This window comes from Seriola dumerili, unplaced genomic scaffold, assembly GCF_002260705.1.
Source record: "Seriola dumerili isolate Sdu_G_001 unplaced genomic scaffold, Sdu_1.0 BDQW01000088.1, whole genome shotgun sequence".
NCBI lineage: Eukaryota > Metazoa > Chordata > Actinopteri > Carangiformes > Carangidae > Seriola > Seriola dumerili.
Genome location: NW_019174343.1, coordinates 13,324,175 through 13,439,175, shown reverse-complemented (window position 1 = coordinate 13,439,175; position 115,001 = coordinate 13,324,175). Strand labels below are relative to the sequence as shown.

The following is a 115,001-nucleotide window of genomic DNA, read 5'->3' as shown; positions in this document are numbered from 1 at the left end:
TCATATCAAAAATGACAACACTCTTGATTAGTTAAGGTGTGCTTGCCATAACCCTCATGAAAACTAACTCACTGCTGTTAGATTTACCAGAGAAAGTTAATTTTTGGCTCAATTTCAATGCATTTATTAATGGCTTGCCTTGTTTTGGTATGTTACTTAAATCAAGAGAAATACAGCTGTTGTTTCTGTAAGAGTGACTGATTTGATCTCATCGTTAATTTCCTGTATCTTTGAAGTGTTAGTTCTATAGAAAAACACATTGGTATACATTAATTGCAAAGTCTTCACTGATTTATGGATTTGGAGTAAAACTCTGCATAGACAGTTCATCATTCTGCACAGTGACGTCAAACATCCAAGTACCAATATGTAAAACACATTTATAAGTGGTGACAGACTTTGAAATATTTCTTATGTGCCAGTTGATTGATGCATGACCAGTCAAAAATTGCTGATTCTCTGATTCTCTGCTGAGCACATCAGTGGTGTTTGCCAGCTCCTTCTACTTTCTCTAATCTTTTCTGATGTTCAATTCATGTCACTTACTTCGGATATGTTAATGTTTAAACCTGTCAAATCACTGATTCCTTTATCAGATTTGACCTGACAAATGCTGAGATAATATGCAACTCTTAATAATAATAATAATAAAAAGTAAAGTTTGTTAACCTTTACCATTATCTTTTTTTTTTAGTATTTCAGTTGTCAGATCAGTAAAATGTAATTCATTGTGAAGTGTATTAAAAAGAAAAAAAAGACAAATAAAAGCACATACTTTTGTCCTATTTCACACTTTCACTGGCCCGCACTCATTGCTTCGACCAATAAAAACAAAGTATATTGTTATACATACATTTAATTTGATTTTTTGGAAGAAAGGTCAGCTTGGTTGGTACTTTGTATTTTCCATCTCCCAACTTATTGGTGATGCCAGTGATAATAGTTCGGAAAGCAGTAATCAATGTGGAAGGTAATAAACTTTTATGATAATTAATGGCTATAGTTGCAGGACAGTTATAACATTGTTCTTCAACAGAACAGAGCCAAACACATGGGAAGGGAATCGCATTCCTTTACTTCTCTCAGTGATTTGAAGTCACACAACAAGCATGAGAGGCCAAAAAACACAGATGCTGAAAACAAGTAAATGTAGTAAAGGGTAAAGATGATAGACATTTTATTTCTGAAATTTTAATTGATGATGAGATTTCCCTCTGGGACATTTGTATACCATGTCACAAAGATAATTATTTAGTGTGTACTAGCAGCATGGCACTGGTTGGTTGGTCTGTTGTTTTGCCACTTTGGTTTGACTGAAATATTTCAGCAAGTTTTAGATAGATTTCCATCAAGTTTTTTATCAACCACAACCAACAGGTCAAGGTTTTCAATCATCCAGTGATCCACTTGAGTTTTCCTCTAGCAGCAACGTGAGCTTGGCATTTGTGGGTTTCAGTGAAATATCTCAGCAACTACTGGACTGGCATGAACTTTGGTTGTTGTTCTAATAACTTTGGTGAGCCCTTCACTTTTAAATGGTAAATGGACTGCACTTATGTAGTGCTTTTCAAGTCTTACCGAAAACACAGAGTGCTTTACAGTGGAAGCCACATTCACCAATACATTCATACAGAGCTAATTAAGATGCTGACCAGGGTAAATATTGTACCTGCTAAACAGCGGCATGTTAGCATTGTCATTGTGAGCATGTTTGCATGCTGACATTAGCATTCACATCAAAGCACTTCTGTGTCTAAATACAGCCTCAGGGAGCTGCCAGCATGACTGTAGACTCCTGGTCGCAGTATGTTTAGGACCTCTAAAAATGTCATTAAAAAGAAAATGTCAGAGCAGAATCTGAACTGAAAACCAGAGGTTATTATGGCCCATCCCATTTTCACATACCACATAGACCACTGTAATAATTTCCTTAATAGTACTTATATAGATATAATAGATTGGAGACGAGGAAAGTGGTCTCAGACTTTTGGACCCCACTGTATGTATCAGCACTTTCTGAGTACACAGAATTTATAAAGAAACTGAATAGAACATTTCATGATTAGATAAGGCTCTTTATTCTTTAACCTTTGTAATAAATAGCATGCACTTTAACGCAGGCAATCACACTCCTGGTTAGCCAAACCAATACCTGCTATCTGTTATTTATTGTTTATTGTCTTCAGGATGCAATAAACTTTATTGGCTCAAGCATGTTGTGGATATTAGTAAGGTACAAACATTATCTTAAGCTTTATCAACTTTAATCTAATAAAAGAGGTAAAGCGGCACAATAATCTACCGATAAACAAAGCTGTAAACAAAATACAACCACTTATGTGATCATTTTTGTTTGCAATGTAAAGTACACTTCATGTGTAAATCAGCAAAAAAAACTAATTGAGAAAATCTAGAGTTCACTCTGCCTTGATCTTCAGAAAGGTTGGCAGGACAATAGCATTAAGTAGGCCTATGTGTTTATTGGCTAATGACATAATGAATTACACTCTTTAGCTAGAATTATCGGGACATTCTGTATTAACAGAGCTTGAAATCAATATTAATATCAGTACTCAACAATCCATAGCACTATATATTGTCAAATATTATCAAGTACTTGGCCAGAGCCTTAGTCTTGTCAGCTTGTTAATTGATCAGATGTTTCTTATGGCAATTCATAATTTGCTGTGTTGCTTTTCCATTCAAGGCCGCCATCAGCTAAGGTCTACAACCTTTAGATAAAAATAACACCTTCACCTTTGGTGTTGTGCAACAAAATGACCCAATGTGGGTGGATGTTATCCGTTACAATGCATCACTCAACATAATAAAGCCAATGAAAATGTCACATTGAAATATGACATGTCATAATGTGTCACAATGAGACATGGCATTGAAAAGATGAATTACTGCGAGTGGAGTGGTTTTGCACCAGACATCAGTTCATGTACTCAAGCATTCTTGCACATCAGTTTCCACAGACAGTGAAGCAGCGAGTGTGGCAGTAATCCTAAGAATTACTGTTTTAAACATCTCATGTTGTTAAAAATCTTGTGTTTTGATTCTTTTCTGCTGCTTCAGTTTTTGTAGGTTTGGTAAAGTCTGTAATCAAATATACACTGGGACACAAAGGAGATGATCCATGTCAAATATACATGACTTAACCACCAACAGCTTTTCATTCCAGCATATTGACTCATACCACAAAGATAATGATGAACAATTAATGACAATGACTCATGCCACTGAATTACCATTAATCATAAATATAAGTTAAGATGGAAAAATGAAATGAAGCTAATGATTTTATTTAATCAGTTAGTGAAAGCATGGTTTGAATGTGTTCACTAGAAAATGTGCCACTACAACAGATACTATACAAAGATACTGTGTATTTTTTAAAAATCATTTATTTTGAATAAAATTTATAAAACAGAATACATTACATTATATATATATTCCCTATTATTTACAGCCATATTTCACAATTTTAGTAGTCAATTTTACATACAAAATTTAAACTTCAACAATGTAAACATCTTTTGTGAAGGATTAATATTTAATACCAATATTAATATTTAAAGACCATCCGGCTGAAATCCCAAAAACCCTCTTCATCAGGCATAATAATCAATTACACATTTACAACATTTGCAAACAAGTGAGAAAAATATCTTCATTTTGAAAAAGCTGTAATGACAATAATTTAAAAATGAAATGCCTCATATTTACAAGAACATTGACTGTGTGCTAAAAACCTCTGTGTGACACCTCAGACTTTGCTGTCCATTGACTTGATTTGTCCTTTTTCATCATCACTTGTGGCGGTCTTGAGGATTTCTACACTGTCAAAGTCTGACGGCATGTCAAAGAAAAGCTCATCATCAAAGCAGTCCCCGTCAGTTGGGGACGCCATGAAGGGCAACTTCATGACCAAGCCAGTGAGCAGCCCACCAACTGTAGATGCTGCAATGGTAGAGAAGACAGCTGCAACCTGGTAGAGAGCTTGTTCCTGTGCAGTGCGGCCCAAGCCCGGCTTCAACCCAGGAATCAGCCTTTGCAGCTCCAGCAGCTTTGGATCTCCCTCGGGTGGAGCGCGATGGGAGAAGATCTGGTACATACTGGGCCCGTAGGTTTCCTCAGTGGCTAAGAGGATAGCGCAGATTCCTGCTGTGGATGATATCAGGCCAGTGAGCCCATGGAGGTTGTGAATACCACACTGGTCTTGGATCCTCATGTGTCGGGCTAAAAAGGGAGTCAGGTACTTGTATCCAAAGAAACAGGCAGTACAACCCATGATGCCCAGGGCATATGCAGCTACAGGAGAAATCATCATGTCCACAGATGCCCCAACAGTCACACCACCTGCCAGAGTCACATTCTGAATGTCAGCCATTGTGAGTTTACCTCTCTTGTTAAACACTGCAGTGAGTGCAAAGGCAGTGATAGTGGATGAGCTTAGACCTATAAAAGTGTGGAGTATAGCTCTGTGTTGATCGTCACCCTTAAAGGTCAGAGCAGAGTTGAATGAAGGCCAGAACACCCACAGGAACAGGGTTCCCATTACTGACAGGATGTCAGAATGATAACTGGTTATCTCTTTAGCATGTCCATCATTCAGGCTCGGGCGATACAGAGCAAATGTCACTCCTAGACCAAAGTAGCAGGCAAACAGGTGAATAAGAATAGTGCCCCCTGCATCATTGATTCTAATGTATTTTAATACTGCCCACTCTGTCACAGCAAAGACAGGGATCTCCAGCAAAGCCATAACCAGGAGCTGAACAGGACTGGTCTTTCCAAGCACAGCCCCAAAAGAGATGAGCACCACAGCGCAAGCAAACTCTGCATTCAGAAGGTTGATCACCCCAAGGTGAATTTTACCATCATAGTAAAACTGGAAGAAACCCTGCATCAGGATCGCCCACTGGATCGCAAAAGTAGCTGTAAGAAAGTTGAAGACCATTCCACTGAAGCCGTAGAATCGGAAGAAGGCCAGCAGACAACCGAAGCCTATGAAGATCATCACCTGGACATCAGCAAAGTAGGGATAGTCACGATACAGGGAGTTGTCCATTGGGTTGGTCTCATTGTTTTGCAGCTTAGCGTTGGCATTGTCATCATAAGTGACAAAGACAGCATAAAGAACCAGAATGACGACCTCCAACACCAGCACAAACACCGGCAGGCGCACCTTCAAACTTGTAGACTTATTCATGATGATGCACAACTCACAGTACAGAGAGTGGCTCCCCCAGCTGCAACAACACCCCTTTTATACCTCTATTTTATCAGATAAGAGCAGCTAATGGCATTGGAGCCTAACCCCTGGACATGGTTATTTAACAATGCAACACCTTCACTGCAGAGTGTACTTGAATCACTCAGATTCCTCAAAATTACCTTCATGTGTTTCATCACAGTTCTCTTGTTAAATCTCTGAAAGTAGATTTTAAGAGGATGAGTTAGGGTAAATAAAGGATTAATATAGATACTGTAAACAAAGGCTTCATTCTGGTAGAAAATGCTGTGCCACTGAGCAGTTGTTGAATTTCAGTTACCTTGACTTTTCTCACGTTATATAAAATCTAATTTGCAATGCCAGTGACAGTTATTACCCATGTGTGTTGTATGGTTTAAATGATAATAATACAGTGTGATAATATGCACCATGAATGCCATTACTGATGGGTTTACGGAGTGACTGTTAATATTAAATCAAAACGACAACAAACATTTATTTGTTGATATTAAGGTTTATAAAAGTTATTGATTTTTTTTTACTGTTTCCATTCTTTCATGATAAAGTTATGATGACCATTTTATAGAATAAAATGTGATTACAATCTTACCAGCAACAGTTTCATATATCAAAGCCAAAAGTAATGTTTTCAGACTTTTTTTTCTGACCGCCAGTCAAAAATATTAATAGTGATAGGGACAATCCAAGATAGCAGTTGTAACCATGAGAAGACAGGTAGTTTAGGCAGTTTCTAGACCACTATGCGACCAGGATCTATGTCAGAGGAAATCATTTTAGACGAGACACTGGCATGTTTCCTAAAATTGGTCCTAGAAATGTGCCTGCAGTGAAAACAAGCTACGTTAAGTATGTTGGCTGGTACAGCGAGTTGATATTTTCCTGCACTTACCTGCCATAAATATTTTGACATGAGGGAGAGAAAAAAATGCTTTATGGTTGACTTGTTGGAATGATGTGATTTATTCTTCTAGAGAAAAAGGTTGTAAAATAGCAAAGTTGTGCTGGTCAGGAGAATTAAACAGTAAAAATAGAAATATGGTGCTCATTTTAAATAAATGACGCCTACAATTTTTAACAGTGGGTTGCAATATTATTTTTTAGCTCAACAAAACAATTTCCAGATTGCCTTTCTTTTTGCCTTTATTAGATAGTGTTTGACAGTAGCAACTAAAAAAGACAGAAAACGTGCAGGGACATACAGTAATTGCAGGTCCTGAGCTAAAGACAAGTGACATTATGGTGAGGCCTCATGGTAGATGCTTGCTTTAAACTGCTGGTCATCAAAATGCAAAATTTTTGCTGTCATCAAGATTGATGGGATTATTAGACAGGCTAGATGCTAAGTCTTTCAATCCACGTTTTTCTAGCCTATGTATTGATAAATTTAGGTTAATATTAAAATAATAAGCATGTATAAGACTATGTAAATAACGCGGAAGGGGCAAGGCATGGCAAGGTGCCTTTATCTGAATACCACTTTTACATAAATAAAGTAGGATATGTAGGTATGCAAGGCATGACAAGGAGGATACCATGACCAAACCTTTTTCACTTAAGACAGAGTAGGACAAGCACATGTGTAATTAATAAAACTAATAATGGCTAAATCTCATTTAGCTGCTTCAGTTTCAGGGTCCTTACATTGTGAATGCAGACTCAATGTAACACTTTCATATATTACAGGGACACTTGAATATAACAGAGCCATTGTTAAAGTTATGGTTGATTTTCCTACAATGAAAAGTCAAAAATGTCTGCTGTGAAAAAGGTCTGTTGGGAGTACAACGTTTAGCCTTGAAATATGCAAATATAGGCTATGCTAATTGTGACCAGAAAAAGTAATCGTTTTCAAGATGTGACACTGAGAGGTAATAGCTAAACCTAATGTTGAGTGGCTGTGCTTTTAAAGAAATGCAGCCTTGCCTGCACGTTCATGTTCACACTCCGAGGCAGCGGAGGCAGCAGAGACAGAAAAACATTGAGGAAAAAAAAAACAGAACGAGGAAGAGGACGACGGGCTCCCATGGTGCTCTGCACTGCCAACGTATGCAAACAGGAACATGGCTACCGGTTTTTAACATCAGCAGTCTATTTGAAAAAACACACATCTGTGATAATACAATATTTGCTGTGCCTCCGTGACAGAAGAAGGAAAAAGCCGTCGTAGAGTTTATCAGCGGAGCCGGCAGACCCTCTGAAAACAGCGTCTTCTTGTTCATAAATCACAGACAGGTAACGGATCAGTTAGCTCGGTCGGCAGCTAACGTTAGCATTGCAAGTCAACTACCATATCGAGTCACTTAAATCTTTAACATGTTGCACTGTCTGTCCTGAAATCAGCATTTAAAGCATTTAAAGCAAGACGCCGCACAGTCATCGTAATGGTTAAGACGTATGTTTTTCTTAAGCAGACACGTACGATAGGTGATGTGTGTATGATTGTCTGTGGTGTGTGTTAGGAGTCGAGGAGCTTTGACACGACTGCATTTCTGTGACATTTGAGTGATTGAATTTATTTAAGAAACAGACGTTATCGCGGCCTGATAGTTGTTTAACTAATACTCATACAATTACAGCCATCAACATGGCACTGCCCAGCTGGCGACTTGGAGTAGGGCTCATGTTGCATATTATTTGTTTGTGGTGTCTCCGTGTATTGTTTGTCACCGGTTGGTGCACTGGGCATTACATTTACTGGGTGTGAGCCTCAGTGACTGAAAGCGGTATATTTAGGTGTCCACATTGATAGTGAATTGAACTGACACACACATGTACCAAGTGCCAGTACGAAAATCCATCAGCGACTCCATTTTGCTCCGGAGTCTCAGAGTTTTTGATGTTTGCAGGAATATTATGTTAATTTTTTACAGAGCTACTACAGAGTCCACATTACGTTATGGTACTACATCTGGTTTGGAAACTGAACGGTCTAGTTTAAAGCTCAAACATTTAATCTGGTTGAAACGGCAGGGGAAATTACGGGGACGCCAACACCCCTCACTCCTCAAGACACTAGAGCAGTCCACTGTGCGGCAGGCCAAGAAGCCTTTACCTGACCCTGAGTATGTGCTAATGAAACCTCTGTATAAGCACGGCCTCTGTAAACTTTCATTCATGCCCCTGTCAGTCAAATTATGAATGGGCAACTCCTGCAGGACAGAACAGCAGGAGGACTCTTAAGAGAACTGCAGGTTTTATCAACTGCACGTTTGTTTAAAGTAAAAGGCGTGTAATGTGCGCCCATCGAATGTGTTTTTAATGTCTTTTTACTATAATGTTTGTAGTGTCCCCAAGACAAAATTTCTCCCATGTAAGATAATAAAGTAAACTCCACCTATTTGCATTTAGGCCTTGTTTGAACAGAACCTTGCCTACATAAAATCATAGATTACAAACCTTGCTCTCGGGGACAAATGAAATCTGACTGTTCTTACAGAATATCCAACAAGATCACTTTTCCCTTTGAAACTCCACAAAATTGCCAGTGCTCTGTCGAGATGAGAAACAGTCTTTGATCAAGAGACTTTTCTAGTATGTAGAATACTCTGTTCAAGTGAAAATCCACCTTGTACCAGAAATATTACAGTATATTGGACTGCTCCAGTGATGATTTATCAGTTGGTTCAAGGATTAGTTGAAAATGAATCCCTAGCTTCACATTTGGATGTTATTCTCTTTCCTCTTTGTTATATCATTGTGAATTGGTCAAACAAAACTAGCAATTTAAAAATGTCACCTTGTGCACTGGACAATGAATGTATCAGCTCATATCCCCAACCTGTTCAGGCACACAGCCCCAACCCCATTCTTTCTTCGTGATAACAACATAAATCTTTACATTGCAGTTTGTAGCAACTGTTATTTAACCAGGACACAGGTTACACACTTGGTGTTCTAGTGAGTATTAATGATAGCAAGACAGTGCTTGTAAGATTGGCTCAAACGAAACTATTGTGCCCGAGTTCATTGTACTGAAGGAACATGTCACACAGTGTCACTCAGTGATTAAATAGATTTTAGATGGCAATAGAGATCTCATCAGGGTCAATTGATTGTTGGTTTTAAATTTGTTGACAAAAAAAAAAAAATGCACCATCAGTCGTACCTTTATTTAAAGAGAGAATAAACACTGACAAATACCACTGACACTAAGCCAACAACAATTGCAATAATCAATTACTTATTTAAGCCATTTATCAAAAATTGCCTAACGTTCACAGGTTCCAAATTTTTAGCCCTGATCTTCTGATCCAAGACTGTGCACAGGAAAGGCTTTATTGCAGTTTTTTTCACCTATGCTGCTGCAGCCTGCTGCTTTCATCCACTTTCCAGGCAAGACACAATTAATCTCAAGCTGTCCATGGAGCAGGTCCATGTTTGTTTTAGATGACACCATCAAAGTAGTTTCCCTCTCTGCTGCTCAGCTTTTGGAGAGGTTGGTTCAAATGCACAAATTCAAATCTGATCTCTGTTATATAATAAAACTGTTACTTCTATTTTAGGGTGTATTTTGTCTTGCAAAGACAGGCCAGTAGGAGCATGTCATTTCAGTATGTGTAATACAGCTCTGGTATTGCTGGGATTTTATTCAGTGGTAGGCTGTTCCTTCAAGACGTAAGAATGGGCTCAGAAGGATTTATTCCTAGCTGTATGATTTGTTGTGTTGAACATAATTACATGAATAAATTGATAACCTGTAATTGTGAACACCCTCTATAATTTTCTTTCAGTGTGGGTCAAGATGGCAAGTCCAAGGACCAGACGAGTTCTGAAGGAAGTGAGAACCCAGGATGAGAATAATGTAAGTTCTCGGAGCAACTTATTCTCAGTCAAAATAGTGTCACCTCAATGGAGCCTTATAAATCACCTACTGTGGAAGATAGCAGGTGTTTGGGAGGCCTGCATTGTAGCACCTTCCTACAACCCTTCACAAAATTTCCCTGCTGTCATCCTTGTTCAAATAAACGGTGGGAGTAACTTTAGGTGGAATTCCACCTCCAGTGGACACGTTGGCCGTCATCTTTGGCAACATCAGTGGGCAGATACACTGTAATGTCTCTTAACCTATAAATAAATATACTAAGAAAATAGCTTCACATTTAAATGTCAGTTCAAGCATATGTTTGCATTGTAAATAGTACTTTATACTTTTTCAAGTCATTTTTTGTCTTTTAAACGGTTAAGATAGATAGAAACTTGAGATCAGTGGTCCCAACAATCTCATTCATTATTTGTGTTTATGTACAATGTTGAAATGCAAGGTTTTAATGAATATTTTGTACTATTCTTAAAGCAAATATTTAATCTTAATATATTTATTAATAAATGCAGGGTCAGCCTACCATTTTTTTTTTACACAATAATAATAATAATAATAATAATAGTAATAAAAATAATTATCCTTTTCTTTTCAGCTGTGTTTTGAATGCGGCGCTTTCAACCCCCAGTGGGTTAGTGTGACCTATGGCATCTGGATTTGTCTTGAGTGCTCTGGCAAGCACAGAGGCCTGGGAGTACATCTCAGGTAAGAACCTCGAAACTTATGCAGTTGGTGACATTAGAGATGTTACCAGTCAGATTTTGGGTGGTGGCACTGATTTTTACGGTTTCATTCACCAAGCTATGAAATAAAACTTAATAAAAGAGTACACTGAGTTTTTGGATAAACCTATCTACTACCAGTTCTGAGCATGAACATTAAAAGTGTCCTTGGAACAACAAGGGGAGCAACCAGTTGTGGATGCATTGATGAGTCGTGTGTGTATATGTTCCCATTTTTGTAATGACTAGTAACAGCTGCAGCAGCCCAGCGAATTATTACATCCTGATAATGTTTATCTCTTCTTTTCAGTTTTGTGCGCTCTGTCACCATGGACAAGTGGAAAGATATTGAACTCGAGAAGATGAAAGCAGGAGGGAATGGAAAATTCCGATTGTTTCTTGAACTTCAAGATGATTATGATCCCAACTGGACTTTACAGGAGAAATACAACAGCAAAGCTGCTGCACTCTTCAGGGACAAGGTGAGCTGTGCAGATCCAAAGGTCTATGATTAACAGATGTTCAGTTTTCTTGCTGAATGAAGACCACAGCTGTATTCATTTCCTACACATTTCACACTTAGAATGAAATCCTTATTCTAGCCGATTACCAATCATCAATCAATCCAACAGTCAGTTGGATTTTTGTGACGATTCTTGTCCAAGATTTTAAGTTGTGATTGTGAATTAAACCAAAAAGGGAACTTGGAAGAATTGGTCCAGTGTTGGCTGAGGTTTCTGTCAGATTTTTGCTTGTAAACACTGTGCCTCTTTTACATCAGAAGAATACACAATCTGGTGACACTGTGTATGTGACAGGTTGCAACTTTAGCAGAGGGTAAGGAATGGTCCATTGAGACATCCTCTGCCAAAAACTGGACATCTCCTCAACCCAAGACGAGCCTTTCATCCTCTCATCGGTAAGTTTGGAGGAAGTTTTAAACATACTCATGCTGTGTCCAATATCGGATACAGAACAGCCATCAAAGCAGTCAATTCATGTTTCTGTTATTTAGCTCAGGGGGACCTGGACAAAACTCAGCGAAGTCCAGCGACAAAGCTTTTGAGGACTGGTTGAGTGACGATGTTAACTCTTATCAGAGGTAAGAGCCTTACAAGATTTTGTTTTTATTATTCACTCTTTTTTTGCTGTGTATAACAATTTTTGATGCTTCCTCAGTGGAGGGGGTTACAGTGGGAATCAAGAGAATCGGTATGTTGGCTTTGGCAACACAGTGACCCCAGAGAAGAAAGAGGATGACTTCCTGAACAACGCCATGTCTTCTATTTATTCAGTAAGTCATGATATATATGTTATGCCTGAGATGAACTTTCGGTTGTATTTTTTCCCTCTGTGACAATTTTTCTGTTCTTGTGTTTTTGACAGGGTTGGAGCAATTTCACTGTTGGCGCTAGCAAATTTGCTTCTATCGCTAAAGATAATGTAAGTGTATTTATGCAGTAAATGTATGTATCCTATTTGTGCAGCACAGAAATTAAAATCAGAATTTCTGCATATAAGTAACAACCTTTATGCAAAAAATAAAGGTCATTAATTATTATTTTTCGTCTTTGTCCCCTCCAACAGACGACTAAACTGGCAAACCAGGCAACTTTAAAGGTAAGATTAATATAGTCATGGCTAACCCATTACATAACATAGGTTTCCTTAGTCTTATTCTGTGTATTGTATTAAGTCGTCACCTCTTTTTTGAGAGTGTTAGTATTTACAAACTGTATGCTATTTTTCATGGTAAATCTCTTAACATATAATGTAAACAGCTCTAATAACTGTGTGACTACTTTAATATCTCTTTGCCCTCTCTGGATGTAGTTAAGGGGCTATAAAGCACCCCCTGAACCGGTAAAGCAGATAATAGGTGCATGGCGCTTTTCCCACATCATGTTATTTTTTTTTAAATACATATCATCCATGTACTTTATTTTTGTCAGCTTGTCAGTTTTCCATCAGTAAAACAAACATTTTGAATGTCGTTTTCACGTGCTTCAGCTTGGATATACTTACACAAGGCATTGTTTCTGTCTTGGTACCTGTATTTTGAGTTTATGGATAACCTGTGAAAGGCAGCTGCTAACTGTATTATGGGACAGAATATATTATGGGATGGGGATGGCCTTTAATTCCTACCCCTAATATAGAAATGTATTTCACTCGCTTCCAGTGAAAATGGGTTATCCATTCATGCATGACAGTTTTTGTGTTGACTGCAAACAGTGCTGTAGAGGTGTAATGGTAATTACACAATTAAAAAAAAAATGTTTGGGCTCTTCATTTGAACTCTATAGTGTAAGTAGCACTATTTAGTAGGTTTTTGGTTCATAGGTGTTGGCTGCTATTTTGTTCTTTTTCTGTAAATAAGGCAACAGGGAAACAATCTTGGGAAAAATCATAACTTTAATGCAACATGTTACTCTACATAACTTAGGAGGCAGAGTAAAAAGCAAAGACATGGTCTTTTTTATATCTGGAATTAGTGATGTACACTTCCAAGGCTGCTAATATTTAACCAAACTGCACAGAAAAAATATGTATGCAGTGTTGCCTCAGCAGAGAAGTTCACACTGGTGATGCAAATGTTTTAAACCATTACACCCTCTAGAGTTTGTTCAGTGTCATGGTGAATGGGAATGATGGGTCACTTTATGCAACTGCAGAACAAGCAGCTCAGTGTCTTGCGCTACTGTGAATGTTAAACTGTGTTTCATTCAAGTGAATTCTCCCCTCTGACTTCCAACCAGGCTACAGAGTTAGGACAGACATTAAATGAGAATGTTATCAAACCTACCCAAGAAAAGGTAACATTGATGTTTGAAGTTGTTGATTTGGTGGGGTGCAGTGCTTTAGAAACAAAAACAGCTTCAGATGTGAATGTGCTATTTTCTACACTGCTCTTCTTTTCTAATATCTGCTTTATGCCAGCTTACATTATACGACAAAAGCTGTGGTTTCAAAGATACAAAACCCCCCTAAAAAACTTATCAAACCTTTGTCTTCCCGGTCAGGAACTCAACCTTGAGATTTGCCAAAGCAATACAGCTGTGAACTATTTATTTGGGAATGGGTGTGAGTCAGTGAACTCTCAGCACAGTCATTGGAGAAGGCTTAAAAGTGCATTTAAATATGTTTAGTAGCCAAAGTCTTTGTTCAGATATCATGCCTCATTTCAAGGCATTCAGTTTTCACTTCAATTCAGCTTGTTTTTCCATTTATCTGGCAACGTAACAGAGTTAAAAATCTTTTATTTGGCAAGAAATTTAAGCCAAGCTTCACTGATCTGTGGCAAAAGATATAATGCCACAGTCTTGGTAATGGTAAACACAAAAAGACACAACCTGGAGCTATTACTGACAATTAATTAGTCACTGGCTTTGCATATCAATTGAGCTTTTGCATTAAAATAAGCTTTGTTTTTTGGTAAAATGTATGAACTAAATAATATCACCTTCCCTAAAATCATGGTGAGTGTTTTCCACATAAATGCTTCCACATAGCTGCTCTAATGCTTACTGTCAAATGAGCAGCTCCAGGATGTGTCTTTTAATGAGATCAAATGTGGCCGGTGTAGCTGGAAGAAAACATTCTGATGTTCATTTATCAAAATACACAATACAAATGTGATAAAATAGGAGTTTGCTTTTTAATTAGTAGAAAATCTGTTTCACTCTACTGCGTAGTGGTTTACTCTCCGAGGCCAGTGACTGAGAGTGAGTGATATTAATGAAATGCTATTGTCTTCTAATGTACAGCTGGCATTGGTGATTTAAGGTATTTATAGAATGTACTTTTGGTTTTGTCTCCTTATTCTCTTGCAAAATGGTGGTAGCTGCGTTAATTTGGAGTTTTTCTCTCTTGAGGCGAATAACCTTTTGTTTGACTCAAACAAAAGGTTATTCTTTTCTCATGTTGATTATCAGTGCCCTTAATCAAACACATGCAATCGCTTTTCTCACAATCAAAAACAAACTTGTTCACTACATGTTCTGTTTGACAAACATATTTGGATTTTTAGTAGTTTTTTTGATAATAATTTGCATCAAACAATTTGCATTAATGCAGGTGAAAGATGGAAAATTGCTAGATGAAATGACAGTCAGCATCACTGGGCTGGCAAACAAGGTAGGATGGGCAGATCTCTGCCATGTTGCACAGGCACAAAACCAGTCTCCTAAGTGAGGAACAGTTGCTCTGATCCAAAACCTCTTAGTACAGATGTGCAAAAACTACAGATGCAGTCCCCCCTCAACATTGTAACCCTCCAAGGAGACTGGTTTTTGCTGCAATGATGAATGTACAATGAACAATACTAACTTAATGTAATCTCTTATTTTTCTTGCTGCCATTATTATTCTGGTGGTGAGTACTATGTTTGAAAATAAGCATTTGTGAGGATTTTTATTATTACTGCCTCTATTTCTGTTGCTAAAATTGAACTTACAGCACAGTCTGTTCATTTCTTGTGCACTAAATACTGATTATTAATTATTATATTTGATGTCATACAGGTGCTATTTTTTTCCCACCTTCAGCATAGCTCTAGCTTTTGGATGTAAAGTAGAAATATGTAAAGTAAAATACTGTGTATTAGTCATTTATTTCTTACAAAGTCATGATGTTCTAACACAGTAACAACTACATAGAATTTTTGTTTACCTGAGTTTACTCTTTTCTGTAGGTTCAGGGAGCTGGTGCAAAATTGACTAACCTCTTCTCGGGAAAACCAGAAGATGGGTATGATAACATTTCTTACAATTTAAAAACTCCCACATACAAAATCTTTTGTAATATGTGATTTAATTTTATGAGACATGAACTATTGAAGCATTTCTTCATGTTTTGACTTGTTTTCAGGTCTGCTGGAGAAAGTTATCAGAACATGGATGCCACTGAGGGATATCAAGGCAGTTCTACCCAGCCTGTCTCAAAGGACTTCTGGGAAACCTTTGGCAGCAACACCTCCTTAAAGGCCAAGAAATCTCCCAGCAGTGACAGCTGGACCGTTGCAGATAATTCTGCAAAGAAGAGCTCTGACAGTTGGGACAATTGGGGCTCCGAAGCCGCGTCCAACAACAAACACAGTACAGAAGAGAGCTGGGAGGCCTGGGACAACAACTGGGAGAATGCGGATGGTAAGACGAAGAAGAGTCCCACAAAACCTGCTGAGGACACCTGGGATAATGCAGACTGGTAGTGACCTCGCAACCATCAATCTCACCTTTTTCCCTCCCCTCCTTTTTCTGGCCTTTTCCATCTGTCTCCCTCCCTCTCTCTGTTCATCTCACTGGCACTTTCAGGGAAAGAGCTGTGTCTGCTTTGTTTCTGTCAATCCAAATTCAAAAATATATTTATTATAAACCCAAGAAACAATGAATGAAGCCTGGGGTTAGATTGAGCTCATTATTAAATGAATATTCTCTAAAAAAAAAAAAAAAAACAACAACAAAAACTGTATTGACTTGCAGTCATGTATATTATTGTAAATTACCTTCATCACAGGGAATTACAATGAATCAGTGTAGATATGGTCATGAATTTACTGCCTGGACTCCCCCAATATAATACACTTAATGGTGAAGAAGATAGTGTTCATAGTGTATCATGGGTTTAATAATAGTGGTTTTCAATTCACCACATAAATAGATTAAAAAAAAATCTGACATTGTAAATATGAATCCTTGTAAATACAGTATGATTGCCTAAACACTAATCACATTCATTTTTATGTGTTCAATCAAATTGACCTACTTTGCCCCTAGACCTTTTGCACGTTTTGTTCTTGTAAAATTGATTGTCGATAAGCATATGGATAGAATACAGCCATTTTCATAGAAAATATAGTCATAAAGTGTAATTAGATTAAGGGAACAAATACTGTAACAAATTGGCTATCATTAATCAAAAAATGAACAGATTTGTCAATTTTACATGAAATAATCTAATATGTATGTGCTAGGGCTCTTTTTTAACTTTTACATTATTTTCATTAAAATGTGCAAATAGTCAAGGGGCTTGATCATTTTATCATGTTGCCAAGACCAGAAAATTCTACAACAGGATGCTTGGAAGTTGTTTTGGGGCAAATGGATGTATCACACTGGTGTCATGCAGACAAGATAACTTAAAACTATTTGGTTTCAGACAGATAAGCTGTTGAAACTCGTTTTGATTGACATTCATTTTTTCCATCTCCACTCTGTCATTAACAACAGCTCAAGACCTCACTGTAATCTGAGTAATGAAAAGTATTCACTGTAAATGTCTTCAGTGACAGATAAAGTATTCTTTAAAGCACATCCCCAACATCATGTTAGGATTTATTTTGCAACTGCAACATTAATCACATTGTTTCTTTTTACTTCATAGCTGTTTTTTGCAATATTATGCTTTTTATTTGTTTCTTTTTCTTTATCTGATCTTAAAGCTGACTGATATTGTTCACACAGTCACTGTGTTCAGTTGTGGTCCAGCGGATGCTCAGAAACCACAAGTAATGGCTCATATTATGAAAGAAACTTGTTGGACATCAGCAGTTGTTAAATTCATAATTTTCCTTTTTTATTTTAAAGACACACATTTGGGTATTTTAAAGAATTGATATCTAAAAATGATTAGTTTATTTTTGACAATTTCATATAAAAGCCACTCATTGCAGGGTTATATGCTGTATGTACTGTACTGTATATGCGAGTTGTGTTTTAATAACTGGACACAGTTGGGAACTGTAGACTGTAGATTGTTTTCTGCATGGTTCTGCCTGTAACTTGTGACCTCAGCTGAACTGACAGGTCATTGTAAATTTCATCTTGTATGAAGAAACCCTGTGTGATCTGTTCTCCGCATCTGTGTCAAGTGTTATTGCACCTTGGTGGTTATATATTGTGGGGATTTGGTGTCACAGATATCTTCACGCGTGTATTATCATCTGAATTGTGGAGTAATATTAATGAAGCTCATTATACGCTGAATGCTTAGATGGTCATAGCTCTCAAAATGCTTGTTATAATTAAATCAACCTGGTACATCACTCAGTCAGATGGTAGTAGGAATGTAATCGGTGTGAAATTTAATATTAGGCCTATTAACCTGATAATCTTAAAATTTAAATGAGCTGTCGAGGTTTGAAAAGAGTCCAATTTTGCAGCACCTAACTTCTCTATGTGGCCTTTAATTCCTTATAACATAGTGTTGCAACTTTATCCTACTGTTTAGGACTTTAGTTTGATTTGTTTGTGCATGTAATAACCTAGAGATGCTCAGTCTACAAATTCTAAATTCAAGTTAGATTCAATCAAACTAATTTCAACAGAGTTCTGACTCTGATTTGTCTAAACTTGTTTGGCTTGGTGTGTGTGTGTGCTCATTGGCCAGTAGTCGGTCATCAACTGCTCACAGACTAGTGTGCCAGTGCAATACAGCTGCTGGATTTTTATTTGTTATTAGGGTGTTAAGCATTTTGCTGTTCTTCTATAGGTGGCCCTCATTGGGCCTCTTGATTGGTAAAAATAGCATTTACTATTGCAGGTTTTGACTAGTGAAGGATAACTCCTGGGAACTTTATTCCATGCCCATTTCCTACCTCTAAGAAGTCTTCAGTTTACTGACGAGTACTGAACATGTTTTTTTTCCTAACCTTGCATCATGGTTATGATGTAGACCTTATTATAGCAGGCTTAGTTTGCTGTGACTCATTTTTGTCTTTGTTAAAAGACAAAATGTGTGTACGTGTATAACAGCAAACCAGCAAAGATTGGTCTACACTGTTTTTATATACTGTACTGATCATTCCTGGAACATTTATGTCGCTTAACCTCTGCAGTCATGTGTTCATGTATGGTCATGTGTTAAATGCCTTAAAAAGCTGTGCTTGCTTTTTGTTGATACCGATGTCAGTTTGCTTGTGTGTCTCCGATACAGTGAGGTGTACATGTCAGTAAATCACCATCTAAGATAATGTCAAGTCATACATTGTTACCCTCAACTTAACCTTTTATTACGGAAGCTTTATGTCAGTTATTTTGTATTTTTCTTTTTCTTTTATGATGGTATAACATAAAACAAATTTAGGGGAAAATAATGGAAGACTGTCTTGTGAAATAACTGAACAGTCACTTGTCTGAAATGTGTAGTTCTAAAATACAATAGTTTTGGTGGATAAACTTTTGGGGTTACTGGTACACTTGCTTCATGGTAAAATTACAGAATGTGCTATTGAATGAAATGCGTCATATAGGTCTTGATATAAGGTGAGAATCTTTTTTTAAAAAATAAAACCTGATGTATTTTTTGCCACATAATCAGAATCGAATTTTCCAGAGCAACAGTTTAGCTCAGTGTCTGTGCCTGTCGAACATTTGAGATCGGGTATGTCCACGTTTGTTGATGAAACTGTAATGTCAGAAATACTATTTTTTGATGTCATGCATGAGATGTAACGTGGAGCTAAATACATTCAGCTGTTTTTGATTTAAAAGGTGTTTCCTCAGTGAATTGAAGTGCAGTTGTCTGCTTGCCCCCTTCAAGTTTCACCAGCAGCCATCCCTCGAGGTGAGCCAGTGTTACTCAGTTGAAGCTGTGGATATTTTTCCTGTGCACATGGTCTCTGTGTTAAATAAAAATGTATTGTGCTGTGAATGCAATTGGTTTCTTACTTGGTTTTCTATCCGGTGTCATTTGTTGACTGTCTTGGGGAGAGATTGATACAACAAAATTGAACTTGTTAACCAGATATCAAAGCCTGTCAGAAAATTAATCCAAAAGGTAAATGAATGTTAAAATGTGTTTGTTTGGTGGAAAAGGGTTGCTTTTGATCGGAGAGACAAGTTGTTAAATTGTACACAGGCTTCTGCATGATATATTTAGTGGCAGATATTCTCAGATCATACAGAAAACTTCTCATCTTCAGATCAGCTGATGTTATATATAATAAAGTGGATCATTTTCTTACAGTAGATGCAGTGTTTCTGTGGCTGAATGAACACCACAAGTATACAGCATGATTAAGAGGCAAACGGATGCATGTATGGATGCAAAGAACCCAACAAGGCTATTTTACATGGATGTTGAATAGCCTAATTTCTATTAAATGCATCCCATGCATTAGCAGTTCGAGATAAAATGATAAATATTTGATGATTTTTTTTTAATTTATGACTTGCTAACTGTAATTTGTTTAGAATTGTATTGCCAGTGGCATACGTGGATCTTTCAATTTTGAGCAAAATTAACCATACCAGGATCTGACAAACATATGTGCCACATGTTTAAGATCAGACATCTTGTTTAGTGATATTCTAAGCTTTAGCTTTTCTTGGTTTGGGCTTGAATACCACAAACCACCCAAGAAGAAAAGTAAAATGTAATTAAATGAGAAAAAGAAAACTGAAGTTGTTTAATAATATATGGATAGCCATATCTGTGTATAGGATGTCTCATTATACCATGGATTAGGGAACTCGCTAATAAACCCCTGTCAAAGATACTGACTGTCAGTTACTGCACCTACACAAATCAAATACGTGTAGAAAGATTGATGTCGTGTCATTGGTCGTGTCCCAGGTTGCAAAGGAAGAAGATGTCAGTTTGAGTGTGCACAAATGACAGAGATGAAGGGTCTGTCTCATTTGCAGACGGTGACATTTACATTGTGTCCCGCCTACAAGGCGTGGAAATGAGTCTCCCTTCCAAAAGTATTTCACTGGAGAGAGGGGGATACTGAGCATCATCGATGGCCCACTCAAAGGGTGAGTAACACCGAGCATCGACATTAGCAGCTAAGTATCCTTCAGTAAAATCATCCAGCCGTTCAGAGCAGAGTAAGTGAGGATCAGGACTGAGAGATATACAGGACATCATGTGAACAGCCGCCCAGAGACAGGCTGCATCATGACTGCAATGGAGGAGCAGACAGGGACTGGCTGGATGACTGGAAAACATTAGCCGCCTTGTGAAGAATAACGCTGCTACTGGCTGCGATAGTGAGTGAGTTTGATGTTTAGTGTTACTTTCAGTCAGAGGATAGTAAGAGGCAGTGCTGTCTGTGCTAGCCGCTGTTTAATGTACCGATATTATCAGGACTTGTGATTGATTTCGTTAAAGATCACAGGGTCGCAAATGCAGCCGTCGCTGCATCAGTCTGAGAGCTGCTTCTGGTTTCCATAGCTTCATTCGAGCCTGATCGATCACCCATGATCAGGTCTTACGCCTTTTAATAAGTTAGGTTTAAAGCTTCTTATACAAGAAGCGTGTACTGACGGTGTTAATAGTGCGTCTGTGAGATGGTAGCTAACGTTAACGGATCATGCCAGCAAACCGTCCATCTCGTGACATGCAAGAGGATGACTGTTGTCGCGTTTCATGTGAAAATTACTGTAAATTTGTCTAAAGGTAATCATCGTTTTATGTGCTGAGGGTAAAGGAGCATTGCTAAAGTTATTTTTCCCCCACTAATGGAGCAGCCATCTCCTAATATGCATCATATCACCAGAGGGGGCGCCACTCCGCACGTTCAACAAGCTAACACAAGCTACCATAAAAAGTTGGGCGCTTCACAGCCTACATGTGTGAATCTTTTATTTGAACCACCACAGACAAAAACTGCAAACCACATCATAAGAATAGTAAAATGGCGTCAGAAACATCCGGGTCGCGGTGAAAAGTAGCTGGTGGGGGGGCCGCAGAAGTAGTTGGGGGTCTTTGTGAAAAGAAGCTCCAACCACACTGTGGGATTTCTTTTCAGGCTGGAGATCCTTAGCAGCTGTTGCTATGCTACCACCACAGGGCTGTAGCAACAGTAGTAAGGACAGAAACAGTTCCCATCACTTAACTTAGCTGTTGCCATCAGCTTGCATCTCTGTTTCTGTACTGCAGTCACCACAAAAATATACTATCTATTTATAATGCAATGCAACAGAGCAGGACCATTTTAACAGCAGATGTTGTGACAGGTGTTATTAATAACAGTAGTTGCAGGTGTTCGATGCTTGCATGCTGGCCAACTTGATGACATACTGGGACAACTAAACAAAGCTGAGCCATAATGAATTAACAGTTACACCAGGTACTTTACTGTTACCACAAGGCCTGCTGTGGAAACGGTCTATAACCCTGCAATAATACTTAATACTTTAGTTGTGAGTTGAGAAAACACAAATGTAATTGATACTGTATTGCTGCCTTTTGGGTCTACTGGCTGGCTCACTGAACAGTGCAGAGCTACGTTATTAAGGTTATTAACGTTATTAGCAACACCTGTGCTTTCCCTATTAAGGTTCTGCTTTCTGTTCAGCTGGTGTATGTGGCATTAAGTGGATTCAGTGTTAGGCTATACTGAATATTTACCATACCGAGGCAGTACATGTTGCAAAAAAAAATAATTTAAAAAACTGAATATCAATGCAAAATGTTGTATGTCATATTCTCCTGTTTTTATATTTTACTGTAAAGCTTAGTTATGTACTGAAGACTAGCAAGAACTGCCAAACAGAAGATGCATCGTGTCATTGTATATTAACTGGTTTATCCCAAAATAAATATAACATATCAACAGTAAAAGTATTTAGTAAGTAGGTCTTTGTGATTTGTAGCATTCAAACATTGACAAATGGCTATTTTACGGAACACATACAGTGCATTCAGAAAGTGTTTCATTACACTTTTTTCACATTTTGTTATGTTGCAGCCTTATGCTAAAAGAAATCCCTCATCAATCTACACTCAATACCACATAATGACAAAGTGAAATCAGAATTTACAAAATTTTGCTAATTTTATTATAAAGGAAAAACTGAAATATCACATTGACATAAGTATTGAGACCCTTTGCTATGATACTTGGAATTTAGCTCAGTTTCCTCCCATTTCTCTTGATCATCTTTGCAATGTTTCTACACCTTGATTGCAGTCCCATCTGTAGGAAATTCAGCTGATTGGACAGGATGAGGACGATGACTTTGATGCATATCATGACGTGTGTTTAAATAGCACCTGTTTAGCTGTTTAGTTAATTTTCCTTACGTTTGCATTTACAGTTGCATAGATATCAAGATCAACTATAAGACTGCATAACAATCTGTGAGTCTTTAGCCAATTGCCAATTGAAAATGAAAATTAGCACCAGAACTTGCAGAAAAGTTTTCAGCAGGGCAGGCTCAGAGATCTGCTTGAAGTCGTGTAGGGGCTGCAGCCTCTCCATCAGATGGTTGGTTGGCATCCAAATATAACTGGCACTTCTCACTCTGACTCCATCATTTGCAGAATGCACCTTAATTTGTTGTAGTTGAAATCAAACACACACATATTTCCCTATCTCAGTCTATTAATCTCTGTTGTGACAAATTATGTGGAGAATGCAGTTCAGTGATCGGCAGTTCAAAGCTGTAGAGAAATGTAGAGATGAAAGGATTCAGCCACACTCATTATTCATACTACAGCTGAAATTTTTATTTCAATTTTGAAATGTTTTCATCGTGAGGAGCTGGCATCTGCAGCGCAATGATACACTGACAACTGATGCCATTTTCTCAAAAGAACAAATTTATAAAACCAGATAAACTCCTCAGAAAGACTGTGCTGCAGTGCTGCATGGAAATGCACTATAACTGGTAAATCTCTAGGGAAGACAGTGTTTGGTTCAGGCTGGTTCAAGAGGTTTTGTTTCTCCCATAATAGTTCCGCAATTATTAAGATTTTTTCTCAAATGAGCATCCGTGAGCCTTACAAGGTGTTTTGTATCCTTAAAGCACCCTGACTGCAGAGAGCCATAGGGAAAACAGTAGTGTCTTTTTCTTCTTTACCACCCTCTTCCAATCACAAACAGAGCCTGTCAGACAGCTTTTTTTTATGCTTCCTTCATGTCAGAGCAGAGAGATCTCTTGTTCTTGTTTGTGTTTTTCAGAGCAGTTGTTGCAAATAATGAAATAAGTTTAATAAACGTTGGTGCACTAGTGAAATTTAATACTAATAGTGAGGCCTAACAAAATAGGCTGGAAATGTTTCTAGGTGAATAATAGTGTGCCTTTACAAATGTGAAAATTAAACAGTTGCAAAAATTGAAAAACTGTAAATATGTGATCTACATGTGTGAGCAGTTTCAGGTATTTAGTTATTCATTGCAAAACTGCAGAACGTGAAAGGGGCTCTGGGATAACTCTGTGGACCATGTTTTTTCAGATATGGTGATAACAAATGGTAGATGCTTTATCATGGTGTTTTAATAGATTTTTGTTGTAATAATAATGCTAACATTTGACATTTAAACAATCTGATAACAACATATCATATGATGTGCATTACATTTGGTTGTCAAAGAATTGAAAACAACATTTAACTTGTCAGTGCTGCCAGGGGGACAAACTGATGACAAAACTGTTTCTAATTATCTAAAACATATCTCTGTCATTTCTTACTGTTACTGTTGTTTCTAGTTATTTAATGGCCAAAAATCTTCTATAAATATATATATACATATATCTATCCATATAGATAGATATATATCAGACAGGCTTATATATCAATATATAATTTCCACTGTTTTTTCTGACAGGTCCAGACATTTTATTCCTACAACAACAGAAACACAGTTGGACTGCTTAACATTGTACACATGATGCCTCCACAATTTGAAAAGGCTTACTTATGCTTGCAAGTGAAATGTCAGAAAAATTTGTGAGGATGGGTATAATGCAAATGGAGTGTAAAGATATTCGGTTTATGTATTAGCAGTAAAGTGCAAAACAATAATGTCCACAGAATCAAAACACTGAAGACCCACGGCCCAGTAGGCAGAGGGCTTGACCTAGTCAAGATATGGATGTGTTGGTGTATGTGTATGGGGGTGGTTTTGTAAAAACAGTCATGCTTATTGATCCCTTCACTGACAGATTCAGTTGAGAGGAGAGAAAAAGCAGGGATGGAGCGAACTGAGCTTTTGGACTTTGAGAAAAGCAAGGGTTTGCACTGACACGACCACTGTGTGGGTTTCTGTGTTCACAGGGGAGCTGACACAGTGGTTTTTACAGCAGAGCTGTGAGAGAGACTGACCCTTCAACATTTCTCTATTAGGTAATGTATAACTTTTAGTTCATGTAGTTCTGAAATTAATGATCAGACGACTCAAAACTCAATATTACTGTAGGAGTAAGAGATCAAGGAAAGCACTGAGTTATTACAACAACATAATACATGAAATACTTTCTGGGTAGGTGACCTAACAAACATGTTTCGCTTTTTTTCATCATTTATTTATCATTTATTTCCAGAGTCACATTTAAATGTAATTAAGTGTTTAACTGATGTAAAAGGTGTTTTAAAAAGGTTTCAACGGCTGGTCTTATCAACCCAAATACTGTCCAGCAGATGATGAAAATGTATGCCTTTTTTTTTTTTTCTTCTTCTTCTTTAGGGTGCTACGATAACACAGCCATGCCACCCCCAGCTGACATCGTGAAGGTGGCTATTGAATGGCCGGGTGCTAATGCTCAGCTCATCGAGATGGACCAGGTCTGTATTTGTGTAAAACATGATGTTAAATACATCTCCAGTCTGCCTCTAGTGACTCAACCTCTGCTGGCTGTTAGGGGCCTCAGAGAGTGATTTGGTCATTAAAGGGTGACATTATGCATATTGGCTCGTTTTGAGTGTGAAAGACATGAGTAATGCTGAGATGTGTTTTAGTGATACAGAATACCTGCACCTGTCATGACAAGAAACTTAACAAATTTTGCCTTTTTAAAATGATATGCTCTTGTGACAAACTGACGCTGTTCACATATTAATTAAACTTGGCAGTATTAGTAGTGATGATTTATAATTCAGTTCAATTTAATGTTTTTGCTTCTTTGCAATGTTTTTTTTCTCTCTCTGCAGAAAAGACCTTTGTCCTCAATAATACGGGAAGTATGTGATGGGTAAGAATTATTCCCCCATATTCTTATATTTGTCTCATGATTTTTATTATCTTACCAAATGACTGAATATTAACAAAATTGCAATGTATTATATTCTTTGGTCTTTCCTATATTTTACCTAAGGGAATTAAGAACCTTTACTTATATTAAGAGTGAGAATTAGCTAAAGATGCATTATTTGATTAGCACAGTCAGTTTAACTTTTTTTTGCATCTTTGTTCAAAAGTTTTCTCTTTTGCATAACAGCAAATGATGTCCGATGTTGACAGTGATTTATCTGGTCTATCTGGTCTTGACTCGATTGGTTGTCGTAAGAAACAGTAGAAGCTCTGAATGAAAGAAGCGACCCAACTCTTGCTCTGTGCGCTACATCAGTAACCGAATGTGCTTTAAATCAGAAAAGAGGATTTTTAAAAAAAATTAGTTTAACCCTCTCAGGTAACACTCCGAGAGTTATTTTTTAACAACACTAGATAGCAACAACCAGTTTAACTTGTTTATTAACCCTCTGAGGGGGCTGTGGCTGTGCTGCCTGCTGGTTCAGGGTAAACAACAGCATGTCCGGAGAGAAAAAATGTTTTTACTTCTACTTATGTTTTAATGAGTCAAAGCAGAATGAGTGTTCTGCATTTTTGATAGAAGTGTGTTAAGTGTGTTACCTAGCAATAAAATATGTGCATGTATGTTTGATGCAGGTGTTAAACTTGAAATCCCCAGTGTCCATTCACAGTTGGTGCAGTTGTGTAGAGACCAGTTTTATCACAGCACTGGGGTGGTTCACACGCTGAGATAAGATGTGACTGTTGATGAATGATAAAACCATTTTTACCCACTGTTTTTTCCTTATCGGTCATCATTTCCTCTTGTGTTTCTTCCTGTCCGTTTGGGCTTCACTGCTGTCTTTATTTTCTTTTCTTTTGTCTTGTACTTTACTGATGAATATTGCAAATTTTTATCTCACCTATCCACCTCTTGCCTGTGGTGTATCTACCCACTGCCTCCCTTTTTCATTTTTCCATTTGAAACAGAGAATTCTTTGCACTTTTCTGTTAACACCCACTGAGTAACTCTCCTCCACAATCTCTGTTTGCCTCTCGGTGTAAATACAACTGCTGGAGGGAGCAAGCTGACTTTCCACAACCTTTTGTTCATGCATACTAGAGTATGCTGCATTATAACACTCCTGCATTATGTTCCTCTTATTCTGTGGTTCTTATTTAACACTTACAATGAATTTAACTTTTTCTCTCTGCCGTTTTCCTCAGCTGGTCTTTGTCAGGCTCAGAGCAGTTTGCTCTGCGTTATGCTGATGGCCCTCAGCTTTATATCACTGAGCAGGTGAGCTTCACTGTTTTCTTCCTAACTTTGTGTTGATGACTTTAATGATGTTGATCACTGGTGAACTTTAACTAAAATTCCTGCTTTATTATATTTTAGAGCCGTGGTGAAATCAAAAATGGGACCATCCTTCGATTAGCCATTTCACCTGTGAGTGACGCTTGTTTATATTCCTGTTCACTTCTACTCTGTTAAAACGAGGTCAGCTCTTAGTACATTGAGTAACTGGTGTGTATGTTAGCTCTTGTTCAATTCTCTAATACTTATTTTGTAGCAACTACAAAAGGTTTGCACACATGAAAATCACCACACTCAGGTCCATGTCAGATTTTTTGATTTTTGTACCTCTAAAATTCACCTTGCAAGTTTCCTTTCAGGACACACTGATCTGAACTCCTTAAGCAAAGTGTCAGTACATCATGCTGGGAGAGCACTGCAAGTTAATGAGATTTTTCATGGCTACTAACAGCAGCCTTTAACACTCTTAACAATAACCTATGATAATTTTATATTTCTAATCCCCACCCTGCTTCCATGTGTATTGTGGATGCACTTTATACCTCCATCACCAAAACACCGAAAGTGTCACCAAAGCGCTGTGGCCTTGGCTGTGCTTTAAAGGCCAACATTACTGTACTTACTAATAATATTAAACTCAGCAGGTACATCACTGAGAACTGGGAATGTGGTAACTTTGCAAAAGAGGAAGTCAGATGGGGCCAGAAACACGAGCAGTCAGACCAGCAGACAAGTTTTAAACTGTCCTGAGTTAGTCTTACTTATTATGTCAATTCATAAAATTATAAACCCAAACTTCTCACATAGTTCATAGACCGACTTTGACCATTCATAGTTAACTTACTTGTGCATATTATTAGTCTCTGTGCCTTAACTCCCAAAAATAGAGCTTGAAGATCTCTTGTTAGCCTTTTACAGTCATCTAAACACTAAAAAATGTGTGGTACGTTATGCCATTTGTTAATGAACCATGTTGAGTTGAAGATGCAGTGACACTTCACTCACCTGCCATTACATAAATCATGACACGTGTACTGCCTTGGTTAGATTTTAGTCTAATTAAATTTATTAAAATTAATTTTAATTATTTCACTTTTTTTTTTTTTTTAATTTCCTCAAAATGCAGAAAGACTGAAAAAACTTCTTGCACCCTGTTAAGTGACAGGTTGTAATTTTTCAGTTGCTCATGTGACAGACAGTTAGCACTTATAGTTATTTCTCACTGAAGGTACGTATATGGTGACAGTCCCAATCACTGTTCAAATACATAACGCCAACAGAATGTACAAAAACATCAGGAAACTTCTCTTAAGTACTTCTGACCTGAGGCACAGCCTTAACATCACAGCTCAGTGGTAAACTTATCCTGAAGGTGATGTTTTCTTCTGGCTGACAGGCTCGTGCTGCTCGTCAGCTCCTGGAGAGGATCCAGTCCCACGGTATCGACGCTCGCCTCGAGGCTCTGAAAGAGCTCGCCAAGCTGTCTGCAGACCCGACCTTTGCCACAGAGTTCATCAATATGGAAGGCATTGGGACACTGGCACGTCTTGTAGAGAGTGGCACCCAGTGAGCACAATTTTTGTTTTTTGACAGTGGGGTCCAAAAGTCCTATTCACTTGAATGGGAAATTAGTCTCGAAGTCTAGACTTTTGGACCCCACTGTATTTTGCACATTAATGACAGTGTAATGTATTTTCAGTGTAGAAGTCTTACGTTACTGACTTAACCTCCATTTATGTTGGAAACAGTGAAGTCTATGTTATTGAACCCATGATTCTATTTCTTTATACATATGTGTCAGATAATGTGAAAAGGTACTGTACCTGTACTGATTGCTCTTTACTCCCTTTAGCTTTGGTGAAATGCTGGCCTTCACTCTCACTGCCTTCCTGGAACTAATGGATCATGGCATTGTGTCCTGGGACCTGATCTCGCTCTCCTTCATCAAACAGGTACCTCCATGAGCAAAAGAACAGCTCATCTGACACATTAGAGTTTCTTAGAGACCCTGGACACAAATTTCCACAGTTTTAAATATCAAGGTCTGACTTTTTATTCATTTTTATTCACACACTTTTATTTAATTGCTTGACCTTCCTTTTGTCCTACGTGCTGAAAATGAGTGGGTGCTGTTGCCTGGCAACTCCTCACATTATTTGGAGCTCCTTCAGTGTGCATGTGGCTAGTTTCCTTCTGAAGACTTCAGTTTGGCTTTGACAGTTACCCAGGGGAAACTTACTGAACTCTTCATTTAGTTTTCTTTTAGAGAAAATTTAACTTTTTTCTTTCAGAAAGAAGACACCACTTGATTTTCATATTTTAACTTTTTTACTTTTAAGCATTACATAAGCTTATATTGGTTTGACACAAGCACTGACTGAGCTCAGAGTGAGTTGCGTCTCCTCTGTCCCCTCTCAGATTGCCGGCTATGTGAACCAGCCAATGGTGGATGTGTCCATCCTGCAGCGTTCTCTGGCTATCCTGGAGAGCATGGTCCTTAACAGCCACAGCCTCTATCATCGAGTGGCACAGGAAATCACCGTGGGACAGCTCATCGGGCACCTGCAAGTGTGAGCACACACACACGCACAGGGGCTTCCCGCGCTCTGATATGGGGGGCAGGGGAGTCAATGTAGCAGTGTGGGGTAACTTAAGAAATGGAATATAGTGAAATTTGCCATGATGTTAAGCTTGTGGCACTAATTAAAGGGTGTGTTCAGGATGCTTAGATAACCTCAGTCAATTTTGTTTTTCTTGTTTTCACTAGATCCCATGAAAAGACCAAAACCAACAATGTGTTAGTGTGTCTGTCAATACTTTTTGGCTCCTCTCTTCTGTTATTTGATCTCAGCCCCAGTAGAATTGATTATAATCTCAACAAACAGGTCACATGTACATTTCATGTATGTAATTTCCTAACAGCTGGGCACTGTAGTTTTCAGTAGCTGTTGCTCAAACAGGAGTAATTAGTTGTTAGGGACTACTTTCAGCGGTGGATTAATACACATTTTCTGCTCTAGTGAGTATTTACAGCAGCAGGACACTGTATTTGGGATTGACTCAAAATAAAATAAAATGCCCATATTAATCATAATGATGGACCATATCACCCAGTGCAACAGTGTGTCTCACTGATATGTTCTTAATAGTTTTTAGACAACAGCACAGAAAAATAAGCTATATTAGGTTTCAGCTACTCAGAAAGTACTCGTTAATATGATCAATTCATTGTTGGTTTTGGTCTTTTTATGGGAATATAGATATTGCCAATGACCTTGTAATATTTCCAAGATAAAATTAAAAATAACAATTATAGAAAATTGTTGGTGTCTAAAAATCCCGCACTCATCTCAGGTATTGGTAGTCATAGCAATAAAAGTTAGATTTATTGTAAAGTAGCATAGTTGTTAGCCTGTAGTTTGAACTCTGTGTGGAGATTTGTGGAGCATGATGCTTCTAACTGGTTGGTATGATTCTGGATAATTCTTCAGGTCAAACCAGGAGATCCAGACTTACGCCATCGCCCTCATCAATGCTCTTTTCCTGAAGGCACCAGAGGACAGGCGACAGGTCAGTGCACAGCAGTCACAGCACAGCGTGCTGTATTAGAGAAAAGGACTGAATACACATAATAGATAGACCTAAGTGGAATACTAATAATGTTCCATTCTCATATTAGCTGCCTCACCGTGGCTGGTAATTTTTGCAGCAGTAGGTTAGTTGAGGCTAATCTCATAAATAGACGTCTGTCTGCCAGCTGTCATGTTGTGGATTCTGTCTGACAGTCATTGCTGTAATGACACACTCTCTCAAAATAGTACTCACCTTGCTTTGAAGTTTGTACATTTGTCATGCTGCAGTTATTTCAGAACAGCGTAGTGAGGTAGACCTGCCACCCAGCTGTAACTGACAAAGCGTTTGGAAGAGATCCAAGCATGATGCAGTAATTAAGGATTTATTTTTAGGTTAAATTCAATGAAAAGTGCTTATTTTTTATTAAAGTCAAAAATTGTTCTTGATGCCATTCAGTAGTACATCACATACTTTTACTGTGCGGAGTGTAAAATATAACTCACATGGGGATAAATTGATAACAACCTGGCTCTGTTAGCAGTGCAAGCAGAAATGAAGAAATATGGCATAAACAATTATTCAGATGCATCCAAATGTACAAAAATTTAACATTTGGTGACGTGATGTTGAAAGCTGCAGCTGTTTAAAATTCATATTCACATTAAAATCTTACCTCTCAGCGTGATTTAAGAGTTACAAAAAACAAACCAACGTATCTGGAATCTGAAATATCCTTAAAGCACAGACAAATGTACAAAAACTAAAGGCGTGAGTGCTTTTTTGGATGTCTGTCAGTATGTTACTGATCACTTATGTCTCATTTCCTGTGCACTGCTGCACTCACTCTGCAATGATAACTTTTTTCCTAGCTCACATAGTTCACTAGCACACTGCAGTGCTTCACCCTGTTCCATGCACTATTTTGTCCCTGTGTGTGATTCGTTTCTAAATGTGATTTGTCAGTTAGTTTGTCAGCATGTAAAATACAATCTTTACAGTTGAACATGTGTGAACAGTTTTAACACAGTTCTGTTAGAAAGCCATTCTGCTATCATGCATTCAGTGGAGAAAATAATATCTTCAGGATTGAACTGGAGGAAAATATGGAGGATAAAAACATTACATGGTATTACCTGCATCCTGCAACCTGCAGGTAAAACAATAATAATTTTGTAGCAGATGTGTACAAATAACTAAAAAGTTATATTTTCAGATGAACTTACATTATAGATCTCTTTCTCTAACATAATACAACACTTAAAGTAATAAAGTAAATCGCATTTAATGTATAAAGTGGAAATATTAGTTCGGCCTACAAGTGTGTGCCCTTGGGTTAAATCAGGAGCCCTATTTACATATGTTGCCTATGTATGATGTTCCTTTTTTTATAATTAGTTTCTGTAGTAATAACTAAATACTGGCAGATGTTACAAAGCAACAACATAAAGTGGAGGAGACAGTAATAGGTTGAGGTGTCATTCTGAATTACTGTAAAAGCTGTGTTTGCTTCAGTAACTGTAAACCGCCACTTGACATTACATTTAGTACAGTACAGTAGAAAACATTTCCAATCCAAAATTCTATACTGTGTTACAGGGAGAGTTTTCCTTGAACATACATTCTTCTTCAGCTGCTGCAGTTAATGACCACTGGAGGGCGAACTGAGTCAGTTCCAGTCACAGACTGTGTGTGAGGTTCAGTGAGATAAATACAGCAGAGAGGAAAACAGCACATGCTGCATGTGGCTGGCACTGTTGAATTAACAGTATTAAGAGTCCAATACATCGGACTGTTGGCTTCTCACTCCAGTGTTTTTTTTTTTTTTTTTTTTTTTTTTTATTATTGGGCAGTTTTTTTATCTACAGTGATGAAAATCCTCTGCAGATCAGGGGCACATGATAAACATCTCTGCCAAGGGAGCTGCCAGGACACCACAGTGATTTCCATGCATAAATATTGGTTTAAAGATCACCTTTTCTTCCGTGGGTTGATACAATTTTCCAGCCCTTAGGTTTATGAAATCCTTTCAAAACCAGTTGGAATAAACCAATAAATATGTGGTTGTCAGATGTATCAGGCATGTTAGGATTTTTTTTAAAACAGATACCTGCATTTGTCGTGACTACTTGAGGTTCTTATTTGACATTATGCTGTTTCATGTCCTTATTCTGTTGCATGCTGTGCCGGTGATGTATCCCTGTATCTCATGGTCCGTGTGTGCACTCTTTGTTTCCATTACTGTTACACCCACGTCCCTCCTCCCTCCCTTCAACCCGTAGGAGGAGTATACTAACCCGCTGGAGCAGCACCTGACTGTGAGTACGCATCCCTCAGCATCTCATACCATCCTGTCCACCCCACAGCCCTTCCCCTCCTTCACTCTCTAGCTCTTTCTGTGTCATGACAAGCCACTGCATAATCCATGCCAGTTGAGATAGAACCATGGCTTGCTGCAGCAGCAGACAGACTGTGTTGACATATGGAAGTTACACCATGTTGTCATGTTTTACAGAAGGTGCAAAGGGCATACGGTTCAAGCCACTGATGGAAATGTAGCTTCAGGGTGTTGCTGCATTTCAGTAATTGTTTAAAATTCCCATTTTCCGTAGATAGATTTCAATTATGTCTTTGCACTTTTTTTGCTGTTTTTAGTAAAGCATCTTCCCTCACCTGAACTGTGTGTTGGATTTGTTGTATCTCTTACACTCAGGAAATGGCAAGCACTTTGGCCCAGAAACACCTGCGATCCATCATCCTCAATGTGAGTATCAAGTGTGAAATGTAGAAAACAAAGTGTTCCTGGCTAATTCAGCTGCACATCGGAGTTAACGCTCTCCTCTAATTGGCTATTGAGCTTTCAGACAGCTGTGAACACAGACTTTGAGCAGTTCCCAGGGATTGTGTTTGAAAGTAGTCTGTATTAAAACATTGGAAAACTTTATTAAACACTAAATATTTCTGTTCAACCTTCTTTGAGACTGTCCTCTGTTGGGCTTGGTGGCAAGCAGTTCAGAAAGTGAATAAGTGAAGAAGTGAGTAAAATATGTACTCATTCAGAGAGCTGTGACACAGAACCAGCAAATAAGATATGGCACGAAGTCCGTGGAAGTGGAGCAAAATCTGCTCGGAAAATAATTCCTTTTGGCACCATCTGGAAGTGACTGACTGAACTGGCTCCAAATGTCAGTGAGGAAGATGCTGCACTCCTGCCTCCTGTAACAAGGAAACATTCCTGGAAATGCTCCAGCAATGCATGCTCTGGTGGACTGTTCGATGAGACCTGGTTACCTGCTGGATGCTCGCAGTGTCTGTGTTATCGCCTGTTCTAAGGCCGAATCATTTTCATTGTTTTGTATTGAGCGTAGTCAGTCCATAAAATGATTGGCATTTCTCTCTTGAATCTTCAGGTGATTTTTTAGACTTTGCAGATGCCCTTCAGCGTGTTATCAAAGGAGAAGTTATCAGGCTTTCCCTTTTATGTTACAGGGGGCAGATTTGTTTTGTGCTGTGTGATTTTTTTCTGTGCATGCATTACAGCCTATGTGGAGATTCTGCTCTTAAGTCAAAGTTCCTCTTTTCCAGCACGTTATAAGAGGAAATCGACCAATCAAAGCAGAAATGGCACACCAGCTGTATGTGCTGCAGGTGTTGACCTTTAACCTTTTGGAAGAACGAATGATGACCAAAATGGATCCCAATGACCAGGTAAAGATTTCAATAATAATTGTTATTTTCTTGATGCTGCGTAGACTGATTCCTGCACCATTAAGTACAACAAAACAAATGCAGATTTCCCCCTAGGAACCTATAGCTAATATCACCGTTAAACATTGTGTTCTGCCGACCGCTGACTGCTGATTCACCTAACTTTTTTTGGGGTTTTTCTTATTGTTTTTTTGCTGTTATGCTAAAAGTTTAACTATTTTTTGCTGATAAAATATCATCTTGCTGTGGCTCAGGCCCAGAGAGATATCATTTTTGAGCTGCGTAGGATCGCCTTCGATGGAGAAAATGATCCCACTGGTACAGAGAAAAGAAAGGCGATGTACACCAAGGACTATAAGATGCTGGGTTTCACTGTGAGTCTTCAGTCCAGGTTTCAGTTTCTTCTACTTTTTGATTTATCGGAATAAATTGAAACACGTCAAAGTTACATAAACCTTTCTTTCTCATACACAGAACCACGTGAACCCGGCTATGGATTTCACCCAGACTCCTCCAGGGATGCTGGCTCTGGACAACATGCTGTACCTGGCCAAAGTTCACCAGGACACGTACATCAGGGTTAGTTTTGGCCTCAGGCATGACTTTTGCTCAGCTCTCAAAGGCGTAGAAGTCAGCCACACCTAACATGTCTCCTCCCTCATGACAGATTGTCCTGGAGAACAGCAGCCGAGAGGACAAGCATGAATGTCCCTTCGGTCGGTGTGCCATCGAACTCACTCGAATGTTGTGCGAGATACTCCAGGTTGGAGAGTTGCGTAAGTAGATCTGTAATCAACAAGAGGAGTAGCTGTTTTACTTTTATTAATCTGTGTCCTAATGGTTAAGGCACAAACCACATAACTGCAACGTCCACAGTTCGACTCCCAGCCAGGGGATGCTTGCTGCTTGTCATACTCCTCTCACTCTGGCCTTATTTCCTGTCTGTCTCTAGACTGTCAGCTTTTGGCAAAATGCCAAAAAAAAAAAACTTTAAAAAGAGACAAGACATGAGATCAGATAGTGAGAAAGAGAAGAAGAAAATGCTTCTTTCACACCAATAGTTTTATTTTACAATTAAAATCATTCCTTTCATGTAGCTAACGAGGGCTGTAACGACTACCACCCCATGTTCTTTACCCATGACCGGGCATGGGAAGAGTTCTTCTGTGTCTGCATCCAGCTGCTTAACAAAACCTGGAAGGAGATGAGGGCCACAGCTGAGGACTTCAACAAGGTCTGAGATTAAAGCACTCTTTAACATATTCATATTTACATACATGTGTATATTTATAAACCACTCACGTGTACTTGCCTCCTATCCCAGACCTCACAGATATACAGTATATAGTGGCTTCAGAAAGTATTCAGACCTCTCCATTTTTTGTACACTTATTGTGTTGTAGATTTCATTTTGAATGGATAAAACTGTCATTTTAGTCCAACACTACTGTCAGTGACCCATGTGTTTTTAGAAATCTATTCAGACCCGTTGCTGTGGCACTCCAAATTGTGGCCAGGTGCGTCATGTTTGCTTCCTTTTCCTTGAGAGGTGTCTAGAACTTCACTGGAGTCCACCTGTGCAAATGGAAAGGCACACTCGTGTATATGAGGTCCCACAAATCATGCAGCAGGACAAAAACCAAGCCATTAAGTCCAAGGTACTCTCCATAGACCTCCAGGATAAAATTGTGTAGAGGCATAGATCAGGGAAAGGGTATAAAACCAAGCTTTGAGTGTTCCCAGGAGCACAGTGGCCTCAATAAATGTGAACTAAATGTGAAAGTTTGGAACTGCCAGGACTCTTTCTAGATTTGGCTGTCAGGCCAAACTAAGTAACTGGGCAAGAAGGGAGGTGACCTGCTGGAGGGACGATCATCTCTGCAACACTCCTTCAATCAGTCCTTTATGGTAGAGCGGCTAGATAGAAGCCAATGTGAGTTAAAGACATACTGCATTTGAAAGAGTTTGTGAGTATGAGGAAAAAGATTGTGTGGTCTGACGAGACAAAAACTGAACTCCAAACACCATGTCTGGTCAAACACTGGCTCATCAAACACTGGCTCATCAAACACTGCTCATCCCTACGGTGAAGCATGGTGGTAGCAGAGATTGATCCAAGAAGACTCAAGGCTGTCAAAGAGGCTTCTTCAAAGTACCCACCAAGTATCTGAATACTTTGATTTTTAAAAATCTAAAAACATATTTTTCCGTTTGTCATGGAGTGTCATGGAGTGTAGACTGATGGACATACACGGCAGGTGTACAAAAAGTGAAGCAGTCTAACACTCGCCACTGTATACAACAATGGATATGACAACCTTCAGAAAAAGAGAGCTGAACTTGTTATACAATAAAATCTTCTCCTATGTGTTTGCTGACACTGCCCTGAACTCTTATAATTTAAAAAGAGGGCACAGATGAACCACGAACAATACACTGTAATTGTTTAGGCTTCTTCAAAGGAATGTACTGGACTGTAAAAAAAAAGAAAAAAATTGCATTAATACGAATCTTATTCAGTGTTATTGCTGTCAGAGCCAAACAGCCAAATATGCCATCTACTCTGCCTACGCTTACTTGAAATCCTTAATTAAATTGTGAATTCACATAACTAATTCAAAAGAGAGGACTGGAAAACTTAACTGTGAACTTTTGAGTGTCACAACAGCGACAACTCCACTTTTGTCAAATTTTTATTTAAGGCGCATTTAATTAGTTCCAAGAAAAAAGCAGAGTCTACATGTCATCATACACTGCTACTCAAGTGATTTTTGTGTGAAAAGCAAACATGAGAAGCTTTCAGAAGCTTGTTTACAGTCGCTGACCCTAATTACCAAATACCTGCCATCTGTCCATACGAGGTTCGCTCAGTGCGAACGTGAGCAATGTCAGCCTTCATGTTTACGCACACATCTCTTAACTACTGCTGCTGCTGTGTTCCTCTGCTGTGTGCGACTGAGCGGCCCACTGAAGCAGACGGCTGAAAGGTTTTTAGTTTATTAAATAATGCACGATAATTACATTCTTACTGCTTATCTAGACAGTCACTGAAATGAACAAGAATCAATTGTTACAGAGCAGACAGACCATTTCGTATATATATTTTAAATATTGATGCCTTTAGATGGGGAGCGATGTCTACCCAGCAGGGTGAATTTCTAAAATGGGAAAATAATGGTTCTGTGAATTACAACTCTTAACAATATTCACGGGTTCACTGAAAACCAACGCTTTTCCTCACTTCACACCACGTACGCTCGTGTGTGCGTTAACCCTGACCAGGTGATGCAGGTGGTCCGCGAGCAGATCACCAGGGCTCTGGCGATGAAGCCGTCGTCTTTAGACCAGCTGAAGAATAAACTGCGAGGCCTCAACTACTCAGAGATCCTGCGTCTGCGGCAGTCAGAGAGAATGAGCCAGGATGACTTCCAGTCTCCACCTATCATGTAAGTCTGTGTCTACGCTATTTCTACTGTTACTCTATTCCTACAGTCTTAACCTGCATGTTTCTGCCATTTCTAGATCTTCACGCAGTCGTGAGAAGTGTAATTTTGACAAAATGAGCATTACCTCACTTAGCAACTAAAGACTCAGCCTTTTACTCTTCTGTTAGCAACAGACTCTGTTGCTGCTCTCAAATCTGCACCCAGCTCCGTCATTATAACAGTAAATAGTATAGCATTGTACACATTTCTGTGCACGTGTTTCATCCTGTTGCTCACGCTGTGTTCGTGCCGCAGTGAGCTGCGGGAGAGAATTCAGCCCGAGATTTTAGAGCTCATCAAGCAACAGCGACTCAACCGGCTGTGTGAGGGCAGCTGCTTTCGTAAGCTGGGGAACCGCCGAAGGCAAGGTACACCCCCTGTCAATACAGTCACCTTGGTTTTTACTGCTGCTGTTGATTATCAGCTAAGCATTGTTTTCCCTGTCTCTGTCTTTTGTAGAGAAGTTTTGGTTCTGCAGACTCTCGCTGAATCACAAAGTGCTGCACTATGGGGACCTTGATGAGTCTCCTCAGGGTGAAGTGCCTTTTGAACTCCTCAGTGACAAAAGTAAGTGAAACCTTTAATATGTCCAAGTGTCTCCGTGTTCCAATTACTGACACAAATCATGACACTGTCCCTAACAGATCTTAAATAAATAGTTTTTTTTGGATTCCTCCTAGTCCCCGTGTCAGACATCAAGTCTGTGGTAACCGGGAAGGACTGCCCTCATATGAAAGAAAAAAGTGCTCTGAAACAAAACAAGGTAGTATCATTTTTTACCTTTTTCTATTGTCATTCTAGTCACTTAGCTGTTCTCTTGTTTTTTGCTGTCTCTCAGCGTAGGAACAGTTGTTTGACCTGTTTGATTCTCTCAGGAGGTGCTGGAGTTAGCCTTCTCCGTCCTCTACGATCCAGATGAGACGCTCAATTTTGTTGCACCCAACAAGTATGAGGTAAGCTCAGCAACAGTGACGCTTAAGGCTGCTCTACTCAGTGATTTTTATACGAACAGTGGGATAAATATGTGGAATTGAGGAGATGTTGCTCCCAGTGATGAAGCCATAGAGAATTAACTGTAGGGTTACAGCCCTGTAGACTGTTTTTGTATGACTTCTTTCAGCTGTTTTGATTTTCCACCACGCAGCTTTACTGCTTTGGTTCACTCTCACAGGCAGAAAAAGCTCTAACTTTATACTACTTGCTCAGCACCAAATAGAGAAAGTTTGCAACTAGATGAATATAGTGGAGCAGCTAAAAAGACAGATATTTGCCTCAGGACTTGGTGGAGACCAAAAATAGGGAGTGAAGAGAGTGAACATTGGACTTACATTCATTAAGTGGTCACAAACAGCACTTCAAATGATTGATAATGTTGCTCCCTGTCTGTTGTACATGTAAATAGGCAGCTGTTTCCGAACTTAGGATGGTCATAATACGTATGTATTGTGTTGTCAGCTTGTTCTGCTGCGCCCCAGTGTCCAAACTATTCATACTACTTTAACTAAAATAGCTTTGACTCATTGTTATTATTATCCAAAAAAACAAACAAAAACCAATTAGCTGCTCAGTCAGAACCATGCAAATTTAATTTCCATTGAGTTTGATATTTGCATATATTTGCATGGCTTATATACTAAGGGACACTACACCTACAGTCACTCATTTTTAAACCTACTGTGACTAACACTTTGGACACACCATCTCAGCCTTCATGGATGCTCCTGTGTGTGTGTGTGTGTGTGTGTGTGTGTGTGTGTGTGTGTGTGTGTGTGTGTGTGTGTGTGTGTGATGTTTTTGGAGCAGTACTGCATCTGGACTGACGGGCTGTGTGCGCTGCTGGGCAGAGAGATGGGCAGTGATCTGACGCGCAGTGACCTAGATACTCTCATCAGCATGGAGATGAAGCTCCGCCTCCTCGACCTTGAGAACATCACGATCCCAGAAGCCCCGCCCCCTGTGCCGAAGGAGCCTAGCTCATATAACTTCACCTACAACTACAGCTGAGATGCGTGCATGTATGTGCGCGCAAGCACGCGTGTGTGTGTATGTGTGTGTGTGTGTGTGTGTATGCGCACGTTTGCACTGCATGTGTGTGTTTGTCAAGGATGAGTATACTCCATCTTTTGATGAATTTACCCGCAAGTGTGTGCACCAGAAAAGGCTACTTTGAATTTTTTTTTTAGTTATCAGAACCCTGGAGACTTCTCTTCATCTCCATGTTTGTGATGCTGTATGGTTCGTCAAATAGAAGACATTTGTTTATAGCTTCACAGGGAGATCAGAGGTCAGGGTTCATTACAGAGCAGTGCTCCTGGAGTTGGTAGAGATACAGTGAGTCTCATTTATCAATGCAATCTCCAGGCCACATCTTGATTTGTATAAACCTGCCTGTAAAGTCGAAAAAAATAATACTGTGCCTGATGGCGATTATAGATTAAAAAAAAAAAAAAAAGCTGTACAAATCTGCTAATTAGACATCATTTGAGTATGTTTCAGTCAAATTGAGGCTTATTTGATCAATCAAGCCATGTGTGTGGTCTCCATGGTAACACAGGATGAAGTAGCTACCATTCCAGTTTAAATACTGCGGTCACTTCGATTCTGTCTGCACCTTGACATGAAGGACGTGCACTAAATGGGGGTTCAAAGTTTACACACCCATAGAACGTAATTGAGATTCAGCCTGCATGTTGCTCAAGGTCACTTCAGCTGGTTAAATGATGCTCTCCCTAATTGGTCCTATATCCTGTTTCCTATGGCACACTCATTAATATTGAGATATCTGGTGATGTTTATTATTGAACAACTTAGAAAAAAATGTGTAGGAATTAAGCGATGAAGAGGAGAAATGAACGAAATAGTTGAGGTTGCAAAGATAATCTCTTTCTCACAATTTGTTTGTAACCATCATCATGTCTATCAGACTGGGACAGAACAGTGTAGGGCTGCAACTAATGATTATTTTCATGATTGATTAATCTACAGATGAATGTATCTTTTTCTGTATTAGTTGATGAATCTTTTGAGACAATAATCTAAATATGAATAGATTATTAATTATGAATTGAATCTATAAAATGGTGATAAATCGTAAGAATCACCATAAGAACCCAGAGTCCAATTTGACATATTTAACTTGCTTGTTTTGTTCCAAAACCCAAAGATATTCAGTGCGCTGTTTATGAGAAACCAAGACAACCAGCAAAGACTCATATCTGAGAAGAATTTTGGCATTTTTGCTTGAATCATGATACAAACAATGAAGTGTTTGTCAACATTTTTTCCAGTTAATTGTTTATCGATCAGCTGGTCAGTTAATGGACTGATTCATGTACACTATATACACTGCGTATATATGGCTTCTGTTTATCAACATTCATGCTGCTTCGAATTGTTTGACTCAATTCTCTCCTCAGATTAATACACCTTTTCACACCCTGGTAAACAGTGTGAGTAAATATATCCCACTGAACTGAAACTGTTCAAGTGTGTGATATGGGCTAAGTCTTGAACACGCTCATGCCTACCATATATGTGTCTGTGTGTTTGTATCTGTGTGTCTGTGCGTAAAGGTTTAATGTGTGTTGTTTATGTTAAAAGATTTAAGGAATGAACTTAATGTTCCATGATGGAAGTCAGAGTCAAAGCTCTGACCTCGAACACATCCAAAAACATGAAACATGAACCTTTTCTGTGGAACCACCGTCACTGCTTTGCCTTATATTATAAGCAGCGTATGAACATTTTACAGTACAGAACAACTTACAGTACATTATAAGACAGTATGATGTAGTTGTAGCAGATATAACGACAATATTAAACATTTATTAATGTTTTTGTTAGCAACTATGACTTCTCCTATGAAGCCAATGTGTCTCCCCAGTGTTATATAATGGCTTATAACAATCTGTCTTGTCATAAAGCATTTATTAACTGTTGACATGTGCTGTACACATGTGCAGCAGTATTTATACTCCTGTTTAAAACTACTGAAAATATATAATTATATAAAGTTACAGCTTTGTTATACTTTGATGGCAAACATTCATGTACAATTTGCTTTATATCTGCTACATCTATATTATAGCGTAAGCCATTTATTAATTGTTTATATACTGGTTATAAATGCTAAATTGAGTCTGGGTTTAAATGAAGTGTTACCATATTTGGAAAGATTATAGAGATAAGTTCCAGTTATTTTTTTCTTTGGTACAGTGGTTTGTTTGAGACCAACTTTTACATTCCACGAGTGTTTGATGCCCCTGGTGTTTGAATTCATCAGCAGTTTTGAGTCTTGACTTCAGACCTTTTATCGCACTGTGCACAGGCAGAACAGAACTCAAAGGGACAAAAAAGCAGCTCTGTTGGCCTCTTTTAGTGCCAGAAGCCCTCAGATGAATGATTTAGTACTGCTCATGTATTATATGAGCATACAGTATTGTGTGCTTTGTATACAGTGGTAGAAATTACAGTACTATTGCTTGATGTCGTTTCATTTTAAATCCCCACAGTGTTATTGGTTTCAAACTTTTGTGTATTTTATTCATGCCACTCAGTGTCCTGTCACGTTGTCAACTGGTACTAAACAGTGCTATCATTTGTTAATGCAGAATAGAATTATATTTTTGTAAATGATTGTACAATCTGATCAGCTGTGAAGAGAATGGGTATCAAACGAATATAACACTTTCACTTTGCATCACTCTGTACACGTTGCTGTGGAGGGACGTTTCACATTGGAAAAAAATGTATCACATTTTTCAAACACATTTCAATCAAACCACAAGCACCTCATATCATTTAGGAATGACGCTCACTCCAGCACTTAATGATGATGTCAGTGTTTATGTAATGATTAAAAATTGCCACTTACTGTTCATGCTCTTTGTGAAAAGGAATATATTTGAGATTTGTTTTTTCAAATAATGTTTTTCTGTTTGATTCTTAACTGACATTGAAGGTTTTAAAAAGGCTTATAAAGGTTACTTTATATTCCAGTAAGTCACTGATCTCTTAATCTGCTCTCAGTAAATCTATCAATAACCACAAAATACAGCAGTGAGTAAAGGGTCGTTGCATTGGATGTACTAACAGTATGACTTGAAGTTTTCGTATCTTGTACTCTTTTACATGACTTGCTAAACTATTTATTTACACTTGCTAGTGATAGTAAAGAATGACATGTTGTTAGTTGACAAATAACAACATAAAATATGGTATACATATAGATCATTGTATGTATATACAGTATTGTGTTGCCTTATTGAAGGAGTTGTATTATGTTTTGTGTGAATAAATACAATGTCTAACTACTGTTGATAGTTCATTTCTATGCACAAATAATTTGCTGTATGTACCTTTTGTATTAAAGGCTCAGTTTGTAATTTATTCAACCACATACTATAAATTAAAGGTTTTAGAGTGTAAGTTTCAGATAGTAAGTAGATAGTTCATTGCAGGTAAAAGTCAAAATGTTATTCTGGGTATCAACAGCCAAAAATAAAAGCAGTAATTGTGGAGGCAGAATGTCCCCTGCCATTGTGTCATTCGATATCATTGGATTATTAGATTGATCCATTCCCATGTAAGTAGTGTTTTAATGTTGTATCTGGCCCATGTGGAACTAAATCTAATATAAAGTTTTGAAGTTTTATGTAAAGCAAAATCCCATATTAATAAGCTCATCTTATATTTGGTATGAAAAAGCTTAATTTGTAAAGTAACTACTAACCTCAGCAAAAGTCAAAGTATAAAGTAGCATAAGATGGAAAAAACTCAAGTACCTGAAGAATGTATTTAAGTACAGTGCTAGAGAAAATGTAGTTATCACAATTATTTCTGTTGTTATTTTTTCAATTATTTTATTAAAATCATTTTGGTTTTGTGCAAAAATCAATTTGAAAGCAATGGTGAAGTTGTTATGAGGCTTCATCAGTAGTTTAAGAGGCTTTTTTTAAAATCAAAATTATAATCTCTATAGTGATACAACACAAAAATTGATTTGACTTACACTACTCATATTACATAGGGAAGGGATCTCTTCGCTTCCAGTATGGAGAGGAGGAATGATTACAGTGGTCACTAACGAAAAAATGGGCACATGATTACATTAAATTACATTAAAATGGCTTGAAAAAAGTGAACCTGTAATTTACATTGTCTAAAGCCACTGCTCAGTTCCAGGTCTTATCCAGCAGGGGACACACCGCGTCCTTTGTTTACTGAGAAGGTGTCAGATGTCCTGAGCTATTATCGCACTTATTCCCACTGTGGAGCAACACCAATGCATACAGATGAGGAAGGACTAGATGCTGCAGACAGATCAGTAATATGAGACTTTTATATATAGAGTTTGGTGTAAGATCTGTCATCTGTCACATGATTTTTCCACTATATACTGTTTATGGATTTGATCTGCAGTCGAATAATTATCTTATTTTCAGTATAATCTAAATTCAGTTTGTAGAAAGAAAACAGACATAAACAGTAAGATTGTGTAAATTAAAAAGATTTTTATTGTATAATAGCTCAAAATAGAATTTAACACAATCACTTCTGGATCACTTTTATGCTGAAAGAGGATGTTGGACGTTAGGCAGGAAATCTGGATGAGTATACTGTCTATGCACGGCAAGATGGACAACCCATTCCAAGGTACTGAAAGCTAAGCAGAAGGGTTGTTTACATCAAACACTTTGATTCACAAAGCCCAAACAAGCAGGAAATTCATTCACTATCAGTCTCAAGGCAGAGTTTCATCTACATGGAGAAAGAATGGTTCAGTCTGTGGAACATGTAGACAGGAAACATGATCAAAATACCCTGGAGGTCTGAGCTGCTCTCTTCTGTAAATACCTGTGCTTGGATTGAATCAAGTTTTCTTCAGTTTCAGTCCAGTGGTCATCAGCAGCTCAGACTTGTTTCTCCTGTGTTCGCTTTGTACAGCAGGAGTATGATTGTCCAGTTTAATTTCCCTTGTTAGGGTTTAGGCATTCTTTACAATACATCTTAACACAGAAACAATGTCAATATATATTTTATACTGTATATAAAATAAATACAAATCTCTTTCTATACCATGTCTCTGATCTATGACTTTTCTCTACTAGCTGTGATTTTCAAAGTGTGTATTTGACATTTTGTATGTCTGTAAGTGTGTGTTTTTGTCTGTATTCGAGTGTCCACAGATGTAATTATCTCAGCAATCCTCGTTTATTTTACTGCTCCGCTTTGGCTGATGTTCGTTGCTCCCTTCTGTCTTTTGTTTGATGATCAGAGCCTTGGGACTTTCGATTTCCTGGAGGAGGGTGCTGTTGACCTTTTCTGGCCCCTCACTGGGCTGAGTGTCCCAGCCCTGTCCTGCCAGCAGCAGCAGTATGAGCGCCAGGAGCAGAAGTGTAACTGCTGTGGAGGTCAGCTCTGGGCTTAGCTGCAGGCCGGGCTCAGGCTCTGGGACATCCTTTGTCCTGAACGACACACACTGAGGCTTTCTGCTCTCTCTTGATCTCCTGTTGGCATGCTTGGCATCCTCACTGATCCCTAAATGTAGACACACGCGATAAAATGTCTCTGCCTGCAGGTGGGTCAGGTTGAAACTCTGTGTGCCAGCCAGGATGCGTGTGGTGTATGTAGGAGTGTTTGAGTATATGGCTTGCCAAGACAGGCGAGTTGAGGGGAGGTTGCGCCCGCTCCGCCAGGAAAGGATAGCGTAGTATTGTCCGACCTCCCTCACCTCCAACCTGGCATCCACGCTGAATAATGGAAATCTCTTCAGATTAGAGGACATTCCCCTTTTTCTTTTCTTTTCTCTGCTATGCACACCCACAGTAACACTGCGTGTATCTGCTCCCAGCGCATTCTCAGCAACACACGTATACAATCCCGCCTCGCTGGGAGTGACCTTGTTGATCTCCAGAGTTCCCTCAGGCAGTAGCCGGTAGTGTTTGGAAGGAACACAGGGAGTATCATCTTGAGCCTGGCCGTGAGAAACGCCGGAGGCAGATGTGTGGTTGAATCCTTTAGAGGCTGTCAGGCTGTGGCTGCGAGCAGGAGCTGGTAAACCTTTGGTTGCATGGCTGGGTGCAGGACCAAGTCTCAGCCCAGAGGGAGTCACCCAGTACAATTCCGGCGGTGGATCTGCAAGACCTCTACAGTGCAAAACCAATTTGCCTCCCTCTCTTACTCCTACATAGGAAGGGAGGGAGCTGGTGGGGATCATGGGGAGGCAGGAGGCCGACATCTCCCTGGAAGACACCTCTCTCACCCTTCGGGCTCGCAGCTCTGGTGGTTCAGAGCACAAGGTGGCCTGGGGTTGGATGAAACGCACCATCCGAGCTGCTTGTGTATCTGTTTGTGTGTCTTTCTCGGTGTGAGGGCGAGAGGCCTCCTTGGCGGCCCAGTGAAACAGGCAGTCACATCGTAGTGGGTTGGAGTGTAAGCTGATCTCCTGAAGCCTGGGCAGGGAGAGCATGATGTGCTGGTGCAGAGCGCTGAGAGAGTTGGAGTTGAGCATTAGGCTCTCCAGCCTGCTGAGCTGAAGGAACGCCTGCGGATGAATGTAGGACAGACGTGGATTGTTGGTGATCTCCAGCTTGGTGAGCTCTGGAAGATTCTCCAGGGCAGCTTTCTCAATAGAAACAAGCTCCTCCATGTTGTTCAGGCCGAGCTCTTTCAGGTGGATCATGTCCCGGAAATCTCCCGTCTCGATCAGTTTGATGCGGTTCTTGTTGAGGTCGAGGAACTTCAGTCCCGGCACTCTCCTCAGCGCCTGTGTGGGAACCCTGGTCAGCAGGTTATCATAGAAGGAGAGGCTCTCCAGGCCATCCAACCCTTCCAGTGCTTTTTCAGCCAGGCCTCTCAGACCCATACCACCAAGGACGAGACTCCGGAGGGATTTCAGGGCCAGGAAGCCTTGCTCAGGAAGAGCCTCTACAGGGTTTCCCCCAAGCATGAGAACTTCCAAGCGGGGCAAAGCCCTGAACCACCGAGGGTCAACGGTGGTGAGTCTGTTGTTGTTGATATGAAGACGCAGCAGGGAGTCCAGACCGGTGAAGGCCCCAGGTGCTATTGAGTGTAAGTTGTTGTGGCTGAGAAAGAGTTCCTGCAAAGCTGGCAGTGAGGAGAAGGAGGCCTCAGGGAGGTGACTGAGGTGATTTTCCTCCAGGTGTAGAGACAGCAGAGAGGGCAGGGATGAGCTCTGAGTTATTAACCTGACACGGCTGAAGCGATTCTGGGAAAGGTCAAGGTCGGTGAGGTTGGGGAGTCCGTGTAGCGCCACAGTGTTGAGCTCAGAAAGGAGGTTACTCTGCAGACGTAGGGTGTGTGTGTCCGGGGGTATGGGGAAGGGGAGCTTGGTCAACAGCAGGTCGTTGCAGTCCACAGTGGGAGCTTCATGGTAGACCGAATCAGGGGAGAACCACGGCTTGATCTGGCACACGCACCGCACCGGGCAGGAGACATGCCATGGTAGTGCGTGAGGTAGCGAGCCCACCGCAGCGCTGGGCACACACACTCCAAAAAATACACACAGGAGACACTGTGACTGTAGAAGCGCTAAAGTCGGCCTCATAATCCTCACAGGTCACAGGAGCTAATTCAGACAAGGCGAGGAAGAGTTTGTTATGAGGAACTGAGATGGATCATTTGGACCACAGATGTGTGTGAAGTTGTGTTTTTAACAGCTTCAAGGTGTGTTTGCAAACTGTGAAAGGCAGGCCAGATGGTGCGGTGTCAGTATTCATAAAGTGGTAACCATCTACACGAGCTTCAGACAGAGATAAAAAACTGAAAACTATCTCTTCCCCCTGTAGCGAAGCTTGACTCTGCTATATCAAGAATATTTTTTGAGTGTAACTTTGATTACAGTGACAGAACAGGGACTGCACAATAGCTCAGTAATGGCCTTTGCTGTCACACCATCGATCGATCGATCGACATCCTGGCCACAGGTGGAGGACTCACAGCTCGCAGCGTGGCGGCTCACTGTTGTGTCAGAAAAAGAAGAGAGAGAAACAGAGATTCAGAGAGAAACAGAGAAACAAAAGACTAAAGTCTGTTGAATGCAGTCTGTTAAAATGTGAATGTGTCATTTGAACACAGACGCGTTTTAAAGCATTATACCTCACCAATTCCCAAAATTAAGTGTCTGTGAATTTGCAAAAAATTTGGGCTGTGCATTTGATGCTTTAGCAAGGATGTATTATGCAGGCTCATTCACGAAGGAATATTCTATAGCTGAGGATGGATGAGAAAGGGAATAGAGGTGATGAAAAAAACATGTAGAGGGGAGTTGCTATTTTCCAAAGGAGATCTGGCTTTTACTGTAACGGCACATTTAGACATGGAAAGAGGAGTGATAAGCATTGACAGTCACAAGAAACAAGTGAGAGAAAGAAAGAGAGAAAGAATGGAGGATATGTGAAGAAGAAACAGAGAGAAAAACAGTGCTCCGCTGTGATCCCCCCGTGTTACGTTCCACCTACAGGAGCGCAGGTAAATGTGCAGGAATGATGAAATCGTGTAGCATGTAAATATTTCATGTCAGCACTTCACCCTCAGTGCCTGTTACAACACAGCGTCCTGCTAATGTTATTTATTATGCAACATTTAAAAAGACCCCAAGGAGCTTTTATATTATCAGCCCTCTGTACTTCAGGCTATAATAGGAAAGACTGTGTGAATGTAGCTGCTGCTGGAACAGTTACACAAAGACAGACACACACAAACACACCAGGGTTGCATCAGTATTTACATTACAACATTTGGCAGACTCTCATACCCAGAGCTAGTATGTATGGTTCAATTAACAACTATTAATAGACATTTGGCAGTAATAGTTCAAAAATACCATACAGGGGAAAATAATATGTGTAGTATTCTCCAGTGTCCACCTGCTCTTGAAAACACATTTTGATTGTACAAAGAGTTTCAGGTTATTCCCTCTAGAGTAAAGTGGGACTGAAAACACAGGCCAAAATGTGTGTTTAAATCAATTAATGCTGTGGGCTACAAATTGTGTATTACATTTCACAAAATCTGCATTATTGATTTGTGGCTACTTTGAAGCAACACGACGGGTCTTCACTGTAAACAGTTGTCAGATATGGCTAGAAACTATGCTGATGAGAGCGGTCAGAGTGAACCATACCAGTAAAACATGGGGAATAAAACCAAAACAATGAGCTGAGAGATGTGAAGTGGAACTGCAGAGTTGGGTGATATCCCTCTATTGGTTCAAAACTATGATGGACACCTTTAGCAATGCACATACAGGTAGTTATTTCATTCATTGTTGATATAGAAGTATTACTCAATGCGGCTTTAAGGTCCACCAGCTTCACTGAGACATCCATGTGATGAATATGTTTTTGGGTTTGTGCACAGAAGAAGGGGATGCTTGCTAAAGGGTTAAATTACATTATTTCTGTCGTAGGTTACAGACAAAACCTACACTGATTTGTTGTAGGAAGAATTTAATGTGAATGAATTCTACACTGTGGTTAATGCAAATCAAAACCTAAATGCTGATGAGTATTTGATAGATGCTAAGTGAGTATAGTGCACGGTCATCTTAATTTTTATGCACTTACTTCTATGCTAGCATTTTCATCAGATTATGTTGTATGTAGTTATATATCTCATATATAATCTATGTAGCACTTTTATCTAAAGTGCTTTACGATATCCCAAACTCACACTCACACAGATGACAGCAAGTTACCTTGCAAGGCAATTGTCCTTCTCAAAGGACACTTAGTGAAGCAAACATTTTGAGAGAGATGATGTTCCCTCTTTTCTAAATGTTATTTTATATGATTTAGATTTTTTTTTTACCCTGATAAGAAAAATAAAATCCATGGGGCCAATATATGAGTTTTAATTGTTTTGTTTTTTTAACAAATAAAAAAATGTCAACAAGCTTGGATAATAAGCACAAAATGTTCACTATCATTAGTATTTAGTAGTATCAAAAATCTAATGTGTGAGAAACACACAGGCACACTGACACACACACATGCCAAGAAGCCAGGCAAGGCTTACTGCATAGTTGCCATGGAAACAAATGTCCTATCCTCGCGCCGTCTCAGTGTTTTGAGGTTTAGTTTGGAATTTGTTTTGGTCCAATCTGTGCATCACTCGATGAAACAACAGGGGCATGTCTGCATTTCCACCATCATCAATCTCTGTTTATTCTACAGACACAGCTGTGTCCATTTTCTGCGGTGAAGTTCTGTGTGACTATAAAAAAAAGTTTTATATTAAGTGAACTTGTAACCTTTCTGGATACACTTGTAAAGTGTTTCTGTTCTGCAGCCTGTCAGCTGATGAGCAGAAAGTGTGCCGTGTTTTTTTTTCCAATGACAAGGAGGAGAAAGAAGTGACAGGTGATTCAATGCAGCACATTTATTGAAAGAAAAAAAAATCTGTTAGCATTCAAACACCATGTAGTGTAATTGTATAAGCAGCGGAAAGTGAGCAGTTTGTGTGTGAATAACTGCAACAGTAAAAACAGGAGCAGTTCTCACCTCCTGGGGCTCTTCTTACTCTTCTATCAGCCATTCGCTTTCATCTTCACTCTCTCATCTTTTCATATGCAACCTGCTCAATAATGGATTCATCATTTAATTTTGATGCCTCCTCGTTTTTGTCATTTGCTCTCAAAAGCTCACAGTGTTTTTTAGCAGGTTCAAGAAAGCAGAACTGCGTGCTGATGTGTGTACATAAAGGACTTGTGCCGCCTTGCAATTTGAACGATTCAGAAAAGGAGTGTGAAATAAATCTGTATGACTCAGCGGCTACTTTCATAACGCCGTCTCCTCCTAGCTCTCCACAATCTTTTTTTCGCTGTGGATAAATAGAGAGTATTTTTCCTCATAGTGGCCATTATTTCTCCCCTCCTACTCTTCTGACTAAGATTTCTTTGAAAGTTTAGTATACGACTGCACCGTGGCTCACGTTATCCACAGCAGTACCCCAGCCACTGAAGGATGACTAATAGTTACAAAAAGACAAAGCTGCACTGACCTTAATCCACAATCTGAAGTGAGTGGCCCTCCAGTCAACAGCTGAGGAAGAAGGATTTCTCTTTAAACTTCATAAACACTGCAGGTGTATTTATTGATCTCAATCAACATAATGATTGAAATGTAATTATATTTATTTATGTAAAAAAAAAAGAAGCTATATAGATACAGATGCATATAAGTCAGTCAGAGTGTTGAGAGAAAACTATAGATACAAGTGGTACAGTAAATGGACTGTGTTAGAGAGTTGTCTCTTAGCTACTGTAAATTGTAGTGGAAAGGAGAAACCTTGGAAGAGTTGATTAACTGATAAATCTCTCGTCAGCAAATAAACCAGCAAATGTTTTGATAATCAAATGATTGTTTCAATAATTTTTCAAGCAAAAGTGTGAAACATCTGCTGGTTCCAGCTTCTGTAATGCCAGGATTTGATATGTTACTAAACTGAATATTTTTGGGTTATGAACTGTGGCTTTGACAAATCACGACATTTGATGATTTTGCCTTGAGCTCTGGGTTCAGATTTCCTAATGTACCATATAGGCCTAATGCGTAAAATCACTACATGTATTGAACATCATTATTTACTGTATGCCACAATAATTACTACACCTGGTATAGTTGTTTTCTACAACACCTGTTCAGCACATAACACAGTCGTAACAGAAAGCCTGCTCAAACCTTACTGAAGCGCTAATGCAGATATGCATTAATGAGGAGTCTAAAGGCTTCTGCCAAACCTCTTATCTTTAAAAAGATACTGCTTTGCATACCAAATATTGTTCATAGCCTTCCTCAACCCAAGACATGTAGTGTAAGTTTCTAGGTCACTTATCTATCCATGTTTCTGCCAGACAGATTGTTCTTGTTTCTTTTTCTTCATAGCCAGTTTTAAACATTTTTCTCACATACACATAAATGGATCTGTTTCCCTCCCACACACTCACCTGCACACCCAACACCTATGCAAATTTGCTAAACCTCCATTACTACCTACACATACCCTGGACTGTAAGTGAAACAAAAAATAATGAAATACATTAAAGCTTATATTAATTTGGTTACCTTTGCTATTCATTTGTGTGAGCACCTCACTGAGTACAACGATTCAGCATCCAAGATGATGTTTACATTTCAGGTACTTTGATGAGTGGGGAGATGTAACAGACACTTGATAGATTGAAGAGAGGAAGAGAGTCCTATATAATGATGCCGTGTGGTTGAACAAGGTGGCTTAAAGGCACGCATTAAAAGCTTACACAATTACAAAATCACAAACCTTTGCTTTCTAACTTTTGAATTTCTTTTGGTGGAAGTTCTGGACAGATCAATCCGACATTTGAAACGTTAAACTAAAGCTCTTTTTTACTTTCCACAAAGCACTTCTTGCAGTACAACTTGTGTTGTACAATCTAGATCAAACTAAGACAATTAGGTGTAAGATAATTAATTAGATGGTCATCTCTGTCCTCTAATGAGCAACTATCTGAAAGCTTGAAAGTTTTCAGAATCCCTATTAAGGTGAAAAAGAAATCATAATTGTGCTATGTTATTGTCCAACAGTCACATTCATGCTTCTGCAGAAGTTAAAGTCAACGGTGCCTCTCCTTCATCTCCATTTGACTTTGCTTTTTTCCAGTGAAACAGGAAGAGAGAGCCACAGAAAAGCTTTTCAGACCCACATTTTTTAATGGCTAGAGGAATAAAATGGCTACTGAGTAGAAATATATGCTTTCATGAGATGGTCCATTGCATAAGGTTTTTTCCTGTGCTGCTATGACACGGAGAGACACTGCAACAGGGCAGAACAGAGAGAGGGAGGATTTCGAGAGCAGAAGAGAGAGGGATTCATGACAGAGATAGAGGTGCTGGATGCAGATCCCCAGGAAAAAAACAAAAAAAAAAACAAAAAAAAAACAGAGACGCATTGCCCTGCAGCTGAATCTGTTCCAGCATGCACACAAACCAACATATACACAAACTTATGGTTTATATTTATTTTCCCCCTATGCCCATGAAGGAACCCCCCCCCCCATGTTTCTCTATCTCTAACACACACCTGCTACCATCACCTTTGAATGTGCGTGCATGCATGTGTGCACGAGTGACTGCATGTCTGTGTGAGTCCTACTAGGTGTCCTGTTAGCCTGGAAAATTCTGTCAACATATTTCATGTTTTTCTTACCGCAACAGAAGCGCCGACTACATCTCTCTCTGTCATTTCTCGCCTGCTTCATTTGCTGTCAGTCTTTCTTTGCCAGTGCCTTTACGTGCTGGGACGCTTATTTCTTCTTCTCCCTCTCAGTCACACGTTTGTGGATCTCTTAAGATTCCTGAAATATCACTTCCCTGGCTCTCCCTCTCTCTGGAGCTGAAGAGAAAATTGGCACAGACTTAGTCCCTCTCTCTCTCTCTCTCCCTCTCTCTCTCTCCCTCCAGCAAAAGAGGAGATGAGGTGTGTTCTGCAGCAGAGCTTCTGTCCCTCTCATCTCTCCTCCTCTCTTTCTACTGCCTGCCTCCCTCTCTCACTCTTTCTCTTGCAAGCCAAGGGAAAACCACTTGTGTTAGTTACAGTGTGTTATTTTTGCTGGATGAGAAGTTTTTCTTTGGCTCCTGGTGGCATTTTAGTTTTATGCCATCGTCTGCAGATAAAAGTCCTGCTCATAATGTCAGGTCCTAGGTAACGAAGCAGCAGAGACAAATCATGATTTTGGTATTTCAGTATGTGTAGTACAGTATTAACACACTGCTGATTGTTTGAAATTCAACCAGAATGTGAAACTTTTTTTTTTCAGAGCTGGAGCCATTTCTCATCATTTCGTTAAACCGACTTGTTGAATTTCATTTCTCTTGCGTGGAATTGTCTCTACATCATTAACTGCATAACATGATTTAACTTCAAGCTCCAACACGGTTTTAATTGGCCTTATTTCAATTGGCCTTATTTCAATTGGCCTTATTTCAATTGGCCTTATTTTAATGGCGTTAAAAAGAGAAAGCAATATGGAAAAGAAGCATTTTACTCTGGGTACTGAGAATCTGAGTGTAAACTTTATTATGTTTCTCTGATTGCAACAGTCTCAGTCTCCTGATTCTGTTTTATATTCTGTTTTAAAGTCAGAACAGCTCTCCTAACAGCTTCTGTATAATTTCTGTTTAATGCCACATTGACAGGTGCTGGCAACTAATTTAGCCCAGTATGTGTCCAGACAATGAAAGGCTCTCAGACTTACTGCGGCATGTAAACATTTCCAATAACCTCACCATAGCTCTGTAAGGAAGAACTCATGTCATTACTTTGGCTGTGCATTAAAGAAACAGAGAAGGCAATACAGTTTGATTGTGGTGGAATGGAGGTATAACTCTATTCTGTGGATCGCTCCAGGCTGCGGCAATTCAGCAGTAACATGATAAATAGCGTGCACGCAGCATTGTAAGTAATCCCCTGTGGGTTGTAACTTGGAAGTAAAAGACACTCCACACTTCATACGGATGGTGTAAAGCAGGTGCAGACTGAAGTGGAGGTTTGTGCAAATTGCACCTGCAGTTACAGCAGTGAATAACATTTAAGTATTGAGAGTAAATGTGACCTGGAAACCTGAAGCAGACTGTCAGATAAATGCAGTGATAGGATGATGGGTGAGGTAGACAGCTCAAACAGCATAACTTAGGTGTTTTTCACAGTGGTTCCCAAATCACTTTGTACTAAGTCTGAAGTTTTGCCACCTGTCATGAATCTGACAGATCCCAACACAGAATTGTGGTTTTGGCCAATGATTTTTAAAGCTGCTATAATCAATATTTTTATATTAACTATTAATTATAATATTATACACAACAACAATTATAAAAGTATCAGCTGGCTATATGAAATCTCTCTCAGAGAATTAGAGATTGTTTATGTTCAAGTAATAAAGCCCACTAGTGGCTGTGATGATTATCATGTGATCAAAGGAGGAAGTCACAAACAGAGTGACAAAGACCTGAGGTCGTGCGAATCAATAAAACGTTGATGTGTGCATTATTAAACATTCAGACAGTGTGAAATGACGCGACATCCGGTCTTTATGGGTCAAACGATGCTGGCAGCTGACACAAACTTGCAGGAGAACATACATTTTTTATTCGACCACTTAGAGAGATTGTTACATTAAGTGCTTCTAAAGAAAGAAGTGAGGTACGTTATATGGAAAAACTGGTCAGTGATGAAAAATATATCAGTGGTGAGACACAGCAGACTGTGTGAAGATCAGCTGAGACTAGTGTAACTACAGAAAAGTTGCCTTTCACTAATACTCAGATTTCAAGTTGATTTCAAGGACTGCTATAGCTCCCTATTCATCCATGTCCTTTTTCTTTTCATTGGAGTTCACATTTACAGAAAGTAGTGGTAGGGAGGGTGTGTGTGTGTGTGTGTGTGTGTGTATTGAGTGGGTGTGTGGTTACTGAAAATCAGCCAGAGTGGTTGTGAGAGAAAGAAAATGAGGATAGAGAGCCACTGCAGAATACACTGTGAGACGAGAGAGCAGGAAAAGAGAGGATGTGAAGAAAGGAAGAGAAGAGAAGTCAGCTCACGTATTAGTGTAAAGCATGTTTGCAGCTTGAGGGCTTATATTAATGTGTACTGCGTGTGTTTGTGTGTGTGCATACATGTCCATGTGTGCATGTGTGTGAGAAACAGTTGGACTTGGTTTCTAATGGCTTTCCCCTTCATTTGCTTGATTCATTCAGGAGCCAACACACAAAAGCACACACACCCACATGCCCTGCTGACTGAAAGGCAGCAAGGATAAGTGGTAGCTCGCTGAAAGGAAGGGAGCGAGATGAGGTCGCCATAGCAACACTGGGGGGGTTGTTGCTTTTATTGGAGAAAGAAAATCAGCTCTGCTTATCCTCCTATCTCTCACTCCTCAGTCTTTCATGTCCCCTCTCTCTCCGTCTCACCTTTCTCTTTCTCTGTTTTCATTTCATCCTCCATGGGCTGACGTCAGCTGCCTGGGACGTTTACAGAAGATGTGAAAATTCAAGTCATGTCTGGTGTTAAAGTCCTTGTTGGCACTCTTCTTTTGCAATGTGGCTGAAGATACAGTATAATGTATGGTGCTGTAGTTAAGTTAGTTTTTACAAACTGTAAATCTGTGTACACACAGTGTGAGTCATATTTTAAGGATAAGAAGTAGCGGTAAAGTATATCATTCTTGCAGCAGTAGTAATGCACACACTGACGCTGTTCTTACACCATGTGCCAAATATTTGAGTGTGTTTTCAGCTGACATTGAGTCAAAGTCCTGAGTCAAATTCCGTGATATTATGAATAATTTCACTCTTTGTTTCCTGTATATCTAAACAGAATCGAGCTTGTCACTCTGTCAACTTTAGGAATGTGACTCATTTATCAGAAAAAGCTTGCACACACACACACACACACACACACACACACACACACACACACACACACACACACACACACACACACACACACACTCTCTCACACACAAAATCAGCCACAAGATGCATGACAGCACATTATGGCACATGATATCCTAACAGGTTGCGTGTGAAACTGGCACAGCATCCCTTCCCTGTCTCAGCATTTGAATTCTGTTCACAGGTGGACTGTTCCCCGGCTGGACCTGGGAACACTGAAGGACTCAAGGACGAGCCTGCCACATTACAGTTAAACGTGTATGTGTGTGTGTGCACATCGAAGCACATCGAAACATGGCAGAGAGAAAATGATTGAGAATTTGCTGCCATGGTGACAAGCTCAGCAGTATCTAATAGCAACGGGTTGTTGAGAAGCCAGCATTATGTGGGAGGGGTGGAGGGGGAGGGAGTAGAGATAGATGGAGGGAAATGAACACCGAGTGCCCCTTCACATTTTGCACTGTATTCACTTTTTTTTTCAATATGTGCAGTGATATCATACTGTATGTACAATTTTAATTCTACCTGACTCAAACAGAGCAGAAAAACACCAACGCCTAATTACACACTAATGTTGCGCCTTAAATATCCACTCCTACATTTCTGAGGAAGTTCACAGAATCAAGAATAAACCGCACATAACACTGTAGAGAGCGACTGCTAATTGTACAACTTAATCACACCAGTTCCCCTGCTGGGAAAGACCTGAAAATAGAAATGAATGTGTTATAATTACAGAGCTTCAGTATTCAGTGAAGATGGGTTCATTTCAGTGGCTCCATCCTGTGCCTCCAACAGAACGGACAACACAAAGACAACAGGATTGAAAATGATTACTCATAAATTCTTTGTGTCACATTTCAATTAACTCACAGTGCGTGTTTTTGTGTAATGTGTGCATGGTGTGTGTGTGTGTGTGTGTGTGTTTGTGTGTGTGTGTGTGTGTGTGTGTGTGTGGTATGCGGCTGTTTGTATTGCGTGGGCGATGGCAACAGGTCTGTGTTTTTCTGCTGTCGTTGCCATAGTGAAAGAGACAGAAACAGAGAGTTTCATTTGAGGTTCAATAAGTTCAATATAATTTATCTCTAGAGCAATAAAGAACAAAATCTGGTGTTTCGGAGGTTATAACCGGTTTTCATTGCAGCATACGTGAAGGTTTTGATCACTTTGAAAAGCAGATGACATGACTGAAGAGGGAATTAAACGGAGCCAAGAATAAATAGTGTCTCATTCTTCAGCAGCTTGTACAAAATGGAGCTGGTCTCGACACAGCTTATTGACTCTCTCTGGTGGTGAGACCTGGCAGTGCGTCTAACACTCTGCTCATGTTCTTACAAAAACATCATCTACAAGCCTGTATATTATTTTACATATTTGCTAAATGTTGCTAAATGCATTCAAATACGTTCAGCTGACATAAAATGTAAAACCCCAAAGGGAAATTTCTATGTGGCCTTAGATGAAAACCTAGCTGAGATGTCCCACTCACCAGTGACATTTACAGCAAGTTTGGTAAAGTAGATGTTGGGAAAAAAAATTAACAGGAGAAGTTCTTTAAAAAGTGGACTCACAACACATTGCCATATGAGTAATGATGCAACAGTGGAGCAACCAAAAATAAAAAAATGACAACAAACAGTTTAGCCTTCAGTATGTGTTGAATTAGCTTGATGCTGAAACTCTTGTGCAATAGTTTGATTTTTTTCACTCTGTGATTATCACGCAGAGACGATACGTAACTGCAGACTATCAAATTATATTTAGAGTTAATACCAAGTGAATGCAGCGTTGGTCGGTCCACCGCCTTGTGCCAGACTAAAATATCTAACATTGAATGGATTGACATGAAATTTGGTGCAGATATTCAAGATGCTGAAATCAATCAATCCTAATGACTTTAATGATCTCACAACTTTTTATACAAGATAGATTGTCAACACCTTTGCACAGACATTTATGAGAATTAACTTTAACGACTCCCCTGACTTTTCCTCTGGTGCCACCAGCAGGTCAAAGATTTGAACAATACTTTACTATATGACCAAATACCAGCAGAACTATATGTCAACATCAGCGGGACTTTGTGCTTAGTGCTAAGTGGTGAATGTTAGCAAGTTAAACATTGAACTCAGGTGGTGAACACGGGAAACATTACACATGATGTAAGCATTGACATTGTGAGCATGTTAGCATGCTGACTTTAGCTTAGTGCTGCTTAGAACAGCCTCACAGAGCCACTAGCATATCTGCAGTAGTCTTGTGTCATTCAGCTTGTTTGGGTTTTTATTGATTCATCAAAAACCAGGCCAAAGATCAGCCAAAGATCCAGAAATACATACACGCTGAGATATATGCACTACATCACAACAGCCAGAAATAAGTGTGTATGTGTCAGAAAGGGTGGGCTAGTTTGAATCTGTGACAGGTTGAAATGTGATATTAATTACTAACTTTTTTCAAATCCTGACTCACAGAGATGGCGTCCTTGAAAAGTAGTCAACATGTAACTCCAGTGTAACAGAGGTGACCAGCAGAAGACTGTGGTTGTGCTTATCACACAATATGTCCTGTCTTATAATGTGACTCACACCCATAAGATATACATGCGTCATCTGAAATGAGTTTCTCTCTGATTTTCTCTGTAGTTGTTTCCTTTTAAATGTTTTGTAACTTCATAGAAATGATGTCATATAAACTGAATAATTGAGTTAATCATATCTTTAAGCCCTTTTGTAGTTATTAATTCAGAGTGTACTTCATCAGTTCCTGAAAATATGAATGACAGGAATGCCCTTTTATCTAGTCTTAAATCGTTCACCTCTGTTATGGATATTCAAAGACAAGGAGAAGTACAACATGTTTCACTTTATGCACATAGTTTATTGCTATGTGTGTCTGGCCCTGTTTCGTGTATTGCATTTCTGAAGTACAATACAGATTTGGTTTGTTAATAACTTTATTTTTAGCACTTTTCTGTTCTCACCTTACAGTAAAACCTTCTAGAAAGGTGAGTTTTACCCTTCTAAGTGACTAAGTGCTAAAAAATTATAGATAAACCTCTAACTTTTTGTAGATCAAAATATGGAATTTCACAGATGGAGCATAATTGGTGGGTTTGAGTGCCCAACATTAAACATTATCAGTTAGTGTATCTTAATGAAAATTTAGAGTGATGGCACAGTCAGTGTAAGACTAATTTTTCAATCCACATAGCATAATAATCACCAAACTGCTGGTCCACATCCAAGGACAGGAAAGGACAGAGAGCTTCTCCCAGTTTTAGTAACAGACCTAACAATAATAACTGATTTTAACCACATCTAAGGACGATAAGGCATGAAGCAGAGAACTGAGTAAACATGACTATCAAAGAACTTCTGTAAACGGAAAATGGTGAAAATGGTCTTACGTCATAAGGACCATTCATAAAAAATTGTTACGCGCAATTTTTTGAAACATTCCTCAACCATTTAAAGTTACAGTCACTACAGTGAAAACCAATGTGTGAACATTTGATATTTGACTTGGTTTTAAGTCAACACAGCGACACGGGCATACATTGCTCTGCCAACTATAATAACCTTGAAAATATCTAATTTATTTTTGGATGATATCATTATCAAAAGGCACATGAAGGTTATCAGTCTTGACCAAACAAATGAACAAGTTTGACTTTTCACTTCTGCTGAGTAGTCAGACCTCATCAAATATAGTTTACAGATATCGCAGATATGGGGAGAACCTGAGGAGTATAAAAGACTCTGCAGAACCTCAGGTTGTTGTACAGAGGCAACATGGGCAAGCTACTCGTCTGCGTCGGTAAGCTGAGCTCCTTGCTCACAGAATCTTTTCAAACTTTGTTACTGCACATTTAAGATTAATTTAATCTTTTAATAATGGAGATTGATCCTCATTAACTGCTCAACCTGCTGCATCTTCACCCTCTCTAACTCTATCTCTTCTCTCTGCAGGACTGGCACTCCTGCTGCACGTGCAGCTAGGTAATTACATCCCTTATCCACTTAGTGTTGCTATGAATGTGTAAATGTATTTATGTTGGTAACATAATTGAAGAGAAATTGTTCCATGTGCTGCAGGATCATCCTACATCCTCTCCTGTTATTTCACTAACTGGGGACAGTACCGTCCCGGAGCAGGCAAGTACTTCCCCACCAACATTGACCCATGTCTCTGTGACCACCTCATCTATGCCTTTGCTGGAATGGACAGCAATATGATCAAGACCTACGAGTGGGATGATGAGAAACTCTATGGACAGTTCCAGGCCCTGAAGAACCAGTGAGTACACACAAATGCTCACAGTGACTCCAGCACATGTGAACACACATTACAATACTCATAAGCATGCATACACACACATGGATTAAGTGAGAGAGTTTAAAGAAATATTGTTGTTGTTGCTTGCAGGAACAGCAACCTGAAGACTCTGCTGGCCATCGGAGGATGGAACTTCGGTACTCAGAAGTAAGTAGTGATGAAATGAGGCTGAACACTCTCGCCATGAGGACCTTGTACCACAGGTAGGAGCGCTCTGACTGTTTTCCTGTCTCCAGGTTCACAGCCATGGTTTCCACTGCTGCCAATCGTCAGACCTTCATCAGCAGCGTGATCACATTCCTGCGCCAGTATCAGTTTGACGGTCTGGATATCGACTGGGAGTACCCTGGCTCTCGTGGCTCCCCACCTCAGGATAAGGAGCTCTACACTGTCCTGGTCCAGGTCGGTCATACTGATATTCAGTTTCTGGCTGTGATGAATCTGGGTTGTGGGCAGAAGTAGAAACATAACACTGTAACCTATCCAGGAAGTCCTGTAGACTTGGTTATATGATGAAAATACAATAATGAAATGCCAATGAAATATTCTACAAAACTTAAACTTCTTAATTAAATCAGTCCAGTTTTAACAGACAGCTGTCTTTGTTGCACCGTGCTGCTCTCGGCTGCTCCAACAACAAAGTAGAAAAAAAAGAATTTAGGGAAAAACAGAAAGCAAAAACCACAACCTCTGCTCCATTAAATACATTTTACTTTTACATATTTCCATTAATATTAAATCCTTATGTTTTGGTCTCATTCTGAGCAGCTTTTTTCTAAATTGTGTGTCCTGACCAATTACAGATCACTGTTTACATTCATGCAGTCTACCTTAATCTGTCATGACCATGATTTCCCCAACAGCTCTGCCTTCAGTGTCCTTGTAAATGTGTTCAGTTGAGGTCTGTCACCGCAGTAATGGTGACAGCCGGTGAGAGCACTTACTTTTAGGAGTCTTTGAGTTCAGTGTTTCTCAGTTTTAAAAAAAAAACAAACAAAAAAACCCAAACAAACAGTCATACAGCAACTGTAACCGTTTCTGTCCCGTCACCCATCTGTAGGAATTGATGAGCGCCTTTGTGGCTGAGGGCAAGAAGACCAACCGTCCTCGTCTGATGCTGACTGCTGCTGTCTCTGCTGGGAAGGGAACCATCGACTCTGGATACCAGATGGCCCAGATTGGCTCGTGAGTGCATGTGCAAATTCTACATAGCCTCACATTTGCTACACAGTGCACAGCTCTCACTTAATATTAATCCACATGTTTGTTTCCCAGTGTTCTGGACTACTTCCACGTCATGACCTATGACTTCCATGGTTCTTGGGAGCACAACGTTGGAGAGAACAGTCCTCTGTACAAGGGCCCCGCTGACCAGGGATCCATGATCTACTTCAATGTGGTGAGTGAATCGTTATGTTTCTGTATTACAATTTGCTCCTGCTGTAAATTAATAAAAAATTACATTAAGGAACAAGATGCTCATGCTGGTCTGGACTCTCTCGTGTATAGGACTATGCCATGAACTACTGGAAGAGCAATGGTGTCCCAGCTGAGAAGCTGCTGGTTGGTTTCCCCACCTATGGCCACACCTTCCGCCTGGCTTCCTCTAACACAGCTGTGGGAGCCCCCGCCAGTGGACCTGGACCTGCTGGACCTTTCACCCGTCAGACCGGCTTCTGGGCCTACTATGAGGTAGGTGCTTCTTTTTTCTGAATCTATGTGCATTCATAGGTAAGACAGGACAACATATGTATATGTATTGTGCAGATCCTTAACTTTAATTTTCTCCCTGCCATCAGATCTGCACTTTCCTGAAGCAGGGAGCCACCCAGGCTTGGGACTCCGTCCAGGATGTGCCATATGCCTACCACCAGGGTACCTGGGTTGGATATGACAATGTGAAGAGCTTCCAGGTTAAGGTAAGAAGTTGAATATCATTAGTCACATTCATGTCCCCAACTTTTGTTTTGTTTTTTTTTCGCTGTAGTTAACACTTGGTTTCACCTCTCATCCACTCTGCAGATTCAGTGGCTGAAGCAGAGTGGTTTTGGTGGAGCCATGGTGTGGAGTCTGGATCTGGATGACTTCACCGGCACTTTCTGTGGCCAGGGAAAATACCCTCTGATCAACACCCTCAAGAGTGGCCTCGGAACTGGGTCTGGTATGTATGAGCCACAATTCCTCATTCCACATGAGAACGTTTCAATCTCTTAACATCTTTCATTTCTCTCCTCAGCATGCAGTGCTCGTCCTGAGCCCCTGCCTCCAATCATTCCAACCAAGGCTCAGCCCCAGCCTGGCGGTGGCGGCAGCAGTGGTGGCGGCAGCACAGGATCTGGTTTCTGCGCTGGAAAGTCTAACGGACTCTACCCAGACCCAACCAGCAAGAACCACTTCTATGAGTGCAACCAGGGACAAACCTATGTCCAGCACTGCGCCGTCGGCCTGGTGTTCGACACTAGCTGCAAGTGCTGCAACTGGGCTTAAATGATCCACAGCAGAACTTTATACTGATTGTTCTTAATTTAGGAGTTGGGTCAACTATCATGTAACATCAGACCATCCAGCTAAGGCCCATTCAAGAACAGCTCTGAAACACCTCATTGATTTAATCTGAATAAATAAGCAACAAAATCAAATCTCTGATGGTTGTGTGTCTCATGTATGTTTCTCTTCAAAATCATAAAACCACAAATGAGCAAAGAAAAAATACATTATCCATCGATGATCAACTACAAATATCAAACATGAGCAGCAAAAAACACTTCTTCATCTGTTCACTTCTCTTACACTGCTACTTGCATGAGAAACACAGCAAGAAAGTTCTGACACCTAGGACACACATTTGTATGCAAAAGTTTGGGCACTCCCGAGCAAAGTCCATATATTTTGGTGATTTTTGAAGTGAAAAGAAGTAAATACAGCCCTTGCAGCTAACAGACATGGAAAATGAGCCTTCAAGTGTTAATGCATTGTTACTTTTTATTTCCTGAACTTAAAAAGTAGAAATAAATTAAAATTAAAAATGTGGCTGTGCAAAAGTTTGGGCGCCCTACTAAGGCATGACATAGTAACCAACTCTTTGGTAGGCATCACAACTTACGCACACTTTCTGCTCTTGATGGTCGTGATATCACTCACTCTTCTTGCAGTAATTGTCAATGCAGATAAAACCATGACGAAATTCAGCATAAAAGCAACAAAAATATAGTAGCAGGATGACACAGGCAAGACAACACACATAAGTACATATCTTCACTAAAACACATGTACACACACACACACACACACACACACACACACACACACCACTACTTTGGATAACATCTTATGAATGGTATAAATTCTCAACATAAATACTAGTCTAGTCTCAATGTCTCTACTGTATCACCCCGTGCCTGACTCAAATAAAATAAGATAAATTCAAACAGAAGGAGGATGAAATAAAGCAAAGGAATAAAGGCATTATCTTTCAAGAGTTAAAATCCCGATATCACCTTCCCAGTTCGCCTTTTAAAATCTTAATATATTATAATATAAATGTATTCCTGTTACCAAAGAGTTTAACACACACATATGTAAATCTAAACATGGATTTAAAACTATACTGTGGATGTCACATGTTATTTTGAGTAGCATTTGCTGATGTTTTAGGGGCCTGATGTCCACCAGATGGAGCTCTTGAGAGAATGAAAACAAGAGGAGCTTTAAGCACTCAAAGGCAAACTACAGTTACAACTTACAGTCTTAGTTTTGCATTTTGTTTAACATTGTTCCTTCTGAATCCCGGACCTTATCAGACCAACCAACAATACAGTGTTATATGTAATATATCTGTAAATCATCAGAGTACAAATCAGTGTTATGAACTGGAAGTTACATTTACATTTGTTTATCATTTGTTGACACTGCTTTTTGCTGGCGGCAGCGTTCTTTTGAGTAACGTTCTCCTCGATGGATGTCCAGGTAGGGATGCCAATCCTCTGAAGGAGAGCACAAAAACTTCAGACGCTGCGGAAGGTGTGGCACAAATAGAAGATCATGAGTATGGGTGCACACTTAGTGGAGCATCACTGCCTCTACAGAAGTAAAAATCTCAGCCTGCTGTAAATGTATCTTGTTTTATAGGAGACAACAAATGCACCTTCCAGAGGCTTCCCTCTGCTTTTATCAGCTTGTAACCAGCGACAACAGGGATCCAGATGAGGATGGCTGCAACCATGCACCAACCCAGAGCCAAGCCCCAGGCTGGATAGTGGACTTGTCCATAGGTGGGGGGGGCAAAGTTTATCAGAGACCAGAACAAGATCACCTAGACAATGAAGTAAATGTATTACAGGTTGCATTTTCTTCAACAATGTAAAAGAAAAGAACAAAATTTAAGTTGTAATCACCAGAATGATGCAGGGGCTGATGAAGAACCAACATGCTCTCCACCACAGCCAAAAGCAGAAGCTTTTATTTCCAATCATCATCTCAATGTCTTCAATAAAACGGTTCCCCCCTATAATGCATGACACGAACAAGCATGTGCACAACTGAGGGCAAAAGAAAGCTGTCTCACTGATTCTTAAGCTTTATATTTACCGTATATGTAGCAGAGGCCAATGACCTCTATGAAAGCCACAATAAGCATTATCCAGCTGGCAGCAAACTGGTCGATTAGAGTTACCCAGTATATTCCTGCCTACACACACACACACACACACACACACACACACACACACACACACACACACACACACACACACACACACACAGAGGCACTATAGGTCATCATGGTAACAATATCAGGCAGTGGTAATAGATTCAGTGTTGGCAGACCTACTGTACCCTTGTGACACATGGCAGGCCCAAGAGGAAGACGATGACACATGTCCCTATAGTCAGTACGGCCCGTTTGGATTTGAAGATTTCAGGGAAGGCGTCAAACAAGCAGGTGGTTATCACCTCTAATGACAAGAGGAGGGATGAGAATCGATGAACCAACTGAATGGTAAACAGGGATTTTTTTCTACAGATCCTATTGGTTCGGTTAAGTTTCTAGATTTATGCCAGTTAGCGGGGTATAACATCCAAGCCACTGGTAAGTCACAATCTCACCTATTTGTGTAAACTGAGTGTCCAGGCCAACTATGAAAAGCATTAAAAAGAACAGGACAGACCACAGAGGGGAAACAGGAAGCTTAGCCAGAGCCTCTGGATATGCAATGAATGCCAGGCCAAACCCTGAATGAAGACAGAAAACCAAAACATCAGAGAACATACAGCTGTCATTCTTTAAGGTTCAGTGGTATTATGGGTGTCTTACCTTCCTTCACCACTTTTCCAACTGGCTTTCCATAGATGTGAGCCATATGACCCAAAATTGAAAAAATGGCAAAGCCTGCAAACACGCTGCTACCTGGGAGGGGTTGAAAACAGCCACATAGACTAATCAATATAAAGATAATATGCTCTTTTTCACACATATTGGAGCTTTATATATACCTGGTCAGGTAACCAGGATGAAGTTACTCAACCCGAGGAGAGCTTCCTGTGTAAAAGGGTGAGACCCAAACCATTTCCTCAAGGCTTTTGTCTACTACAGAAAATGAAAGCTTCAGCTGTAATGAGCAGTGGACCCGCTGGACTGCAGTGGCTCCACAGTGTCTTTTTTTATACTACCACCTGGTAACGCCTAAGTGAGGAATTTTCAAAATGTACACATAGTGGATTGAATATTTAATACAAATACTTAGATTGACATTTTTTTCTCAATAGTGAAGCTGCAAAAATAAATAAACTTGCTTTCAACTGAAATGGTGTTTTCCTACCATGGTTAATGAGGGTTATAACAACTGAATCCAGAAACATGTTGTTGTGGAAGTTGTTATAGGAAGCAAGGGTCCCAATACCACCCCATGCAATGGACAGGGAAAAAAAAGTCTGAGTTGCTGCATCTTTCCAGACCTAAAACACACCATATTTTCAAGAGTGATTTATGACATATTTTGGAAATGTATGCCTACTTTTGTAATGTCTTACATTGGGATAGCTGGACTCCTACCTGTGCTTCTGTCAGTTTAGTCAAATTGGATTGTGAACCAATGTAGAACTCGATCCCATCTTGCGCTCCCTCCAGTGTCACACCTCTGATCAGCAGGATCAAAATCACCACATACGGTAACGTAGCTGTGAAATACACAACCTGGAGAGAAAAAAGTCTCGAAGTCATTCAATGGACTTGTGAGCTGACCACAGAGAAATGTAAATGATGTAAAATAGAAAAGAGATGTAAAGTTGCCACGAGTACAATGAGCAGGATAAGCAACCTGTCTTTAGCATATGGTGTACCATATCACCACTGCTTAACCAAATGAATGTATGAACCATGGCATGTAGTGTATGTTCCTGCACAGCACCAGAAATTCAAGGATTAATATGTCTGAATTCTCAAAGTGGGAGAGAGAGAATTCTCTCTGTGCAGCTGTGAATGTGGTGTTTAATGAATGAGATTCATGGTACTGTAATTTTCTGTTATTTTTCACAAATGAGACACATGAATATGAATAGGTTGATGACGTACTTTTCCCGATGACTTGATGCCTCTGATGAGCGCTGCAGAAACAAGTATGGAGCTCAGCAGCAGACAGAGGGCCAAGTGCCAAACTATTGGTCCTGTTTCATCTAGACCACTGGATCTCTGCAGAGCCACGAGACTGAGGAGGAGAGACATCTGGCTGTACAGACACTGCAGTATGACAAGTGTGTGTAAATTTGTGCTTGTTTGTGTGATTCTTACTCCCAGTACTGTTCACTTGGACTCTGCACTGAAACTGAGACCATGTCAGATGAAGGACAAGTAGTGTTTTCCTGAGTCCAGTTGGCCACTAAAACACCACTTACACTACAAGACACTAGAAAAGGAGAGAGGTGAATGGCTTGTTTAAAATATCGGTCTATATTATGGGTGTATACAAGCATTAGATCCCAAGACGCAGCGTTTACATTACAGAGTCTATCCTGCTTGATACAAATAAAAGACAATGAACTGCACTTCTTAAATAGTTGTGAGAATACTTTGCACACACACCCCTTCACAAGAATAGGAAATAAAAAACAGCACCTATTGACATCGTGCTGCAGTTACTGAAGCAGCTGGACCACGGCAGAGGAAACTGGAAGGAGGCGAACATGTAGTACAGGCTGTAGGCGACGATAACGTTATAATAAATTGACACAAATGTGTTCATCGTAACCATGGAAAAGCCGACACCTGAGGAAGATAACAGATTATAATGCAATATGACCCCACTGAGCTCTGAAATCACAAACTGTCATTTTCTCTCTCTCTCGTATCTTTTCAGATCCTGAAACAATCAAATAATTGAACCTATTTGTAAGTTTTGCCAACATTAGCCAATTTCGTCATTTACTTACCAGTCTAAAACAAATGTTATCAGTTCAACATCTAACTTTATTCCTTTACTCAGAAAGAGCTGTCTCCAGCAGTGTAAAGCAACCCTCTTGTTTAGCTTCTATTTCTGTCACTTCTTTTCTTCTACTGAAGTTAGCATGCTAACCAGCAAGCCCCAGCCTGGTTGGACTATCTCATCACTTTCCGATACCGAGTCACTGTAGCGTGCAGTCTGCCCTGAATAAGAAGTGCTCAGAGGGTGTATTATAACCTCTTGTCTTGTAAGTGCAACCACAGCTTAAGCTCTTGGCAAGACTGGTAGGCTCTGTTGATACTATGTAGTTGATGCTATGTAGCGATAGCAAAATGAACAAATAGCTCCTTTAAGACTTTTATCTGTTTTTGTAATACATATATATATATATATATATATGTGATGACCATGTGTAGTATAAAGGGGAAATGTCTCTTTGGTGGAACTGCTATCAACTTAGACATCTGAAACATGACAAGGAGCCCTAACTTGATACTGCTATTAAGTGATAGGCAGAAAGTCATTACTCTGCAAAGTCATGAGTAAATCGCAGGTCAGATCAATATAGGGCAGTAAAAAGTACTAAGGTAAAAATATTTCCCTCCAAAATGTAGTAACACAGAGATATAATCAAAATTACCAAATTCTACAGTTCTAACTTCTCAAATGTGAGTATTTCCAACAATAACTTGCCAGAGACATTTTCCACCACTGTGTCATCTTATAAACTAAAGATTTCATCAATTCACCAAATTAAAAATAACTGATACAGTGGTTGCAGCCCTTTTTTAAAAAAAAAATAAAGTATCTATCTATCTATCTATCTATCTATCTATCTATCTATCTATCTATCTTTTTACAATAATTTCATAAATTTATGGAAATCTCTCACATTTGGATTCTACTTCTGATTTTGAGGATTTAAATGTTTACCAACTGTAAATGGCAGTCACATTTAATATCTTGGTCTTCAGTGTGGGATTGTTTAGCAGTACTTCTTTCAGGCTCACCTTGCAGTATCGGCACTGCTCTCCACATGTTGATTGGACCTTGGCTGCAGAACTGACCGATGGCGTTTTCCAGGAAGAAAAAAGGGATTCCACAGAGAAACAACGTCACGAAATAGGGAATGAGAAATGCACCTGCTCACAGAGATAGAAGTAAGTTTTCAGAATATTCATTTTTACAACAGTGTTATCAAAAGTGATTTTCTAAACACTGATGCCAAATAATCACCTCCTCCATTCTTATAGGCTATAAATGGAAATCTCCAGATATTTCCCAGGCCAATAGCATAGCCGATCATAGAGAGGATATATTCTCTCTTGTTGGTCCAGTTTCCACGCCCAGTATTCTCATCACCATCAGCCATGTGGGAGCCCTGCTGAAAAAAACCAGAATTTTACAAGTTGTAAGATATTGTCTCGGGTATAAATCAACATGAAAACTATTAAGCCTAATTACCCATTAACATGTTTACATTCTAACCAAATAGTTGCTGATTTGACTGATGAACACCTTGAGCCAAAGATGGGGGAAACTAACCAACAAGATCCACTGCTGTGGATTCTCCACAGGAGACATTTTAACTTGTAACTACAGGAAAAGTACAATAACAATAATAATAGATGTTATTAATCACACTTCCTGCTGAAAGTATCTATGTGATTGCAGGAAGGTTTACTGGTTTTTCATTTATAACTTCATCCATTGAATGATAGCTTTCTGGGAAGGGTAAACACATTTATAAACATTTATAGTTTTGGAGCAAACGTCATTTTTGATGAATAAACATGCCTAATTATGTATAAATAAAATGATTTTCGTTTAATAGGTATAGCGCCATATTTATGTGTCACGAGGTCAAACCGAATGATTCTGTTGTGACCGTAACAGTAACAATGTGAAAATAAAACCCATATACTGTATCCTACCGGATCAGAAAGAATAGCAGAGTCCTTGGACATCTTAGAGACATATTTCCACATGTCTTTTCATCTGCTTCTGATGGTCTGTAGAAGAAAATTCAAATTCAAATTCCTCTCATAACAGCCCAGTGCTACTCAACATACATAAATGACAAACTTTGCAATAGACATAATAAAAAGTGGAGACAGGTCTCCTACATCCAGCCTTAACTTTTAGAAAATGCTATTAAGAGTGCATTGCATTGGTAACCCTATCTTCTCGATCCCTGCAGCACCTTCATGATACCTTCACACACAAACACACACACACACAAACACACACACACACACACACACACACACACACACACACACACACACACACACATATGAGTCCATAGGCTGTGAACTGTCACATCATTAAATGCTGGATAACAAATGTCTCTATCTTACGCTGATGATGGCTTATAGCTAAAACGCGTTTGTTGATTGCCCCATATTAAATAATAAGACTATTTAACTGTGAATCATCTTGTTGTCTCTATCTCACACCCACAGATCCCAAAATCAACAGTACACATTTTATAGGACCTGAGACAGCTCCTTCTATAGCAGTGAATAATGTCGATGCTGCAGTGGTTGAGAAGTAAACTACACGCAACTACAAGATGACAAGGATGATACAATTAAATCAGGGGTAATTTCCTTTGTGGCCTTACCAAATAAACAATAAATAGATAGCTATGTTACTTACTTTATCATCCGTGAAATATCTTCAGTTTCCCTGGAGTTTTGACTCTCCTGCTTGAAGCACTAAACACACACCAGCCACTGCATTTACATTCTGGTTCAACTGGTCATGTTCCTGTCTCGGGGAAATTTTTCTGTTTATCCAAGAGTCTACTGACAAAACTCAGCTCTATCATATGGTAGGTTATATGGGCTACTGCTGAGGGCTGTGCATTGGGAAGTAAAATTTGTTCCCACTGCTTTGTAAAGGCTATTGATGGAACGATAGCATGAGCTTGCATGCCAAACTTACCTATTGTGGAAAATGAAATTTTTTACCATGTTAAATCCCAATAAAAAAAAAAAAATGTATATGCCATTGCTTTGGGCTCAAACTATGTTTGTGACTTTAGTTGCCTCAATGTTAGCAAAGACATTGACAGACAGCGATGCAACCTGTTCGTAGGAATAACTGCTAACACACAGACATGACTTAACATATGCAATACTTATCTAGATAAAGAGACAAACAGATAAGAAAGGTTGTTGCTAAGATGGGCGATGGATTGTGTAACACAAGACCCTGTCACTGGAGCCCATGTGAGATAAGCTTTACTGACACAAATAGCAATACCTGAACTAAATGAATATGGCATTTAAAACAGTTTGACATTCAGTGCTTTTGTTTGCTTAATCCACGTTGAATTTCTAGTCATTCTAAATAATTTCACCACAAAATAGAGAAGCAGAAAGAAGTTATTTATTGTAGAATATCAGAGGTGAGGAACAGAGCATTTAGTTAATTAACAAGAAACTGCACTTGATATTGAAAGACAAGCATGGTTATTGAAACACAAGTTGTCTACTGATAGAAAATTAAACATTATGGATGAAAGATTGAATTAATAAAAAACCCCATGGATCACTGAAGAAATAAGAAACACTACCTGAATCTAAAGCCCCATTATGTAATATTTTTGGTAAATAAATTGAATCAAATGATTCCCTTTAACATGAAAGCATCCATCTTTCACTGTAAACACACAACCTCACGTTACTTTGTTGCATACTACCTGTCCCGACAGGTAATGTATATTTCTCCCTGAAGAGAGTGGGCCAAACCAAAGGAAGATGATTACAAAAAGATGCACACGTTGGCATGGTTCTGCTGGAACCATAGGCGACTGATCGATCACATCAGCCATTAGATATTTGTATCTGTAATGGGTTCGCATTTGAGTTTCTCTCTGCCTCCCGGAGGTAAAAAATTCATCAAAGCAGCTTTAACTTTCAGTACAAGGTGTTCACCGAGTAACACTGCTCCACCAAAGGAAAGAAATTGACAAGTAAACACGACAAAAAGACACATCAGAGCCATGAGCTAGTGATTACATCTACATTTACTTCTGGTCTGTTTGTGTGTTTCTTCCTGTGGCGGCAGCGTTCTTCTGAGTAGCGTTGTCCTCGATGGACATCCAGGTAGGGATGCCATTCTTCGGATGGAGAACACAATGACTTCAGACGCTGTGGAAAGTAAGAGATTAGGATTGTGAATATGGGTATGTTTTTTTTTCTAGAGACCTCTTCCTGGCATCTATGCAAACAATCTGAAGCTGAGCAACATTTCAATGCTTTTTCCAGGTATCATAACACACACACACACACACACACACACACACACACACACACACACACACACACACACACACACACACACACACACACACCTTCCATGGGTTTCCCTTTGTTCTCATCAGCTTATACAAAGCAACAACAGGGATCCAGAATAGGATGAATACAACCATGCACCAGCCCAGAGCCAAGCCCCAGACTGGGAACTGGACTCCTCCAAAGTGGGGTGGTGTAAATGTCATCAGAGACCAGATCAGGATCACCTAGACAACAGAGAGAATTAACATGATGTAGTGTGATATCCAGCCACGTTTTGCCACTTGTCATTACAAAACTTCTTGATTAAATTCCTGTGATGGCAACATCACCCATCTACATAGATATAAGTAAATGCCCAAACAAGGCATTAATACAGAGTGAATCTTTTGTGTAAGGTTGTACTCACCACTATGATGCAGGGGCTGATGAAGAACCAACATGCTCTCCACCATAACCAGAAAGTGAAACTCTTATGTCCAAGCATCATCTCAATGTCTTTAATGAAACGGTTCCCTCCTGTAAAGCACGAGAACACGGCTGGAGACCAAAGCTATCTTGTCACCTTTACATGCACATATGTCCAATTATCATATTTACCATATATGTAGCAGACACCAATGATCTCCAAGAGGACCAAAATTAGCAGCACCCAGCTTGCAACAAATTGGTCGATTAGAGTTACCCAGTATATTCCTGCCTATCTCAAACACACAAACACACACACATGGCCTGAGCAGGTCAACTCTACGTCGGACACAAAATTATACTTAGGCGCGCTTTACCTGTGTGACACACGGTAGGCCAAGGAGATAGAGGATGGCACATGTCGTTACGTTCAGTAAGGCACGCTTGGATTTGAAGACGTTTGGGAAAGCATCTAACAGGCAGGTGGAGATCACCTCTAAAGACAAGAAGAGATTTGAGGACACAGCAATCTACCAAAACAGCAGTGGTCTGAATGTTTTTCAAATAAAACAGTAAATGGCAGCATAACATCTCACCTATTCCTGCAAACTGGGAGTCCAGACCAACAGTCAGAAGCATGAAGAAGAACAAAATGGACCACAGAGGGGAAATGGGAAGCTTAGACAAAGCATCTGGATATGCAATGAATGCCAGGCCAAACCCTGCACGAAGACAAAGAAGCATAAGATCAGAGGCCAATTGCCAGTCTTCCACATTTTCACTAATTGGTGCCCACATGGTGTGTCTGTCTGACCTTCCTTTACAACTTGTCCAACTGGCATTTTGTAGATGTGAGCCATGTGGCCCAAAATTGAAAATATGGCAAAGCCTGCAAACACACTGGTGCCTGGGAAAAGGTAAAAATAGTAAAATGGATTAGTGATCTTTGGGATAATATATTTAAAGTCATTTAATACAATAGAAGAACACAATACTTTCCCTTATTTGAAATGAGCCACATGCCTGAGACAGGATTGGCAAGCATCCTGTTCTGGACACAATGACAACCGTTTGCCTGCGACTGTGCATGCAGGCATTAAGACTAGCCTACTATAAATCCTATATGACTTTTAAAAACATAAAAATATATGAACTTCATGCAAACAATTTGCTCTCACCTGCATTAGTAAGTGTTACTACAAATGAGTCCTTGAACACATTGTTGTGGAAGTTGTTATAGGAAGCAAGAGTCATGACTCCACCCCAGCCAATAGAGAGAGAGTAGAAAGTCTGAGTTGCTGCATCTTTCCAAACCTAAAAAAAACACAGTCATGTTTTGAATTTAAAAAAACAAAAAACAGAACAAAGCAAGCAAGCAACAAGCAAGGCAGGTTTCTTACCTCTGCTTCAGTCAGTTTAGTCAGATTAGACTGGGAACCAATGTAGAACTCTATCCCATCTCTAGCTCCCTCTAGTGTCACACCTCTGATCAGCAGGATTATTATCACCACATAAGGAAATGTGGCTGTGAAATACACAACCTAAAGAGACAAAAGCCAAGAGTTAGCATTGTGAAAAAATAATGAAATCAGTTGCATTTCCTGTTCTTGGTGCTGAGTTTCAAGCTTAAATCGAGAAATGTGTAAGGCCCTACATATGCAAATGTGTGTGCTATATTGCAATTAGCATTTGCCTCTGTTCCTTTTCCTTTCTTCATGTATTCTTCATGTAAATTTGTATATTCATACAAATTTCCAGTCTAAAGGTAGTTGTCCCTAGAATATGATGACAAGTGTGTACATTGCTTGTAGCTCTTTGCATGGAGTCTGAGGGGAGGATTGCTTCCGTTGGATTATCCCATTCATGTATTATAATGGATTATCCACAGGTCTGACTGGGCTGGTGTCCCGGTGGCCTCCGACCTCTAGGGAACCTCCAAAGCCCCACTAACTGTGGCCTTATCCCACATAAATTAATTGAGCGTTTGTATTTTGAAATACGAAACGAATACATGTGGAGTTAATATATTTGCAAACAGCAACAGCCACTAACGGTAGTTCAGCTGAGCAGGAACGTATTCCTGACTCAGGAAAGCATTGTTTCAATCATGTATTGTAAATCCTGTATGATGAAATATATCTACAGGTGTTTATATTGTTCTTCGGGTTGTGATCATAGGTTGTAGCCTGTCAGTGTAAATCCTGTACAAGCTACAGGTGTTTTTTAAAACCTCGGATTACGAGTGTGAGGAGAGCGGACTGGGAACTGGGGGCCTCCAAGTTTGGGGCCCAGGGACCTGGTGTTGTATTACACCACATTTGCCTTTGCTGTTGATGTTTTGTAGTGGGCTTGATATACTGTATGTTTTGGCTCAGGAGCTGGACAAACTGTGTATAAGAACATGAATATGAATAGGTTGATGACGTACTTTTCCCGATGACTTGATGCCTCTGATGAGCGCTGCAGAAACAAGTATGGAGCTCAGCAGCAGACAGAGGGCCAAGTGCCAAACTATTGGTCCTGTTTCATCTAGACCACTGGATCTCTGCAGAGCCACGAGACTGAGGAGGAGAGACATCTGGCTGTACAGACACTGCAGTATGACAAGTGTGTGTAAATTTGTGCTTGTTTGTGTGATTCTTACTCCCAGTACTGTTCACTTGGACTCTGCACTGAAACTGAGACCATGTCAGTTGAAGGATCAGTGATGTTTTCCTCAGTCCAGTTGGCCACTAAAACACCAAGGAGAGAGGACCAGTGAAAGGGTTGTTTAAAATATCAGTCTATGTAATACAGGTTTGATCTGAAGTGGTTTTAAGCTTCTTTAATTTCTCTAGAATGATATAAGACTCACTGGTGTGACTGATTTAAAAAAAAAAATAGCACAGTTCCTGCTTTTGATAAACTATCATTCACATCAAATTATATCCCTTTTTCATCATTATTTCATGTAACCCCACCCAATGAGATTGACAAATCAGCAGAACAGGGATGAAAACAGCACCTATTGGCGTGTCGCTGCAGTTACGGTCAACACTGCTGAAGCATCTGGACCACGGCAGAGGAAACTGGAAGGAGGCGAACATGTAGTACAAGCTGTAGGCGATGATGATGTTATAGTAAATTGATACTATTAGAGTCACCATAACCATGGCAATGCCAACACCTGTAGAGGTAGAGAGAAGTTGTAAGTAACTGTTGCTGTGAAGAATGTTCTCATGAAAAGCCTCTCTAAAATATTGTTAATTTTATCACTTCATGTGTAGGTGCCTTCGACTGCCTTGAAAACTACAGTTGTCTTTGTAAAGAGGAAGGTTTTAAATAAACTAAGTTAGAGTCTCTACCTTATACTCCAGAGAACATTAACTTCATAACATGGAGGGTGCTAATAAAAAGTTTTAAATGGCAAATGTGAAAAAGTAACTGGTGACCAGCCAGTGTCTTTATCTTCACAGCCTGTAAGCAGCGATCATATTAACTCAGCCGTCTCCTCCCAAAACCTTTACAGCTCAGTGTTCAGAGGGGAACAATTCAACTAGACTCCTTAGTACAATTGTGTGTGTACTTCAAGAACTTTACTGTTTTCCCCTTTACTTCACTCTCACCTTTAGTTTAAGTAGAGCGTGAATTTTGAGTAAATTTTAAACATGTTTTGAACATATCTTTGTAGCCACAGTAATCACGGTAGCTCTGTCTATTTATGGACACAAAACCTTAAACCCAAACAACCAAGAGCTCATCTGAAGTCAAAAATGGACTGGGTTTTAGTTTGCACAGTTGACCATTAATCAACAGCCTCATTAAATTCTTCATATCTGACAACTTCACCTTCAGATGTACCCAACTGATCTTTCACAAAACTTAAACAGGAGTCTTACCCTGCAATAAAGGCACTGCTCTCCATGTGTTAATTGGACCTTGGCTGCAGAATTGACCAAAGGCACTTTCCAGGAAGAAAAGTGGAATTCCAGTCACCACCAACATCACAAAATAGGGGATGAGAAAGGCACCTGTTCAAAAGGGTGGCCGCGAAATAAGAGAAACTTAATGTATGTTTATGTTATTTATAATAACAGCAATTTTATCAATTGTGTTTCCTAAAACGAATGGAATAGACACCAAATACCTTACGTACCCCCTCCATTCTTGTAGGCCAAATATGGAAATCTCCAGATATTTCCCAGTCCAACGGCATAGCCGATTGTAGAGAGGATGTACTCCCTTTTGCTTGTCCAGTTCCCACGTTCAGGGTTCTCATCCCCATTATCCACGTGTGGATCCTGCTCATTGAAAAGTTTCAAAATGTATAAAATTGGTAAAAGTTGTGATATGTGTCATATTTTATCTTCTGTGCCTGGAACCTCTTAAGAAAAATAACTGTTGTGAGAACAGTACATTTTAGAAAACAAATATTTCCTCTTTATAACACCTTCAAAATATACTGATATCATGGGATGTATTGTAATTATTTCCAATGATTTTTGTGTCACATTAAGTTTCGAGTGTAGTGGATTGGATGTGTTTTGTTTTGTGTTCCTTGGCAGATTTATGTTGGATTTTTGATCACAAATACAGGCAAGCATCTAATTCCTCAGTTGTATTGAGTGTAACTATTGTGTGGTAAATTATCGAGTGAAAGTCTGGTCAAACAGGTTTGCAATCCTACCTGGTCGACAACTGCGGGATTTCTGAAAATTAAATCCTTGAAACTGTTCCAGCCGTATTTCCTCATCTCCTTTCATCTGCTTGTTAAAGGTCTGGATAAGAAATTCAAATTGCTCAGGTAGGTCTGTTTTAAAGCGCCCCCCCCCCCTCTAACAGACAAGGGAGTGATGTTATCCAACCAATCACCTGCCCAGACACCTGCCCAGACACCTCCCCCACAACTCCCTGGACCTGATTTTGTGTGTACACTTATTTTTTTCTTTTAACGGGAATGATGATTTAATGCACATGAGTGAAGGAAGTGTCCCTCTTGCTAATATTAGTGACTCACCTAAACCCACTTGATCTGATAGACAGAGCTGGTTAACGTTGCTCTCAGTAATAAAGGCAGGATTTCTGACCCTAGATCCTGTGGATCTCATTTCTGCTGTACAATGTCACTCTCCTAAAATAAGCACACACTGTCTATGATTCCTCCTCACAGGTTTTTGCAGGAGTGATAACAACTTCATATCATCTGTACTGATAAATGGACAAAACAGTGGAGCAGTAGCATCCAGTAACACAACACAGTGATTGCTATGTGGTGTGCATGTGACTCAGGTGAGTGACTCTGTGCCAGTAACCACGTGTTAACAACTACTCCTTTAAGCCACTGCTGTGACTGATTATGGATAGATCTCATTTTGGTCAATGACATCTCCACATAATGACTGTACTGTTAGCTTGCGTACGTCTGTGTTGCCTGTAATCGTAGTCTGATGATGTGACCAAAATATTATTACCAGTGACACAGAGAGATAAATAACTACTCATGAATCAACAGGTTGTTGCAATACACAGATAAACACACACACATCCCATCACATGTTGAGTTAATTCCATCTTTATAAACTATGAGTGTACTGTCCCCTCATATTTCTCAAATAGTGTTGAGGTGATTAATAGAACCAAAGGTAATGAATGGGATTTCTTGTGCTGCTGTAAAATAGTTGTCTTCCTCTGTGTAAATATGTTTTCTCTGTTGTGGTAAGAGATTATTATTATTATTATTATCATTATTAGCCTGCCTCTCTTTTTACATATAGATAAACTTTTTCCCCCCCACATGTTTAATGGATCAAGAAAAGTCCAACAAATTATTAGATTATTTCGGTTTTGGCTCCTGCTACAGTTGATCCAGTCTTTAATATATGCTACAAAAATCATGTTTGGATGCCTTTATTTAGGCTTATGAACCTAAAATTGATTATTGAATGGTGCCCTGGTGGGTTAGCGGTGAAGGTGCTGACTATGAACCACAACATCCCTGATTTGAATTCAGCTAGGGGGCTTTGTCGCATCTCTCCCTCTCTCCTCGTTTTCTGTCATCTGTTCACTTTCGCTATCAAAAAACAACAACAGGAAGTGAGGCATATGTTCTCATCACTGTGCTTCTCCATGATTAAAATCACTCAGCAGTTACACAGTTCCTCCTTTTTTGATTACCAAGCTTGGAAGTTTTAATTTGCGAGCGAGCGGTATCATCAGTCATCAATGACCTCTTTGCATTTACACAGACAGGGCGAGGGCTTTATCTCTGCTCAGTGTCTGTATGCAATGATCTCAGCTTGATGCTCTTTTAGGCTAGGAGCCATTTTGGTCAATGACGTGCAGCCGCAGCCTAACCACTATAAACCTATAATATACATTAGCTGTAATGACGTTATCTGCTGGTGCGGCCACAGATTACAAAGCATAGTCAGAGAGAAAAATACTGTAAATATAGACATGCTGTGTCTTGGCCAGCTGACACATAGAGGGTTCAGCCCTGATCCAACAGCTCACCACTTTTCACATGGTCGGAGGCAGACAAACACACATCCATGAATCCATCTTAGAGCAAGATGGTTCATCTTAGAAGACAGGGTGGTAGGCATAATGAATTTATCAAGAAGGTGTGTTTTGTTTTTCTGTCTACAGTATCTGTTCCCTCTGTGTGAAGACACGGACCATTCAGAGGCATATAAAAAGGTGAATCAGTGTGTGGCAAGGCAGTATGAGGAAGCGTGAGGGATAATGAGAAGAAGAAAATGGCTGTTGAGCAGTTTTACCAGGGGGACCTGACATCAGCTCTCTCTCTCCAGTTGGACAGGACAGCCATATGACTCACTTGCCCATGCACCCAAGTCTTTACTGTTTCTCACAGATAAAATGACATGACTGTGGGGAACAAACAGTCACAAGAATGGATGGGGATGAAGAGTCAGGATATTTCGTAAAGCTGGTATGTGTTAGATTTTTCAGTTGAAAGATTGACATTTAAAGTGTCCAATATCTCAGTAAAAGACTTTCTCTCCTCCAACCCATCAGTTCACACAGTGTCAAAAAACAACATATTTGTTATTATGGCAATGTGCAAAAGTTTTTTCCTTCCTCTTCCCGTTCATTACCTTTATCAACAACTTTGTGGCAACTTTGTCTTAAGAGCTTTCCTAAGTGTTATCTATTTGTTTTATTAAATATATAAACTACCATTAGTTATAGAGTTTGGATTTTTTTTTGTGCTTTTCTCTCTTCAGTTGCCTCATTGTGAACCTTGGGTTCAGAGTGTAAATAAGAACCAAACTGAAAGCACCACTTCATCCTGTGCTTCCTCTAAATCCTTGCACCAGTCCATAAGTGTGTACTCTACTGTCCTCAATAATGTGGAGCAGGAAGTTACTGACCACTGTCAACATCTACAGTGAGCAGGTAAAGATAATGCAGTATTTAAAAAGAATCATACAGTTTTGCTACATGTATGTAAACATATTCTAAAAGTGTGTGTTATAAAGTAAAGAAGTGCATGCATGTATTTAACAACCAGGCAGTGTCCTAAGCCTAGATAGCACATTTATTGCATTAATCAAGATCCACTCAAAACTGTTGTGACCCTTTTCTGAGCTAACTGTGTTACAGTCCATAAAATCACTGCCCCACGCATTGTGTGTGTGTGTGTGTATGTGTGTGTGTGTGTGTGTGTGTGTGTGTGTGTGTGTGTGTGTGTGTGTGTGTGTGTGTGTGTGTGTGTGTGTGTGTGTGTGTGTGTGTGTGTGTGTGTTTGTCAGATATGACAATATAGCGTACTGTACATACTACATGATCAGTTACGGCAAAAAGCAAACTGGTCTTTTTTCTTATAAATCTCAACTTTATTTACTCTGCAATAGGCTTGGAAACATAAATATGATAATCCATGCAATGCAAACAGTAACTCAAGAATCATAACACTCAAAGCCCTCTCTATGTCTGATTCACTACAGTACAGTATAAAGATATTTTTCAAATTGTACAAAGATATTTTTCATATCTCTAAGGAAATTTGAGTTCATTGTGCAAAAGGAGGACCCTCTACAGAAACAGGCTGTCACAGCCTGTTTTAAAACAAACAAAAAAACAGTATTTGGCACAATGCACCCAACTGCAAAAAGGCATTTTCATGCAGCAGACACTAAACTATTGTGCTTTAGTATTCTGTGACAGATAATGATTTGAAATTATACAATTCACCTCATACATGATACACACTGTTTATCATCAGCTTATCAGACAAAACAATGAAAGACATGAAGCAAGACAGAGATAGATAAAGAGAAATAATGACAGCTATAGTTTCAAAATACAAAGATCATTGATCCTCACAGCAACATATAAAGAGGATCAGGGTCAGGTTATTTTCAATGCGCAAAAAAGAAACGTGTGGCTCACAAATTGTATTGGTCTTACAGAATGTATAGTGTAAGTGTAGTGTATTTGTAATTTCATATAAATTTCATATAAAGATAAATCTAATTGAGAATAATAATATAATTTTCAACAGAGAACAGGCCGTTTTCAAGACTCTGGCAAAGCCTCTCCAAATGGTGTAAAAATCACTGAAACATATGACAGTCTTTGCTCTTGTGGATAATAACTGCTGCCATCTGCTGTTGATATTAAATTATATCATCACCCTACTGTGCTTTGGTTTTGGTACACATAAATAATGTGTTTCACATTATGGTGCATGTTGTAAAGTCAGATGTGATGGTGAGCAGAGTGCTACAAACTGTGTCGTACACACAGTTAGACTTCAATGGTGGAAGCCAGCCGCAGGCACAGGGATGAATCTGAGGGGATGTCCTGACGACTGATCTCGTTCCCGTCCAGTCGCAGTGTCCGCAGTTTGGAGAAATTCATCACATCCACAATGCTGCAGAAGCTACCCAGAGTGAACTCTATAGTCGCAGGACAGAGTAAGAGGTGCTTACATAGGAAAGGCAGAATTAATGGATAAATTAAATTTAGAATATTACACAGTTTACCTTTGATCTGGTTGGCTTGCAAATAGAGATGTTGCAGAGTGGTGCTGACTGGAGGGATTCTCTCTAGTTTGTTGAAGCTCAGGTCCAGCTCCACCAGCCCAGTCACATTAAAGGTGTTGGGAGGGATACCCTTGTCTGTTAGCTGGTTATGGGCCATCCTAACATACTGCAGCTGTGTGAAACGGCCCAGGAAGCCATCTGGTAGAGAGTCAATGGAGTTGGACTCTAGGTAGAGCTGGTGCAGATGTTCAGGGAGAGCCTCTGGGACCTGGGATCAGTCAGTGAAAATGTTGTGGGAAGACTGAAGATTGTCCGTCCATTTAATGGGACGTATACAAACACACATATTACCTTTGTCAGCTTGTTGCCACTGATGTCCAGCAGCGTGAGAGACTTCAGAGCCTTCAGTGATGTGCTCATGTCTGTGACAGCATTGTCATGGAGATACAGGATAGTGAGGTTATCCATTCCCTCTAGGTCTGCCGGTGTTACCTAGGCAACAGTGTAATGATTTTAAATTCTAATGTCTCCGATGTATGGTCAAAGTCATCAACAAGAACAGAGAGGGGCTCTGCATGAATATCAAACCATGCAAATTATTACCTTTTCAATCTTGTTATGATTGATTCTCAGGTCCCGCAGGGAGCGAGGGAGGTTGGGAGGAATGCTGTTCAAATTGTTGTGTTGTAGATATAAACGCTCTAATCCCTCCAACTTCAGAAATGCCTAAAAAGGATGTGAAGAATGAGCAACTCTCCAACATGTACACAATGGTAAACTCAAAAGTAATTTAACCCACCATGAGAAAGTTTAAAGTCCATCCAAAATCACATTAAGTCATCTCTTTTGCTGCCAAAAATAATGTCAGTGATCTTTTAAAAGTATTAATAATTGAGAGACAGAGTAAATAAGCTTGTGCTGTAGCTTACAAGTCGTGCCGTGTGTTGTTTGCGGTATTAAAGAATAAGGAACACATAGGCATCTCATCTGAGTGAAGAGATTTAGTCAGTGTAACCATCAGCCTATGACAGAATGACATTACTCTTTAGTGCAAATGTGGTTCAAAATGAAGGGATTTGATTGGCTGTATAGAAATATGTTTTCCACCGATGTAGATAGATAAATAACAATATTCCAACAAGTTCATGCAAAAATAGGGGACTGGCATCATGAAACGATAGATTATACAGTATTCATGCCTCCTTGGTTTTTGTTTTTCACAAAACAAGTGATTTATAGACCAGATGTGTAGGCTTTACAGAGGGGAAAAAAACAACATAAAAATAACAATATAAAAATTCACATTTTGTTCATTCACACGTGCAGCAATAAAAACTTCCTTTGTAATTACACAACATGTAAACCACCTTCCAGCCATCTGACAACCATTTAGACCAGCATCACTGCATCACACTCTGAGATCTGTCTCAGACCAGATGTAGGTTTACCTTTTTACCAATGGCTTCAGATGTCAGCTGGTTGTGGTGCATCATGAGCCACACCAGATTGGTTGCATTGATCATGGCCGAGTCGGGCATAGCTGTGATTGCATTGTTTTGGAGGTACAAGTATTTGACACGCGAGGGAATTGTTGGCATGGCTGTCAGACCCCGCCCATCACAGTACATGGCAGTAGGGAAGGAGGGGGGGCAGTCACACACATCGGGACACTCTCCTCCTGTGGTGTCTGCCTGTAGGGAGCCAAAATAGTATCCTTGGCTCTGCCAGCCGTATAACCAAGCGAAGGGGTCCCGTCCATGGGAGAGAGAGAGTGGAAGCAGGGCAGACAAGAGGAAGACAATCACCAGTCGCATGGTCACAGTCACTCAAATCTTCAATGTAATCTAACAGAGATAAAAATAACAAAAAAAAAAGAGAGAGACATGGTAATAAAATTTAGATGAGAAAGAAGAAATAGTCATTCACAAATTGACAAAATTATTTTGTTGATGGGGCGATATTGACTGATATTTTTAAACACTTTGACAAATGTAAAGTTTAGAGAAAACTGATGGTAAAAATGTGCTCTTGTGCTGATCCTCCGTATCCACCAAGGGCAAGTTATTCTCCTATACATGTATACATAGAGAGAGAGAGATACTGGATTAGTAAAAATAAATGAATAAAATATTCATTAAGCCACCAAAAAGTCAAAAAATAAACTTTGTAAAAGCATACTTTCTCTCACACCTTTGGAGAACAAACTGAGCCAAGCTCGCTGTTATCCTGTTGAGGTTAAATGAACAGTCGAACGTGCAGTGCAGACACTGACCGACCTTGTTTTGGAAATGTAACTGCCTGCAGAGAGGCACATTCTTTGGGGTCTTAATCCACAGGGGATTCAGAGAGGAAGCATTGAAAAAAGGATAAACCTGGCCATGAATAACAGCTTTGTGAATGGTTCTCACTGTTGCACCAGAATTGTGGGAAAATATCCTATAATAACCCTTTTCTGCAGAAGAGGGTCCCCTCCCTCCCCCCAAAAATATGACTCTATCATCATGTGTTTATTTATCTCCTATAAGGTTTCATAGAAAGATACCAAAGAGACAGACAGACACATGTTCACACACATGCATGTACATACAAAGACACACACCTACCTGATCAGAGAGACTGACCCTCCTTGTCCCCTGTCTCACTCAGAGTGTTCTCAGGAGTGGAAGGGACTCCAACAAACACTTTGTAAAAAAAAAAAATGCTTTCCTCCCCTCCCTGCCTTCCTTTCCATTCTGCCATCCCCCTCTCCACCCCTCTCTGTCTGTTACTTTACTGTTGGTTTCTTCCACCCCCTAATCCGCCCTCCTGCACCCCATTTTGTTCATTCAGGCATGGCCCAGCGCACCCCACACCCCCCAGTCTGGAGCCTCTTTTTCCACTATTGTGAGATGCCATGGTTGTGATGGATTGTTCCCAGCATATTCATTCCCTCTGAGCTGAAACCAGCACTATTTCTTCATAATTTGCACTTTTGCCTTTGGCAATTTTGGCTGACTGGATCCAAACTGCTAAATTATTTATCTGTTCTGGCAAAAAAAAAAAAAAGTGAACAGTGCCACATGCTGTCCTAGGGTATGAGTGAGTTTAGTGGCAGTGTCTTTTAGATTGTATGGACATGGTGAAAGTGTCTGAAAATGTACATCTTTCAGATATTATTTAGAGCAATAGACTGCTAATGGATAACAAAACTTACCATAGTATTTGAATGCTGTCTAGCCCACTTAGCAAAAATCCCCTGTGCCATAAACAAAGATTTGTTGAAGGGGTGGATCCAATTTTCTCCATTCCTCTCCAACACCCTTACATCTCGTAAAGGGTTAAATGAAAACATGTGTGACAGTCCTCTCATGTTGTCTGCCTGGTCTAAATGTGGGCCTCTTCCTGCTTCTGCATCTTCTGTCCGACACAAGCTCCATCTGAATCAGGGTTTTTCACTCACTTTTGTTTAATCTCTGCACATTCATATATTCAACACACAGAAAAGTAACAGTGATTGTCTCTTCCTTTGGATGTGCCATTTCATGTTGAGACATAGATATCCACTGACTTGTGTTACTTCCAGAGATCCACATACAGTATGTGTATAGCATTTTCTCCATCATAAGCCAACATCTTGTCTGTTGTGGCCTGTTGACTTTGATTTGGCTTATTTGTTATCTTGCCAAAAGTTGTCTTGAAACATCTATTTTCCTGTCAAAATTCAACAACTTTACCTGCTGACTTTCTGTGTCATAATTTTTAAGTCAACACGACGCTAACGTCAGCTGCCGTTCCATAAGTTTTCAGACTGAGAAGTAGTGGGATATTAGAAAGGATAGATAGAAAGAGAAGATAGATAGCAAATAGCATAGATAGTAAGATAGATAGATAGATAGGTAGATAGATAGATAGATAGATAGATAGATAGATAGATAGATAGATAGATAGATAGATAGATAGATAGATAAATAGATAGGTAGATAGATAGATAGATAGATCCTTTGAACACACTGTGGAGCTGCTCCTGCTGGGTCAAAGGAATTTTGAGGGGTTAATTCACAGCTATCCAGCTGGTTGGGTTTCTTTGACCCAGCTGCTTGTTTCTGCATTTTCCCACTCTGCCATTGTTGAACTGGATCCATCTTGCGTTCAGGGATTCAGAGGACGCAGGGTTGGCAGGATTTTATGGTAGGTTAATATTAAGTGACAGTAACATTAGCTGCTTCTGACCAGTGTTGCCTACTGGAACATTAGCAATAAGGTTAAAAGAAATAAATGACAATATAATGATTTTAACGTGGATGTAATATGATAAATTGTCAGTAAACTTAGCTGCTAAATTGGCAGTTACTTATAATATCTAGATAAAATGTAATATTTTGAATAAAATAAGCTACTAACTTTGGCCTCCACAAATCTAATATTTAAATAGAAGAAGAAAATGTCATTAAGCTGCTAAGTTTGGCCAACAAACATACATTTCCTACTAAAATAAAACATTTTCAAATACTAGGTGTTAAGTTTGGCCAATCAACATACTGCTGCTTACATAAGCCTCTAGGTTTTGTCTTGAAACATCTATTTTCCTGTCAAAATTCAACAACTTTACCTGCTGACTTTCGGTGTCATAATTTTTAAGTCAACACAACGCTAACGTCAGCTGCATTAGCCGTTCCACCATAAAGCTCTCAAAGTTTTCACACTGATAAGAGTGGTGATAGATAGATAGATAGATAGATAGATAGATAGATAGATAGATAGATAGATAGATAGATAGATAGATAGATAGATAGATAGATAGATAGATAGATAGATAGATGGATAGAAAATGCAGAATGCAGGGGAAAGGGGGAAAAGCAGCTTTACGCACTTTGCCACCACTGCTGGCATGAGCCTAATAACCATGCAGTGCATTCAGAAAGTATTCAGACCCCTTCACTTTTTTCACATTACCTCATAATGACGAAGCAAAAACAGAATTTTAGAAATTTGTGCAAAGTTATTAAAAAGGAAAAACTGAAACTGGTATTGAGTGTAGATTGATGAGGGGGGAAAATTATTATTCATTTTCGTATAAGGCTGCAACAAAAACTAATGTGACTGAATACTTTCCGAATGCACTGTATGTCTAACTGGCTGATTTGTCAAAAGCACATGGATGATGGACTCAACACAGCTTTATTTCTCTGTAAGGAGGAGCTGCCCAAGTGCGAGCTGAACAAAGATGAACTCTCACCCTTGACTCGTTACTGACACCGGACAACCTTATGAACCTTGAGGTTAATACCTCATGCAATACAACATCAAAGGGCCGTTTAAGTAAGATGGTGGAGTAGATAAACTCTGCTGTGATGTGTGTCTGTGTGTGTCTCTTTCTTTGTATGTAAATGCGTGTGTGTGATTTGTATCTACATACATAAACAACATAAACTAAAGGTGCAGCAGTTATTATTTAGAGTGAGACAAAGTCATTCTCTACTGACCAGGACTTCAAAGTAAGAGGCCCAGGTGGACTCTGGGTAGCCCCAAACAAACCCTACCCCCACCCGTGTCCTTTCCCCCAGTCTACTGTCTGGGTCACGAGGAGCACTGAGCAGAGATCAGAAGATCAGACGACCAAGCCCTTTCCACTCAAGCCCTCAACTCTTCACAGGAATGTCAGAGGAATTTTCATTCTGGGGTTGCTTCTTTTGTCACTCACCTGAAGAAAGAGACAAAGGCTACCACAAAAATACCACAAAAATACCATAAAATACACAAAACATCAAGCTTTCTTCAGATGCCTTCAAATATGTTTTTATCTCCAGCATCAAATCAGATCAATTAGGGCTAATGCACTTGTTTGAAAGCCGTTGTATTGATTGAAATGAATTAAACTGTTTAATTATGTACAGTATGTATGGCAGTCAGATGTTCTTTCATCTGGCTGCCATAAGGATTCATATGGTCCTAATAAATTTGCAATAACTAAAAGCGCAGTATTTTTCTGTATAAGATGTAATGTTGGAAATATGTTTTGTATCTTGCCATAGGATGAAGCTGAATTGACTTTTTTGCAATGGCTTTCACTGCCACAGTCATTAGCTCATTATTACATCTGTGGCACTTTATCTATAATCTCCTTAACTCAAATAAACTTGTCTTAGGAGGACATTGTCCTGACTTACATTTCATTTTACCCTATAATTTAATGGATAACCTAGTGGGAACCAGATTGTTGTCTTCACAAGGTGATTTATGTAAGTATACGCGCGCGCGCACACACACACACACACACACACACACACACTGTGCAACTACCAATTCAAACGCAATGGTTCCTCTTGAAGTATCCATGCCACAAAAACTTCTCACTCACTGTATGCCAAAGAAAATATACTGACTTCTAAATTACATAAAGAGATTGTTTAATTACAAAATATTACATAGATAACACATTCTTATAGAAAATGCACACAGATCTGGTCTTAGTAGTCCTGGGACAATGTGGCTCCTCAAGGTAACTTGAACCATGGCACCCCAGGGCACAGGGGCAGCATAAACCATGCGATAGAAAGCAGATGTCCATGTACACACACACACACACTTGAATCACGCACAGATGTTCATGATTACACCACGTCGAGCTTCTCGTCTTTTTCTCACACTGAAAAAAGCAACAGGTTTTTATGTATGTATGTTATAAGTATATGTGTATCATATGATGATTTGCTTGTGTTAAATCTTCTGTGCTACATTGAAAAAGGAAATGTTAATAATACACTAAACTGTGTCCTAGTGACCTAGTGGTATAAGATGCACGCAACTGCAACTGCAACTGCATCTCCAGTTCAACACCATGCTGGGGAAGTCTGTTGCATAACACTTCAGTCATAGTGAAACTCATTGTCAGTGTCAGGATGACTTTGACAGCATGAAAATACACTCAACTTAGAGCAGTACTTAAATCACAACGCTGAAGTGAATTTCAATAGTAAAATGAATGGTTCATGAAGAAAGATATATATCTTACAGTATAACAAAGAGAGTTTAACCTTTCATTTCTTCATTCAGTCAGTGCATTTGTCATTTTCCTTTACATTAACACGTCCCACTTCTCAAATGGATATATGCTCTATTTGTGTTAATGTTTTGTTTGTAGGTGTATTGTAAACACTGGCAAAGTAAACCTTTACCTCAGTTTTATTCCAACCTGTGAGAAGCTTTTATCTGCTGTTGATTACTGATGAAATACAGCCATCTAGTGTCAGTGATAGGAAATGTAGGGAGCAGACGGTGAATGACTGACATTATGTCAACAGGAAAAGCAAGAGGTGGAAAAGGAAAGAGACTTAAGACTGAAGTTAATTTGTTTTCATTTCAAAAAGTAACATGTATTTTTGTGTCATTGGAAGACAAATGTCACGCAAATATAACAACTGACAAAACAATCTCACTTCAGGGTCCGCTTAGTGGCTGCACAGGAAAACAAAAGACAGAGAGAGAGAGCGAGAGAGCGAGCTAAAGAGAGAGAGAGAGAGAGAGAGAGAGAGAGAGAACCTAGAACCGAGAATGAATGAAAAAAGGAAAACCAAAAAAGTTTCAAAAAGGGCCAAAAGTAAACATTAGAACATCTACAGGTGAGTGAGATGGGTCAGGTGAGGTGAGACTGAGACTTTTTGTTTCCAAGGCTACGCTTTTAAACTTATCAGGCAACAGATTTTGGACAAAAGGTATATCGCAACCAAACTGTTGCAACACAGACACAATATTTCCACTGTATTACATTTGACGAGAATGTTTGGAAAGCACCGCCAGACCTCTGTAACTATGATAATGTTTCATGTGCAACTTCTCTTAACAAGTGCAACTGAAACATTCTCTGTAGTGACAACAGAGTATTTGAAGAGTTCTCAACCTGAGAAGCTGTTTGACGAGCGACTATACCTGCCAACTCCTAAACAGGAAACCACCTGAGGGCAGAATTTCCTGTTTGGGAGTGAACATGAGGTTGAAAAGTAATTTCATGACTCTAACAAACAATTGGAACAAGAAATTAAATACAGTATAATCATAGGTTACCTCAACAAATTGTCTTTGCAATGTGATGCAAGAGACCAGGAGGCGTATGGCGTCACATCTGGTGGAGGTGACACTGTGTTTTGTTTTTAATGCTGTAATCAAGACTTGTGAAAATTATTATTAGGTGTTTCTTTCCTATGCCATAGATATGGAAATTACTAACCTTTGAAACAGAGATACTTTCTGTAGGTGAAAGTCCCTCAATTTTTGCAGTTATTATGGGGTAGCTAGGTGGTGGGTGAGCAAAGCGATTTTTGTTACATTGCAAGATCAGAAACCAAGCCTACAAATATTCATTCAGCATAAATAATCATTCCATCTAACAATGACCTCATGTGTGAGTGATATAAATATTTATATGTGGAGTGAAATGTTTCAGTGAAAGGTGTTATTCCGGATAAGAGCCAATGGTGGATGGATGGACGCCCTTTCCCAGGTCCGTTTCCTGTTTATGAGCAAACCAAGAAAAGTAGAGCACAGGGTGTGTAGGACGGTGAGGAGCTGCCAAACTGCTGCTGCCAACACACCAGCTCTTGTTCATGTTTCTGAAAACCCTCACTCAACCAGTTAGAGATGAGCTGCGAATACATGACACCGTTCGACAAGAAATCTAATTGATGATGGAAAGCGGGACTGGGAAAAGGTGACACACATTGAGAAAGACACTATTCGCTTTGCTTTCCAGAGTAAAGCTCTCGGGATGACAGTGTTAGTTGGTCAATAGCTGTTACTGTGGATGGATTGCCTTAAAACATTTTTGTACAGAAATCTGTGGTTTCCAGAAGATGAATTCTTCTGAGTTTATCTCATGACTTACTTACTAGTGCCAACATGAGGTTTAGATTTTTGTTTTTTAGTGAAAGAGCTGGTGATTGGGTTTAGATTCATGGTGCCCAAACAATGTGTCTTAATGACTTGACGTTTCATCAAGCATCATAAGTAGGTCAAATCTATGACTCATCCGGTTAAATAACTCGACATCTGCTGGAATGGCTGGTGCAAAAATATTACACAGATATGCATGCATGGTTACCAGACAATGAATCCTAGTGACTGGGGTGATCCCTTGACTTTTCATCAAGCGTCATTAGTAGGTCAAATCTATTACACATGCGGTTAAGTAACTCAACATGGACTGGTGCAAAAAATATTACACAGTTACAATTACACAGTGAATCCTAGTGACTGTGTTGATCTCTTGACTTTGTCCTCTAGCACCAAAATAATTGAGTTACGAGTGAAATATCTCAACTACTGAATGTATTGACATAAAATTAGGTCGATTCTTTTTTCACGGCATGAATTGTATTCACATAACTGCTAAACATGAGCATGTTCGCACTCATGTTGTTATTTCATTTGTAGAATTTGTTTCTTTTATGACACCAGAGCCGTGAACCATCACAAATCTTATTCTGGAAATTTATCATAAACAACTCTGAACTAGCCACACGTATTCCTTAATATTGCCCTCTTTATTCCCTAGACATTCATTTACTGTATGTAGAATTAACACCTAGCTCCTGCAGAGGCCTATATCACACATGCACAGGCGCAAGAGTGGAAGTGGCATTACGGTTCTTTTCATGGTTTATGGTTAAAAGAAAGATATTCTTTCTGTTTTTCCTAGAGGGCGCTCTTTTTGCTCTCTGATCAGAAAATACTGTCCCCTCTTTACCTTTTGCTCTCCACCTTGCCTCTTTTCTCAGAGCTCTCCCCTCAATCTGGGGGGAGAGGAATCTGGAATCGTTTTCCTCTAGTCTGCTCAGATGCTTGCAAGAAGTTCCTTCCACACACACACACATACACACACAGACACACACACACACACACACGCAAAGACACACACATATACACACAGAATGGTCTCTTTGGCTCCCCAGGTACTTTGTGGCTTGAATGTCTCCAGGCAGGACACGTGCTGTAGACCCAATATCACAGACACATGCGCGCGCGCACACACACACACACACACACACACACACACACACACACACACACACACACACACACACACACACACACACTCATACACACACACACATACACACACACAAGAGGATATACTTGAATGCTAATCAAAATTTTCTCATATTAGCTGAAAACCATCTGACTCCAAACTGATTCGTTTCCCTCATGTGATTTCTCTCTTCTCTTTTCCCTTCTTCAGTAGTCCGTGTAAGTAGTTTTGTATATTTTTTTTGTGCATCTCCATGGTACAAGCAAACATTGTTTCCACCAAATGTTGTGGGTTCAACTGTTACTGAGGGCTGAGAGAAGGGAAAAGGAAGAAGTGAGTGAGGGAAGAGGTGTGGGGTCTGGGATGTGGGCAGCGTTTGAAGAAGGGGAATGTATGAGACATTGGGTAAACATTGCTGCTAGCTTGAAAACACACACACATACACACACACACACACACACACACACACACACACACACACACACACACACACACACACACACACACAAACACATGCAGACACATTAACCCACACTACAGCTCCCGATGGTTCGGAGGCTTTCATTGGAAATTTAAGACAACCTGTCTCTGCTCTGCAGCTCGTGATCAACAGGTAAGTGTCTGTCTGCTGTTTGTTTCTTGTCTGCTTCCATTTCCTCTATTTGCAAGGCAGGCAAAACTGGAAATGTTCAGAACTGCAATGTGTGCTGATTACAGTTGGTTTGAGTCATGATTGCGTAAGACAGTTAATCTCTTGGCAACCTTTTGAGCATGTGCTGTACTATAAGGCTGGACATATAAGTGAGGAGGGCTAAATGCAACATTGCAAACATGCTGATAAAATCAAATTTCCTGATGATTCAAACCTTTCCTACTAATTGCTCAGAGTTTTAGTGTAGGTTTGTGTGTGTGTGCTTATGTGCGTACTTGCTTTTTTGGATATTACCGTAACCATCTACAGTTATGCGTGCAGGAAAAAAATGATTCTTCCTTCTCATACTCAGAGGTTTCAGTGCATGGAAATGTGTATGCAAAAGCAACCATTTCAATTGTGCTGCATTTCAAACAGTGGTGCATGATTTCCATTCATTTAATACATTTTATTAAGTCATGTCATAAAGAGAGGGGCTGCCATAAAAAGGATTAACATGTTTGAACTCACGCTGAAACTATTTTTTTTTCATGCGTCAATTTTCACATTCAATAGTTCCTTAAAATTCAAGGGTCGCATCTGTTCTTAAAGGGGTATTCCAGCTATTTACTGTAGTGTTGCAGTTCCGTGAAGATGAGGGACTTAAACTACTATAAACTACTACCATAAATGAAAGTACTGGACACATTGAAACTTTGACCTGCTGGTGGCACTAGAAGTAAAGTCAGAGGATCACCTATGTCATCCTCAGTGAAATATGAATGTCTCTATAAAATCTTTTGGCAATACATCGACTAGTTGTTGAGATATTTCCGTCTGAACCAAAGTGGTGGACTGACCAACCATCAGACAGACCAGTGTTGCCATCCCTAGACCATAGTTAAAAATTAAGGTCAACACTCATGCTGTGGAGGTCATTTGGGTCAAGCTCCAAAAACCCTGGATCCTACACTTCCCATAATACAGCTTGTGCCTTCAGGCTTTCTGTTAAATGTGTTATTCCCATGCCAAAGCCAGGACACCCATGTGAGATCATTTAAGAAATTTTCTCTGACTTGACTTAGCTCCTCCAGTGGCACAGTAGACATTATACAACCTTCACAGGCTTATATTAGCAAATTGAGTTTGACATGTAAAATACACTCCCATTAATCACCGTTATCTTGTTTAATTTGCAGGATTGTGTATCTCGCCAGCTCTTTCCATGGCTCTCCTGCACTGTGCCGTCATGGTGCTGCTGTGTGTCTTTCACTCTGCCTCAGCCACTGTTGTAGCGGCTATGGACTACGGGGGTGTTCCCCTGTGGATTAACCGCCTGCTGGGAGAACCCAGTGTTCTGAGCCTGCAGGGGCGGATGGACCCAGCCTGGTTCAGAGCTAACAACCCACAGGCATGTCCTCAACAATGTGACTGCCCCATCCAGTGGACCACAGCGCTTTACTGTGACCACAGAGGCTTGGCCGACATCCCTGACAACCTGCCGGACAGAACCCAATACCTGTTTCTACAGGTAAGAAAAACACTGACACAGGCACTGAGCGTGTTTTATATTAACAATGGTCTGCTACTAACCCACAGTGGTTTTTCATTTCCTGTTCACAGTGATTGACCTCCACTGCGCTACACTGCACTGTATATGTTTTATTTTAAGAGGAAGTCTGCAAAGACAAAATACATTGGGCAATGTTTTCTGTTATTCCCAGGACAACAACATCTCGTCCCTGTCCTCCTCTATGCTAGCCAACATTACTGGGCTGCGTTGGCTCATCCTGGACCACAACCAACTGCAGAGCGACAAGCTGGACCAGGCCGTCTTGCAGAACCAAACCCAGCTGTGCTACTTATTTGCCAACCACAACCACCTGAGTTCAGTGCCCAGTGAGCTACCAGCAGGACTCAAGCAGCTGCGACTGGCCTACAACCAAATCAGCAGCATCAGCCCTGGAGCTTTCCAGAATCTGCACAACTTGACGGTGCTGCTGCTGCAGGGAAACAGACTGCAAACCATCACAAAGGGAGACCTCAAAGGTAGTGTAATGTGTCATTTCCTTTGTTCATACATGCATCATATACAATTCATCTCTATACGTACTTGGGATGGGAAGTGATAAAGTACAGCATAGCTTTGTCCTGCTGTCTTGTATCTGTTCACATCATGCAAAACACACAGTCAACAAACATTAAAAAAGGGTTCCCATTACTTGGAACAGTGGCACTTTTGCATGTTCGTCCTTTTGTGACTGTCTACAATTGTCTATTTTACATAGCTTTTAGGGTGATTGGAGTTAAGGAGTTGTCTAATTCAACAGTGAGCTGATTTCACGTCTGTCAGCAAACATGTAATGCATTGTAAAATCTTGCATTCTTTCCACAATTTAATTTCATACTTCCAAAATGCTCTGCAAATGAAAATGAAACCAATTCAAATAACATTTAAACATGTGTTTTGTTGCACTGATTAGGCCTACACCCCACACCCTGACTATATACTTGCATTTAACACTAAAAATGTTTACACTCATTCTATCTGTCACACATATTTGTCAGCATTCATTTTTCCACCTTTGTTTGTGTTTTTGTCCTCTCCTATTGTCCTGCAGGTGTGGTCAGTCTGAATCTGTTGGACCTGCGTGAGAATTTGTTCTCATCTGTCCCCAGGCATTTACCTCCTTCTGTCCAGCAGCTCTATCTGTCCAATAACTCCCTCTCTGGCCTGGATAATGACAGCTTTGTGGGGTTCTTCAACCTTAAGTACCTCCGTTTACGTCGCTGTGGTTTGCAGAGCAGCGGCATCCAACCACAGGTCTTCAACTTGTCCAGCTTGGTGGAACTGGACCTTTCTTACAACAAACTTACTACCATTCCCACAGTCCCCACCACCCTGCAGTACCTCTATTTGGAGGCCAATGAAATACAAGGTGAGGTGCATACATACACAAAAAAACATGTGCATGCATTCACACGCAGATGCAGTCACCTTTCACACATTGAATGTAGAGGTGTCACTGACTTCATGTTTGGGAAATTTGAACTTCCCACACATGTACGCACTTTGATACATTTTTCAAGCGCAGTGTTAGCGAGTTACGTGGGTGACCACCTGAGGAGGTGGTGCTGAGAGAAGAAATGTGGAAAATGTGACAAGATCTGTAAAGTACCTCTATAGAAACCTGCAGAGCCCCAACCCACTTGAACGCAGCTGGCCCTCCTCACTGCATACAGACTCAGGAGGGGCTGCGGCTAGCAGGCGAAGCGAGTCAGAGATGGAAGAAGAGTGAGATCGAAGGGAGGGGAGGGACTCAGAGGGAGACATGGAAAGAAAAGAAGTGAAAAGAGGGTGGAGGAGAGAAGAGAGGAGGGAATATTGGGTGGTTGCATGAAGGGAAAGTGGGCTAGTAAAGAAGTAAGGAGAGTGGTATGAAAACATCTGTGATGGATTCAGTGGTAAGAGTGCCAGATGAGCCAGAAGCACATGCTGTTCCCCTCTTCAGTCTCTCCTCTCTTCTCTGTCTGCTCCCCATCACTGTGGCCTTTTTTTTTTGACAGATAGGATTTGTATCACAATGCAGCAGTCTTGTAGCCAGGAGCCACATTTTGACTCACATGACCATCCAGCAGCAATGACCTGGAGAGCAGCTCACAGGCTCTGGCAAAGTGAAAATCAGTTCTTGTTTGTCAGTGTGTGGTGCAGCAGACAGCGGGGCTGTGTACCATCGAGACAGACATACGGCAAAACACTTCCACAATAACACACACCTCATCGTCTAGCAAGCAGCCTTACAGCTACCGCAGTTTCTGTCTGCCAAAGCCTGCAGTCTGAGCTCAGAGACTCTCTACTACTGAAAACAAAGTGAGAAAGCAGAAAAGGGTGTTGTGGTTTCTTCTGCCTCCATTTTCACCACAGCACCTGCAAGACACCTAATGGTAAATGCAGACTAAGAACTTAGACATGGTGAACACATGGTACATGATGTGAAATCAAAGCTCTCTGGACTGCTTTAGTATCTGCAATGTTTTGACAAGACAGCAATGAGCAGATGGCTGTCACTCGGGTGAATAATGGGTCTCTAATAATAAATGTGGTCCGTGTATGTTTTAAAGAGCCTGCCTGTTTTCCGTCCCTTTACCACAGAGTTCAACGTGACCAGTTTTTGCAGAGAAGTGGGACCTCTGTCCTACTCCAGGATGAAGATCCTACGATTGGACGGAAACAAGATGTCCTACGAGCAGCTGCCATCCGACTGGGTCTTCTGCCTTCGAGTGATTGAACACATTTATGTCTCCACCCAAAATTAGGATTACTGTATGTGACTGGCCAAAAACAAAAAGATGACTCAAGATTTGTGAACTCAAACAAGTCGGCTTTAAAACTAGAAACCAAAGAAGACTCTAATTCGTTATGTCTTCAATGTGTAGATACACAGCCAGGGGCTGAAGGGAAAACTGACCCTCAAAAGATGCCAAGGCTTGAACCCATTAACTAAACCAGTGTTAATTTATCGTAATGCCAAAAGTTCCGATCAAAACATTTCTCATACCACCAATGCATTCCCATGGGTTCCTCTCTCTCATTCCAACTTTTCCAAGTTCAGCCTCAGCAGGGTTGTACATCTGTGTGTTATTACTGAATAGGAACAGTGACAAACCCTCTCATTTCTGACTGTACAGACTAATCTGCTCTGGTTAAAGTGAGCTGTTTTAGGGGAAGGGGAAATATGTATGAATGGCAAAATTCAGTAGCTTTTCCTTGCGAGAATCTGACTCAGTTAGCTGGACAATGTTAAACAGCCATTAGTCCTCTAATGTTAATATTAAAATGTTTTGATGCAGTTTTGGGAAATCTTCAAATCTCTCCTTGTCCATGTTTTTTAATTGTGATATTTTATACTGTATAATAAAGCAAGATAATTGATACAGTATGCAAAATATGCATAGTGAATGCCACACAGTGTAGCAGTGATGTGATTATGATGTCTGCTTTGGAAGATTTAAAATGCCTAAATAAAAACAATTCAAACAAAGAGACCAAGTGAAATACAATGCACATTGTTATATTTATTTCTTTACATGCATTTACTGCGTCATGATTAAATGAAAATTTTATAAGGACAATGATTTTCTCTTTGTCTTTAATAACCTAATGAAATTTTATCCATTGTGACATGAAAAGCAATCAACTACCCAATGAAAGCTTTTTAATTTTCCATAGTCTACGTATGGTCAGAGCCGATAAAGGGTATGTATAGTAAAAAGAGATTAGCTATGCTTTGTACAGTTATGACCCATTTAATATGGAAAATACAATCAGTTAAATATTGAAAATGAAAGGGCAAATCCAGTGGGAAAAGAGATCTCTGTAGCAGCAGTGTTAGTGGAGACTTCAGTTCTGTTTTTGATACCTTGACATTTGGCTTTTAATGATGCATTAAAGGATTATATCTTGGTTTATTCACATCTGTGTATAACATTTCCACAGGCTGTTTTTCAAGTCTGTGTTTTGTCATAATGTCACCTCAGTTTATTATGTTGGACTGAGGAGAGCAGGGTGTAGCTCTCATGCTGTATAGACACACAGCTCCCAGTGACAAAAAATATAGATACAGATTGCTGCTGGAGTCTAAATTAGTAGCTTCACTAACAGAAATAAATTCATAATTTTTTTTTGCCAGAGTCCTGCAAACAGAATAATTAATAAGTAAATATGTCACCCACATTGGTGCAGACCTGTGTAGGAGCTTGATTTGAAACTTTGAATATTTACAAACGTGAACTTCAGCAAGACAGTAACTGAATAAATATTATTATGATTCCCATATCTCATAATCATTACTTTCACATCTCCCCATTTACTCGGTATCTAATTACAACTAATCTCATATGAAGAAAGCCTCTCTATAGTGTATTTATATATGCTGGAGCATCCTCAGGTGGATCAGTCTCCTTTAATCTATAAAATCAGTGAATCATGAAATGTTTACACAGCGCTGACGCACTGGTAATGTTACTAATCACATTTCCTCTTAATGCCACAAACCAAGAAAGGTGATTTATTAAATTTGGTTTGGAGTCATTGTGTTCCTATTTGCTTAAATGGTGAAGAGTAATCTTGCCTTTCTCATAATGACAGTTCTTCCTAATAAGAATGATGTAAAGACCCAATAATTCATTCATTACAAGATAAAGATCACGTAACTCAGACGGTTTCCTCATAATTACAAAATGCAGAGTCAGAATTATGAGATATGCACCAACAGAAAAATTAGTAGGAATGTTCAGTTTCACAGTAAATGCAGATCAAGTCCATAAACTATCATGTGCTTTATTGTTTATAGTGTAACATAAAATGTAAAAATACTATATGATCTCACTTTGCAAAGTGACTGTGATGGTTTTGATTAACTTAAGATGGTTACACTCGTGGGTGAAAACAAATTTTTAATGTTGCCATTCTACCAGTGGCTCCCAACATTTTTGGGTTGTGCACCATTAAAACAAACCAACATTTACTCGTTTTCATATTTCATATATTGACAGATGAAGGATTTTCTGCACTCTATTAAACTCTCCAATATTTCACAATAGAAATGTTCATAACATCATTTTCATTTTTGTAAATCACAATCCCGTTAATCATCTTGTGTCCACTCAGATTTATGGATCCCTTTGGGGCCTTAGCCTCCAGGCAATAATGTGTGTGTGTGTGTGTGTGTGTGTGTATGTGTGTGTGTGTGTGTGTGTGTGTGTGTGTGTGTGTACGTATGTGTGGTGGTGTGTGGTGTGTGTGGTGTGTTGTGTGTGTTGTGTGTATGTGTGTGTGTGTCTGTGTGTTGTGTGTGTGTGTGTGTGTGTGTTTTGTGTGTGTGTGTGTGTGTGTGTGTGTGTATGTGTTTGTGTGTGTGGTGTGTTTGTGTGTGTTGTGTGTGGTGTGTGTGTGTGTGTGTGTGTGTGTGTTACGTGTATGTGTGTGTGTGTGTGTGTGTGTGTGTGTGTGTGTACGTGTATGTGTGTGTGTGTGTGTGTTTGTGTGTGTTCCATGTACCATTACTAAAGCCATTGCCATATTTTCCAGGTGACACCATGTCTTATAAATGCTGTGAGTGTGCTTGATGGTCTGATCAGAGTCTTGCTATGTCTGGACCAACTTTTACCAGAAGCAGGAGTCACTCACACAGAGTTCCTTTGAGGGACGAGTATTAACCATAACAGTCTGTGTAAGCTTGTTCCCAGTGACAACCAGCTGCCAGCAGTGGACAGCGTAGGTATGAAATCATGATGGATGGGTTCATGGTTCCATGTTGCTGCTGAGAGGCTGTAGACATGATTCAAGCAGACTAGATGTTACATCAAGCTTTCTTTAAGCAATATTTTTACATTTTGGGAAATAAGCTTATCAACTTTATATATGAAGCTTAGTTAGCTTCAGGAAAGTAGCTAGCTTGGCTCTGTACAAATAGACTCACCACCCCTGATTTGTTTCTGTATGGATTAAACAAAAAAGATATAGCATGTTAATTAATAAGTATACACTTGATTTTCTATCATTTGAACAAAGCTTTTCTAGTTTCTAGTCTTTACGCTTAGCTAAGTTAACTGGCTGCTGGCTTCATATTTAACATATATGAGAGTGATATCGATCTACTCTTCCCACTCTCTGCAAAACATTAAATGAGTATGTTTCCTAAAGTGTCAAACCCTTCTTTTAACTGTGTTTAACTTCTCTGTGACCTCTGTAGAGGTAGGTGCTACAGGTACTTTTGAACATGTTGATGCTGTCATATCATCTGCATGCTCTCCTTTATAAATGTCATATATTAGCTCTGCTTTTCACCACAAACTTGATTTTTCTCTCAATATTTCTTTGTTTTACTGCACTGGGTGTTAGTGTTGTAAATCAGTCGTCCTTGCATACTAAAACCAGACCTCTCGCTGCATTCCTCATTTTCAGAGCCATGAGGCACTATGATCAAATATGAAGCACAGTTTTATTAGCAGCAAAAATACTGGGATTTTAAAGGAAAACACATTTGAAATATGGTAAGTAGTTTGTATTAGTGAATACTCACCAGTGTGTCTCTCAAACAGTTGGGAAGAAGCAGATGTAGATTTTCAGGAATTGCCAGCTGGCTGGTGTTTATGCTGCAGGACGAGGCACTCTAGAGCCAGATGGCACATGTGAGCACCTGAAAGGCTGCGCTGGCACGTCACAGTGGAATGAGCCCCCGACTGAATGTGCTATTGTTGCATTAACTGCAAGACATTGAGGTGGTCATTGTCCTTAATGGTGGATAGCTAATCTCTAATCATTCTTTCCATCACAAATTCCAGACTCACTGATGCTCAGCAAAAGAGGATCTAAATGTAGTGGAAAAAATGTAAAATGGACATGGAAAAAAGAAAGAGTGTTTAAAACCGGTAGACAACAGTTTCATTTCAAGAAAAGCAGCTCCAGGCAGTATTGTTTATTATAGCCCTACTTTTCTGGTCTCAGACCTCATATCATATGAGTTCTTTTTCATAAAATTCGGATCGAAGAAAGACATTTATTCATGTTAGTTTAAAAGTTATTCATAGTTAGGGGATTGTATTTGCAGCCATTAAAAAACAGAATAAAACTCTGGTGGAATCATTAAACCTCTGGCCATTCCTCTCCTCTGAACAAAACTCTGCCTTGGAAACCTCCAGTCAAAACAATCTGCTGTGAAGCTCCCTGCGGTGTCATAACAGCAACATAGAGAGCTGCAGAGCTCAGGTCCCCTCACATATCACATCCCTCTACCCACAGAAACACATCAGGTTCAGGTTCTCCATCAGGTTAGATACATATCAAATCTTTTGAATCTTTTGAATCTCATTCTAACTGTATCCACTGCTGCTGTATTATCACTGTTCATTTTTTCCAAATGGCTCTTAGTTGCTTCTTTATTTGTTTTTGTTCTTTCTAGAAATCAGTTTGTGAATTTGATTTGCAAAGAAAATTAGTTATATGGGCAGAGATTCAAAAGTCTGGGACCTTTGGCTGGGGGAAACTTACTTTGTCAGTTTTTTAAAGCTACACTAATCAATATTCTTTATATCAACCGATGACTAGATTAGGTCAGAACCTGGTATATGACTGGATCGGGTATGATCAATGTGTGAAATTGTGGACACAGATAAAAACTGTTGTGGAACTGCTGTAAGCAACTACTTTCTTTGGAAAAGCCTGCTCAAAAAGTTATTAAATGTTGCTAGATGATGTAATAGTGTAATAGCATATTCAAGTGATTGCATCACATTTGTATTCTGCCTCGTGTCAGCCATTTCAGCATTTTATCTGTTCGCCTCTGTCCTACTCTCTGTGTTATACAGTATTTTAATACAGCTGGATTCCCAATAAAGCTGTTCTCAACAAGTTTGACATAGTGACTGAAACATTAAGACTACGTGTTAACCAAAAGTCACTTCCAAACAATTTCCAAGCTGCTTTTCTGCACTGCTACAATTTTGACTTTATAGCCTAACCACAACTTCGTCTGACAAAATCACCACACACGTAAGTTAAAGGCAAAGACTGCGCTGTGATCTTTGACTACATTAGGCAGACGCAGAGAGTGGTGTGCCTCTCGTTTGCTGGGCATTACTGGCAGCTCTCTTTCATTAAATTAGGTAAGGTTTGTCCAAAGTCACTAAATTTGTTGTAAGTGCCTTTTTGGAAAAAAAAAAAAAGTCACCAAAGAGGACTGAGCATGAAAACGGCTGTGGATCTCCTGACTCAACACCTGATGACGTAATAGAAAATGTTTCATTTTCAAAGAGCAACAGCCTACAGTCAAACACTCGGCCAACCAGTGGTGCAACTTCATCACTCACTCAACTCTGACTCTCACTCAAATCACTCACTGACATTCAGAAATTACTTGTCGTGATTAACCCACATCATCTAACTCTGCAACCCTCCGTAGCCCTATGGAGATTTCAGTGTCTTTAAGCTTGTTGTTTTTGGTTTTAAAACCAGCTACTTCATTATTTCGGTTCACTCTCACTCTCTCATCAACCTCATTTCTCATCCTCATTTCAGCAGGCAGCTTTTTCAAGAGAAAAAGCTCTGATAAAGCCACTGTCCACAAACTGCTCAGCACCAAACAGCAGATAGACACAATGAGCACTAGCTGGTTAAGATAGCAGAACATTTAGCTGCTTAAGTCCAGATATTTCCCTCTGGAGTTGGTAGAGACCAAAATAGAGTTAAACAGAGTAAATAGTGGTCTTTTTGTTTAAAACATGACTCCATGTTAATGTTTGCTGCATACCTGCTTGATGTGTACATAGGTAACAGTTAGCTACACAAATTCACATGCTTGCCATATATCACACTTTATGTGATGAGATGTCAATGTCGTGTTCACAGTTTGCTGCGCTGCCGCCAAGTGGTGAAAAGTAATCAGTTAATGCAGGCTTTAAAGTAAATAGCGTTGTCAGATAATTACTTAACAGAGATGAATTTCATTTTTCTGCTGGGATTTCAACAAATAAAATTTACTCAAGTTGCCAAGATAATATTAACTGATGATATTCAGATAATATTTAATTCTAGCAATGTGTGATAGAGAGGAAAAAAGCTAATGAGTTGTCCCAGCACAGGGTTGTTTTCTTAATTTTTATCCTGCCTAGGATAACAGAAAAATGTTGTTGGAGCTTGTACTCCAACAATTTCTGTTCCTTTGCGACAATAAATCAGCAGCTACTTGGCAGAGGTTAGCAGGCACGACCTCCAGTGTATCCTCAAGGTAGACTATTGGGATTATGGATGAAGTACAAGATTTTAGGTTACTGACTTGGAAACTTTGGCTGGTTTGAGTGCTATTTGTTGCTGTACTGAGATCACGTATGACTTAAGGTCTGGCTGGCAGGTCAAGTGTTCCAGTAGTCGCAGGACACTCAACTAGAGAAAAAGTATTATGTTTTTTGGATTCACTTTGTGGAGTCGAATGCAAGTTGTGTCACTGTCCCACAAAATCAGTTCTTTTAACATGTATGTTTAACAAACAAGCATCAAACAAAACTACTGGGCAGGCTGGTGGACCAACTGACTGGGAAATCATATACACAGAGCTTCAGACCTCCCAGCTGTGTAAAGAGACTGTTTGTTGCTGGGAGGAAAAATCATCTCTTCATCCATTGCAGACTTGTATGGTACTTCTGGTTTTGGCTAGATGACTGAGGAAGCTGTTAGTTTCATTTACAGGCTTGTTTACAAGCAAGACTAAGACCTCCAGCGCTCTCATTAGACACACACACACACACACACACAGACGCTGATTCTGCTGTCTTGTATTTCCTTTTAGGTCTGTGGACAGTTACTTCTGTTTTATGGAGTCATGCACATGCAGTGTGGTAAAAACTCTTCATTGCAAAAGAGAGCTCAAACGTACACCAGCAATTCATTTTTTAACCCATTTTCAGAAATAGTTATCACCACAAGCTTAGAGTAATGAGCCTCAGAAATATGGAAGAGAACACATAATCTTCACAAAATCCTCTGTTCTTGAAACTGGTTTAGCCAAGGAAATGAGAAATAAACACATTTATATTACAAATACTAAATGCAGCATTTATTCTCACATCTATTTTTTTTTTTTGTGTGTGTGAAGTGTGATATCCAACATAAGAGAGATACGGAGGATTTAGTCTGTTTGTAAACTTCCTGTGTCTGAAGAATTTGTCATTACAGTGAAAGGGGCCGTGTTTCTGAGGTTGTTCCACAGTCTCTGCACTGTGCACCACCGATGATTTTCTCAGGACCCCGTTTAGGCAGCTGATAATGCAATTCAACTCAGCAGAGTGAGTAGTTGTGTTTTTGTTTTCTATTCTCTATGTCATTAGCTTTCTAACTAAACATTAACAGAGGTAGGGGCTGGGGGTAGGGGTGCAGTCAGCTGCATGTGTCAGAGTGGTTAAAAGTGAGAGATGGAGAGTTCAGGGTCCAGGCTGAACGTTGTATGTGTGTGAACTATGTGTGTTGCGTGTGAGAGGAGAGTTCGACTACTTACGGACTCTATATTACACATTCCATATTTAACTGAGTACCAGTGCAGAGGCGCATATGTGAAACATATGAGGCTTACCCAACACAATATGGACACATGCGTACACATCCTACTACTGCATACACATACACATACTCATACTGTACCGCACCAGTGCAGTGCCACATATCATACAGTAAAGCATATGGGCATGGTAGGCTTGTGCTTCCTTTTTTATCAGAAAGAATCCAGCTGTGTAAACATCATCACTCATACACTTATGCAACATATTAGGTGCATTCATGCATCTCCTACAATGGAAGGATAATTTGAGTCCAGGTAAAGGCCTTTATGCTTTATTGATTTTTGCCTGAATTGCAACAGCCCTATAATAATGAATGTCCCTGACTGAATGACTGACTGACTGACTGATCATATTTCCATCAGTGGTCAGCTGAATCCTGTGACTGAGTTGGAGTTTCCCCAATGGCCGTTGCTGTTTCAAAATGATTTGCAGTTTGTATTAGGGGGATGTTTAAAGCCTGTAGTGTTGCCAACTTATGTTGCTAGATTTAGAGACTTTTTTCAAACAAGACTAAGTATAAAGGACGCAGAGGGATAACTAAACATAAGATACACCAAACAAGAGAGAGGAGGAGAGTGGGAGGGAGAGCGAGAGGCCTTCGGTAACTGCTCAGCTAAAGAGACTAGCAGATCTGAGTAGAGAAACAATAATAGGCTGAAATGAGTTGACACTTGGCAGAGTGCAAACAGGACTTCAGATTTGAGATGATTAAAGCACTTCCACAACAGTTTTTAACTACATCCTCACATGCACATTGACCGTATATTAGGTTTTAAGCGAGTCTTGTTTTAAATTCAGTCCGTTGAATGTTAGCTAAATCCCTCCCCCGAACAGCGGTTGTTTAATCTCCACTTATTAGCAACAGTAACTAGGAATGGCAGGTCGGGTGAGTTTCGGATTGGACAGTGTTGTGTCTACTTGTGGTAAAGTAATGTTCATTCGGTTGCTTGCTTCAGATGATCGGCTGTGCCAACGAGAGTAGTCATTTTGCCCAACAACTGCTGCCACCTAGAAATGCCAAGCCTGCTTCTGTCTACCTCTGAAATCAAGAACCCCATTGTTTCAAAAATGACTTGGCTCTTAAAGCGGTAAATGTGCCTAACTATAGAGAGCGAACAGTGACTTCCACCCTCCGTGAAGGAAATGCAGATGAGAAAAAGCAAACAAATTATGTGTGTATTTAACATAAAATCTTCCAAAACAAGCCATAACTTTCGAGTACTCGCAGTACATCTACCTGTTCGCGTGACAGACAGGTGCATTATGATTTAGAGGACAGCACTATTGTACATGATATTAACACTTTCTTATTCACTGGGTAATTACTGACAAAAACTGCTGTGATGAATTTCCAAGCACTAATTAAACTGTAACATAGCAATCAAAATAACGTGCAGAAGGAGCAATAAGAAAAGGAAAACTTATAACAAGATGTCTGAACCACATGAAAATCAGTTCTGGCAAGTGTTGGGTGTTTTTAATGAAAGGCATGTAAAACCTATATATTTCATGCACTTTAAACAAACCAACATGTCACAGACAAGCTGGCTTCATCATGGTTTCTGGCTTGACTGTGCAATATGCAGACGGATGTCTTCAATCAACCATTCACAGTCATTGGATCGCAGTCAGCTGTGGATTACACCCAGCTGTCAAATCCAAAGAGAATAACAAAGGTGTCAAGCATTTCAAGTCACCTGTGAAGAAAACCATTGCTGAAAAAAGTTATAATTAAATAACTTGCTCCAAGAAGTCACGGCACCGGTTGTGACTGAAGCTCATCAGATTGTGTGTAGTGCATGAGCTGAAGTCTGCCTGGGCTGGACAACGTTTCATTTAATGCATCGTCCACTGTCCAGGTGGTTTCTTTCTACTGGCATGCGCAACAATATGTTAACTTGAGAAAGTGCTTTTCAGTTAATAGCATGTGTTGTATGATTTCACGCATTACGTAATGCTCCTCAGTCTCAGCAGCTGCCTTTGGTGTTGCGTATTAGCCACAACTCTTGTGACTGTAGATGCTGTGACACAAACAGCAGTTTTACGGTAGTTTGCTGTACAGGAGGCTGTTGTTATGATGGAGGCTGTTCCTGGACATAACATTTTGGATCCACAGTTACTGATGGTGTTCAAGTGTGCGTTATAACATTTTCATTTCAATGATGTGATAAGCTTGAAGAAGTTAGACCGTATAATTCACTGGCATTTATATTGAAAGACAGAAATTAATTTTAACAATTTCAAGATGAGAGAAATATTTTCCATTGGACTTTATAGATAAACAAAGGGCCTTCCAAATACCTGCTGCAGTGGCATGCTGTGTCCTATTTTTAGGCAGCTCTTGGTCGTGGAGCTACAAACAAAAGCATGAAAACTTAACATGTCTGTACACTTTATCTTTGGCAGATAAAACAAGCAGTGAAGGGATGCAGAGTTTGTTTTGACTTCATCTGCTGCATGTTTATGCACTAAATCTATTCCTATAAACACACTGTGTTGAGTGAATAACAAAGTTTACTCATCATGATTAATACAATAATAATATAATTTGTGTAATCACAATTATTTAAGAGGGCAAAGACAATGAGAATACTGTAAAAACTTGGTTTTATAAAAGACTGCTAACATTTACCAACATGGGCGTCCAAACTCGTGGATTTAGAGTTGACTTTGGAAAAGAAAAAGTGGGCGTGTCCCGCAGAACTTGTATACGCAGTGCTTACAGGATGCTGTGAAACGGATTAGATCGTTGTCAGTAAATGTTGTGGAATATTTATTTTCATCTGTCTGTATTTCCTTTGGGAACATTTCTGGCAGAAACTCATGCGCGCGTCTCCTTTAAACCAAACAGCTCAATCATCCAAATCACTCTGCAGATGACAGAACATGCCGTTCTTGGAAAGTTCTCAGCTTATTATACACACCAAGTCATTCTGGGCAGGAGCCTGAGCCTGCCTCACTCTTTGCATCTGCCTGGAGAGCAGCAGCTGCAAAATGCAAAAGCAATGAGGAGGACTGCAGCTTAAAGATTTCCTGCAGTAAAGACCGGTTGTCTGCCACTATAAATATCTCTTTTCTTGAATCAACAGGTTGAATTCAGCCCTGAAAAACAGAGCACCGACATCCCACCATCTCTGCCCAGGCTCTGTGTATCTGAGCGCTGCTGGGCCAAGTAGTTACATTCCTCGGCCCATGTGACTCAGTTCTCACATGCTAATCCAAACCACACAGTTTTATTCTCTAAGGTTAGCTACTTTTAAGCTGTGATAAGTGCACAAAGAAATACATGATACATCAAAATGTATTCTAATACATGAATGGTGTCTAAATAGGTAGCGCCATGAGATGACGGCCATGTGACTGCACAACTGTAAACATCTGAAAGGCAACCTCTTACACGTTGTCAACACAGGACGCTAGACCTAAATGTCTGACAGAAAACCTAAGGTGAGAATATAAACACACTAGCATGTCCATAAAGGCTCATGTAGGTTAAAGATTTAATTCCAAGTACAATGGACAGATTTTTGACAGGTAAGAAAAGGAAAAAACAGAAGATGTTCATCAAGCGAAGAAAAAACGAACAAACTTTTATTGCCATGAGCGAAACAAGAGAGGAAAAGCAATTAGACCCCATCATGATGTCATCATATGTGAAAAGGGGGTGAGGCTGTGCAAAGTATAACAAACCCCCCAGAGTCTAAACACTGTAAATTCAAAGAAGAGAAGCTGGAGATCTGGATGTGATGACAAGCGATGATGAGCTCGGCGTGACTGGATATGAAGACTGGAGGTAGAAGGGGAGGAGGAGGGTCGCAGCAAATGCACGGAAATGACAGCAGCAGAGAGGAGAACATATTTTTAATTGTGACAGAGATGATGTGACTGGTTGGTTGAGATCGTGGCGAGATCTGATTGGTTGCCGAACACCTGAAGGAGTGGGGTGAGAGAGGGAGAATCTACAGAATTGTGAAAGAAAGCGGAGTAGAGATAGTCTTCCTGATTGAACTTTCATTGAACTCAGCTTCATTAGATTTGCTTTCATAGTTTGTCTCCCAAATTCCCACAGTTGATTGATTGATTGATTGATTGATTGATTGATTGATTGATTGATTGATTGATTGATTGATTGATTTCTTGGACAACTATATTTTGTCCTAATCCAACATCCTCATCCTATGTTGTGTTTCCACTTAGACTGGATAGTGGAGTATATTACCCTTACTAAGTCCTAATAACACTATAAATAATATCGCAAATTAATTGTGAGAGTGGAACTGATCATGAGAGATTCTCACTAATGTGACACAGGCACACACTGTATTGTCCGTCAGGCCTCCATTGTTGTTGCCATTTATGTAGAGGCAGCTCTGCAGCCACAGACCGAGCCCGTCACATTTAACATCGGTGCCATGCCAAAGAGAAGCCGACAATTTGTGGCAGACCACCTCATTCAGAGAATTATCTTTCCTTTAATTTCCAGTTTATTCCATTCAAACGTTTTAAATGTGCTGTTCTAAATTCATTTCTGATGATATTACATTATGGACATAAAATCGTGAAACATTGCTGTTAATGAGCAACTCTTTCCAGTGATGTCATCCCTGCACACAACAAAAACTCTTACAGAGAAATTAGGTTGCTGCAGTTGATCAGAGGAGCTGAGTCATTAAATAGCATCCTCGCAAGCCTCCCTTAAATGGCAGCAGAGAGGATGAGCAAGAAACAGCAACCACCTGACAAGTGACGCGTTTGTTACATGTTCACATTTTTACTTTTTCTCGCTCATTGTCCTATTTGTGGAAGTATCCTTAGTCTGATCTGGCTGAGCTCAGTATGCTGGTGACTGAGTGAAAAGGAGACGGGAGTGCAGTGGGGAGAAATCATGAAAAGAGAAAGAATGTGAGGGGAAAGTGCAAGAAGGAGCCACATGTACATGTACATGTGTGTTTCAGACTTTTCCCCACATGTGTTTGCCTCATTATACTTTGGCTGCAGCTCACTCTGCAGGAATGCAGTGCAGCAAACACATGTCTGCTTGCTATCCCCCAGTGACATATAAGCACACACAAACACACACATATATAGATGCTCTACACTTTGTTAATCAGAGTGCCACACAGCCCCATTTCCTGTAAGACCGCCCCACACACACACACACACACACACACATACATACACATCATGCTGCAGCTGGATCTCAGTAATCAGACTGTTTGAGTTTACTGATGCTGGAGGGGAAAAAATCTCTCTGGACACTTAACTGACACAGAAAAGATGCCATGGAGTCAGCAGAGAGATGCTGCTAATGAAAAACACATGACTGGATCTGTGTGCACTCATCTAAACAATAGCAGAGTGGGTGGGAGACAGAGAAGAGATGCAATTACAGCTGGGCTTTCCCTAACAGAGGTCCAGTGTTCACAAAAGTCTTCTGATATAGAAACACATGCTTGTGCATAGATAAATATGCAAGCAAAGCCACGCCCCCCCCCCCCCCCCCCTTTTTTTTTTGCCTTTTTGATACAAACACCCTCCTGCTCTGCGGTGACAGAACAAAATAATAACAAACTGTGACACAGTTTAGTCACATGAAAGAGTCTGCGGTCTTCCAGAAGGAATTAAGATTAAATCTCTCTGGCCCTGAGCCGAGCAGAGGGGGAGAAAGAACCACTGTGACCTTCAGAGGGGAAAAAAGCCAAGTAACAAACCCAACAGGCAGGCTTGTCCACCAAAGGAGAGAGAGAGGGAGAGCGAGAGGGAGGGGAGGGTTAGGGACGGAGAGAAACAGAGGAAGAGAGAGAGAGGAAGAGAGAGGGAGGGGTAGGACAAGAGTGAGAGAGGCAGAGAGACGAAAAGACACAAAACTTGTGACTTGACAAAAGAGGGCAGGTACCAGAGGCAGGTAAGAAACTTTATTTGTTGTTTCCAGGGGGCTTTTTTTGATGAGGCATGATCAATAAGATAAGAAGAGGCAGGAGTGTGTTCGTGCGTGAAACAGAAGCAGCAAGAGCAGTGTGAGTGTCTGTTTGTGGACTGAGAGGGGATCCTGGCACTGGCACAGCTGGGCCATGCTGGTGTGTTTCTATAGAAACGCTGTGCCATACAAAGTGGTACTCTGTCCTCCAGTGAGCTGCCACACACTTTCAATCTGACGTTTTTCTCCGCTCCTGCATGCTCACCTTGATTCCAGCTTTATCCATCGGTGAGAGGGGAGAGCTGCTGCTGCAGAAGAGTTAAAATATGAAGTGCAGCTTTAGTCGTGGTTATAAAAACAGGCCTGTGGCTCACTTTGGCTGGTTCAGAAGGATCTTCATTTTTGCAGCTCATCAGATGGATCCTCAGAGTTTTACAAGCAGTTTTGTTTTGTTTGTTTTTTTCTTGCTGAAAGGAATTTTACTAATTCAGCTGTGAAGTTGTAATTTATTTTTCAAATTCTGACGGATCATCTTCCCTGGATGGGTGTTAACCAAAGGCCAAAATAAAACTGAAAAGAAGGACTCTGGAAATGAGTTAAAAAGGCATGCTTATTTTGTTTTTGTTTTTAAAAACACAGGCTGTTCTGATTTGTTGTATTTCAAGTACCTTGAATGTTTAGAAAAGTCCTTCTTTGCAGCGTGTGATGAACGTAAAAGGAAAACATTGCTCGATCTAGACTGAGCTGACTGATGATCAGGACAAAGAGACAATGATGACAGTGTCCAGTCAGGCAGGAGAACAGATTGCCTGCAGGAGCCTGATGGTGCTGAGTTCTGTTTCTTCTATACTTCCAAGTTAGTTTGGATTATAATCATCATATTTCTGTTCATTAACTATTTTTGTCAGTGCGCCTTCCAACTCTTTCACTGCACATCCAGATGCATATAGATCCAGTCTTGCACAGCCACTGCAGGACTGCCACACCCACATGAGGAAATGTTTTGGCACCAGTGTAAAGTATCTGCTGTGGATGATGGTTTCAAAAGGAGGCCAGATTCCTTTATCATGGGTGAAGCTCCAATGCAGAACGGAAACTATGCGTGTGTGTGTGTGTGTGTGTGTGTGTGTGTGTGTGTTTGTGTGTGTGTATCAGCCACATAAAACGCATCTCCATAACCCATGATGACAGTCAGATGATACAGTTTGTTTTATGTCACATATTTATCTCAGCACACACGTTGAAAGATATTTAGAGACATTTGTAATTGTGTTGATTAATTACAGATATTTTCAGATATCTTGAGTCAGATTTCTGAACTCTGCTCTGAATGACGCAACTCTTATTCGTGGCTTTGTTAGTGGCATTACAAAACACTGGTGATGATTTTTGGTTTCAAGTATGACAGCAGCAGCTCTGCAGCAGCTCTGCCAAAAAAAAAGTAAGAAATTGTGATGAATGGGAAAGAGCTCATCGATCGATGATGTTGTGGGAATAAAGCTTTATTTCTCTGGCTGCTCCTCGAGAATGAGAATTATGATACACATAAACATAAACAACAGTCTGAATATACAGTTGTGATGTTATAAATACATTTATAAACTAATTTATTTTATAAGGGCTTTTACCTGGTATTAAGATGCAACTAGTGCTAAAATTGAAAAGATATCATAACCATAGCTTTCGTTTTTAAAGATAGCTGCCATTTAAAAAATCTGCAATAATATTTTGGTCTTTGATGTACAAAAAACACAACACAATAAAAACAACTTAAATCATGAGAAAGTCAATATAATTTCAATACTATGTTAATATTCAATTATGGCTGGTCTTTAAAATTAGTGGAAATATTTGGAATTTCCATTCAAGATAATTAAAACTGAAACGTCAACGAGGTTCAAACTGCATTGCTCACCTTGGAAACAGCAGTTGAGAAGATGAATTCACCATTAAATCCAATGAGTGGCTGCATCGAAAGTTGATTTGTTGTGGGATTACAGAATTATAATTCAACATTTTCATGACAACTGGACAAACTCCATCTGCTAATGAAGATTATGTACTGTGATTGAAAGCAACAGAAGATGGTTAATGTATTATAACATGGTTTACCATTTTGTGTGTTCCAAAGATTAGTGCAGAGATTTACTACAAGAATCACTAAACCACTGCAATAAGTGCAGTTCACACACTGATATGAATCAGATTTACTTATTTAGGTCACAAATAACAAACCAATGAGTCAGGCATCTCTGACTTTGGGTCTTTAGTTGTTTGCCAGACTACCGGTCAAGACAGCAGCAGCACGAGGGGGGAGAAGGGCTGGTTGTGGTTTTGAGCGAGGGCCTGGGAGGCTCTGAAAGGCAGAGAGGGAAAAGGAAGGGCAGTGCCAGTGAACATCATCAGAAAAAAGTTCAGATATGTTTTTCCAGGCGGGACAGATTTTGGCTCTAAGCCTCATTCCTGCCCCGTGATTCATTTGTGACGTTTATCAAAAATTGGCCAGATGCTTTCCTAAAAAGTGATTGGAAAATAATGTGCATTTGTACCAAAGCATTATTTTGACAGCTGTGTGGGGACAGTTTACAGCAGGGTTATGCTGCTGGGCTACAATGCACAGTTCAAAGAAACATATGCACACAGACAGACATTCTGTACAATCTAAAAGATTGGGATTAAAAGACGCAGCCAACTCCGCCTGAAACGATATCTCTCCACTTTGAAAAGTGAACTTATCTCCGCTGTACATTCTTGTGATCAAAGGTCAAACATCTGCATCTGTGTGTGTGAGTCTCTGTCAGTCTGTCTTCCAGCCTGAGAAGATGGAGGTCATTACATTTTACACACACATGAGCTTAACTGATGTAAGTTGCAAACATCTGTCGGACACATTTTTTAAAAAGTCATCAATTACAGTACAAAACCTAAAATCACCTCCCATCTGTTCTCCTGCTGAAAGTTCAAACTCTTGGGTGTGTGTTAGATGAGTTTGTAACACCATTTATGCCAAGTTCTTAATCTCTGAAACAACTCTGAAAGACTAATTCACACTGAAAACATATTCCTGGTGGAAATAAAAGAGTATGCACCTAATCTTGCAATTCAAAACATATATGTACATTGATTTAAGACAGAGATCAATCAGGGTCTCATTGGGATTTGGTCCAGTTTCCTTTCGGCCTCTCCTGGGTCAAAGAGCTTTAACCTTCCAGACCTACAGTTTCCCCTCCACAGCTCTCCCTCTGGACAAGTGCAAACAATAGAGCCTTTATCCCAAAACTTTTCTTCTCCTCTTCCTCATAAGTACTAATTTCCTGTATCAGTATCTGCCCTTCCCACACTTGAACTTAATTAAATTAAACATCAATCATTCTGCCTTAGACTTTCTTGCCTACTCTCTGTCTTTCTTACAATAACAAACCACAAACCAAACGACACTATAGTTATTTATCATAATTGATTGATAGCATTCATTAGCATTCTTTCCTTATCCATACACAGACACTGACATCGTAAAAGTAACAGGCTAGGCCTACTTGCTTAGTGTACAAATCTTAATTATTTTCAAAGCAATAGGACACTGAAGTCATAAATAGAAACATTTCCTCCCTGTAAGAACAGCATCACACAGTAATAATATTTGATGTTAAAAGCGTAGTAACAGTTCAGGTGGCAGACTGCTGAAGGTATTGGTTTACAATTCTACAATCACTGTTTTCATGGTTAAGGTCCAAAAGAAACCTGCTTCATGTTTGTCTTGATACTACTGTTTCAGCCAGTTCAGCCCTATCTCAACACAGTTTGAACAAAAACCAGCAGGGATTGTGAATATTTTTGCTGCAAGTCAAAAAAAAATGTTCCCAAGCCCCTCCCAAAATATGAACAATCAAAATACAAACAGCTGCGTACTCAAGTTTTCAGTGTATTCAGAGACAACTGGTCTGCACTCAGCCTCTAAAAGGCTGCGGATAAAGGGAACAGGGTTTGTACGCACTTGAGAGTCAGCACTGCCCCAGAGCTGCCACACAGAGCAAGAAACAGAAAAAGGACCAATGTGTTCCAGTTGTTAAACTTTCTGGGTAGAATTAGCTCACCATATTGGCTAACAAGCAGAACCAAAAATGACGTGTTGTGTGTTCTGTGTCTCTCTCTCTCTCTCTCTCTCTCTCTCTCTCTCTCTCTCTCTCTCTCTCTCTCTCTCTCTCTCTCTTTACTTAACCCTTGTAACTGTTCACAAAAAATGAACTACCTCTGTTTTCTTCTCTGCTGTAGGACAATGAAGGCCGGCGCGGGACTCTTCTCTGCATTGGCTCTGTTCCTCCTGATGGGGGCAGTGATCACCCAGAGACCTCGGCCAAAGAAGCCCACCAGGCGCCCTGTCACCACCAAGAAGCCTTCTGTCCCCAAGCTTGCTGTACCGGCACAGCCAGAGCCCCAGGAGCCCACAGACTTCCCCCCACCCATCATGGGCCCGCCATCCATCTTTCCTGATTGCCCCCGAGAGTGTTTATGCTCCCCAGACTATCCGAATTCTCTCAACTGCGAGAACCGGAACATCCGTGCGATCCCTGTCATC

At 39.8% G+C, this 115,001-nt stretch overlaps 10 protein-coding genes across 15 annotated transcripts in view; 5 read left to right on the top strand and 5 right to left on the bottom strand.

The window, feature by feature from the left end:
- Nucleotides 1-3,772: 3,772 nt before the first annotated feature.
- On the bottom strand, nt 3,773-5,218 carry LOC111221610 (ammonium transporter Rh type B-like). The gene has a single exon (XM_022745061.1). The coding sequence runs from the start codon at nt 5,216-5,218 to the stop codon at nt 3,773-3,775; it is 1,446 nt and encodes a 481-aa protein (XP_022600782.1).
- Nucleotides 5,219-7,289: 2,071 nt separating this feature from the next.
- On the top strand, nt 7,290-19,504 carry arfgap1 (ADP ribosylation factor GTPase activating protein 1). Of its 3 annotated transcripts, XM_022744866.1 has the most exons (13): nt 7,290-7,495; nt 9,994-10,064; nt 10,678-10,787; nt 11,115-11,286; nt 11,623-11,723; nt 11,820-11,906; nt 11,984-12,098; nt 12,191-12,247; nt 12,392-12,424; nt 13,564-13,620; nt 14,882-14,941; nt 15,498-15,553; nt 15,674-19,504. In XM_022744866.1, the coding sequence occupies exons 2-13, from the start codon at nt 10,005-10,007 to the stop codon at nt 16,011-16,013; spliced, it is 1,248 nt and encodes a 415-aa protein (XP_022600587.1). In that variant the 5' UTR covers nt 7,290-7,495; nt 9,994-10,004; the 3' UTR covers nt 16,014-19,504. The 3 variants fall into 3 exon arrangements, with proteins under 3 accessions (XP_022600587.1, XP_022600588.1, XP_022600589.1); XM_022744867.1 differs by lacking the exon at nt 13,564-13,620; XM_022744868.1 differs by lacking the exons at nt 13,564-13,620; nt 14,882-14,941 and adding an exon at nt 12,638-12,667 and having other exon boundaries at nt 15,504-15,553.
- Nucleotides 19,505-20,511: 1,007 nt separating this feature from the next.
- LOC111221481 (engulfment and cell motility protein 2) lies at nt 20,512-43,148 on the top strand. 2 transcript variants are annotated; one of them, XM_022744851.1, is made up of 23 exons: nt 20,512-20,562; nt 24,812-24,880; nt 25,221-25,318; nt 25,685-25,725; nt 26,991-27,063; nt 27,163-27,213; nt 28,478-28,647; nt 28,934-29,033; nt 29,500-29,651; nt 30,573-30,651; nt 32,934-32,969; nt 33,365-33,415; nt 34,237-34,359; nt 34,614-34,733; nt 34,834-34,938; nt 35,027-35,135; nt 35,457-35,593; nt 37,642-37,805; nt 38,100-38,212; nt 38,304-38,411; nt 38,525-38,607; nt 38,720-38,797; nt 39,648-43,148. In XM_022744851.1, the coding sequence occupies exons 3-23, from the start codon at nt 25,241-25,243 to the stop codon at nt 39,846-39,848; spliced, it is 2,172 nt and encodes a 723-aa protein (XP_022600572.1). In that variant the 5' UTR covers nt 20,512-20,562; nt 24,812-24,880; nt 25,221-25,240; the 3' UTR covers nt 39,849-43,148. The 2 variants fall into 2 exon arrangements, with proteins under 2 accessions (XP_022600572.1, XP_022600573.1); XM_022744852.1 differs by lacking the exon at nt 32,934-32,969.
- A 1,232-nt stretch (nt 43,149-44,380) lies between these two features.
- LOC111221480 (leucine-rich repeat neuronal protein 2-like) lies at nt 44,381-47,542 on the bottom strand. Its single transcript, XM_022744849.1, has one exon. It carries the CDS (start codon nt 47,410-47,412, stop codon nt 45,043-45,045), a length of 2,370 nt encoding a protein of 789 aa, XP_022600570.1. The 5' UTR covers nt 47,413-47,542; the 3' UTR covers nt 44,381-45,042.
- A 12,545-nt stretch (nt 47,543-60,087) lies between these two features.
- LOC111221659 (acidic mammalian chitinase-like) lies at nt 60,088-63,118 on the top strand. Its single transcript, XM_022745141.1, has 11 exons — nt 60,088-60,112; nt 60,265-60,294; nt 60,391-60,592; nt 60,722-60,778; nt 60,868-61,033; nt 61,692-61,816; nt 61,907-62,030; nt 62,141-62,323; nt 62,431-62,550; nt 62,654-62,792; nt 62,868-63,118. The coding sequence occupies exons 1-11, from the start codon at nt 60,088-60,090 to the stop codon at nt 63,116-63,118; spliced, it is 1,422 nt and encodes a 473-aa protein (XP_022600862.1).
- Nucleotides 63,119-64,513: 1,395 nt separating this feature from the next.
- LOC111221609 (sodium- and chloride-dependent neutral and basic amino acid transporter B(0+)-like) lies at nt 64,514-69,436 on the bottom strand. The gene is made up of 13 exons (XM_022745060.1): nt 69,301-69,436; nt 69,075-69,206; nt 67,748-67,889; nt 67,200-67,332; nt 66,681-66,821; nt 66,448-66,583; nt 65,943-66,035; nt 65,735-65,860; nt 65,465-65,583; nt 65,219-65,318; nt 65,026-65,135; nt 64,776-64,943; nt 64,514-64,642 (listed from the first exon to the last, which is right to left on the bottom strand). The coding sequence occupies exons 1-13, from the start codon at nt 69,434-69,436 to the stop codon at nt 64,514-64,516; spliced, it is 1,665 nt and encodes a 554-aa protein (XP_022600781.1).
- Nucleotides 69,437-71,489: 2,053 nt separating this feature from the next.
- LOC111221608 (sodium- and chloride-dependent neutral and basic amino acid transporter B(0+)-like) lies at nt 71,490-77,508 on the bottom strand. Its single transcript, XM_022745059.1, has 15 exons — nt 77,443-77,508; nt 76,912-77,056; nt 76,655-76,786; nt 75,781-75,942; nt 75,421-75,508; nt 75,205-75,337; nt 74,177-74,317; nt 73,955-74,090; nt 73,591-73,683; nt 73,373-73,498; nt 73,154-73,272; nt 72,969-73,068; nt 72,778-72,887; nt 72,428-72,595; nt 71,490-72,224 (listed from the first exon to the last, which is right to left on the bottom strand). Exons 1-15 carry the CDS (start codon nt 77,506-77,508, stop codon nt 72,069-72,071), a joined length of 1,875 nt encoding a protein of 624 aa, XP_022600780.1. The 3' UTR covers nt 71,490-72,068.
- A 4,019-nt stretch (nt 77,509-81,527) lies between these two features.
- Nucleotides 81,528-83,580, bottom strand: LOC111221871 (fibromodulin-like). The gene is made up of 5 exons (XM_022745457.1): nt 83,215-83,580; nt 82,370-82,492; nt 82,118-82,258; nt 81,767-82,034; nt 81,528-81,679 (listed from the first exon to the last, which is right to left on the bottom strand). Exons 1-5 carry the CDS (start codon nt 83,578-83,580, stop codon nt 81,528-81,530), a joined length of 1,050 nt encoding a protein of 349 aa, XP_022601178.1.
- Nucleotides 83,581-92,354: 8,774 nt separating this feature from the next.
- Nucleotides 92,355-97,410, top strand: LOC111221895 (lumican-like). Its single transcript, XM_022745486.1, has 5 exons — nt 92,355-92,379; nt 93,597-93,928; nt 94,122-94,446; nt 95,019-95,336; nt 96,551-97,410. The coding sequence occupies exons 2-5, from the start codon at nt 93,623-93,625 to the stop codon at nt 96,712-96,714; spliced, it is 1,113 nt and encodes a 370-aa protein (XP_022601207.1). The 5' UTR covers nt 92,355-92,379; nt 93,597-93,622; the 3' UTR covers nt 96,715-97,410.
- Nucleotides 97,411-101,209: 3,799 nt separating this feature from the next.
- The window catches only part of prelp (proline and arginine rich end leucine rich repeat protein), a 17,345-nt gene continuing 3,553 nt past the window's right edge, over nt 101,210-115,001 (top strand). The window contains exons 1-2 of one of the 3 annotated variants that reach the window (XM_022745271.1): nt 101,210-101,229; nt 114,698-115,001. The exon at nt 114,698-115,001 is cut by the window's right edge and continues 132 nt beyond it. In XM_022745271.1, the coding sequence (XP_022600992.1) occupies nt 114,702-115,001 (300 nt within the window). In that variant the 5' untranslated portion in view covers nt 101,210-101,229; nt 114,698-114,701. Of the gene's footprint in view, nt 101,230-110,329; nt 110,414-114,483; nt 114,505-114,697 lie in introns of those variants that run through there. The other 2 variants (XM_022745270.1, XM_022745272.1) reach the window with 2 other exon arrangements.

Coding starts and splice junctions, on each gene's coding strand:
- LOC111221609 (XM_022745060.1), bottom strand. CDS start 69,436: ATGGCTGATGGTGATGAGAATACTGGGCGTGGAAACTGGACCAACAAG. Junction 66,822..67,199: donor GCATCAAGTCATCGGGAAAA/GTACGTCATCAA, acceptor TTTTCTCTCCAG/GTTGTGTATTTCACAGCTAC. Junction 65,584..65,734: donor CACTCAGTTTACACAAATAG/GTGAGATTGTGA, acceptor TCTTGTCATTAG/AGGTGATAACCACCTGCTTG.
- LOC111221895 (XM_022745486.1), top strand. CDS start 93,623: ATGGCTCTCCTGCACTGTGCCGTCATGGTGCTGCTGTGTGTCTTTCAC. Junction 93,929..94,121: donor CCCAATACCTGTTTCTACAG/GTAAGAAAAACA, acceptor TGTTATTCCCAG/GACAACAACATCTCGTCCCT. Junction 94,447..95,018: donor CACAAAGGGAGACCTCAAAG/GTAGTGTAATGT, acceptor ATTGTCCTGCAG/GTGTGGTCAGTCTGAATCTG.
- LOC111221608 (XM_022745059.1), bottom strand. CDS start 77,508: ATGAGGAAATACGGCTGGAACAGTTTCAAGGATTTAATTTTCAGAAAT. Junction 77,057..77,442: donor ATCCCGCAGTTGTCGACCAG/GTAGGATTGCAA, acceptor TTCAATGAGCAG/GATCCACACGTGGATAATGG. Junction 76,787..76,911: donor GGCCTACAAGAATGGAGGGG/GTACGTAAGGTA, acceptor CCTTTTGAACAG/GTGCCTTTCTCATCCCCTAT.
- LOC111221659 (XM_022745141.1), top strand. CDS start 60,088: ATGGGCAAGCTACTCGTCTGCGTCG. Junction 60,593..60,721: donor TTCCAGGCCCTGAAGAACCA/GTGAGTACACAC, acceptor TGTTGCTTGCAG/GAACAGCAACCTGAAGACTC. Junction 61,817..61,906: donor CAGATGGCCCAGATTGGCTC/GTGAGTGCATGT, acceptor TTTGTTTCCCAG/TGTTCTGGACTACTTCCACG.
- arfgap1 (XM_022744866.1), top strand. CDS start 10,005: ATGGCAAGTCCAAGGACCAGACGAGTTCTGAAGGAAGTGAGAACCCAG. Junction 10,788..11,114: donor GGCCTGGGAGTACATCTCAG/GTAAGAACCTCG, acceptor TCTTCTTTTCAG/TTTTGTGCGCTCTGTCACCA. Junction 15,554..15,673: donor TCGGGAAAACCAGAAGATGG/GTATGATAACAT, acceptor ACTTGTTTTCAG/GTCTGCTGGAGAAAGTTATC.
- LOC111221871 (XM_022745457.1), bottom strand. CDS start 83,580: ATGCGACTGGTGATTGTCTTCCTCTTGTCTGCCCTGCTTCCACTCTCT. Junction 82,493..83,214: donor CTGAAGCCATTGGTAAAAAG/GTAAACCTACAT, acceptor CATCCTTTTTAG/GCATTTCTGAAGTTGGAGGG. Junction 82,259..82,369: donor ATCATAACAAGATTGAAAAG/GTAATAATTTGC, acceptor ACTGTTGCCTAG/GTAACACCGGCAGACCTAGA.
- LOC111221481 (XM_022744851.1), top strand. CDS start 25,241: ATGCCACCCCCAGCTGACATCGTGAAGGTGGCTATTGAATGGCCGGGT. Junction 29,034..29,499: donor CGCTCTCCTTCATCAAACAG/GTACCTCCATGA, acceptor GTCCCCTCTCAG/ATTGCCGGCTATGTGAACCA. Junction 34,939..35,026: donor ACCAGGACACGTACATCAGG/GTTAGTTTTGGC, acceptor CCCTCATGACAG/ATTGTCCTGGAGAACAGCAG.
- LOC111221610 (XM_022745061.1), bottom strand. CDS start 5,218: ATGAATAAGTCTACAAGTTTGAAGGTGCGCCTGCCGGTGTTTGTGCTG.
- LOC111221480 (XM_022744849.1), bottom strand. CDS start 47,412: ATGAGGCCGACTTTAGCGCTTCTACAGTCACAGTGTCTCCTGTGTGTA.